The sequence below is a fragment of the Pristis pectinata genome, chromosome 1, assembly GCF_009764475.1.
Source record: "Pristis pectinata isolate sPriPec2 chromosome 1, sPriPec2.1.pri, whole genome shotgun sequence".
Classification (NCBI taxonomy): Eukaryota; Metazoa; Chordata; class Chondrichthyes; order Rhinopristiformes; family Pristidae; genus Pristis; species Pristis pectinata.
In genome coordinates this window covers 117,563,957-117,708,135 of record NC_067405.1, presented here as the reverse complement: position 1 = coordinate 117,708,135, position 144,179 = coordinate 117,563,957, and the positions used below count along the sequence as shown (strand labels likewise).

Below are 144,179 nucleotides of genomic sequence, written 5' to 3'. Positions count from 1 at the left end.
GGTTGGTGGGGTAGAATATGGCAGAATCTGGCCATGCAGTCATGAGGGTATAGGGAGTAGAGGGCTGAGGACGCAGTCTTGTGGGGCACCAGTGTTGAGAATAATTGTGCTGGAGATGTTGCTGCCTATCCTTACTGATTGTGGTATGTTGGTTAGGAAGTCAAGGATCCAGTTGCAGAGGGAGGTGTTGAGTTCCAGGTCTCGGAGTTTGTTGATGAATTTGCTTGGAATTATGGTATTGAAGGCAGAGCTGTAGTCAATAAACAATAGCCTAATGTAGGTGTCTTTACTCTCCAGATTCTCCAGAGCTGAGTGTAGGGCCAGGGAGATGGCATCTGCTGTAGACCTGTTTCGGCGATAGGTGCATTACAGTGGGTCAAGGTTTTCTGGGAGGCTGGAGTTGATGCGTGCTATGACAAGCCTCTCAAAGCACTTCATGATGGTGGATGTCAGAGCCACCGGGCAGTAGTCATTAAGGCACGTTACCTTATTTTTCTTAGGTACCGAGATGATAGTGGTCTTCTTAAAGCAGGTGGGAACCTCAGATTGAAGCAGGGAGAGGTTAAAAATGTTTGCAAATACCCCCACCAGCTGATCTGCACAGGATCTAAGGACATGGCCAGGGACACCATCTGAGCCAAGTGCTTTCTGCGGGTTCACTATCCGAAAGACTGATCTTATGTCCGCAACTGTGACTGTGGGTTCAGGTATATTGGAGGCTGTTGGGGTGGGTGGTGACATTCCCATCCCCTTCTGTTCAAAACGAGCATAGAATGCATTAAGCTCATCAGGAAGGGATACGCTGTTGTCAGCGATGCTGCCTGACTTTGTTTTGTAGCCCATTATATCATGCAAGCCCTGCCACAACTGACGGCGGACCTAGGACTCGATTTTGGACTGATATTGTCTCTTGGCATCTCTGTAGCTTTACGGAGGTCATTTCTTAATTTCTTGTAAAGGTCAGGATCACCTGATTTGAATGCTACAGTTCTAGACTTCAGTAGGGAGTGGATTTCCAGGTTCATCCATGGTTTCTGGTTTGAGAACATCCGGATTGACCTCTTTGGTACACCGTCCTCAACGCACTTGCTGATAAAGTCCGTGATGGTGGTGATAGGCTGGCAGTTGAGTCTTTGAACGTGGACCAGTCCACTGACTCAAAGCAGTCATGTAGAAGCTCATCTATTTCCTCAGACTAGCACTGTACGATTTTCTGTACTGGATTCTCCCATTTCAGCTTCTGTTTGCATGCAGGGAGAAAAAAGCACAGCCTAGTGATCTGACTTACCAAAGTGAAGGCGAGGGGTGGCTTGGTAGGCATCTTTGATGGTTGTATAGCAGAGGTCAAGGGTGTTCGGACCCCTGGTGGGACAGGAGACGTGCTGGTAGTATTTTTGTAACACACTCTTGAAGTTGGCCTGGTTGAAGTCACCTGCACTGATGAAGAGGGCCTCAGGGTATCCTGTTTCAAGGCTGTTGACCACAGAGTATAAGTTCATTGAGTACAGGCTTCATGTCCATCTGGGGTGGGATGTCGACTGCCATCAGGATAGCCGGTGAACTCCTGTGGCAGGTAGTATGGGCGGCACTTCACCATTAGGTATTCCAGGCTGGGTGAGCAGGAACTCGCCGGGACCAACAGGCTCTCATGGCCTCTTACACACAAATTTGATCAATGTCACAGAACATCATGAATCCCAAAGTAAGATGAAGAACAAATCTGCCTCAGAATGATAGATAGATAATCACCAGCTTTGTCACCAACACTTACAACCCAAAATATACTTTTGGAATCTCTATGAAGAACAAGATAACTGACTAAACAAAACTGTCATCCTCTGAAAGCCAACACCCATCAAGCTTCATAAATTGACAAATATTAACATTTATACAGTACCTAAAGATAATCACTCTATCAAGCCCTGAACTCCCATCTGTACAAGTTGGAGACTTCAACTGTCATCAGATGGAATAGGCAAATGAGATGTGTGTATCACACCAATTCAATGGTTATCACCATGGCCAATGTTGCTCCATCAGATATTTGCCATGATGAAGCCACAGAGGGATTTCTGCACAAAGGAAAACCCAGATTTTCCCATCTATAGAGACCAAAAAAAAATCTCCCAGCTTAATGTTAGGACTCCAAGAAAGCTTTGTGGAAATGGGTACAAGTCTTGTAGGGCAAAAATTGTCAACAACTTGGAGAAAAGTGTGGACAGAAATTACCATTTGGATTAAACATTTACTATCTGACCCAAAAATACAGACTCCACATTTTGACCTTCTGTGAAAAATAGGTTCTGTAGTGGATCAGAACCAGACATAACTGTTCCAGTTACTTAATGCAGAAATAGCGTTTCAGGAATTCTGCAAAATGTAACAGTGACAACCTGATCAAAATATGGTCCACATAACAATACCTTTCCTTCTTCACAAATTTGACAATGACATTGTAGAGATGTATTCCCTTTTCTCAAGAGCATTTGACTGGTTAACTAACCCCAATAATAATTGTTGAGACAAGCCAGCTAAATGAAAGTTTTTTTTACAAAAAGAGCCAATTTCACTTGCAGTTGTAAACTCCACTCTAGAAAATTTCATATATTTGTGTACTTTGTAGTTTTTAACAGTGTCTTTGAAATGACCTCACGATACCTCAGGCTTTCTGTCAGTCTTTATTCCCCATGTAAACAATGTTTGAAATGATTATGTGCTCAGACAGACAGATTTTAGCTTTAAAGTAATAAATTAAATGTGTTGATATTGAAAAAGCTACTTGCTACAAAAGAAAAAGCCACGTTCCTTTTCATTGAAGTCAAATCGAAATGTTGCTCATTTTACACCAGTATGAATATTCTGAATGCTTTCTTGTAAAAGATGTAATTTGGTAACACAGATAAATGTCAGTGTGAGAAACGTACTCTCTGTGAAGGGACTGAAGTTTCATAATTGCAGCGTTCCAATGAGCAGCCTGGAGCCGGCAGATTGCCACATTCCTCAGCATTAAACAAACCAATCTGTACCCCTGGAGTCTGGTGCAGCGTCATGCAGACATGCAGTCCTTGTAACTTTATTTCTCTTAGCTGCATGCTGATGTTTTTCCTCAGACACAGGTGTGCATTTTCAGCCCATTATATTAACTCAAATTAGCATAATGGGACAATTGGTTCTGATTTTACCCGTGAGGTGATGTTGCAGCTCTATAGAACTCTGGTCAGACCACACTTGGAGTATTGTGTTCAGTTCTGGTCGCCTCATTAGAGGAAGGATGTGGAAGCTTTAGCGAGGGTGCAGAGGAGATTTACCAGGATGTTGCCTGGATTGGAGAGCATGTCTTAGGAGGATAGGTTGAGTGAGTTAGGGCTTTTCTCTTTGGAGAGGAGGAGGATGAGAGGCGACTTGATAGAGGTGTACAAGATAATAAGAGGCATAGATCAAGTGGACAGTCAGAGACTTTTTCCCAGGGTGAGAATGGCTAACATGAGGGGGCATAATTTTAAGGTGATTGGAGGAAGATACAAGTGGGATGTCAGAGGTAAGTTTTTTTTACACAGAGAGTGGTGGGTGTGTGGAAAGCACTGCCAGCAGAGGTTGTGGGGGCAGATACATTAGGGACATTTAAGAGATTCTTAGATAGCCACATGAATGAAGGAGAAATGGAAGGTTATGTGGGAGGGAAGGGTTAGATAAATGTTAGAGCAGGATAAAATGTCGGCATAACATCGTGGGCCGAACAGCCTGTACTGTGCTGTAATGTTCTATGTTCTGTAATTTTCTTGTAAAATGCTGGCAACACCATGTGGAACTATGGGCATTTCTCTGTACCTGCCAGGAAATTCTGGACTTTCGCGCAAGAGCAGGATTGTGAATGTCCCGAGGTTCCCGAGTGGTTCTCACAAGCTGTTTCCTGATAGTGCTCTGACACTGGACTCCAGGAAGATTCCAACTCAAACTTCCTACAATATCCAGCAATTATGTAGGAAAATTGTAGCTCCAGAGATAGTGTGACAGTGGTAACCTAAACAAACCATGCACCACATAACACACTGCCTCTCTTAAAAATTATATCACAATTTTGGAGAAATAAATTTGTTTTCCTCAGGTGCATTCGACTAGTTAATTAACTTTAAACTGGACACCTCTGGTGTCTGACGACTACACCTGAGAGGAGTGCATCCGGCTGGAGCTCCTTACAGACCATGTTAGGGAACTGGAGCTGGATGAACTCTGGATCACTCAGGAGGCTGAGGGGTTGATAAACAGGAGTTACAGGGAGGCAGTCGCACCTGGGTTGCAGAATGCAGGCAGCTGGGTGATGGTCAGGAGAGGGAAAGGGAATAGGCAGTTAGTCCAGGGTACCCCTGTGGTCGTTCCCCTCAATAACAAATATACTGTTCTGGATACTGTTGGGGGGGAAATGACCTACCAGGGGAAAGCCACAGCAGCCAGGTCTCTGGCACTGAAGTCTGGCTCTGTGGCTCAGAAGGGAAGGGGGGGAGAAAAGGACTGCGGTAGGGATAGGGGATCCATTGGTTAGGAGAACAGATAGGAGATTCTCTGGACAAGAACGAGACTCCCGGACGGTACGTTACTTCCCAGGTGCCAGGGTCAGAGACGTCTCGGATTGATTCCACAGCATTCTTAAGGGGGAGGGAGGGCAGCCAGAAGCCATGGTACACATTGGTACCAACGACATAGACAGGAAAAGGGATGAGGTCCTGAAGTGGGAATATAGGGAGTTAGGAGGAAGCTAAAAAACAGGACCTCAAGGGTAGTAATCGCTGGATTGCTGCCCGTGCCACACACCAGTGAGGGCAAGAATAGGAAGATATGGCAGATGAATGCATGGCTGAGGAGTTGGGGCAGGGGCAAGGTTTCAGATTTGTGGATCACTGGGATCTCTTCCGGGGAAGGCATGACCTGTACAAAAGGGACGGGTTACATCTGAACTCGAAAGGGACCAATGTCCTTGCAGGCAGGTTTGCTAGAGCTGTTGGGGAGGGTTGAAGCTAGGTTGGCAGGGGGATGGGAACTAGAGTGTTAGGTCAATTGGAGTAAAGGTAGATGCAATGTGCAGAGAGACTGTGAGGAGGGATAGGCAGTGGATCGGGGGATGGTTTGAAATGTGTTTACTTTAATGCAAGAAGAAGTATTAAGAATAAGGGTGATGAACTCAGAGCATGGCTCAGTACATGGAATTATGATGTTGTGGTCATTACAGAGACTTGGCTGTCGCAAGGGCAAGATTGGTTGCTTGATGTTCCAAGATAGGGAGGGAGGTAATGGGGGGTGGGTGGGGGGTGAGTGGCATTGCTAATCAGGGATAGTATCACAGCTGCAGAAAGGGAGGACATCGTGGAGGGATAATCTACTGAGTCAGTACGGGTGGAAGTCAGAAACAGGAAGGAAGCCATCACTCTATTGGGAGTATTCTATATGTCCCCCAATAGCCACCAGGACACTGAGGAACAGATAAGAAGGCAGATTTTGGAAAGGTGCAAAAATAACAGGGTTGTTGTCATGGGTGACTTCAACTTCCCTAATATTGATTGGCATCTCCTTGGTGCAAAAGATTTAGATGGGGCAGAATTTGTTAGGTTTGTGGACAGACTGACTAGAGGAGAGGCCATACTGGATCTGTTACTAGGCAATGAACCTGGTCAGGTGACAGACCTCTCAGTGGTTGAGCATTTCGGAGATAGTGACCACAACTCTCTGACCTTTAGCATAGCCATGGATAAGGATGATATGGGAAAGTACTTAATTGGGGGAGGGCTAATTATGACAGTATTAGGCAGGAACTTGGGGGCGTAAATTTGGAACAGATGTCCTCAAGGAAATGCACAGCAGATATGTGGAGGTTGTTTAGGGAGCACTTGCATGGGGTTCTGGATATGTCTGTCCACTGAGACAGGGAAAGGATGGTAGGGTGAAGGAACCATGGTTGACAAGAGAGGTGGAACATTTAGTCAAGAGGAAGAAGGAAGCATATTAAGGTTTAGGAAGCAAAAATTAGGAAGCAGGGTTCTTGAGAATTGTAAGGTAGCCAGGAAGGAGCTTAAGAAGGGATGTAGGAGAGCTAGAAAGGGACACGAGATGGCCTTGGCAAGTAGGATTAAGGAAAACCCCAAGGCGTTCTACAGGTATCTGAAGAACAGGAGGCTGATTAGAGTGAGGGTAGGACTGCTCAGGGTTAAAGGAGGAAGCATGTGCCTGGAGGCGGAGGAGGTAGGGAAGGTCCTTAATGAATACTTTGCTTCAGTGTTCACCAGGGAGAAGGACTTTGACGAACGTGAGGTCCCCATAGAACAGGCTAATGTGCTAAAGCATGCTGAGATTAAGAAAGAGGTAGTGTTGGAGCTTCTGAAAAACATTAGGTTAAGTCCCCGGGACTGGATGGGATATACCCGAGGTTACTACAGGAGGTCAGGGAAGAGATTGCTGGGGCGTTGACGATCATCTTTTCATCCTCCCTGGCCACAGGAGTGGTAACAGAGGATTGGAGGATGGCAACTATTGTTCCATTGTTCAAGAAAGGTAATAGGGATAATCCTAGGGATTATAGACTAGCGAGTCTTACATCAGTGGTGGCAAACTACTGGAAAGGATTCTGAGGAACAGGATTTAAGGGCATTTGGAGAAGCACAATCTTATTAGGGATAGTCAGTATGGCTTTGTGAGGGGCAGGTCATGCCTCATGAGCCTAATTGAGTTTTTTGAGGAGGTGACAAAACAAATTGATGAAGGTAGAGTGGTGGATGTGGTGTATATGGACCTTAGTAAGGCGTTTGACAAGATTCCCCATGGTAGGCTCATCCAGAAAGTCATGAGGCATGGGATCCATGGAAACTTGGCTGCGTGGATTCAGAATTGGCTTGCCCACAGAGGGCAAGGGTGGTAGTAGATGGAGTGTATTCTGCCTGGAGTTCAGTGATTAGTGGTGTTCCACAGGGATCCGTTCTGGGACTCCTGCTCTTTGTGATGAGGAAGTGGAGGGATGGGTTAGTAAGTATGCAGATGACACAAAAGTTGGAGGTGTTGTGGATAGTGTAGAAGGTTGTCGTAGAAAGCAACGGGATATAGACAGGATGCAGAGTTGGGCAGAGAAGTGGCAGATGGAGTTCAATCCGGAAAAGTGTGAAGTGATACACTTTGGAAGATCAAACTTGAAGGTGGAGTACAAGGTTAATTGCAGGATTCTTAGCAGTGTGGAGGAAGAGAGAGATCTTGGGGTCAACGTCCATAGATCCATCAAAGTAGCTGCCCAAGTTGATAGGGTGGTTAAGGCGGCGCATGGAGCGCTGGCCTTCATTAGTTGGGGGATTGAGTTCAAGAGCTGCGAGGTAATGTTGCAGCTCTATAAAACTCTGGTTCGACCACACTTGGAGTATTGTGTTCAGTTCTGGTCGCCTCATTATACGAAGGATGTGGAAGCTTTAGAGAGGATGCAGAGGAGGCTTACCAGGATGCTGCCTGGATTGGAGAGCCTGTCTTATGAGGGAAGGCTGAGTGAGCTAGGGTTTTTCTCTTCGGAGCGACAGAAGATGAGAGGAGACTTGATAGAGGTGTATAAGATTATGAGTGGCATAGACAGAATGGACAGCCAGCATCTTTTCCCTAGGGCGGCAATGGCCAATACCAGAGGACATCCATTCAAGGTGAGTGGAGGAACGTTTAGGGGAGATGTCAGATGTAGGTCTTAAAAAAATAAGTAATTTTTTTTTTACACACACACACACAGAGTGGTGGTTGCCTGGAACACACTGCCGGGGGTGGTGGTAGAGGCTGATACAATAGGAACATTTAAAAGACCCTTAGATAGGCACATGGATGTAAGAAAAATGGAGGGTTATGCGCTGTGTAGGAGGGAAGGGTTAGATTGATCTTGGAGTAGGTTTATATAGATCGGCACAATATTGTTGGCAAAGGTCCCGTACTGTGCTATACTATTCTGTATTCTAGGGATTTACATTTTTATTCCACGTCAGCTGTATGAGAGAAACTGTGGCAGTTTAGACTTGGCACAGGAACAATGAAGAGGCATGGTTGTGAGGCAGAGAGGCAACCTTCAGGTAATTTATATCTTTTTCACTTAAATAAGTAAACCTTCCCCCCCCCCCCATTGTATTCGTGTTAAGTGTTAAGTCTTTTAACTGTGTTTTAGTTAGATAAGTTTTTTTTAAAAATTGTTTGTGAATGGTGTGTTTGTAAACGTCAGAGTCCTTATTAAGTCCAAGGGCATAGCTTACCTGGCTGACAAATGTTTCTGCACAGAGGATTTGTTCGGTCCACTGCACAAGGCCTTGTCAGCCATATTCGAGCCAGTTCTTTCAGAGTTCCTGTCAGAATACCTATTCCAAGTAGATACAGAACTGGTGGGGTAGGGGGGGCAATGAACAAGTGTGCCTCACTGCTTTCAAGAAGTTCAGTGAGATTGAAGATTCCAAGATCATCCCTGATAATGATCATCCTGTCAACCAGATTTATCTCAAATTTTACCTGCTTTAATAGGTTAACTGGATTTGTCAGAGATCATGGTTTGAGTTATATTGTGACCAACCAAGTTTAAAAAAACTAATTTAAAAACATTTTAGTTTCAGGATATAGTTTTGAACTTGAAACTCACTTAGAGTCAGAGCACTACAGCACAGAAACAGGCCCTTCAGTCCATCAAGTCCATGCTGACCTGATATGCCTTGTCCCATTTATCTGCACGCAGACCATATCCCTCCAAACCCCTCCCATTCAGGTACCTATCCAAATCTCTCTTAAATGTTTCAATTGAACCCGCATCTACCACTTCTGCTGGCAGCTCGTTCCACACTCGCACCACCCTCTGAGTGAAGAAGTCCCCCCTCAATTCCCCTTTCACCTGAAACCCATGACCTCTAGTTCTATTCTCACCCAACCTGAAGGGAAAAAGCCTGCATGCATTCACCCTATCTATAGCTCTCATAATTTTGTACACCTCTGTAAGATCTCCCCTCATGGTCCTGCGCGCCAGGGAATAAAGTCCTAACATATTCAACCTTTCCCTATAACTCAGGTCCTCAAGTCCCAGCAACATCCATGTAAATTTTCACTGCACCTCTTCCAGCTTATTGATATCTTTCCCGTAGGTAGGAGACCAGAACTGCACACAATACTCCAAATTTGGCCTCACCAACATCTTGTACAACTTCAACGTAACTTCCCAACTTCTGTACTCAATGCTCTGATTTATGAATGTCAAAGTGCTAAAAGCTCCATTTACAACCCTGGCTATCTGTGACGCCTCCTTCAAGGAACTATGAATCTGTATTACCAGGTCCCCCTGTTCTACCACACACCTCAGAGCCCTAACATTCACTGTGCAAGTCTTACCCTGGTTTGTCCTCCCAAAGTGCAACACCTCACACTTGTCTGCTTTAAATTCCATCTGCCATTTCTAAGCCCATTTTCTAAGCTAGTCAAGGTCACACTGCAAGCTTTGATAGCCTTCCTCACTGTCCACTATGCCCCCAATCTTGGTGTCATCCGCAAATTTGCTGATCCAGTTTACCACATTATCATCTAGATCATTACTATAGATGATTTAGATGTTTAACAATGGACCCAGCATTGTTAAATTTAATCTCATTAAATTTAAACTAAATCTAATAAACTTATGGCAATGACATGTTTGAAAATATGATGATGACGATGTGTACATTAGTGTATTTACTTCTGCTAAATAAAAGAGCTAAGTGTTTCCTGAAGTACTACCTCACGAGTACCGCTGCTTTACAAACACAGATGTGGGGAGAAGACACTGCCAACACATTCTATATCAGAGGCCTTCACAAGCTTAGTGTACGAACTCCACCTACTGCCTGGCAAGCATCATTTTCAAATTGTGATTATCTTGTTCCTAAGCGGATAATGTCAAACAACCATTATGCCAAATTAGTTCCCCCCTCCCCCCCCCAAAGAAACTGAGGTATTCATACTCTGAGCTTGTACCTGCATAATTAATGTATCAACGTCATGAATATAATCCACATTGCACTAAAGTTTTCCTAAACTATAACATTAAACAATAATTCAAAAAATACAGCCATTATCACCAATAAGGACTAATCTATTTAATCTACAGTTGTTATGTTTAAAACAACACTAACAAATGCTGAACAAAATACAGGAGCACCCCAGGTTACGGAAGACCTGACTTACAGAAATCTGACTTTATGCAAATTCTCCCATAAATTTTTAAAGAATTTGTCAAGATAGTAATAATAAATTGTTTCTGGGTATTCATTAACAACTGGATACAGTATATATTCCATTTGTTAAATTATCGGTAGTGTTAGGATGAATATTCGATGAAATTAAAGAGTTGTAGAGTGTATGTAGAGTGATGCAATATGGGTTTCTGGAGAAAAAGGACATTTCTGACATACAAACAAACCTCAGGAATAGAACCATTACGTAACCTGGGACTACTGGTTTTCCTCTAAAATAAAATGATAGCAACAGGGAAGTCTATTCTTTAACATGCAGTTCTCTCAAGTCACATTGACCTACAAAAAATCCTTTACTGATTTTTGACTTGTATTGCAGAAGATTTCTTGCCTACTTTATAGCGAGTTAGGTGAGGGTCTTGTGATATCAAACGGTTTGTAGTTTGAGAACAAAATCCCCACATCAATTTCCATCTGCCAAAGATTTTCCTTAAACATTTAGTCTGTACCTAACTCTTTATAACTTACTTCAATCCACGCAATTTACTGTACCTCTTAAGGTAACAAACAGTAAACTTCAATAAGTAAACCAATAAAAAAAACTTCTTTCAAGTTATTAATAAGAAAGGTGAAAAGCCAAGTCTATGGGAGACCACTTGTCACATTCCACCAATTAGAACTAATTATTTCTATCACCCAGCTGTTTAAGGACTGATGCCGTAAGGTTTCATCCACTTCAATGAACGCTTATTTTTGGTTATATTCTTCCATGCAGAACTTTATCAAACAGCATTCAGAGATCTACATAGACAGACTCCTTTAGGCACTCTCTTATCCACATGCAGTTTTATCAAATTCAATTGAACACACTTCAATTATCACCAAATGTGCTGCACATATTCAGTAAGTCAGGCAGCATCTATCAGGTTAGAAAATGAGTCGACGTTTCAGGTCAATGCCCTTTCATAGAACTGGGAAAACATATAAATCAAGCATGTTTACATTGCAGAGAAGGTAGGGGCTATGTGGGTGACAGGATGGGGGGAGGGTGCAGTGAACAATGGGAATGGTCAATAGGGTGGAGATCAAGGAAGACTAGGTTACACTATTAGTCATGGTGCCTCTTAGAGAGGGTGATGAAGGCTCGTTCACCATAAATCATCTGCCTGGAGGAGAGATAAACAGAAGGAAATAAATTAAAACAGTGAAAGAGAAAGAAATGGAAAAGGAAATAAAAATGATGCTAGAACTATAACACGCACACGCACACAAACACACGCACACGAAGTCAAATGCCGCAAATGCTGGAAATCTGAAACAAAAACAGTGAATACCAGAAATACTCAGCAGGTCAGGCAGCATCTGTGGAAAGAGAAACAACAATGTGGATTGATCAGGGGCAAATTTTATTAATAGAGAAAATAGTCTTTAGGAGTAGGCATCCAAAGTTCTAAAAGATTGTGTCATGTATGTCACCTGCAAAATGCATAATACTGCCATAGTTCCAAGATGCTTCAGAGTCTAGTTTGGAACTTGCAAGATCATTTCAAGAAAGCAACACCACTGACTAAGCAAGTGACTAAACCTATTTCAATTTCATTGTCCTCAGGATATTCAAATATGGTGAAACACAAATATTGACCCTTTATAATTACTTAGTTTTGGTCTGAGCTAAAAATATTTCCACATTTTGCATCAGAATATTTACTGCCTGTATGCACCTGTGGGGGAAGAAGAACCATTCACAATGAAATATTTGAAGGTGGTCTGTTGCTGTGAAAGATTGAGGTGTCAAGTGTATCTTGTACATAATATACCTCATTGCACTTAATGACCACTGATACATTTTCATTGTACAAGGGAAGAAATCAGGATCTTTGCAATATTTTGTAGCATTAGTTCCAGAATATTCTTTGAAATCTCTTAAAATGCCTTTGCCTCTTGTTTGATTTTGTGTACTTACTGTAACCTAACAATGAAAGGCATCGGGACTTAAAGTACTAACTGAAAAGGACAGCCTGTATAAATATGCCTTGAATTTGATTCAGCTTTCGATTTTGAAGCATTACTGAAAGAAACTGAAAGGCTTTTTCACACAAGGTGAAGCAGAAATGGGGAATGCTATCCCTTAAAAAGCCTATGAGTGTCAAGTGAATTGAAATTTTCAGGACCAAGATGGATAAGTTTTCTAGACGGAGATGGATAGGTTTTTATTAGGGTATCAAGGGATATGGAGCAAAGGCTTGTATGGCATTGATGTACAGATCAGCCATGATCTAATTGAATTGCAGAACAGGCTCAAGGGGATGGATTGCCTACTTCTGTTCCTGTGTAACCAACATCTGATTTCACTGCCTGCTCCAATTCAGGAAAGCTGCAGGCTAAAATTAGAACTCAATAACAGCCCAAAATGCAAATTGTTGTTATTGCAGGAGAGATGCTGATGCACAAAACAAAGTCATTGTTATTGATTTTAATTTGTTGATGATGCCCATAGCCCTTCCTATCTGGGATGTGCTAAGGTTGTGCAAACAACTCCTATACATCAAGACTAGAGCTCAATCAACAGAGTCCAGTTTTTGACTGACATGATCTCCATCAACTAGTCGACAATTCTCCAAAGTCGTGATAGGACAATCATTTCTCCCATACTGATCCATGGGTCAATGAACCACAGTGGCAATGTAAAGTAATTCAAGGAAAAATAAGAGAAATTATTTCACACCATCCAAATGTTTTGAAAACCTGTAAATGTTCAAACAGCAACATTTCTAAAAGGTTACTTTTACCTGATAAATGTTCACTTCCTATGCCCAACATCACAAAATTCAAACTCTGATGGTTAGAAGCAGGAAATTATAATGGGGTGTGGACAGATTAAATAAATGGGGAATAATTGATAGACGAAACTAATACAAGGATGCAAGACGACATCCACTCAGGTTTCTGAGAGAGACGAGGCAAAGTGTTCCATGCACGGACGATGGCCTTTTGCAAGTGTCATCTTGTCATCAAACAGAAAAAGAAACTGAAGAGAAAATTTGTTTCATTGCATTTTAAAAAACGATCACTGAAGGGGGTGAATACTGTGGAGTAGTGACTCATCCAGGGAGCTACTTTTCTCGTGTACGTGTCTGCAGTGTCAGAAAGCTATCTAATCATGATCAGTAATTAGTGATCAGAAATGAGTCACTAGTGGCTCTAATTCATAGCTGCCCTCAAACGAGATCAATTAATTCCGCACACTTGTAGTTCAAACTTGAGACCCATACAGTTCAAAGCTATTGGTTTAATTTTAGTGCTAAATCATTAGAAACAATTTAGTTTTAATCATGCGACTGAAGCCACCAGCTGCAGCATAAAAAATAAACTCAACATTGTTCTTATAAGTCTTAAATCTTTATATTGCCAGCAAGCACTAAACTTATAGCATCCCCAAGGTAGAAGTCGAGCAGACCCTAAAGACATTTAGTACTAGAGCCAAAGCTTTTGTTATTTCACTGATTAAAAATCAATATAATATCACATTTAAAATAATTTTCTGTGAAGAAATTAGACATCAAGGGCAACTGCGCCTATACAACTAAATACCTGAAAGTCACCAACTGCAAAACAAGTGAATAAATTGCTCAGTCTTGACATTTGTTGAAGGATTAGGGTGAATGTGATTTATCTATTGTACATTCAACATTCCACATTATTCTAATGACATGAATATCAAGCAGTGGTGCAGAATCTTTAACCCACTCACAATAAAAGGATTGATACTTCCCTTCAATCAGCAGAGAAGCTAACATTTCTTGCAGTAACTTCCAAGGCTATATTTTACTTCCATTTCATTTTGAAATTTCTGCTGACTTTTGCAAACAACAATTATTAAACAATAGAATTTCCAAGGTCATAAATGTTTGGGAAAGGCTACAGCAATTCTTCAGGGAAAATCAGCACCAAAGTCTCAACATATTTTGCACATCTTCTCTACATTTTAATAGTAGTGGTTGCATTACTGAGTTTATTTTTCTCATAAGAATATTGGAATTTACTGCAACACACAGAAATCATTGATATCTTCCCCCCCACCCCCTGCAATCGAGTTCTGAATTAAATATGCCAGCTTTATAGCTTATGGTATAACATCCTTCTTTAAATATTAAGTGTTGGACACAGAGACAAATGCACTTATGAGCACAAGGATTCCTTTAGGAATGGGAATAAAGAAATAAAAGGAGCTGAATTTCCTGAAAGCTTCTCCTGTACTAGAATTTGTTTCACACTTCTGTGGAACCTACATTGCAAATAGGGAAGAAATTCAGCCAGAAGGATTAATCACTGTTGATACAGAGCTATGGAGACAGGCTTTGGAATGTTTTACCTGGCACCAACGTTGCGTACTTGTGTTCTATAATATTTGATATTTCTTGATGGATGAATGTTAGCCAAAATACTGGCAGAACTCCCCAGCTGAGAAGATCAACAAAATTCACGTGCAGTGCAACTCGTTTCATGAATGGAGTAAAAACAGTGAAATTGCAATTTTTTTTATATACACAAAAGATTTGGAAACATTTAGAGCAACTACTGAGACACAAGAGACCTGCAGATGCTGGAATCTAAAGCAACACACACCAAATACTGGAGGAACTCAGCGGGTCAGGCAACATCCATGGAGGGAAATAAACAGCCGATGTTTTGGGTCGAGACCCTTCATCAGGACTGGAAAGGAAGAGGGCAGAAGCCAGAATAAGAAATGCTCCCAGTGCAGCCTCCTCTATGTCAATGAGACCCGGTGCAGAATGGGTGACCGCTTCATCGAGCACCTTCACTCCGTCCGCCACAAAAGCAAGGATCTTCCAGTGGCCATCTACTTCAATTCCACATCCCACTCCCATACTGACATATCTATCCACAGCCTCCTCTACTGCCACATTAAGCCCAAACATAGGTTGGAGGAAATACCTCATATTCCACCTTGCTAGTCTCCAACCTGACAGCCTCAACATCGATTTCTCTAACTTCTGGTAACCCCTCTCCTCTTCCTTCCCTCCTTCCTGTGGCACTCTCACCCCTTTCCCCGCCCTCTTGACCTGCCCATCTATTCCCCATTTCCTTCCCTTTATTCCATGGTCTACTGTCCTCTCCTACCAGATTCCTTCTTCAGCCCTTTGCCTCTTCTACTTATCACCTCTCAGCTTCTTACATCTCCCCCCCCCTCACCTATCACCTGCCTGCATGTGCTCCTCCCCCTCCCCCAACCTTCTTATTCTGGCTTCTGCCCTCTTTCTTTCTACTCCTGATGAAAGGTCTCCACCTGAAACATCGGCTGTTTATTTTCCCCCATAGATGCTGCCTGACCTGCTGAGTTCCTCCAGCGTTTTGTGCGTAGAGCCACGATTGTATCATTAGTTTCAGTTAATAAACACATTCTATTATAGTAAAGTTATACCGCTCTGAATGAGGAAGTTTTCTATCTTATTGGTTGTTCTAATGTCATAATAATAAAGTTGCATTTTTGATATTTGTAATTTAAACTCTTTTTAGACATAATGAGGATAATCTCAGAGGAAGCATTAATTTCCATTAATTGAGATCCATTTTAAGGAGCAGCTTACAGCTCAGCACAAATTTATTTTTATTCACCAATAGGGTCTTAGACCCAAATTAAATCACATTGATCTTGGTCTGTAGCAGACTTTACTTGATGTTAATGCGTAAATATCATTAACAAAATTATATTAGCAGAATCTGCAAAGGTTTTGCCCTTTCTCTATAATCAAATCTGACTCAGTTTCAATTCTGAACTAATATGACAGACAATGATCCGGTAATGCAATTTTTCAAAAGTAGAGTTAATCTTTCATTTTGATGGGCTTTAGGGATGGATTGATGTTTAATATATTGTTACATATGTTAATTAAAAACATGGAGGGTTTGATGGTAGGCTTAATTCTAAGCAGAGTAAGCACACTATATCATAAAGCCGTCATCGTTCTCACTAAGAATTAATACTCTACACCAGCTAGAGCTTACTGCTGTGTGATTATTGCTTTCCTGTTGAGCAAAATCTGTTTTACAAACATTTCCTTTGTTTAAAATTTTAAAAATCTACATGTCCATTAGGTGACAAAATATTGATAACTATATGTATTATTTAAAATCAGAGGGAAAAGGTGTTATCTCACATGACTTTTCTGTATGAAATAACTAGGTTAAATAGTCATCAGTCATCGCATTGAGATGTTACTTGTACAAGAGTGCCACTTAAAATGTCACAAGGTGACAATTCCCTGAGGAAATCATCTGTCAGCAAATCTTCTAACTCTGCTCTATACACGACTGCCCTCATGTGGCCATCAGTATTAGCGTGAAGTCAGCTGGTGGCTAAAATGACCAAAGGGCAGCAAAGAGGAAGACTATTAGTAGGAAAAAATAATTAAAGAAAAAAATATAGGAACCAAATCACATCACCAAATTGACCACAGCAGACAGAGGTTGACAGGAAAAAGATATTCCGATCTTTAAAGTCACACAGCAACCCAAGACTGTTTTGTTTTAGTTGCACTTATGGAGATCGAAAGAGACCAAAAGTTGCTGCTTCTTATTGACTGAAGATTTTTGTACAACTCTAATTAACTGATTTCCAGATACCAATGAAAACTGAAAAACATCCCCAAACTGAACCAAAAATAAAACCCAAAAAGTTTACGCCTTATTTTGTTAAGCATGCAATATAATAGCAGTTGCATGTTGTAATCTGCTTCTAAAATTTGGTTACATTGAAGTTAATCTCAGAAATGGATTAGGACAGCAGTCACTATGGGCACTTAGTGCAAGTATCTGGAGAAATTTGTACTTCAGCTTTCTTTTATGTAAAGTGATGTTAATCACCAATGACCCCCCCCCCCCCCCACACAATTATCTTCAATACCATTGCCCCACAGAGCTGTGTCCTCAGCCCTTAATTTATTCCCTATACACCCATGACTGTGTGGCCAAATTCTGCTCTAACTCCATTTACAAGTGTGCAGATGACACCACCATAGTGGGCTGGATCTTAAACAATGATGAGATAGAGTACAGGAAGGAGAGAGCCCTGTGGCATGGTGTCAAGACAACAACATTTCCCTCAATGTGAGCGAAACAGAAGACCTGGTCATTGACTCCAGGAAGCGGGGCGGAGTACGCACCCATCTGTGGAGATGGTTGAGAGCTTCAAGTTCCTAGATGTAAAAATATCACCAACAATTTGTCCTGGTCCAGCCACATGGACTCTATGGCTAAGAAAGCACACCAACACCTCTACTTCCTCAGAAGGCTAAGGAAATTTGGCATGTACCTGAAGACTCTTCACCAATTTTTTTTTATATAAAGATGCACCATAGAAAGCATCCTATCTGGATGCATCATGGCTTGATCTGGCAACTGCTCTGCCCAAGACCGCAAGAAGCTGCAGAGAGTTGTGAATGCAGGCCGTCCATCTCGCAAACCAGCCTTCCCTCCGTCAATTCTCTCAAACTTCCTGCTGCCTCAGGAAAGCAGCCAACATAATCTAGGACCCCTCTCACTTTGATAATTATCTCTTCTCCGCTCTCCCACGGGGCAGAAAATACAAAAGCTTGAGAACATCTGTCTGGATGGCATGCAAACAAAAGTTTTTCACAGCATCTCAGTGCATGAGGCAATAATAAACCAATTAATTGGAGTGTTTTTTTAAAAAAGCCTTTACTTATATAGCACGGTAACATCCCTTCCAGCCCAACGAGCCTGCACCGCCCACTTTAAACTCATGTTAACTTACCCATCCGTCTTTAGAATGTGGTAGGAAACCAGAGCACCCGGAGGAAACCCACGCAGAGACAGGGAGAATGTACAAACTTCTTACAGACAACGATGGGAATCGAACCCCGATTGCTGGCGCTGCAATAGCGTTATGCTAACCGCTATGCTACTGTGCTGCCCAAACATTGTTAGGCCCAACATTTATTAAGATGGAGATCTTAATAAATGTTAAGCCAAGTCTCTGCTGCACACTGACCATTCAGAATCAGAAAAGGGGAAGATCAGGAAGGGACTGTGAGAACAGGCAAGGGTCTGAGAGGAGCGACAGAGTCAGAGGGAAGTGAAGAGGAGGAAGAATCCAGAGTACTATGAGTAGTTGTTTCTCTGGGGCTCAAAATTCACTAAGGCAAGGATGAAGATAAGGACAAGACTAAGCTCATCCTACTTCTGTTGATCCTGCATGGTATCCAAGTTGAAGAATCAACAATTTAACAATCTCCATTGTGTAAATTGGTTAATTATTGTCACAAGTACCAAGGTACAGTGAAAAACTTTGTTTTGCATGCTATCCATAAAGATCAATTCATCACATCAGTGCACTGAAGTAGTACAAGGGAAAACAATAACAGAATGCAGAATAAAGTGTCACAGCTACAGGGAAAGTGCAGTACAGGTAGACAATAAGGAGCAAGGTCAAAAGAGGTAGATTGTGAGGTCAAGAGTCCATCTTATCATACTGGGGGACCATTCAATAGTCTTATAACAGTGGGGTAGAAGCTGTCCTTGAGCCTTGTAGTACATGCTTTCAGGCTTTTGTATCGTTTGCCTGATGGGAGGGGAGAGAAGAGAGAATGTTCGGGGTGGGTGGGGTCTTTGGTTACATTGGCTGCTTTATCTACACTTCTTGCTGCCTCAGTAGAGTCCATGGAGGGGAGGCTGGTTTCCGTGATGTGCTGAGCTGTGTTCACAACTCTCTGCAGTTTCTTGCAGTCATGGGCAGAGCAGTTGCTGTACCAAGCCGTGCTGCATCCAGACAGGATGCTTTCTATGGTGCATCGATAAAACTTGGGGACATGCCAAATTTCTTTAGTCAGAATACCAACACATTCTCTCTTCTCCCTCTTCCATCAAGCAGAAGATCCAAAAGCTTGAAAACACACACGACCAGGTTCAAGGACAGCTTCTATCCTGCTGCAAGACACTTGAATGGACCTCTTGAATGTTAAAGATGAACTCTTGTCCTCATAATCTACCTCGCCATGGCCCTTGTACCTTATTGTCAACCTCTACTACACTTTCTGTGTAACTGCAACCGTAACACTACATTCTTTTCCCTTGTACTACCTCAAAGTCCTTATGTTTTGAAATGATGGCTTGCAAAACTACTGTATCTCGGTGCATGTGACAATAATAAACCAATGCCAATACCAAATGCTCTAGTTTCATATTGGCATATAATAATGATACAAACTCACCACATAAAGCTCTTGGATAGAATGGAGGTTGAGCTTTATTTGATGCACTTTTATGAGGAACATGAGCCTCGAGGAAACTCATTGCAGCTATATTTATATAGCACTCAAACTTTTTCCCAAATCTTCTGTCTTTAGTGTGCAAATATACCGCCAATACTTTGAAAATGAAATCTCCCATCTTCATTCAAACCCTCCTGTCCCCAAAATCTAATCTGATTCCCCATAATTCTTAAATCCATTAGCAAATCCAAATGCTCATTTCTATTTGTTATAGTTGTTGGCATTGGATAGTACGCAATGTCAAATGTCAGCTATTTTGAATACCTACCAAATAGAATAAGTATTTTTAATATTGCAAAAGAGTGAATGTGTATCCATTTAATAACATGAAAAAATTAAGAGGGCTGTCTTTCAAGAGTAATATAGACAATCAGATTTCTATATATAAAGACAATCAAAATAGAATGAAAGAAAGATCTAAGTCATACTTCAAATTTGCATGTGCATAATCCTGTTTATCAAAAAACAGTAAATTACAAAGAGGATGTCTTTAAAGAAAAAGCTTTATGAAATAACTACTATGCAACTTCCTTATTCTGAAACATGCAATTCAGTGAAGTAATTATTGTAACTATGGAGCATGGCGATTTAAAATACAAATGGACGAAAAATGAACTCTGAACTTTGTTCTTCATCTCAAGTATAGCTGTATGTTGATAAATAAATAGTGCCATAACAAATTGCTTCTCTAATCCCATGTTACAGTGTTATATGTAACAGCACTTACAATCAAGTCCAAAAGCAATAAAAATCATACTGCCTTTTATTTGGTTATAAATTAATAATGCAATTTTATACTGTGATCTTTTATAGTTTCCAAACTTAACATAAACAAAAGAAAACGATATACATTGTTGCTCTTGTATCTTCAGTAATGTTCATCCAGTCAGATTTTAATAAACACAAGGCTGAGTATTCCATAAAGCACCATTTAAGACTTACATAATCAACAAGCAAAATAAAACCACACCTACTGAAATGCCTTGGAATTAAAGGTATTCAGTAAGTGCAAAGTTCCATGTGACCTGTTCCTTTGCAGGAACAATTTCCTACATCTCAACCTGGCTTTGCTAAGTAGATAATGGTCATGCTATGACATATGATAGACTACTTGAAAGCCATAAAACTCAGATACAGTTAAGATAAATGCAACTGAGCTTTAATGTATTAATACTTTTTTAAAAATAAAACTGCCAAAATAAGGTTTAATTTATAGTAAAATTGCATCATGCTCAATTCTTTTCACATCTCCTCAGCAAATGAACCAGTCTATGCCTGCCTATAGCAAGACCTAGACAACATTCAGGCATGCGCTAATAAATGGCAGGTAACATTTGTACCATAAAATTGCTAGGCAATGACCATCTGCAACTAATCATCTACTCTTGACTTTCATTTACATTAACATCATTGGATCTCTCACCGTGAATATCCTGGGGGTCATCGTTAACCAGAAACTCACCAAACCAGTCACATAGATATTGCGGCTACTAAAGCAGGTCAGAGGCTGGGTGCTTTGCAGTGAGTGGCTCACATCCTGATAACCTAATGCCATTCAACTATCTACAAGACACAAGTCAGGACTGTGATGGAATACTCTCCACTCAGCTGGATGAGTGCAGCTCCGACAACTTTAAAGGAAGCTTTATACCATTCAGGACAAAGTAATCCACTTTAATTATACCACCAGCACACAGTGGTTGCTACCATCAATAAAATGCATTACAATTACTTGTCTGTGCTACTCTAAAAGCACCCTCAAACCCAGTGTCTCTACCACCAAGAAGAAATAGAGCAGTAGTAGCATGGGATCACCACCAGCAGCAGGTTCTCCTCCGAATTAGACATTATCCTGATCTGGAAGTATGTCATCAGCTCTTCTTTGTTACTGGATTTAAATTCTGGAACACCCTATCCAACAGCACTGTGGGCACATCTTCACCAAAAGGATGGATTTAGTTCAAGAAGTTTGCTCATCACCATCTTCTCAATTAAGGAAGGGCAATAAATGCTAACCTTGCCAGCATTGCCTGGATCCCAGAAAATGAATTTTTAAAAATGCCCCAAAAATTCATTTTTTTTTATTAGCAAATCTATAAAATAGAAATATTGGGCTAGGGAATGCTGTTAATGTGATACCTTCCTAAGGCAAAATAGCTTTCCCATCAAACATGGTTTCTGCAATTTTCTGCCTGTTTACAGGCTCTCTATAAGTTGCATTACACCATCCTGTGGCTCCAAGTGATACTATTGGACGACAGACTGCACACCACTCTCCACCTGAACCCCAGCATTAATCCTAATTTCAGCATGAAATCTGATTTAAAAAAAAAGACTATTGAAACTTACTGTTATGTATACAATTCAATTCAATTCAGAGTTAAGGTAGCACCTTGGGCAATTCTAATCTATACAATCTATACATTACCATCTTCTGCTTGAACATTCTATTTGATGCACAGACACTTGTAAATAAGGTCACTTTTTACATTAATTTATAAGCCTCAATTTTTGACTGTAAATGTAGAGGCTGGACATTGGAGATTGGGTCTTTGCTTAATGTTAGGGGCTGATGTATTTTCTTATCTAAAATGTCTAGAAGGTGCACTGAGGATAAAGCACAGTTACTCATATCACTAAGGCAATTGCATGCTTATTCCATTTTATTTTGAGCCAATTTGCATTACACCTGATACACATCCAACATTAGAGTGAGTTTAAAATGCATAATGCTCTGAGGGTATACTCAAGGAGAAAGAGCTTGGAAATTTATAATTTATTTATTCATGGGTTTTCATTTTCAGCTCAACCTGAATATCCATCTATCACTATTGGAATAAGAATTTCCTATATTAACACTAAGTGAGTGCTCATTTGAATGGTGCATTCTCTTAGTAATGTTGTGAATGAAGATTATTATCAACCTTGTTTACAGTTCCAGTACATTCTTCATGTTTTGTCGTCTTTATGATCAATCACACTTACATTAAACTCACAACAACAGCACCACACTTGTACAGCAGTGAATTAACTGCATCACATTTAAACAAATTCATAGGGTAAACCACTCATTAACAGATTCATTATTGACCATGTATATTCTTACAATGTACTTAATGTCAAAGATTAAAATATTATTGATGCTCACTTTTATAGACACTGACCTTTACCTTGTGATAACATCTCATACATATTAAATAGATTTTCCCAGTGATCAGTGCAGAGGTGACCAATGGCTGATGAGGTCATTTCATCTACCTGATCATGTGACCCTTAGGCCCAGCCCATTTTGATGCTTGGGCCTTGTTTGTATTTCATTGGTGGGCTGCCCACCAATGATGATCACTCTGAAAATTCTGTCAGTATTTTTGATGTTCATTTCAGAAATTTACAGGATGAATGCAGCACTGGAAGAGGTCTTTGCAGTTCAACATCAGTGCTGAATTGTTTTCGGCTAACGTTTGCGTTGGCTGCATAAATGAAGTACATTAGCATACTGTTTCTCTGCTTGTTGGAAATGCTTACAGACTTTCCACACAAGCTGGAAGACCTGGGTGGAACAAGTGAGGCATGACGCTTCATCACCTGTCCATTACTTGTCCACTCCTACACTGGTCTCCTGACACATCCAACCCTGCCACCTGTAACTTTCCCTCACCAGTTGGATGATTGTTAATAGCCTTTATTTCATGGCCAGTATTTTAACAGCTAACAAATGAAATTGTTTAGAAATGAACTAAATTCTGGGTTGCTTGGCTGTGACCTGGAGATGAATAGCTTCTGGTGACTCCAAGGTTGAATCTCATTCCTCAAGGATGGTATTAAGGTGAAAAGACTTAACGTCACAACCCATTGAAGTGCGCTGCTGGACTTCCTGTCTTTACTTTCATGTCTTGTACCTTTCCATATCGGTCACTTGGTTCCTTTCTACTCCTCTTCCAACCATAACTGTCGTCTTCTGGCAACATTTCCTTCCACCTCAAACACTCACCTGCTGCTTATGTCCTTGTACCACTCACATTACCACAAGTCTGGTGCACAGGTGTACCCCTCACCAGCTCTTAGCTTGATTTCCCATGATCCTTCTTCTCTTCACAGACAAAGTCATACAGCATGGAAACAGGCCCTTCGGCCTAGCTCGTCCAAGCCAACTGTGTTGCCCAGGGAGCTAGTCCCATCTGCCTTTGTTTGGCCCTCTAAACCCCTCCTATCCATGTACTTATCTAGATGGTTTTTAAAGGTTGCTAATGTGCCCACTTCAACCAGTATTTCTGGCAACTCATTCCATATACGCACCACCCTTTGCGTGAAGAAGCTGCCCCTGATGTCCCTTTTAAATCTCTCGCCTCTGATCTTAAACCTATGCCCTCTTGTTTTTAGCACCCCCTCTCTGGGAAAAAGACAATGTGCTCTCACCCTGTCTATGCCCATCATGATCTTATATACTTCTATCAGGTCACCCCTCAATCTCCTATGTTCCAGAGAATAAAGTCCTAGTCTACGCAACTTCTCCTTGTAACTCAGGCCCCCAAGTCCAGGCAACATCCTGGTAAATCTTTCCTGCTCTCTTTCTAGTTTAATAACATCTTTCCTACAACAGGGTGACCAAACTATGTACAATACTCCAAGTGCAGCCTCACCAACATCTTATATAACTGCAGCATAACATCCCAGCTCCAATGCTCAATGCCCTGATTGATGAAGGCAAGCTTGCCATGTGCCTTCTTCACCGCTGTATCCACCTGTGACACTTTTTTCACTTGCTCACCTACATCCCTCTGTTCCATAACACTCCCCAGGCCCCTACCATTCACTGTACAAGTCCTACCCTGGTTTGATCTCCCAAAATGCAATATCTCACATTTATCTGGATTGAAAGCCATTTGCCAATCCTTAGCCTACATACCAGGCTGATCAAGAGGCCCCTGTAATTTTTCATAGCCTTCTACACTGTCTACAACACCACCTATTTTAGTATCATTCACAAACTTACTAACCATGCCTTGTACATGCCTCATATGAAGCTCACTTTCCTTGCTTCTTCTACCTCTGGGAAGGAGAAACTGGGCAAGGAGGGCTCTCATGGCTAAACAGCATCTCACAACAAAAAAAACATTTTTGACCAATGCAGGTCTGTAAGAGAGGCAGAGGACTTGAGCTGGGGTAGGGACAAGGAGGCTCAATGCATTGATGCCCTCACAGACAGAAAGCAAGCAATCCAGATCTTGGAAGGAGGAAGACGGACTGGACTTGGTGAGACTGATGCAATACCACAGCAGGGACATCAGCTTTTTCTTTATTACATTCACCCCTTCTTCTTGCTAAGCAGGAGTTGTGTGGCAGCTCGATTAACACTGTCACCCATTTCTTTACTAATTGCTGCTTTTCACCCTCCTCTAGCTTTCCCTTGTCCTTCAACTGCAGCACAGACCAAAGGGGAGGAGAACCTCTCAAAAACGTGCATCACTCACCACATCACTTCCGGCAGCAGCACAATTGTTGTGACAGGAGTGACCCAGATGGGAATTATGTCACACAAGTGAGAAACATAAGGTTATGGAAGGGGAAGGCAAGAACCTGGCTTCCTATCCAATTGCAGGGGGCACAACTATTGTATCCCCCCTTCTTTCTCTCCAGATCCCCAAGACCTTTTCTCACTATCCATGCATTGACGTTCCTTGACAAGGCTACTCCAAGTACTCCTCCCAAACCGCTGACCTCCTCTGCCAATGACAAGGGCAGCAGGTGCATCAGAACACTATTGCCTACAGATTCCCATCCAAGCCACAAGAGCTGGTCATTGACTTCGGGAAAGGGGGCAGTGCATATATTACTGTCTACATGAGTGGTGCTGAGGTTGAGAGGGTTGAGAGCTTCAAGTTCCTTGGAGTGAACAACACCAATAGCCTGTCCTGGTCCAACCACGTAGACGCCATGGCCAAGAAAGCTCACCAGCACCTCTACGTTCTCAGGAAGCTTAAGAAATTTGGCATAACCCCTTTGACCCACACTAACTTTTATCGATGCACCATAGAAAGCATCCTATATGGATGCATCATGGCTTGGTATGGCAACTGCTCTGCCCATGACTGCAAGAAACTACAGAGAGTTGTGGACACAGCTCAGTACATCACGGGAACCAGGTATTCTGTCTATACTTCTCGCTGTCTCGGTAAAGCAGCCAACATAATCAAAGACCCCACCCACCCTGGACATTCTCTCTTTTTCCCCCTCCCATCAGGCAGAAGATACAAAAGCCTAAAAGCACGTACCACCAGGATCAAGGACAGCTTCTATCCCACTGTTATAAGACTATTGAACAGTTCCGTAGTACGATAAGATGGACTTTAACCCTCACAATCTCTGTTGTTATGACCTTGCACCTTATTGTCTACTTGCACTGCACTTTCTCTGTAAATGTAACACTTTATTCTGCATTCTGTTATTGTTTTACCTGTACTACCTCAATACATTGTTGTAATGAATTGATCCATGTGAACAGTATGCAAAACAAGTTTTTGACTGTACCTCAATACAAGTGACAATAATAAACCAATAAGCCAATTTATATCACCAGTTCTTCATTGTCGTTGGATCTAAATCCCGGAACTGTGGGAGAACCATCCCTAGAGGGTGCAGTGGCCACTTACCACCATCTCCTATGAATAACTTAGGATGGGCAATAAATGCAGGCCTTATCAGACCCACCCAGATCCTGAAAGATGAATAAATTAAAGAAAGCTCTGATCGCCACATCGACCTTCCAGATTGGCCCTTGCAACAACTCCCCTACTGATCCCTCAATCCAATTATTAACCTGATCCTAATACTGATCTCCCACCTTGGCCCTTCACCAGATCGTCCCACAGACGTCCAGCCGACCCTTGTCCCAACCGTCCCCAGCTAAGCTCCCAGTCCAACACAGGTTCGGACTTCCCTATAGGCACCCAGGCCTACCCCAGAAGTGTCAGCCAAAATAGGCCCCCTATTGAGCTCCCAGCCCAACCTTTACACAGACCCCATTACCAACCTCACAGCCCAACCAGCCAATCCCCAACTGATCTCCTAGACTGACCTTTGCCCTGAGCCCTCTATTAACCTCCCAGCTCAATTCCTCATCACAATCCCCACTAACTAAATAGTGACCTCCTTTCTAGTTGACTAAATCACATCCTCTCTAGGACCTGGTTTGCTCACTCAATCCCACCTTCTTGACCAGCCTTCCTTCACCCAGGACACACGTGCAAGATCCCAGATTTAAATATTTCCTTCATGCAGCATGATGCAAGGGTTTTTCGGAGCGTAAGGCCTATTCCAGAGCCTTGGACCTCAAGGGCTCCTGAATTCCTCCTGCTTCTCAATCAAGACATTCACTGGTCCGCTGTGCTCTGGCCCATTAACACACCTAAATAAACACCATTCATCTCCTGAGTGGCTTTTGTTTTACAGGGCTTTTTGCAGGGCTTTTTGCTTTTACTTAAGTTGTCAACTCTCCTGTACTGTTTTCAATTGGTCCTAGATCTTCCTGTGTCTCTCTTTTACTTTTCATATATTTAAAAAAACTCATAGTAACCTTTTGTATGTTATTTGCCAACTTCCTTTCATAATTCATCCTTTCTTTCCTAATGACTTTTTTAGTTTCTTTCTGTAAGTTTTTAAAAGTCTCCCAGTCCTCTGTTTTCCCACTAATTTTTGCTTCCTTGTATGCCCTCCCTTTTGCTTTCATTTTAGCCTTAACCTCTCTCGTTAGCCACATTTGTGCCATTTTTCCATTCATAATTTTCTTTTTTCTTGGAATATATCTATCCTGCACTTCCCTCATTTCTTGTAGAAATTTCATCCATTTCTACTCTGCCATCCCTCCTTCTAGCTTACTTTTCCAATCATTTTGGGCCAGTTCCTCTCTCATGCCACTGTAATTTCCTTTGTTCCACTGAAATATTAACACACCTGATATCAGCTTCTCCTTTCCAAATTTGAAACTGAACTCAATCATATTATGACCACTACTTCCTTAAGGGTTCCTTTACCTTTAGTTCCCTAATCACCTCAGGTTCATTACACAGTTCCCAATCCAAAACAGCCGATCCCCTGGTGGACTCATCAACAAGCTGCTTCAAAAAGCCATCCCATAGGCATTCTACAAACTCTCTCTCCTGAGATCCACTACCTTCCTGACTTTCCCAATCCACTTTCATGTTAAAATCCCCCATAATTATCTTGACATTGTCTTTCTGACACGCTTTTTCTATTTCCAGCTGTAACTTGTAGTCCACATCCCGGCTGTTGTTTGGGGGCCTGCATATAACTGCTATTAATGTCCTTTTACCCTTGCCATTTCTTAACTCAACCCATAAGGATTCTACCTCTTCTGATCCAACGTCCCTTCTTTCTAGTGATTTAATATTGTTTCTTACCATCAGGGCCACGCCACCCCCTCGACCTACCTGCCTATCTTTCCTATACACTGTGTACCCTTGGACATTCAGCTCCCAATCACATCCATCATTAAGCCACGACTTGGTGATGGCCACAATGTCATATCTTTTAATCTGTAGCTGTACAACAAGATCATCCACTTCATTTCTAATGCTACATGCATTTAAATACAGTACATTTAGACCAGTACCCGTTACCAATTTCGCTGTATTTCTATTGCACAGCAAATTATCCTGTCTCTTCACCTGCCTGTCCTTTTTGCCATCTTTGCTGCACACGATCTTTGACTTGTTTCTATTTTCCTCTTCCTCGACCCTAACACCCTGGTTTCCTTCCCCCTGCCAACTTAGCTTAAACCCTCCCTAACAGCTGTATTAAGCATTCCCGCCAGGATATTGGTACCCTTTGAGTTCAGGTGTAACCCATCTTTTTTTGTTTAGGTCATACCTCCCCCAAAATAGATCCCAATGATCCTAGAATTTGAAGCCCTGCCCCCTGCACCAGTTACTCAGCCACGCATTTATCTGCCTGATTCTGCTGTTCTTGCCTTCATTAGCACGTGGCACAGGCAGTAATCCTGAGATTACTACCCTGGAGGTCCTGCTTCTCAATTTTCTTCCTAACTCCCTGTAATCTTCCTTCAGGACCTCCTCTCTTTTTCTATCTATGTCATTGGTACCAACGTGTACCAAGACTTCTGGCTGCTCGCCCTCTCCCCTCAGAGTACTCTGGACCCGATCTGAGACATCCCGTACCCTGGCACCAGGGAGGCAACACACCATCCGGGTATCCTTATCGGGCTCGCAGAATCTCCTGTCTGTTTCCCTGATGATGGAATCTCCTATAACTACTGCATTTCTCCTTGCTCGCTGGACCACGGCACCAGGCACAGTGCCAGAGTCCCATTTGCCGTGGTCTTCCTCTGTCAGGTCATCCTCTCCAATGGTATCTAAAACGATATACTGATTTCTGAGGGGGACTGCCACAGAGGTGCTCTCTACTATCTCTCTACAGCTTCTGTCAATCACCACCTCACTTTCCCTATTTAACTGAAGGTCATCGAGCTGCAGCTCCAGATCCCTAACACGGTCCTTAGGGAGCCGCATCTCAATGCACCTGGCTGAGATGTAGTCCTCAGGGAGGCTGGTAGTTTCCCAGAGTCCCCACATTTGGCACTCCAAGCACAACACTAATCCTAGATGCATACTGCTAATGCTACTGTCTGATACTACTAAACAAATAAACCAGTAACTTACCCCCCACTATAAATCTCGCCTCTTACCTGTTCTCGCCAAAGCCTGTTGAGCCAGACCACTTCGACAATGGCCGCCCCCCGACGACCGCTCCGCTAGACACTGCCTCCCTTATATAGTAAAGATGGATTGCTCCACCAATCAGCTCCTCAGGCCGCTCGCTCACACTCCGACGCTCTCCGAACACTAGGCTGCTCTCTCACCACTCCTAGTTGAAGTCTCGAAGTCTTAAATGCATGTCCTCTGGTATTGGATCACTCAATAATAGGAAAAGGATATTGCTTGTCCACCCTATCTATGCCCCTCATAATTTTATACACTTTCAACAAATCACCTCTCAGCCTCCACCATTCCAGAGAAAAGAGCCCAATTTTGTCCAGCTTCTCCTGATAGCAAATGCTCTCTAATCCAGGCAGCATCCTAGTAAACCTCCTCTGCACCCTCCCTAAAGCCTCGACATCCTTCCAATAGTGAGGTGACCAGAACTGTACGCGATACTCTAAATGCAGCCTAACCAGAGTTCTATAGAGATGCATCATAACTTTTTGACTCCTGTATTCAATACCTCAATTAATGAAAGCAAGCATTCCATAAGCCTTCTTTACCACCCTATCTACATGTGTAGCCACTTTCAGTGAGCCATAGATTTGCTTGCCAAGGTCTCTCTGCTCTTCAACACTATTAAGGGTCTTGCCCTTAAGAGTGTACTGCCTCTTGACATTAGTCCCACCAAGGTGTAACACCTCATATTTATCTGGGTTAAACTCCACCTGCCATTTCTCTGCCCACATCTGCAACTGATCTATATCACCCTGTATCTGTCGCCAGTCTTCTACACGATTCACAACTCCACCAATCTTGGTATCGTCTGCAAACTTACTAACCCACCCATCAACATACTCATCCAGGTCACTTATGTACATCACAAACAGCAGAGGTCCCAGTACAGATCCCTGCGGAACACTACTACTCACAGGCCTCCAGCCCGAATAATTCCCTTCAACCACCACCCTCTGTCTTCTGTGGGTAAGCCAGTTCTGGATCCACACAGCCAATTCTCCACTGACCCCATGCATCTGAACTTTCTTGATTAACTGATAATGTGGGACCTTGTCAAATGTCCACATAGATGACATCCACAGCTCTACCTTCATCAATCTCTCTTGTCACCTTGTCAAAAACCTCAACCAGGTTAGTAAGACACGACTTGCCCCGCACAAAGCCATGCTGGCTCTCCCTAATCAAGCCATTGGATTCCAGATGCTCGTATATTCCATCTCAAAGAATTTTCTCCAGCAATTTCCCTGCAAGTGACGTGAGACTCACCAGTCTATAGTTCCCCAGATTTTCCCTTGTTTCTTTCTTAGATAGACGAACAACATGAGCCACTCGCCAGTCCTCCGGGACCTCACCCATGGTCAAAGAGGACACAAAGATACTGGTCAAAGCCCCAGCAATTTCCTCTCTCGCCTCTCTCAGTAACCTGGGGTATATCCCATCGGGCCCCGCAGACTTATCCACCTTAATACTGTTTAGGAGACCTAACACTACCTCCTCCTTGATCTTTAAATGCCCTAACATGTTTCCGCCCTCAGTTCCAATTTCTGCATCCTGTATGTCCCTTTCCTGGGTAAATACTGAAGAGAAATACTCATTCGGAACCTCATCCACATCATCTGCATCCAAACATAGATTCCCTTCTTTATCCTCAAGTGGTCCTACCCTTTTCCTTGTTATCCTCTTATTCCTGACGTAGGTATAGAATGCCTTTGGATTCTCCTTAATCCTACTTGCCAAGGACTTTTCATGCCCCCTCCTGGCTTTCCTAATTCCTTTCTTGAGTTCATTTCTAGCTTCTCTACAGTCCTCAAGTGCTCTGTCTGATCCTAACTTGCAAAGCTCTACATACTTGTACTCTTTCTTCTTGACTAAGTTCATCACTTCTCTGGACATCCAAGGTTCCTTTATTTTGCCATTCATGTCCTTCCTTCTAATTGGGACATACCTATCCTGTACACTATGTATTTGATCCTTAAACACCTTCCACATGTTCGACGTGGACTTGCCAGCAAAAAGGGGTTCCCAGTTTACTCTACCTAGTTCCTGCCATATGCCTTCATAATTAGCCCTGCTCCAATTTAAAACCATCCCGCTAGCCCCATACCTATCCTTATCTATAGCTATCCTGAAAGTTAATGAGCTGTGGTCACTGTTTGCCAATTGCTCACCCACTGATAGGTGAGTCACCTGGCCAGGCTCATTACCCAACACCAGGTCCAGAATAGCTTCTCCCCTTGTTGGACTATCAACATATTGATTTAAGAACCCCTCCCAGATATAGCTAACAAATTCTGCCCCATCTAACCCCCTTGCACTAAAAAGGTCCCAATCTATATTCGGGAAGTTGGTCTACCATGACCACAACCCTGTAATTTTTACACATTTCCCTAATCTGTTTGCATATCTGTTCCTCAATATCCCAGTGGCTATTGGGAGGTCTATAGTACACCCCCAAGAGAGTGACTGCACCCTTCCTATTCCTGAGTTCTACCCATATAGCCTCTGTATTCAAGCCCTCCATCATGTCTCCCCAGAGTGCAGCTGATATATTATCTCTAATTAGCATTGCAACTCCTCCCCCTCATTTACCCTCCTGTCTATTCTTCCTAAAACTTTGAAACCCTGGTACATCGATCACCCATTCCTTTCCCTCCCTCAACCAAGTCTCTGTAATGGCCACAACATCATAGTTCCATGCTCTGAGTTCATCACACTTGCCCATAATACTCCTAGCACTAAAGTAGAACCACTTCAAACCATTCATCCCATCGCATTTGTTATTAGGATTCTGCCTAATACTAGATTCCCTGACATCGGCCCGCTTGCCTGTTCCCTCACTTACTGACCTGTTGTTCCGGTTCCCATCCCCCTGCGAAGCTAGTTTAAACCTTCCCAGTAGCATTACCAAACCTCCCTGCTAGGATATTGGTTCTTGAGTAGAAGAACCAATTGAGTAGGAGAGTAGAATGGATATTGAGTAGAGGTATAAATAGCTTCTGGGTGAACGCAGGAATATTTGAAAGTCAAGGTGATATTTTGTTTAATTTATGGGTGTTTTCTAAATATCATACATCACAAGTTAGCGATAACTAAAGTCTTAAGGTTTTCATCTTCAATACAGTCTATTATCATGTTTCCCAAGTAAACATGTACACCCAGATAACAAATTATATCTAATAATAGCACAAATATTGGTATTGTTAATCACATTCTACTTGCATTTACAAAATATGAAAGCAAACTAAATAAGTGGAGAGTAGAATACAAAGACTTTATTCATAGAAGATGCATAATATTCTTCTTCCACTAACTAGAATAACATTGGATATTTGCAAAACAATAGTTTTGCCAGTTATATGCCGATGGGATTTTGTTAAGCTTGAATTACTGGTTTTAGGGTTTTTGGAGCCTATGTATCCAATGTTAAAGGTTGTCTCTGCCCATTATTTATTAGCAACACACAAAATGCTGGAGGAACTCAGAAGGTCAGGCAGCATCTTTGGAGGGAAATAAGCAGTCGACATTTTGGGCCGAGACCCTTCCTCAGTCCTGATGAAGGATCATGACCCAAAATGTTGACTATCCATTTCCCTGCCCTCCTAACACCTCCTCCCACCTTTCAGTGATCCCAAACCTCCAAGCCTGCCATCCACTCTCCAACCCTCCCACTCACCCTCCAGTGACCCCAATCCTCCAACCCTCCCATCCCCCATCCAATAGCCCCAATCTTCCAACTTTCCCATGGTCCTTAATGTTCCCTTCCTCTTCACCCACCCATAGGTCCAATCACATAACCCTTACCCCATCTTCTCATGGCCCCAATCCACCATCACCTCCCCCCACACTTTCATGGTCCCAATCCTCAACCATCTGACGGCCCGTATTCTCCAACCCTTCCTCTACCCTCCCTTGGCCTCGATACTCCCTGTTCCCTTCCATGGTTCTATCTTCCTTCCCTCCATCCTCCCAAATCCCCATTTCTCCAACTCCTCAACGTCAAATCACCTCCCAAAGATCCCAAGAATGTCCTGGGCTTCAACTCAACACCTCTGCAAACTATTCAACTCCACAGTTCTCCCGAATCCCCACCTCAGGCTCCTAAACTCCTCAAACATGACTTCCTTGCTTGTGCATTCATTGAATTCCAAAGTAAAACACAGAATGACACAGGGGTGAGATCTAATGATAAGGTATTTGAGGCACTAGTTCCCATCAATAATTGTAAAAACATTTTCTGCACTTAAACCAGGATTTTAAGGACAGCACTTTATATGAAAATGAAAAATGAAATTTATTTCAGTCAAACCTCCACATTTAACAGGAAACATCCACAGGGCAAAAGCAGCTCTATTGCTTAACGTCAAGTTTAAAGATCCCAGCTCCTGCTGTTCAGTGGCATTCAATTGCAAACTTTATTGCAGGGCAAAGAAAGCCTTTGTCAGCAGTTTACCTTGTGATCTACCTTGGAAATTCAGTCCCATTGACTATAACAGGCTGATGCTGTACATATAGCATTACTGACTGGCAATGGATTTCTAGGCATGGATGTTTCCAGATGAAAAAGAAAAGTGGTTAAAACTTCCTTGCAGAAATGATCCATTCCACCTCTGATATACGATGAGCAACAAATTTAGAATCCATTATCATAAATCTAGTGTACAAGTCAACATATAATGTCTACTTTAAGATTCACTGTACATCAGAATAATTTATATTAGGTGTTCAGGAGCAAGGGTGCAATTTGGAGATCAAATTTTATGTTAATCGTAACTCAGAATGATAACATACCTTAGATTGTGCTTCATGCCAATTCAGAAGCTTTTAGCATTTAAAATGGTGTTGAATTATACTGTAAAACTTCTCTGAAGAAACAAACATGGGGAACGATGAGACAGAAGAGATTCTGCAGATGCTGGAATCTGGAGCAACACACACAGGGTGCTGGAGGAACACAGCAGGTCAGACAGCATTTATGAAGAGAAATAAACAGTCGACGTTTGGGGCTGAGACCCTTCATCAGGACTGGAAAGGAAGAGGGCAGAAGCCAGAATAAGAAGGTTGGGGAGGGGGAGGAGCGCAGGTTGGCAGGTGATAGGTGAGTCCAGGTGAAAGGGGGAAGGTTGGAGGGTGGGGCGGGGGGGGGGGGGGTGATGTAAGAAGCTGAGAGGTGATAGGTAGAGGAGGCAAAGGGCTGAAGAAAAAGGAATACAGTAGGAGAGGACAGTAGACCATGGAATAAAGGGAAGGAGGTGGGGAATAGATGGGCAGGTCATGAGTGTGGGGGAAGAGGGACCACAGGAATAAGGGAAAACAAAGGGTGGGGGGGGGGACGGGGAGGGGTTACCGGAAGTTAGAGAAATCGATGTTGAGCTCATCAGGTTGGAGACTACCAAGGCAGAATATGAGGTGTTGTTCCTCCAACCCACATCTGGCCTCAATGTGGCAGTAGAGGAGGCCATGGATAGACATGTCGGTATGAGAGTGAGATGTGGAATTGAAGTGGCTGGAGGGACTCAGCAGGTCGGGCAGCGTCTATGGAGGGAAATAAACAGTCGACGTTTCGGGTCGAAAGGGGCAGAAGCCAGAATAAAAAAGGTAGAGGGAGGGGGAGGAGCACAGGCTGACAGGTGATAGGTGAGTCCAGGTGAGAGGGGGAAGGTAGGTGGGTGGGGGAGGGGGGTGATGTAAGAAGCTGGGAGGTGATAGGTTGAAGAGGCAAAGAGCTGAAGAAGGAGGAATCTGGTAGGAGAGGGCAGTTGACCATGGAATAAAAGGAAGGAGGTGAGGAATAGATGGCCAGGTCAGGAGGGTGGGGGAAGGAATGGGAAGGTCATAAGGGTGGGGGAAGGGGAAAGAAAAGGGGGGAGGTGGCCACAGAAATGAGGGAAGACAAAGGAGAGGGAAAAAAAAGGGGGGGGGAGAGGGGAGGGGTTACCGGAAGTTAGAGAAATCGATGTTGATGCCATCAGGTTGGAGACTACCAAAGTGGAATATAAGGTGTTGTTCCTCCGACCTGCATCTGGCCTCAACCCTGTGTCAGGGTTTATTTCCCTCCATAGATGCTGCCTGACCTGCTGAGCTCCTCCAGCATTTTGTGTGTGTTGCGCCAGATCCCAGCATCTGCAGAATCTCTTATGTCTCCACAGGCATCATTTACAAACCCACTGACTCCCACAGTTACCTTGACTACACCTCTTCCCACCCCGTCACTGGCAAGAATGCCATCCCCTTCTCCCTGTTCCTCCCCCTCCACCGCATCTGTTCCCATGATGAGGCTTTCCATTCCAGGACATCAGGGATGCCCTCTTCTCTCAGTAAATAGGGTTTCCCTTCCACCACCATCAATGCAACCCTCACCCACATCTCCTCCATTTCCTGTACATCTGCCCTCACCCCAACCCTCCCGACATAACAGGGACAGTGTTCCCCTTGTCCCCACCTACAACCCCACGAGCCTCCGCACCCAACACGTCATTCTCCGCAACTTCCGCCACCTCGAACGGGATCCCACCACCAGGCATGTCTTGCCCTACCCCTCTCTCTAGGCTTTCTGTAGGGATCGCTCCCTCTGCGAATCCCTTGTCTACTCATCTCTCTCCACTGATGATGCTCCTTGCATTTATCCCTGCAACTGTGCAAAGTGTTACACCTGTCTCCACACCTCCTCCCTCAGCACCATTCAGGGCCAGAGACAATCCTTCCAGGTGAGACAGCGCTTCACCTGTGAGTCCGAGAGTGTTACTTATTGCATCCGGTGTTCCTGGTGCGGCCTCCACTACATCGGCGAGACCCAAAGTAGATTGGGTGAGCTTTGTTGAGCACCTTCATTCTGTCCGCCACAAAAGCAAGGATCTCCTGGTGACCAGCCACTTCAATTCCACATCTCACTCCCATACTGACATGTCTATCTGTGGCCTCCTCTACTGCCACATTGAGGCCAGACGTGGGTTGGAGGAACAACACCTCATATTCTGCCTTAGTAGTCTCCAACCTGACGAGCTCAACATCGATTTCTCTAACTTCCAGTAACCCCTCCCCTCTTCTCCCCCACCTTTGTTTTCCCTTATTCCTGTGGCCCACACACCCCTTCTCTTTCCCCTCCCCACCCTCATGACCTGCCCATCTATTCCCCAGCTCCATCCTTTATTCCATGGTCTACTGTCCTCTCCTACCAAACTCCTTCTTCTTCTGTTTATTTCCCTCCATAGATGCTACCTGACCTGCTGAGTTCCTCCAGCACTTTTTGTGTGTGTTGATGGGGAACAATGAAGACACCTTTCCTCCTTGTGGCAGAAAATGTAGAAAAAGATCTCTCTTAATTTTCTTAGTGCAGTTTCTGGTCTGCAAAACTTGCTCAGTGTAGTTGCATATAATTTATAAGTTGTTACATAGGTTTGTTTAATTATTAGAGAACAGGATTTCTAACAGGAACCCTCATCCCTCTTTCCACCATAAGTACACGATGTTTTACACCAAATGTTAAAACAAAAATCTACTTCTCTCTCTTTGGCTCCTCATCCCTGGTCTAAAGGATGATGAGGGGTTCATTTAAAGATCTGGATTTGAAATGTGCCTTCTTCCAGGAGCTCTCAGTCCTTGGCACCAATGAGGTTCATGGTCAGATGTTTTTGCTGGCTCTGTTTCTCCTTCTTTGGATTTGTCTGACATGCTGAGTTTTTCCAACATTTTCTGATCTTGTTTCATCTTTCCAGCATCTGTGGTGTTTTGCTTTTCAGTCCCTGGCCAGTTCGATGTAATACAGTTTTTTTTGCTCTCTCCACTGGCGCTGCTTGAGTTGCTGGTCAATCCCAACATCCTCCTTAATTTCAGACTGACAGTATAACCACCCTCTCTCACTTGACACTAATCTGTGTCAACCATTTTCTTTTGCTCTTTAATTTATCACAGTAATTCCTTCTGTTCTTCCCAACTCTCCCACGTCTCTGTTTTCTAAGTTTTCCCAGTTCTGACAATAGGACCATCCTAATAAGGTTCTGTCTCCACAGATGCTGCCCGATCTGCTAAGTATTTCCAGCATTTTCCTGTTTTTTGCTTCACATTTAAAGCATCTGCAGCTTTTTATGGTTACAATCATGGATGCATTTTTTATTTTAATTCTCTGGCAAATAATTTTGGGAAGAACACTGTCGAAATCTTGCCTATGGGGTGCTGTCATCAGATTACTGCCTGAGTGCAGTCTATTCATGTATAAATGCGGAAGTCGGGTATAAAACAATCCCTTTAACCTTGCTGCCAAACTTTGCTTGTTAAAACAACTGAAAAACTTCTAGACTAATTTGAAAAATGGTCTTCATGTTACCACAAGATTAGACTGTAATTTCCTATGATCATTAATTAAATTTTTTCTTGAGGTAATATGATACAGAACTGCCTTATAGAATTCAAACACAATGTCAACACATTCTATTTATACAATATACCTAGCACAGGAAAATATTCCAAAGGAATCAATGATGAAGACACAGCAGAAGGAATATAATATGGAAAACTGTTAAGTCATTCACATTGGCAGAGAAAAAATAAAACAGCAAAGTATTTTTAAATGTTGAGAGATTGAATGGTGAGAAGTGGTGTTCCGGGGGACCTTGATGTCCTTGTTCATGAACTAGTGCAAATTAACATGCAGCTACAGCAGGCAATTAGAATTGTATTCTGGCCTAAATTGTCTGAAGATTTGAATATAGGAATGAAAATGTAATAAAACATCAAACAATACAGCACAGGAACAGGCTCTTCAGCCCACAATGTTGTGCTGAACTAATTAAGCTAATGATGCTTAATTAAACTAATCGCTTCTGCCCACACATAACCCATATCCCTACATTCTCCATATTCATGTAAAATGTCTTACAAGTGAGGCTGCAGCTACTATACTATGTACAAGTTTGGGTTCCCTACCTAAGGAAAGATACATGGCAATAGAAGGAGTGTAACAAAAGGGGGTTAAATAGACTATATTGTATACACTCCATAGTTCAGAAGACCAAAAAGTGATTTCACTGAAATATATAAAATTCTTAAGGAGTTTGACAATAGAGGTTTTCCTGGGGATCTGTCTCAAAATAAGTCATTCTCACTGAAATGAGAAGAGGTTTCTTCATCCAGGGGGTTGTGAATTTTTGAGAGCTATGGAGACTCACGTGCTGGTTATATTCCATACAGAGATCAATGGACTTTTGGATATTAAGGGAGTTAAGGAAAATGGGGTTCGCATGGGAAAATGGCGCTGAGGTAAAAGAATGGCAAAACTGAATGGAGGGGTCAAATGGTTCACTGCTTCTAATCCTTATGATCTTCCCAAACAAAAAAAATTGATGCCATGCTACAAGTGGAAATATTAAGACTGAACAACAACAGCTGAGTCAAAGAAGGAGGTTTTAAGGTGATACTAAAGGAGGAAGGGAGAAAGAGGAGAGGCTTAGAGAGGCCACTGATGGTGCAACCATTATGTCGGGGATCCACAGTTATGGGACCAGACATTTGATCATACAACTCTGGAAAAAAGTGTGCTGTTGAAAATCATCTTAACCCAATTTATGCCTTAGCATTTATCAGAACATCCATATTCATTTCAGTGTTACTTTCATTCTCCCCAGCACCTATTTTCTGAAGTAAAGCTTCCCCAGGTGACATCATTTCCTTCACAAATACCAATAGATTGACCACAAAAAGTGGAGTGAAGCTATTTCTAGGCCCCTATATTTAATTTTATTAACATCATTTCAGATTCATCACAGAGGAGATGGGGTGAGAGGGGTGAAGTTGCTTTTTGGTATTTGGTATTTGGCACCAGCCCATTTTAGGCATTGCCTTATATATTTTTTAAATAAGGTGTTCTTGCAGATCCTCAAAATGAATCGTCCATGACCTCCCTGTAACACCTTCATGGAACCTCTTTCCACACACCTACCTGTGTGCCCACAGGCAGATTTAGATAGCTTATTTCTCTCCAGCTTCAGCTGTTTACCGTCACCTGCCCAGTATTCTAGGCAGGAAATGGATCAACCACCATCACATTATGCCACATGTTGGATATGGTCTCAACTATGCATAATGTTTTGCAGAATGGGTGAATTCAGATTGCCAGAGGAGGGTATCACCAACATTTTCCAATCAACTGCGCACTGAGTGAATCTTCCAGCCTATCCAGCTCGGGGCCCCGCAACTGCATGTGTAATATGAAATTCACTCTTTCTGCCTTATTTCTTGAAACAGTCCCAACAAAGATGTCTTTGACCTCTTGCAGCTCTCTGCCATCTCTACCTGAACACTGTTGGCAATGTTGATGCCTGCCTCTTTAACCTGTTGCAGACCTTGAAGATGCAGCAGTCTACTATTTTCAAACTCCAAAAGGGTGAACTGTCAGTAAGAATTTGTGTTAACAAAGCTACCACAAAAACCATCTTGATGCCAAACAAATGACGATCTTCTGCTGCATAGTTGGAGCCCATACATCTGTACAGCAGGGTGGCAGGAATTTTGTTAATCTCACTTTCTTGGAAGAACTGCTCAGATTAGCCCTCTAGGAGGATAATATAAGGAGGATCCTTCAAGAGGATGAATCTTTGCAAGGCGTCAGGCCCTTATGGTGTATCTGGCAGGGTACTGAAAATCTGTGCTGACCAACTGGCTGGAGTGTACAAGCACATCTTCAACCTCTCACCGCTGCAGTCAGAGGTTCCCACCTGCTTCAAAAGGGCATCAATCATACTGGTGCCCAAGAAGAGCCGGATGAACTGCCTCAATGATTATCGCCCAGTAGCACTCACATCTACTGTGATGAAGTGCTTTGAGAGGTTGGTTATGGCTAGAATTAACTCCTGCCTGAGCAAGAACCTGGACTCGCTGCAATTTGCCTACCGCCACAACAGGTCTACAGCGGATGCAATCTCACTGGCTCTTCACTTGGCTTTGAAGCACCTTGACAATAGCAATAGATACATCAGGCTGTTGTTCATTGATTACAGCTCAGCATTCAACACCATCATTCCCTCAGTATTAATCAACAAGCTTCAAAATCTGGGCCTCTGTACCTCCTTCTGCAACTGGATCCTCGACTTCCTTATCGGGAGACCACAGTCAGTGTGGATCGATAATAACATCTCCTCCTCACTGACAGTCAACACAGGCACACCTCAAGGACGCGTGCTTAGCCCACTGCGCTACTCTCTCTACACTCACGACTGTGTAGCTAGGCACAGTTCAAACGCCATCTATAAATTCGCTGATGGCAGTTGAGATTCTATGAACAGATGGTGATGAGGAGGTGTACAGGAGTGAGATAGATCGGCTGGTTATGTGGTGCTGCAACAACAACCTCGCACTCAACGTCAGCAAGACCAAGGAATTGATTGTGGACTTCAGGAAGGGGAAGTCGGGAGAACACACACCAGACCTCATTGAAGGGTCAGCGGTGGAAAGGGCAAGCAGCTTCAAGTTCTTGAGTGTCAACATCTCAGAGGATCTATCCTGGGCCCAACACTTTGAGACAATCACAAAGAAGGCACACCAGTGGCTCTACTTCATTAGGAGTTTGAGGAGATCTGGTATGTCACCAAAGACATTGCAAATTTCTATAGCTGTATGGTGGAGAACACTCTGGTTGCATCACCGTCTGGTATGGAGGCTCCAATGTGCAGGATTGAAAGAAGCTGCAGAGGGTTGTAGACTCAGCCAGCTTCATCACGGGCACAACCCTCCCCGCCATCAAGGACATCCTCAAGAGGCAGTACCTCAAGAAGGTGACATCCATCATTAAGGACCCTCACTATCAGGACATGCCCTCTTCACATTACTACCATCGGGGAGGAGGTATAGGAGCCTGAAGACCCACACTCAATGTTTCAGGAACAGCTTCTTCCCCTTTGCCATCAGATTTCTGAACAGTCCATGAACCCATGAACACTACCTCATTATTCCTCTTCTGCACTATTTTTTTTTGTAACTTACAGTCACTTTTATGTCTTGCACTGTACTGCTGCCACAAAACAACAAATTTCACGACATATGTCAGCAATAATAAACCCGATTCTGATTCTGAGGATCTTGGATTTAGCTGACATTTGCTTTTTCCCTGCACGATATTATTGTTGTGCCATCCAACACTAACACATCTGTTGATCACTTGCGGGTATCAGACACACCTACAGTGAGTTATTATTTATTGTGTGATTTACACTGAAGTCTTGAAAGTGAGGCTGTACTCAAAATCAAATGGCCAAGCCCAATACATAATTATTTTCAAAACGCCACAGTACGTTTGTTTTGGCAAGCTTGCTGTCAGAGCAGTGTGGTTCACTATGCTCTGACACGTTTACTGAAAGCTTGTTGGTGCATGACGGACAGAAATACCCAGACAGTTTACACAGACAGGCCCGTCTCTTATTGTACCCCTAGTCTGCACAGAGTCTCACCAAGTCAGGCAAACAATAAATATTACAGACACTGAAACAAAATTGGGCATCAACGGATCTGCAAGGATGAGCATCTTGCGGTCAGTCCAGCTTCAACATACCCCTTTAATGGAGGCAGTTTGGATTCATGCAGGTAACCTACTTGCCAGTGTCAGGTTATTAACTAATGTGGCTGGACTGGTAATTAGCAAACCAATAGCCCACACATTGAGAAGTTATTGAGGTCTTTTTACATTCAACGTCGCTGACTTAACTTTATCCTCAGCAGCAACTGAAGTGAAGTGAAAGTGCAACAGGTAATACCTTCTGAGCCAGCAAAGCAGGAATGTTCCTCCATGCTAATCTACAAAGCATGTGATTGGCTAAAACCCCTTTTCATCCACAATCCTCAACCCCTTGAGGTTCACTCTCCTACGTCTGGCCTCCCATTCCAGCCAGCTCAAATATTTCACCCCCCCCACCCCCACAGCCAACTAATCTTGTCCGCCTAGACCTACCCCCACCTCCTACCGCCACCATCCATGTTCAACACTTCGATGTTCAAACCCCTATGTCTGTCACACACAGACACATGCTGGTGATCTGGGAAATTACATTTCATACAACAGCACATAAGCCTTTTCACAATACACAAAAAGTGCTGAAGGAACTCAGCAGGTCAGGCAGCATCCATGGAGGGAAAGGATGCTTTAAATTACTATCACATAAAGGAGTTTGATTGTCTGGTGGTCCACTCATGTCATTGAAATGCCCTTGTCTATGTTAACACCTTTTTCCAGCACGTATCAATAATAATGATGTTCAGTTCTATCTACACACTGGCCAGGTTGAGCATCCAGCCGAGTTCGATGAAAATACGTCAAGGATTGCCCAGGCCTTCACTTCTTCATATTCTCTGGGTGTGTTGTTGGCTTAAGAGTTCACAAACATTTTACTCAATCCCAGTTGTGTAAGATGCTGTAATTAACAGAGGCATCTGCCACAGGTAGACTGGTGAGAACAAAGTCAAGTCAGTTCATCCCCCAAGTAGGTTCACTCACTACCTGTTGCAAACCCTGTCTGGTAGCTGTATCCTCTGGCTCTGTCTGTGATGGTGCTGCCAAGCCACTCTTGGTGAAGGAGACTGAAGTAACCCCAGACTACTTTCTGTGCCATTGCTACTTTCAGTACTTCTTCCAAGTGCTATTCAACATGAGCACTGACTCATCAGCTGGAGGAGGACAGATGTTGGTGATCAGGAAGAGACTTCCTTGTCCATGTTTCATAAGATAAGGTGAGATATCTTTATCAGTCACATGTACATCGAAACACAGTGAAATGCATCTTTTTGCGTAGAGTGTCCTGGGGGCAGCCTGCAAGTGTCACCATGTATCTGGCGCCAACGTAGCATGCCCACAACTTTCTAACCCGTACGTCTTTGGAATGTGGGAGGAAACCGGAGCACCCGGAGGAAACCCACGCAGACACGGGGAGAACGTATAAACTCCTTACAGACCATGGCCGGGTTTGAACCCGGGTCGCTGGCGGTGTAAAGCGTTACGCTAACCACTACACTACCGATACTATGTGACGATGTTGAGCACTCCAAGGACTATTTTTTCCCATCTGTATACCACTGTGCTTCCAGGTCTGGTGGCCTGTCCCACCAGTGGGACAGGATTTACCCAGGCATTGTGGAGGGGAAATCTGCTACATTATGTCAGACTCCTCTAACGTGTCCGAATTCAGTGCCAGGATTGATGTCAGGTGGCTGGTCCAGTTTTCCTCCTTCTCTGTCCCAACATAGTGGTGCTGCTGCAACCAAGTGTCAATCACATGGGGTGGGTCTGGAGTCACACATAGACCAGACCAGGTAAGGAAAACAGATTTCCTCCTCTTAAAGGCATCAATAAACCAGATGGTATTTTATGAAGTCCAGCAGATTTTTGTGATCACCCTGACTAAGGCCTGTAGTGGTTTATCCAAATTGCAGATTATTAACTGAATTTAGATCGCACAGCTGCATTGGTGGGACTTGAACTCAGGTCTCTGACAAGTCCAGGCCTCTGAATTACTAATCCGATACCACTGCATCACCACCTGCTACAGTCTAATTTTTCCCTTTGACCAAGCAAGGGCAACCACCGGAAACCTGCAGGTACATTCATTAGATGAGAAGACCTGGCTTTGGTGTCATTAGTGGGACCTGAATTCAATTTTAACCCTATGTGGTTTCTCTGCCGGTGTCACCAGTTTGAAGGAAGAAACCCAGGAAGTTCATTTTCAGAAGATAGTTATCCCTTTAAGGCCACAAGTAGCTCTACATCCCCACTTGGGCTTCGCTATCCTGGCCTCCCCCACCAATCGAACTTTCTAACTGCTTGCAAAATTCCTATTCTCCCTCACAGACCACATGGCACTTCCACCAGTTTTGACTCATGACTGAAAGAACAAATGAGATTCAGCAGTTAAACTGCCTCGTGCCAAGAATTAGGCAATTTCTCAGCACAGCTCCATTCCTACCATGAAGTTAAACTGAAGACTTGGAAGACTGAGAAATTGTGGGGGTTGGTGTTCAGCAGGCTCTTGTTCAGTTCAGATAAAAGCACACAGTCTACATTTCCATTCTGGAAGACTGGGAGTATCAGCTATTGGTTAGAGTTGGTCAGAACTGGAGGGACAGCTAATCTAAAAGTAAATTTTAATCCTGTAACAGGGAAGTATTGCCTCACTCCTTAAAACATAGAACACAGAATAGTACAGCACAGGAAAAGGCCCTTTGGCCTGCGATGTTGTGCTGAACTAATTAAAATAGTAATTAAACACCTAACTAAACTAATCCCTTCTGCCTACACAATGTCTATGTCCCTCCATTCTCTGCAATATTCATGTACCTCTTAAACGCTTCTATCGTATTTGCCTCCACTAGCATCCCTGGCAGCGCATTCCAGGCACCCACCACTCTCTGTGTAAAAAACTTGCCCCGTACATCTCCTTTACATTTACCCCCTCTCACTTTAAATGTATGCCCACTAGTATTAGACATTTCAACCCTGGGAAAAAGATGCCAGCTTTCTATCTACACCTCTCATAATCTTAGAAGCCTCTGTCAGATCTCCCCTCAGCCTCCCCTGCTCCAGAGAAAACAACCCAAATTCGTCCAACCTCTCCTTAAAGCACATGCCCTCTAATGCAGGCAGCATCCTGGTACAAGGTAGCCAGGAAGGAGCTTAAGAATGGACTTAGGAGAGCAAGAAGGGGGCATGAGAAGGCCTTGGCAAGTAGGACTAAGGAAAACCTCAAGGCGTTCTACTTGTATGTGAAGGAGGATGACTAGAGTGAAGGTAGGACCGATTAGAGATAGAGGAGGGAACATGTGCCTGGAGTTGGAGGTGGTAGGGGAGGTCCTTATTGAATACTTGTTTCAGTATTCACCTGTGAGAGAGACCTTGAGGGTGGCATAAAACAGGCTGATAAGCTGGAACATGTCGATGTTAAGGAGGAGGATGTGCTGGAATGTTTGAAAAACATTAGATAGATGACCCCGGGGCCAGACAGGATATATCCCAGGATATTACGGGAGGCAAGGGAAGATATTTCTGGGCCCTTGGTGATGATCATTGCGTCCTCACTGGCCACAGAAGTATTTCCAGATGACTGGAGGGTAGCAAATGTTCTTCCTTTGTTCAAGAAAGGGAGTAGGGACAACCCTAGGAATTATAGACCAGTGAGTCTTACTTCAGTGGTGGGCAAATTATTGGAAAAGATTCTTAGGGACAGGATTTATGAGCATTTGGAGAAGCATAGTGTGATTAGGGATAGTCAGCATGGCTTTGTGAGGGGCAGGTCATGCCTCACAAGCCTGATTGAATTCTTTGAGGCAGTGGATGTGGTGTATATGGACTTTAGTAAGGCATTTGATAAGGTTCCCCATGATAGGCTCATTCAGAAGGTTGGGAGGCATGGGATCCAGGGAAACTTAGCTGTGTGGATTCGGAATTGGCTTGCCCATATTCTGCCTGGAGGTCGGTGACTAGTGGTGTTCTGCAGGGATTAGTTCTGGGACCCTGTTCTTTGTGATTTTTATAAATGACTTGGATGAGGAAGTAGAAGGGTGGATTAGTAAGTTTGCAGCTGACATGAAGGTTGGTGATGTTGTGGATAGTGTAGAAGGTTGTTGAGGTTTACAATAGGACATTGATAGGATGCAAGGCTGGGCTGAGAAGTGGCAGATGGAGTTCAACCCGGAAAAGTGTGAAGTGATACACTTTGGAAGGTCGAATTTGAAGACAGAATACAGGGTTAATGGCAGGATTCTTAGCAGAGTGAAGGAACAGAGGGATCTTGGGGTCCAAGTCCATAGATGCCTCAAAGTTGCTGCGCAAGTTGATAGGGTGGTTAAGAAGGCAAATGGAGTGTTGGCCTTCATTAGTCAGGGGATTGAGTTCAAGAGTCGCGAGGTAACGTTGCAGGTCTATAAAACCCTGCTTAGACCACACTTAGAATATTGTGTTCAGTTCTGGTCGCCTCACTATAGGAAGGATGTGGAAGTTTTAGAAAGGGTGCAGAGGTGATTTGCCAGGATGCTACCTGAATTGGAGAGCATGTCTCATGAGGATTGGTTGATCGAGCTAGGGATTCTCTCTTTGGAGGTAAGGAGGATGAGAGGTGACTTGATAGAGCTGTACAAGATGATAAGAGGCATAGATCGAGTGGGCAGCCAGAGACTTTTACCCAGGGCAGAAATGGCTAACGTGAGGCAGCATAATTTTAAGTTGATTGGAGGAAAGTACGGGGGGGGGGGGGGGGGCGGATGTCAGAGGTAAGTTTTTTTTACACAGAGAGTGGTGGGTGCATGGAATGCGCTGCCAGGGGTGCCCCTGAAGTCACCCTGAGGTCTGTCACAGCTGCGAGAACCTGAAGCGTGCCATAAAGACATTGTCCTGTGTCCCCCAAACATTGTCTAAAGCCTCAAACGCACTGGCCAATTCAGATTTGTTCTGTAAGTGCACAGCGTCAAAGTATTTCCAACCGAGTGCGAAGCAGCTTGAGTTTTGCAGCTTCCCCCAGTTCTATTGTTGATGTTAAAACTGGTAGAAGTGTGAGGTAGTCCTGGAAGGTTTTGTTCCATTGTAGCCAGGTTTCTGGTGTTGGTTTTGTCATAGTTGAGGCTCAAAATGGATTGGGTGCTTGAAGTAGAGAGGCCATTCTTGGTTTGATCCTCGTTACCATTTGCTATGTATGCACGGAGACAACGGTGTGGTAGAATAAACATCTTTACTCATTCACTTACGATATTTATTTATTAGTCACATGTACATCGAACACACAGTGAAATGTGTCTTTGTGTTACTGAGATTGTTCTGAGGGGCAGCCCGCAAGTGTCACCACGCTTCCAGCACCAACATAGTGTGCCCACAGCTCCTAACCCATACGTCTTTGGACTGTGGGAGGAAACCGGAGCACCCGGAGGAAACCCACACAGACTCACGGGGAGAACGTACAAGCTTCTTACAGACAGCGGCGGGTATTGAACCTGGGTCGCTGGTGCTGGCGTTACGCTAACTGCTACACTACCATGCCGCCCCAAAATAAAGAAACTGAGCAACCTACAGTTGTAGATCAACGAGAAGGTCAACAGAGACCTAAAAGCGCGCAAGCCCCTGAAGTCCTGCACCAAAAGTGATGTTCCACGTGTAGGAGGGTGTCTTCGCTCTGCCGAGCGATTGACTGGCAGGCACACGCATGCAAGTAGGCGTGCGCATGTGTGCTTGCCAAGTTCGTGCCATCAATCTGCTGGGCGATCGACGGACCGGCATGTGCATGTGTACAGGTGCACGCATGTGCATTCAGCGCATTCGCTGCGTTCTCCATATGGTTCGTCTGTACGGTTCAGTTGACATAAATGCTATTCAATTTCCCACCGCACAGCTGTCAGCATCCAAAAAAAATCCTTTATCCATGTGATTCTAAGCAGTTTTACAGCCAAACTTAAAGTGCACATCAAGGAGTTACTGTTAGTTTATGTTCTGTTGGATTGAGTTGGTGCTGTACTGAACCCTGGTTTCAGAGAATACTCTTTTAGCCAATGAGAGATGTGTAAGAAAAGGTTGTACAGGATTTCCAACTATTTCATGGACCTACCTTTTCAGTAAGAAAACTTAAAAGTGGACCAGTAATGAAATCTCCAATGAGGAAGAAATATTCAATTTCTTTTTTTTAATCCTTTATATACAAAAGGACAAAGAATTTATGACCTAACCCATACAAATACCTTGCACTCAATGTCAGCAAGACCAAGGAATTGATTGCGGACTTCAGGCAGGTCGGGAGAACACGCACCAATCTTCATTGAGGGATCAGTGGTGGAAAGGGTGAGCAGCTTCAAGTTCTTGGGTGTCAACATCTCAGAGGGTCTATCTTCGGCCCAACACATTGATGCAATCGTGAAGAAGGCACGCCTGTGGCTCTACTTCATTAGGAGTTTGAGGAGATTTGGTATATCACCAAAGACTCTTGCAAATTTCTACAGCTGTACAGTGGAGAGCAATCTGACTGGTTGCATCACTGCCTGGTATGGAGGCTCCAATGTGCAGGATCAAAAGAGACTGCAGAGGGTTGTAGACTCAGCCCAACTCCTTCACAGGCACTCCATCAGATGTCCTACCCACCATCGAGGACGCCTTCAAGTGTAGGTGGAGCTTGAAGGTGTCCACGATGGTGGGGAGGACATCTGATGGAGGAGGAGGTACAGGAGCCTGAAGACCCACACTCACCATTTCAGGAACAGCTTCTTCCCCTCCGCCATCAGATTTCTGAATGGTCCATGAACCCATGAACACTACCTTGTTATTCCTCTTTTGCACTATTTATTTATTTTCGTAACTTATGGTAATTTTTGTGCCTTTCTGTCTTGCACTGTACTGCTGGCACAAAACAACAAATTTCACGACATATGGCAGTGATAATAAACCTTATTCTGAAATAATCTCTGTTTAAGTGGGACCAATCAGTGGTACAAATATCAATTAAAATATAAATAAATACAGCTATTTCCCAATCAGAACATTAATAATTTGATCTTTTTAAACTAAAATTTCAAATAAATGCTGAAAAAATCCTATTTTTATCTCTAAACATTTCCAAAATAAGCCAGAAATTGTAAATAATTACCTTCCAAACTGTACTCCAAAACTAAATTAAAATGCCATTGACCACCTGTCCCTGAGAACTCCACAAAGTCATGCTTGGCACAGAATTCTGACTTACTAGAAGAATCCACAATTTTCTGTCTGATTCTCCACTTTTATCTCATTCTATTGAACTATCTACCATTTTATTTCAATGATGATGAGAACCCAAGTGGTTTTGCAACTCAAAAATTATCTCTTCGAGGAAGACATGGTAGGAGATAGAAAACAAAAACAAAGGATTCCACATGTGCAAACACCAGGCAGAGATATCAACCATATCTTTGCAGAATAAAAGTCTATCAATTTGCTTGAGGAGCAAAAGCCTCATCATTTGTATCTAACCGTGGCAGCTCTTCTAAGTACATATTTCTGTTTGCACATTTCTTCCACCATTTACAATGGAGGTGAGTATTCAGCTCCCAAGTATCAGTAACCCCACTATGCTTGAGGCTCTTTCTGCAAGTGTGAGCTGGGACACTTCTGTTAAATTTCTGATTTTTAATTCTTAATTTTTACTTAAGTTAAAATATTTATTTTCTTAAATATAAACAGAAATCAATGTATGTTAATTCTAAACTGAACAACAAGAATTAGGATTAACACCAGAGGAAATGTTCTCTGTGCTGAGCAGAAACCAAGTACAGTCAGGAATGTGTTAATATTTGAAGTCCCCTGAACAATTCCTGAAATGCAGCAAATGACTGCAGTGTGCCACATCTGATTGCACTCAAATATTTAAAAAAAACCTAAACCAATTTGTGGAATTTATCTTTCCCAAGCCATTAATTGCAATGGTTATTAAAATTTAAACTTTCTGTTTAATTATGAAAACAGTAATCTTTAAGCTGTGGAAGATTTCTACAAGTTTCAACATAGAGATCAGGATATTATTAAGAATGTCAAATGACCAAAGCTTGGAGTGTGTGTTTCTCTCAGATGTGAAATATGACTCCTCAGTCTATTTCAGACCAGTTTTAGAGGAATTCGCAACAGACATTCTACGGTGGAAGAAAACTCTTCTAATCAATGCTCCAGGCACAGGGTGGAGAGAAGGAGTGGAGTGGCTACACCCCGGATGAGCAATGCCGGTTGGAAAGGAGTACAGCTGCTGCTGTATTTGCTGCTCAGATTGCTTATCAATGCCGGCAAAGCAACACACAGAACTGACAGAAAAAAGCTATGTGAAACTTGGGTTTATTGACTATTTAAAGACCAAAATCTACATCTGTACAACTGGAATTTAACGGTAAGTGGCTAAGTTCTGCTATATTCTAATTCAGATGCCAAAGTCTAAAAACTAGTTTAACTGAGATTCTGCCTTGAAGCCTATTTATATTTAAATAAATCTATATAGATTTTGATACATGAAATATGATAACAGAATTTTCCTTTGTGAAATCTTCCGATGCTAAATTGATACTTTATGTTCCCAGCTTTGAGAAGAGTCATTGACTCAATACATATTACATCCGATAATTCACTTTACAAAGTATAGACGTTTCTGTCTTGTACTCAAATACAGCAGCCAATTTACAGGCAACTCATTCCACAGATGAACATAATATTCAAATACCTGTGACATTGCTGTGCTCTGTGGCATTATTTAAGATAGAAATATTGGCCAAGGTATCAAAACTAGCTGTTCTTCTATAAAATGTGCCATGGAATCAACTAAGTCCAGGAGCTGACAGGCTAGACATTCCACTTGAAAGCTGTCACTTCTGACAGTGTACCACACCCTAGTTATCTACTGAAGTGCCAGACTAGCTTATGTGTTTCAGCTCTCTGAATCAGAAATAAGAATGCTACAGAAACGGACTGAGTTTACTCTGAATCATTTTCCACATTACAGGAAAAGGACCAGAGTAAACTTGCAGGGTTAAAAGGAATTAACATCATAAAGCTCAGTGGATAACATAAAGAAAAAAATGCAGAAGTTTTTGTGGCTCCACCCTAGACTAAGGAATTTTCAGTTGTTATAGTCACTGGATCTGGCGTGAATAAGTGTTGCTGCAATTTTAGACTGCATACACTAAGTAGATAGAGAGTCATATGCTTTAAACTCCAGTTCAAAGATGTCCATCACTGACAAATTAGAATGACACTTATTTTCATTGAGTCATTTCCTTTATTTGACAGCAAAGCGCTAACAGACTTGGTTAAGAATAGACTTATCTACTTAATACTAAGTAAGATCTTCCGAAGTAACTTTCATATGACAAACTTATCCTGAAAGTATGGTTGTGAATCAAGATCTCTGACACAAATTACTCAAGCTGGGACAGCAAATAAACTTGCGGAGTGACCACAGTACAGTTTGCTTAACCCTAACAGCAACAACACAAACTGATGATACATCATATTTTGTCAAATTTCATAAGGACATAGAAGGAAGCCATTTGACCCATCCAGTTTATGCCAGCTCTCAGAGCTACCCCATTCTCCCACTTATTTCCCTATAACCCATGATGCTGAGTGAACTAGAAAGCTGACAAGAAGGAAATGTTCTCCATGAACTCTGGTGGCCCACTGCCTCTATAAAGGATAAAATGCTGGCACAGCAGCTAAGTTACTGAATATATCATTAAGAGGCTTGGACTAAAAACTCAGAGAGACCCATTTCAATCCCTCCATGGCACACATGGAATCTTTAAAAAAGACTTCTGACTGGACAGTGGAACTAGTAGAGCTTCACATCTCCAGAAGCTTAGGTTCAATCTTAATCTCTGGTGTTGTGTGTGAGGAGTTTCCACCTTCTCTCTGTGAATGTCTGGGTTTCCTCAGATGATCTGGTTTCTTTCCACATGGAACATTACAGCACAGGAACAGGCTCTTCAGCCCACAATGTTGTGCTGAACTAACTAAATTAATGACACCTGCTCCCTTCTCCCTGCACATGGTCCATATCCCTCCATTCTCTGCATATTCATATGCCTATCTAAGAGCCTCTTAAATGCCTATATCATATTTGCCTCCACTACCACCCTTCTCTGTGTAGGCACCCACCGCTCTCTGTGTAAAAAACTTGCCCCACACATCTTTGAACTATCCCCCTCTCACTTTAGACACATGCCTCCTAGTTTTAAACTTTTCAACCCTGGGAAAAAGGTACCGGCTGTCTACTTTATCTATGCCTCTTATAATTTTATAAACTTCCTCAGCCTTTGCCATGCCAGAGAAAACAACCCAAGTTTGTCCAACCTCTCCTCATAACACATACCCTCTAATCCAGGCAGCATCCTGGTAAACCTCTTCTGCATCTTCTCCAGAGGCTCCACATCCTTCCTATAATAGAGCGACCAGAACTGAATAGAATACTCCAGATGCAGCCTAACCAGAGTTTTATAAAGCTGCAACATAACTTCCTGACTCTTGAACTCATTGCCGCGACATAAGAGCAAGCATGTCATATGCCCTCTTTACCACCCTGTTAATTTGTGCAACCACCTTCAGGGAGCTATGGGCTTAGACCCCATGATCCCTCTGTACATCAACAATGTTAAGGGTCCTGCTATTACTATCCCTTTACATTTAACCTCCCAAAGTGCAACACCTCACACATGCCCGGATTAAACTCCATCTGCCATTTCTCTGCCCATACCTGCAACTGATGTATATCCCGCTGTATCCTTTGGCAGTCTTCTACACTATCCACACCACCACCAATCTCTGTGTCATCTGCAAACTTATGAACCTACCCATCCACGTTTTCATCCAAATCATTTACGTATATCACAAACAGCAGAGGTTCCAGTATGGATCCCTACGGAACACCATCAGTCACAGACCTCCAGCCAGACATCCCAAAGACACGCAGGTTGATAGGTTAATTTGATCCACTGTAAAATTTTCATACTGCGCAGCTGAGTGGTGGAATCTAGGGGAGTTGCAGGGAATGTGGGGAGACTAAAATGGGATTAGTGTAAGATTAATGCAAATAGGTGTTTGATGGTTGGTAGGGATTTAATGGGCCAAAGGGTCTGTTTCCTTGCTGTATGACTGGAGTAATAATCACCAGAAAGATATGTGATTGTTGTAAAGATGCATCTGGTTCACCAGTGGCCTGCAAGAGAGGAAATCTGTCATTAATTCATGGCCTGGCCTATATGTAACTCCCTAAGCAACAATGAAATTGACTCTTAAAAGGCAAAGCAAGCCACTCAGTTGTAAAATTACTGCTATAATGAAATAGAAACAGACAACTTATGTATTGAATTTGTGACAAAGTTTCTCCCAGTCTACTTTGCAAATTCTTCATTATAAACATCTGGGGACAGGTGTCTAAATTGGGAGAATTTAGTCAAACTCTGTTATTGTGCCTAGTCTAGTCTAGACTACAGTCTAGTCAAGCATCAATCTGACATAGTAATACTTACAGAATTGTACCAAATTGACAATGCACCAGGCTCCTCCATTCTTCCATAACAGTCCCAGTGTGTGCCTTATCCCATCAAAAGGACAGACCCAACAGAGGAAGTAGCACTGCGGTTTCAGGCAAGGAGTAGTACTTGGAGTCCCCTCTACTGACTGCAGACCTCAGGAAGTCTCATAGAAGGACAAGGAGACCTCTTCCTGATTGCCACTTATGGGGCAAATGGCTGAGACTGCTTGTATTTCTCAACTTTGCCGATATACCCACCACTTCCACAGAATGCCATTATCTGTGCCCCATCTAGAGAACCCCTTTCTACTTTACCTCACACCTGATTACTGCCTTGCTACTTCTTCAAGGAGCACCATCCCAAACTCGTTGCCAATGTAACACCTGTAGACTCTTTCATTCTGGTGTTTCCTAAGGCAAGTAGCAAGGGTAGAGCTCCTAAACAAACACCCCTTATTGAAGGAAATCAACCAACAACAGTTTAAAATTTACTACAACCAACTTGTCTGTTGACTGCAGTGGAAACTCAGCATATTTTCCAACTTTAAACCTTCTGACCCAGAAATGGGAGTGGTTGTCAGAAATCAAGTTTCTGGCAGAATTGAACGAATTTCAGATGGTCCCTCTGTATTCAGAAACATGGCCTAAACAAGATGGGAACTGAAACTCATAACCCCTTTTTCATAGGTCAATGCTACAATTTTGTTGATGCTTACAATAACTGATTCTATTACACACAAGGTTCTGAAATTGCTGTCTCTTCTTTTTTTTCTTAAGACTGATATCAGAGTTGACAATACAATCACAAGAACAACAGTAATATAGAGCTTAACTTAGGGCAGTTTAGTGAGCAAGTCTCCAAAAAAACTTGGACTATTCAGATGAAGGATTGAGTTTCATTCCCACCACAGGACCTGAGAAATTTAATTTCAAATAACCTGGAACAGCAGGCTAGCAGGAATGAAACAAATGGACTTTTGACAAAAGCCCAACTGGTTCACTGCAGTCCTTCAGGGAATAAAATCTGCCATTTCTTGACAATTTGGTTGAATCTTGTGTCGCTTTTTTCATTGTCTCCAATAGATCAGCTTCTGAAATACTCACATTATCACATAGCTCCCCAATATTTTCTATTTTCCTAGTTGTCTTGCCGGAATTAAGTGCTTTATGCATTCACATTAAATAGAAGACAGAGAGTAGGGATGGAAGGCTGTTATTCTGGCTGGAGGTCCATGACCAAAGGTGTTCTGCAAGGATTGGTGCTGGGACCTCTGTTGTTTGTGATATATATCATATATATCCATGATTTGGATGTAAATGTAGATGGGTGGATTAGCAAGTTTGCAGGTGACATCAAGATTGGTGGAGTTGTGAACAGTCTAAAGGACTATCAAAGAATACAGCAGGATACAGATCAGTTATAGATATGGGCAGAGGAGTGGCAGATGGAGTTTAATGCAGGCAAGTGTGAGGTGTTGCACATTGGAAGATCAAATGAAATGAGAAAGTATACAGTTAATGGAGTTAATTGCATTGAGGTACAGAGGGATCTTGGGGTCCAGGTCCATAGTTCACTGAAAGTGGCTATGCAAGTGGATAAGGTGGTAAAGAAGGTGTATGGCATGCTTGCCTTCATTGGGAGGGGTGTTGAGTATAAGAGTAAGGAAGTCATGCTGCAGCTACATAAAACTTTAGTCAGACCGCACTTGGAGTATTGAGTGCAGTTCTGGTCGCCCCATTATAGGAAAGGTGTGGAGACTGTGGAAAGGGTGCAGAAGAGGTTTACCAGGATGCTGCCTGGATTAGAGGGTATGAGCTATAAGAAAAGATCGGACAAACCTGGGTTGTTCTCCCTAGAGTGTCGGAGGCTGAGGGGAGACCTGATAGAAGTTTTTAAAATTATGAGAGGCATAGATAGGGTAGACAGTCAGAATCTGTTTCCCAGGGTAGAAACGTCAAACACCAGAGGACATGCTTTTAAGGTTAGATGGGGAAAGTTTAAAGGCAACGTGAGTGGCAAGTTTTTTTTTAAACGCAGAGAGTGGTGGGTGCCTGGAATGGTTTACCAGGGGTAGTGGTGGAATCAGGCAGTTTCGTGGAGTTTAAGAAGTTTTTAGATAGACACACAAATATGAAGGGATATGGACTATACACAGGAGGAGGACATTTAATATAAATTGGGATCAAGATTGGCAAAATATTGTGGGCCGAATGGCCTGTCCAGTGCTGTACTGTTCTGCGTTCTAAATAATCTCCTGTTGTCACAAGGTATCTCTTTCTATCACATAGTTCAGCTATCATTCTAACATCTGATTTCCAAATGCAAGATTTGCTAACTGCTGTCAACACACAAACTCTATCATGTTGTTTGAATTGTTTCTTCCATGGCTTGAGTCATCATTTTGTTTTTGTGTGAGCTGTTAGTTATTCTCCCCTCAAATTTTGGTTGAACTAAGCTCAGTTTCTTCTATCAGTAACGTGGCAGGAATATACCTTGGTGTGGAAAACAGCTTAAATGTACAGTATGCTAATGGATGGCTCATTTCCAAAACCTGCAGAGTCTTGTCATAATTGGGTTTTTTCTTTAGTTCTTCCTTGACAATTCTCATTGATCTCTCAGCTTGGAAGGTGTGTTGAAATAATGCACACTTGACACCATTTTGTTTCAAAACACAATTCACAAGAGACATGAGAAAATGAATCTCAAATATTCACAACAACAGAATGCTCATTGCTAAGCTCTTCTAAAACCTGTCAACACATTCGTTGTGACTAATCTGTTTATCACAACCTTGCTCCCTCAACAAATCAATTTGTCAATTACAGTACAGTCTCATGCCTTCATTTGGATATTTGTCTGATTCAGTCCATCTTTTTAAGGATTTTTCCATTTTAGAACATTGCCTTTTTGTATCTTTTTGGCTATTTCTATTGCGGTAACTGGAAAATCACCCAACAATGCTACACATCTAGTTAAGATGTTGCAGTACAATTACAACACCCAACAATGAAGAAAATTGCTCAAGTTTGTCCTGTCCACAGAATAAAAATCACGCTTTTGCACCCTATGCCTGAATTCTCACATAGTATCCATGACAGCATTTCTTCAATAGCATTTTGTTTTGAACTTTTATATTGACATGAGAAATTGACCCGTCTTTACATTCTCAATGTAGCCATTGTAAGCACTGGCATCACAGGATCAAGGATTGCTACCCAAGGCTACTGGTTTGTAATCAAAGTAAAAGGTTTGGCTCAATAAGAAATTCTGATTTTCTTTTACTCCAAAGGCAATGAATCACTGGAGGTTAACATACAGTACAGGAAGTAATAGGGTAGCAAACAGAGGATTTGTTCACAAGAACAAAGTTGCCTTACTGAAATTATACAGGGTCCCGGTGAGACCACACCTGAACTACCGAGTACAGGTCTGGTCTCCCTACCTGAAATCGAGGGAGGACAACAAAACTACACCAGATTGATTCCTTGAGTCGCTAGCCCAGTCAAGCTGCAACACAGGACTACTGATGTGCTTAACAGAATAAACACCGTGCAGTAGACAAAGTAATGTCAAAATCAAAGGATCAGATCAAAGCTCTGAAGTCCTGCCATGTCCAGTTGCGATTGGTGATGAACAATTAATCAGCCAATAGAATAAGGAGGTTCCAAGAATATGTCCATCCTCAGCATTGGTAGGGTCCAGCATGAGAGTGCTAAAGAAAAGGCGGAAGCATTCACAACCATATTCAGCCAGAAATGCTTAATATATCACGATCTCGACTTCCTTATGCAATCCCCACCCACAGAAGGCAGTCTTCAGCTCATTTTATTCATTTCATGTGACAATTAACAAATGGCTGAGAACACTGAATACAACTAGGGCTATGGGACCAGCAACATCCCAGCTATATCCCAGAAGACTTGCACTCCAGAAGTTGCTACACATCTAGTTAAGATGTTGCAGTACAATTACAACACCCAACAATGTAGAAAATTGCTCAAGTATGTCCTGTCCAGAAAAGGTAGGACAAATCCAGCCTGGCAAATTACGACCCATCAGTCGACTCTCAACTGTTAACAAAATACTGGAAGGTGTCACCAATAGTGATATCAAGTGGCATTTGTTCACCAATAACCTGCCCACCAGTGCCCAGTTAAGGCTTCACCAGGAACACTCAGTTCCAGACCCAGTTCCAATCATGGAACAAAAAGCAGAATCCCAGAGATGAAGTGAGAGTAACTGCCCTTGGTACTGCGGCAGCATTTGACTTTGACTGGGCATCAAAGAGTCCCAGTAGTACTAAAGTCAAAGGGAAAACATTCCTGTGGTTCTCATCACACTTTGCCAAAAAGGTGAACAGACTTGTCAGTCATCCAGGTCCCGAAGATCACTGTAGGAGTCTCTTAAGGCAATGTCCTCGGCACAATTTCAGCTACTTCAACTTCCTTCCATCATATGGTTGGAAGTGGGGATGTTCATTGTTGATTTGCACAATATTCATAATTCCCCAGTAGATAAGCCCGTCCATGCTGGCATGCAAAAGATCTAGCTAACATTTAGGCACAGGCTGGTAAGTAACTGGCAACGTTCATGCCACAAAGGTTCTAGGCAATGATCGTTGAACATAAAATAGTACAGCACAGGACGGGCATTACGGCCCACAATGTTGTGCTGAACTATTTAAGCCAATGACTCTTGATTAATCTAATCCCTCTTCCCCACACATTGACCATATCCCTCCCTTCTCTGCACATTCATCTTAGAGTGTCTTAAACGCTCCTATGCTATCTGCCTCTATCACCACCCCTGGCAGGGCATTCCAGGCCCCCACCACTCTCTGTATAAAAAAAACATGCCTCGCACATCTCCTTTGTACTTCTCCCCTCTCACCTTAAATACTGTATATGGCCTCTAGTACTAGACATTTCAGTCCTGGGAAAAAAGATACTGCCTGTCTATCTATGCTTTGCATAATTTTATAAACTTCTATCAAATCTCCCCTCAGCCTCCGCCATTCAAGAAAAAACAGCCCCATTTTGTCCAACCTCTCCTCATAGCACACGTCCTCCAAACCAGGCAGCATCCTGGTAAACCTCCTCCGCACCCTTTCCAAAGCATCCACATCCCTCCTATAATGAGGTGACCAGAATTGAATGCAATACTCTAAATATGGCCTAACCATGTTTTATAAAGCTGTAACATAAATTCCTGGCTCTTGAACTCAGTGCCTCGACTAATGAGGGCAAGCATGCCATACACCTTCTTTTCCATCCTATCAACCTGTGTGGCAACTTCTAGGGAGCCATGTACTTAGGCCCCAAGATCCCTCTGTTCATCTATACTGTTAAGGTTCATGCCATAACTGTGTACTCTCCCTTTATGGATTGCTGGATTAAACTCCATCTGCCACTTCTCCGTCCATATCTGCATCATTTCCATCATGGGATGTCTAATCACCGATCCGTGACAATCAATGATATTTTCATTGACAAGTCCTCCACCATCAACATCCTGTGGGCCATCACTGACCAGAAACTCAACTGGGCCAGGCCCATGACTACTATGGCTGCAAGAGCAGGTTAAAGGCTGGGTTTGCTATGATTCACATCCTGACACCTCAAGGCCTTTCCACCATCAACAAGGTGCAAGTCAGAAGTCTAATGAAATACCAGAACTGGAAACACCTGACTTCACCAGCACAAAAACAGATCAGAGTCTACCTAGAAAGATGCTGCCACAAGCCTCTTACACCCCAAAAAATCTGAAGATCAGTGCCTTCACTTTGGACTCACTAATTGTTGGACATAGCTCTCCAGTTTGGAAAGTTCTAGGTAGGATTGCCTCAGGTCCTTGATGGTGATCTCTTTATCTAAGTAACTTTATCCAAGTCTAGTATTTGTTTTGAACTGGAAGCTTGGAGACCTGAGGGTGAAGCAGTTCCTGATTTCTGCAATGCACCAATCCCTTCTGTCAGACCCTGCTGTTTTGTCTGAGTCTCCAGAAGCCACAGGCTTATAATAACTAAGTACCATCATTTACCAATATATACTTCAAACTCTCCCTAACTCTTTGCCAGCAACTAGAACAATCTCCTGGTGTTAAAGGAAGTACCTTGCCTCAAGTTGATAGCTTTACAAGAAATAGATGAACGAACAATGAGTCACACTGAATCTCTTCAACCCTTACTTATCTGACTGAACAAATATACTAAAAAAGCACATAACTATTATCCTCCCAAAACATCTTTTTTTTTCAAAAAATAGAAGCTTATTATTGAGGAAGCCTGGAAATCCATCATTGACAGACTTTGTCAATTTGGATCAGAGACTACCACACAGAGCTTTTATACACTGCAGCCATTCCTGTATAGCAAACAACAAAATCTCCCATGATTCTGAAATAAACATTCCATTTGCAAAAAGCTGTTTGATCTAAATGGAGCAAATCCAGAAAAACCTTCTTTGAAGTTATGGAAAAAAGTCACATTTATAATTATTTTATGCAAAATCCCTGGGGCTATTTTACATTTTCAGTTCATGATTTGTGACAGGTTGGTTCAATTATATGGTTTCTTACCACATGTAGCATTTCATAATTGCAAAGCAAAAAATCTCAGCATCACTATTGAGGAGGCCTTTATACCTGGATGCCTCTTAAATATGTTCATCATCACTTTTATGATTTCTGCTATTAAAAAAATAGTCATACTGACATTTAATCTGTACTGGATTGCATATGGGTTCAACTAACCTGAAAACTACATTGAGAATTCAGACAGAATGATCTTTATACATCTCCATTATTTATCAAGCAGATGCAGTTAACACACAGGCAGTGGGTAGAAACCCCTCAGACAGTACCATTTTCTTCAGCATATTATATTCATGCTGGTGCGAGCCAGCACTTTTTTGCAGACAGAAAAGATCAAAAAGCCTTTACAAGTGTAAACACAACCACCTGGCATTTACTTTTCATGACAACTGATAACTTGCTCATTTAAATTGCTGATCCTACAGTATTCAAGACCATACAACTGCTGTTGCTCAATCTCATCAATTTCTGCTTAACAGACAATGAAGACTTGGTGAGATTATTCCATCCGGATCCTGAAAGTGTTTTACGAACACACTGTAAAACCTACAGTTGGTGATGGATGGAAAAGACCAGCTGGACCATTTGGCCTGTCCAACACAAAAGTGATGCAATTCAGCATTCTTGGCCCCCAATAAAGCCCAACCACCCACAGATTACAACTTCCTGGAAGGGAGCAAGTAGAGACAAAATAAAACAGCAGGGATATTTCAAGCAATGAGGACTTCTAGAAATTCCTCTCCAGTTCCTTAAGGGGATAAAAAGTAATTCTATTCGACAAAAGTCAACGTGAGGCACAGGACCCAAGATCCCAGCTACTTTGTGTACAGTGATAACACCAACCAGCAACTCATCCCCAGGAACCTGGACTGTGAATCTGCATTCACTGAATAAGCTCTTGCTCCAAAGCTCCATTACTATCTGCAAGAATAGGAACCTCCAGTATACTTAACTTTCCATTCTTTCTGTAATTTATAAGCACTTTGCCTCCTCTAATTAACATCTCTAATTTAAATAGTCTATTCATATGGATGCAGCTTTCATAATTTTAAATACCCATATCAAATCTCTTTGAACACTATATGTTTTGTGGAATAAAAATATCAGCTCTCCAGGCAAATGATAATAACTATGTTACACTGTAGCCCTCCTCTGGATCATTTCCAAGGCCTCTTCAAGCAACACCAAAGCTTGACACTACATTTTAAAAAAGGTCAAACTCATATTATGCAGCACATCCTTTACTATCAGTCACAGGATCCCCATTAGTGCAGATTACATGACTGCAACCTTGTGGCATGCTGCATGCAACTTGCAAGATTAAATTGCAAGGTTCCAAATGCATCCTCTATGCATGCCATAAACATGCAGGGCTTGCAGTGATGATGTCTATAGCTGTGCAATACCCATTTAATGTCGGCCTTGTCAAATTAGGCTGTGCTCAGTTAACATAGGAAGTCCCATGTTCTCTTTCAATGTAGAAGGAGACCATTCAGCCATCAAGTCCATTCCAGCTCTCAGAGCAATCCCATTTGCCACTCTTTCCCCCATTCCCATTCTCTCTCACTTGCCTATTAAGATCTCCCACCCTGATTCTCCTGCCATTCACCTACACTAGAGGTAATTTACAGCAGTCAACTAACTCTCCAACCAGCACATTTTGGGATGTGGGAGGAAAGCAGAGCAGCCATGTGCTCAGAGGGAGAATGTGCAAACTCCCCACAGACAGCACCTGAAGTCAGGATCAAACACAAGTCGGCAGAGCTGTGACTAAGTCCCGCACTACCATGCCGCTTAATCAGGTCTGAACAGCAGGCAGAAGCATTGCATTTGCAAATCTTTTAAGGGATGTGCAATGATGTGCCAAGTTTCCACTGTGCCACAAAAATGCTAGCACCAACAAGAGGAAGCTTAACAACTTGCCATTGGCATTCAATGGCATTAGCATTGGGCACTCCCCTGCTATCGGATTCCTGGGGCTCACTGTTGATTGAAAGGAACTCAGATCCATCAGTAGATTGCTGTGACTGTCAAAGTGCATTGGAGGCAAGATACTTAACAGCAAGAAACTCAGCTCCTGACTTCCCAAAGGTTTTCAACCACTCACAAGGCACATCAGGATTTCTGTAGAATGTGTTTTACTCATCCCCAAGATTGCAACTGCAAAGGTACTGATTAATTTTTTAAGTTATTCAGGGCAAAACAGCTCTCCGCATTACTGCTCACCTGCACTACCCTGAACATTCATTGTTGCCCAATATCAATGCAAGGGTTTCACTGGTATAAAATAGATAGCAGCAACTTATCTTCACCAGCACACTGAAAATCTTTAACCTCTAATGTTTATTCTAGAAGGACAAGGGCAGCAATTGCTCAGGTATTCCAACTCCTGAGAGTGGACACCACACTAACATGGAAAATATATCCCTTTTCCCATGTGCAACATTCATTCCCTATGTTACATCTGCTCAACTACCAGCCCTACAGGAATTTCTCATCATAAGCACTGAAGCAAATCAGGAAGGCAGGTTTTCATCCTGTGCAGTGGCCATTGGGGATTATCATTATAATCTGATCTCGCATATGTAATCATGATTAACGCACTCCATCATGGCATTGATCCCATGTCTTTTGCTGTATTATTTTACTGTTCATTTGTGCATAGATTATGAATGCAAGAGCCAAGCAAATCATCGTGCTAAGCAATTTTATACATAAAATCAATACAAAATCACTATCACCCTCGTGCATTCCCTTCACGCCCATCCCATCCCTATTCCTACTTACAGATGCTGTAGTTGCTGGTGGAGAGCTGCTGAGTGCAGTAGAGGAGGTTATATGAAGGATGAGTTGGGACCTGATGACCTGGGCTTTAAACTCCACTGTTTCACCATGATGGGCCACATAGGAGTGGCAGTAGCAGAAGCATGAAATGCTCTTACTCTGAGAGAGGACAACAGAGTCTTTGTGCCACTTCCCCAAGACAGGGTATTAGCAATCCTAGTAATCTGGTGGGGAGTGGAGTGCCATAATCCTCTCAAAGCCCCTTTGATGCTAATACTGGAGTTACGGGAGCAACTGTGTAAGGTTGCACGGCAGCAATCATACACTGAGTGTGCTGCAATGGAAGCTGGGACATCAGCCATTAAATGCTGCATCTTGGTTGGTTCATCAGTGTTGACATGGAATTGCCACAGCTTCCATGTTGGAGAGGGTGGACTCAGGGCTCTGAGCAAAGCTATGAACTAGGTAGGAGCTGGATGTCCCACACAGACCTTCTGTATTTCGATGTGCATGCAGGTCAGCATTCATCTACAGGTTGCCTCATCAAAGTATACCTGAGTCCTCTAGAGCAGCACTAATGCCTCCTCTAGGGAAATGCTCTCTGCTTTGAGCTGACTGCATTTTATTTGTGCCTAGTTACTCACTTCATGCAGATCCGTAATTAAACTGCCTGGGCCACCAGCATCTGAGAAGGTGCACGTGGGTGTCATATGAAGTAGTCCTTTCCTTTTCTAACTTATCAACTCATTGACTGGGCTGAGGCTAAGGGATTTCTTGGGTATCTGAAGTGAGGAAGACACAAGGCATGTTGATACTATCTGCACATCACGAGGTAGAAGGGATTCTGGATGATGAGGTTGTGGGATACATGAAGTAGCATAAATGCTCAGAAAATTGTCATCTTCAATAATCTCCAATCCTCCTCGGGTTATATTGCAAGTGCCCTCTCTTCAATGCACCCTCGGCCATCCATCCCACCTACTGCTACAGGTGTATGTGTGAGAGTGTGTGAGAGAGTGTGAGAGAGTGTGAGAGAGTATGAGAGAGTGTGAGAGTGCGTGAAAGAGTGTGAGAGAGTGTGAGAGTGTGATAGAGTCATATAGTTATGCAGCGCAGAAACAGGCCCTTCAGCCCACTGCGTCTATGGCAACCATCATGCCTATTTATATTAATCCCACTTACCTGCATTAATTCCAATCCCTCTATGCCTTGCTCATTCAACTACCTGTCCAGATGCCTCTAAAATGTCATTACTGTTCCTGCCTCCACCACCTCCTCTGGCAGCTCATTCCAGATACCAACTGCTCTGTGTGAAACATTTACCGCTCAGATCCCCTTTTAAACTATGCCTTCTGGTTTTAGGCATCCCTACCATGGGAAACAGACACTGGCTATTTACCCTATCTATTCCCCTCATAATTTTATATACCTCTAGCATGTCACCTCTCAGCCTCCTTTACTCCAGGGAAAACAGACCAAGCCAGTCCAAATTCTCCTGATAACTCAAGCCCTCCAATCCAGGGAACATCTTTGTGAATCTTTTCTGCACTCTCTCTAGCTTAATCACATCTTTCCTGTAGTATGGCAACCTGAACTGCATATGATTTTCCAAATACAGCCTAACCAATGTGTTGTACAACTGTAACCTGATGACCCAACACTTGTACTCCATGCCTCTGCCAATGAAGGGAAGCATGCCATGCACCTTCCTCACCACCCTGTCTACCCAAGTTTCCAATATCAAGGAACTATGTACTTGTACTCCAAAGTCTCTCTGTTCAGCAACACTCCCCAGGGGCCTGGCATTCACTGTGTATGTCCTGCCCTGGTTTAACTTCCCAAAATTCATCACTTCTCACATGTCCGAGTTACATTCCCTTGCTCGCTTTCCCAGTTGATCTAGATCCTGTTGTAACCTCAGGCAACTTCTTCACTGTCCACTATACCACCAATTTTGGTGTCATCTCCAAACTTACCAATCAAGCCACCAACATTCTCATTTAAATCATTAATATATTTGACAAACAACAGAGAAAAACGGCAAACATGCAAATCATGCACAAGGTGCTCACTCAAATGTACTGTGAAAGCAGCCCCTGCACAAGATCCCATGCATCGACATTTCACCACATAGCTTACACTCAAATAAATCTCTCCCACTGTATCTCTGTTTTACATTAAATCATCCTAACAACATTTTCACACACTATTTTTGCCTGTGCTATTGTAGCAAGACTTTTGTAACCCAGGTCCCTACCCTGCTCAACTGGCTGTAGAAAACTTAGTGGTCCTTCTACTAGATACAAAACACAACCTTTATTTACACTTAGCACAATCCCCAACATAATATCCTGCCTCCATATCTGACTGGAGAATTTTTTTTCCTCCAAGGTTCTAGCACCAACATAAATGAAAAAACAAGATGCTGGAGGAACTCAGCAGGCCAGGCAGCATCTGTGGAAATAAACAGTCAAACGTTTCAGGCTCTGACTGTTTCGGGATGCTGCCTGCTGTTTTTTGTTGTTGTTTCTTGTTGTTTTTTCATCTAGATTCCAGCATCTGCAGTCTTTTATTTCTTCAGCACCAGCATAAATCATTGCAGCAGTTGCAAACTTGCAGAGAGTTCTCTCAAAGCCTTCATCAAGAGCATAAACCAAATTTTTATATTAGACCTTAGATCTAAATATTGTATGCCAGCTTTTCAAAAGCTTACAGAAATTAAGCTTGGCCTGGATCTTGTGCTTTGTGACATTCCTCATCACAGACTTCAAATAAAGATAAAGCCACTAAGATCTAGAAACCTCTGTGGAGCGGGCTTTCCGTTCCTGATATCACTTGTAGTCAGGCGTCAGCTCTCTACAATCTCTGACATCCAGCAACAGTAATAGCACTAAGTAAGTTGAGCGGCCGATCACAATAAAACATTCTCACGGATAGCAAGACAGAAAATAAAACACAATTTTGATTTGAACACAATTTTGTCTTATGTATAAATAACTTGGATGAGAATGTCTGTGGTCGGATAAGTAAGTTTGCTGACGACACAAAAATTGGAGGAGTAGTAGATGGCGAAGCAGGTTGTGAAAGGATATAAAGGGACACAGATCTGCATGGTGGACTGGTTCAGAAGGTGAGATCACATGGGATCCAGGGTGAGTGAGCCAGTTGGATACAAAATTGGCTTGGTGGAAGTAGTCAGAGGATGGTAGTGGAGGGTTGCTTTTCAGATTGGAGGTCCGTGACCAGTGGTGTGCCGCAGGGATCGGTGCTGGGTCCCCTGCTGTTTGTCACACGTATTAAAAATTTGGATGAGAATGTCGGTGGCAAAATTAGTAAGCTTGCGGGCAACACCAAAATTGGTGGTGTGCTGGACAGTTACAATGGTGTCAGGATCAACTGGGAAAGTGGACAAAGGAATGGCAGATGGAACTTAACTGAGACAAATGTGAAGTGATGTATTTTGGGAAGTTAAACGAGGGCAGAAACAGTGGGAGCCCTGGGGAGCAGAGAGTCCAAGGAGTAAAATTAAAATTTTATTTACAGCGTGGCAACAGGCCCTTCCGGCCCAACGAGTCCGCGCCGCCCATTTTAAACCCAAATTAACCTACCCGTACGTCTTTGGAATGTGGGAGGAAACCAGATCACCTGGAGGAAACCCAAGCAGACACGGGAGAACGTACAAACTCCTTACAGACAGCAACGGGAATCGAACCCCAATCACTGGCGCTGTAATAGCGTTGCGCTAACCACTATGCTACCGTGCTGCACATACAAGTACATAGTTCCCTGAAAGTAGCGACACAGGTAGGCAAAGTGGTGAAGAAGGCGTATGGCATGCTTGCTTTCATCAGGCGGAGCACTGAGTACAAGAGTTGGGAAGTCATGTTACAGCTGCATAGGACGTTGGTGAGATCACACCTGGAATACTGTGTGCAGTTCTGGTCACCACACTATAGGAAGGATGTGATTAAGCTCGAGAGGATGCAGAAAAGATTCACAAGGATGTTGCCAGGACTGAGGAGCTTGAGTTATGAGGAGAGATTGGAAGAGCTGGGTTTGTTCTCACAGGAGGCTGAAGGGTGACATTATGAAGGTTTGTAAAACTATGGGGGGCATAGATAGGAGTGATAGTCGTAGTCTTTTTCCAAAGGCTGGGAAGCCTAAAACTAGATGACATAGGTTTAAGGTGAGAGGGTAAGGATTTAAGGGAGCTCTGAGATGCAGATTTTTCATACAGAGAGTGATGGGCATAGGGAACGAGGTAGAGGCAAGTTCAATCACAGCATTTAAAAAGCATTTGGACAGGTATAAGGATAGGAAAAGAATAGAAGGATATGGGCCAAATGCCCATATTGACATCACAGTGGTTATTAAGCAGTCATTGTGCTTAAAAATTCATTTACATTTAATGCTGCACAACAATGTACTCAGGTTATTTTACAGCAGAAGTAGGTCAAAATTACATCTGGTTGTCATCAGATCTCTGACTTGTGGATAAGATTGTTAAAGGAAAGTAGAAAAGGGCAGGTAACCATTGATCACATCTGGATTTCTGTGTTTAACTGTGCATGTGAGAATTCCAGAAGTTGCTGTTTCCCATTGCAATGGCAGCAACTGCTGACAGTCCCACTGCAAAATCCAGGCCTCTCTCATCAGCAATGGGATTTCATACTTCAGCAGAAACCCAGCAGGTTATCAACAGGACCTAACATCCGTGCTACCGGTGAACTTTCTGGGGTGAGCATAATTCAGTGCGATTCCCGACTGTGGCTCAAAGCCCATATTGGGGAGAGAAGAACATGACCATTTGAGCCTTTGGACAGCTGCAGCAAAGGAGCAGAGGGCTGAACTCTGCTGTGCAAATGCAGAGGGCAAAGTTTCATTGAAGCAGTGATTTTTGCTCAGTCAGGGAGTGAAGTCACTCACCAATTGCAATCCTGAAGTGGGGCAGGGTGTGGGGAGGGGGGTGGAATTTGTACTTTTCATGCTTTCCTGCCCACTGTTGTAATGCTGGACATCAGTTACATACTGTGTGCCTTACATCTAGTGTTGCCATGTGATGGAAACTGTGTCTGATGCTGTCACTGCCCACAATGACTTCAATGGCCAGAGTGGCCACTGGCACAAAGTCAGCAGAATAGGTTGATTTCCCACAACTGTCTGCTCCACAGCAGGGTGGGAGGAAATGGCATCTCGAAGATTGAAAATAATTTTGTGGGCATTTAATAAAAATTTCTAGAGCCCTTTAATTCAAGTGGTATTCCAATGACTGTAAATTATTCTTAGAGTTATAGTGTCATTCAGCACAGAAACAGGCTCTTCAGCTCGCCCTGTTCATGTCCCCATCAAGTATCCATCTACATTAATCCCATTTACCAGCCCTTGGTCTGTATCTTTCTAAGACTTGGTGATTCACAAGAGATTCTGCAGATGCTGGAATCTGGAGCAACGCACACAAAATGCCAGAGGAACTCAGCAGGTCAGGCAGCATCTATGGAGGGAAATAAACAGTCGACGTTTCAGGTTGAGACTCATCATCAGGACAGCCTTGGTGATTCATGTGCTTATCTAAATATTTGTCAAATATTATGAGAGTCTCTTCCTCCACCAGCCTTTGAGGCAGTGCATTCCAAAGTCCAATCATAAATTCCTTAAAATTCTGCTCCAAAAATATAATGGAATATACTTAGACCATAGATCTTTTATAACAGATCTGACGTGAGCTTATCTCTTTCCTTTTTCAGTTAGTTTTCTTGGCTTTGATCAATTCCTTAAGATTTTTTTCCTCATTTTAAACTGGGAGACAACAACACTGAAGGGCAGCAAACTAACATTCACGCACAGCTGAATTCTTTACCATAGTTCTACCTGGAGGGAAAAGGTATGAAGAGATGAAGTTTTGAATCCCCTTGACAGTAGCAAGTCTGTACCTGCCAAACTATTATCCACATTTTAAGTTTTGCAACCTCACAGACATAAGGTAAAAACCTTATAGGGAATGAGAACAATGTGCAGTTCTGATACTTGCTGCCATCCAATTTTCCCTGTGCAGGCACTGACAGTATCTTCCCCACCCTTCCCCACCCCAAAGGCCAGACGTTCACGGAACACATTCTCCCCCAGGATGAGGGTCCTCACCCAGTGAGCCTGGATTCTCAGTGATGGCCACCCCACCCCCGTCTTCCACTGCTTTCACTGCCCATGGGAATTAAGGCAGATCTCACCAGTGTCGATCCACTACCACCAAGGACAGCAGAAGTCGGCCTCACCGTCGACTGGGGAGGGTTGGGCAATGGGGAAGAGGGAGAGGGAAGAGGAAAACAGAGAAGGGATGCAGAGAGAAGGGTAGGTGGAGGCAGGAGACGAGGGAAATAGGGAGGTGGGATGAGAGGGAGGGAGAGGATTTTGTCAACTTCTACAATCCCCAGGGTGCCAGTTTAAAGTAATCCTACAATCTCTATTGCACATCATCAGATAAAACATCCTGAGGGGTGCCAGGAGGTCGACAAAAATGGCTTATGTATCTGAGCCTCTCTCTATTGGTGAGGTTCCTTTCTTATGTTCTCTTATGGTTTCATCTGGAGCAGGCACCAGTTCATTCCTGCCCTCAATTTTAACAATATTGTCTGCCTTAAAAGAACATCTCCATCTCTTCTACATAAGTACAGGGACCTTATCAAATCCCAAGGCTCCTGACATAGTTGGACTGGTGCTACCATCTTGCATGATTACTGCTTTAGCAATTACAACATTTAACTTGACAATCTCAAACTCTGGTCTGTAATTTGCTTGTGTTGTGTCTTAACTCCAGTCCCATTGCTTCTATCTTACATGTTGAAATTACTGTGACTCACCTCACCACAAGTATGCCTTTAGTGACTTCACTACATCAGGCAGTTTCAATTCATTTCAATTCTTCCTTGTCGCCAGTGTGGAGTATATATCCTTGTGAGTTCTTACATGCAGAGTGTGCAGAAATGCACAGTAAACGTGGGAAACTCTACAAGGTGTGTTGAAGTTATTCTAGGTTCCTTTCAGACTGGACACAACAGTACACAAATGAACAAATACATCACACTGAGTTTACACTATTTATATAAACCACGATGTAATTTTACATCAATAGCTTTTGAGTCATGCTTAAATTTCTCAAGGGTTAGATATTTTTCTAAATGGATTGAAGACTCTTACGTATAAATTGGGCTCCTAAGCGGTTAATGAGTATGCAAGCCACCCACCTTGTTTTTTTCAGCAAGATTGTTGTCTGGACTGGAAGTTCTGGATGGAGAATGCATCGCTTCACAGAAAGAATTCAACACAAAATTGTCAGGCTTGGTTGGTAAATGCTGGCGCTAGACTTTTGCATGATTTGAAGTTCACAGCATGCAGGTCACCATTCATCACTCTTGATTTTAAATCTAGATTTTGATAAAAATCATACAATAGCATGGCACTTATGCACATTTCAGCAGGAAGCAAGGAGGTTTTGCCTTTCTAATACCATATTTATTTTTACCACAGCAACATTTTATTTGAAACCAGGGATCAAATATCCCCACTTAGCAGAGAATATAGAACATAGAACATAGAACAGTACAGCACAATACAGGCCCTTCGGCCCACCATGTTGTGCCGACCTTTAAACCTCGCCGAAGACTATCTAACCCCTTCCTCCCACATATCCCTCTGTTTCAAATTCCTCCATATGCTTATCTAGCAACCTCTTGAATTTGACCAATGTACCTGCCTCCACCACTGCCCCAGGCAGCGCGTTCCATGCCCCAACCATTCTCTGGGTAAAAAACCCTTCCTCTGATATCTCCCTTGAACTTCCCACCCATTACTTTAAAGCCATGCCCTCTTGTATTGAGCATTGGTGCCCTGGGAAAGAGGCGCTGGCTGTCCACTCTTTCTATTCCTCTTAATATTTTGTACACCTCTATCATGTCTCCTCTCATCCTCCTTCTCTCCAAAGAGTAAAGCCCTAGCTCTCTTAGTCTCCCCTCATAATGCATACCCTCTAAACCAGACAGCATCCTGGTAAATCTCCTCTGCACCCTTTCCAACGCTTCCACATCCTTCCTATAATGAGGCGACCAGAACTGGACACAGTACTCTAAGTGTGGTCTAACCAGTTTTATAAAGCTGCATCATTACCTCGCATCTCTTAAACTCGATCCCACGACTTATGAATGTTAACATCCCATGGGCTTTCTAACTACCCTATCCACCTGTGAGGCAACTTTCAGTGATCTGTGGATATGGACCCCCAGATCCCTCTGCTCCTCCACACTACCCAGAATCCTGCCATTAACTTTGTATTTTGCTTTGGAGTTTGTCCTTCCAAAGTGTACCACCTCACACTTCTCAGGATTGAACTCCATCTGCCACTTCTCAGCCCAGCTCTGCATCCTATCAATGTCCCTCTGCAATCTTCGACAATCCTCTACACCATCCACAACACCACCAACCTTTGTGTCGTCTGCAAACCTGCCAACCCACCCTTCTACCCCCTCATCCAAGTCATGAATACAAATCACGAATATTATTTCCTTCCTCAGATTAGGGAACAAAGAGATACTTTTAAAAATGTGAGAAACATGTGCTCAGTGGAACACCATTCCCAATGTTAGAGGTAAAGGAAAAATACCACTTATAATGGTTATAAACTCCACCTCCTCTTGATGTGAATTGAAGGTTAGTATAGGTCTTAAAGTGCACTTTCAACTAGCATTAAAAGAATACAATCTGCATCAGAGGGAGACTTCAGTTGAATGCTAAACTTCATTTATTAACTCCTGAGTGGCATCTCAATTCCTGAGTACTGGCAGAAGGGCTGAAATTCTTCAGGATATGCACTAACCTCTCACCCTGGCATTGACAGAAGTCCATTGGCACCACCCAAAAAAATTAGGAGAGTGTTAAATAACCCCTTCCCCATGGTGAAACATGACAATAAATGGCAGCCACATATAAATTTGGTACTTTCTCACTGGACCACGAACATCAGTAGTTCAGCCTCAGAGGACAGCAGCAGTTGGCATCACAATGTGCTTGGAGGCATAATTCAAGCTAATAATTCTGCTTCTCCAGTCAGCAACTTATGTATTTGGCAGGTATTAGGAAGAAGCACTAAACAGCATGGAGGTCAGTGAAAAAGGCAATGAGGTTCAAAGTTGAAGATTCATTGCAACATATGCACCTCCTCTTGGCTGGATTCAGAATTATACTGGCCTTAGAAAAGTCTGACCATAGCAGAATCAGATTGTATACTCCAGGAGGGTCTAAACATTTGTCTTCATTAGCAGCATAGATGTTGAAGTGCTTGTTAAATGTCTTGGAGTGATTCTCATCCTAGACAGTTTTCATGCTCATGGTTTGCACAGAGAAGAGACAGAACTACAGCACGAGTCCCAATTCTCAGTCTATACTCCCACAAGTCCAGACCTCTGCTGTAAATGGAAAAAAATTACCTCTTGTGCTCTCACTAATGTTCTGGCATAAACAGACTTAGGCATTTCAATTTTGGGTTTGTCCACCAATAGCAGAACTGTTCTAAAAACAGCTATTTCCATACCTCCAGGACAACAACATTCAAGCCACTGGTGAAGTTCCCAAAGACTGGAAGGTGGCTAATGTTGTTCCGTTCTTTAAGCAGGGTAGCAAGCACAAGCCAGGGAACTACAGGTCAGTCAGGCTGATGTCAGCAGTGGGGAAGTTACTGGACGGAATTCTGAGGGACAGGATCTTCCAGCATTTGGATAGACAGAGTCTGATTGGGGGAGTCAGCATGGCTTTGTGTGCGGAAATTCATGACAAACCTTTTAGAGTTTTTTGAAGAGGTAACAAGAAAGGTAAATGAGGGTAGGGTAGTAGAAGTTGTCTATTTGGACTTTAGCAAGGCCTCTGACAAGGTCCCGCATGGCAGGCTGGTCTGGAAGGTTAGGTCCCATGGAATCCTGGGAGAGCTGGTTAGATGGATTCAAGATTGGCTCAGAGGTAGGAAACAGAGGGTGGTTGTGGAAGGTTATTTCTCGGAATGGAGGCCGGTGATAGAAGGTGTGCCGCAAGGGTGAGTGTTGGGACCTTTGTTATTCGTTATTTATATAAATGATTTGGATGCAAATGCACAAAGTTTGATCAATAAGTTTGCGGATGACACGAAATTAGGAGGTGTTGTTGATAGTGAAGAAAGTTATCGTAGATCACAGGGGGATCTTGATCAGTTTAGGAAGTGGGCCAAGGACTGGCAAATGGGTTTCAATACAGATAAGAGTGAGGCGATGCATCTTGGAAAGTCAAACCAGCGTAGGACTTGTACTATGAATGGTAGGGCACTAGGGAGTGTAATGGAAGAGAGGGACCTAGGAGTACAAGTGCACAGTTCATTAAAAGCAGCATCACAGGTAGACAGGGTGGTTAAAAAGGCAGTTAGCACGCTGGCCTTCAGTCAGGGCATTGAGTATAGGAGTTGGGAGATTATGTTGCAGTTGTATAAGCCGTTGGTGAGGCCACACTTAGAGTACTGTGTACAGTTTTGATTACCTGTTATAGGAAGGATGTGGTTAAACTGGAGAGAGTGCAGAAAAGATTTACGAGGATGTTGCCAGGACTAGAGGGCCTGAGTGATAAGGAGAAATTGACCAGGCTAGGTCTTTATTCCTTGGAGCAGAGGAGAATGAGGGGCAAACCTATAGAAATTTAAAATTATGAGAGGCATAGATAAGGTAGGCGGTAACAGTCCTTTCCCCAGGGTAGGGGAGTCCAAAACTAGGGGGTGTAGATTTAGGATGAGAGGGGAAGGATTTAAAAGGGACCCAAGGGGCAACTTTTTCACACAGAGGGTGGTGAGCATATGGAACGAGCTGCCAGAGGAAGTGGCTGAGGCAGGTACAATAGAATCATTTAAGAAGTACTTGGATAGGTACATGGAGGGGCAGAGCTTAGAGGGATATGTGCTGAACACAGGAAATTGGGACTAGCTGGGTGGGCACCATGGTTGGCATGGACTTGTTGGACCGAAGGGCCTGTATCCGCGCTGTATTACTCTATGACTCCAAAGAGCACTAACAAGCAAGTAAGAAAAATACAGAGGTGCTTGGACTTGGAGTTGATGATCATAAGCATTTGGCAAGCCTTAAAGATTCCCTATTTACTGGCATCGATGTTATCTCCACTGATTAACATTGTCTGTTCTGTTGATCCCACTAAGTAGGAAAGCATTTGTGTCTAGCAAAGCTGTTAACAGTTGTCTGCCTTGCTCTGCTGCTACAAGGTAGGCCTGACTTTCTCAGAATTAGATCCACTTTGATTTTTTTGACTAACCTGCTACACAGTAAATCTGCCTGAAAATAGAAGTTCCACAAACGTTCACCAACACCTACTATACATACACACACACATGCGCGTGCACACACACACACACACAAATATGAAGGAGGAATAATTCCTTAAATCACTTCACCACAGAATTTAAAAACGAAATTTGCACCAAAATGTGATGTTGATTTATATTTCGTGTGGCCATCAGATCTTTTGTGATTCCTCGTATCAGGTAAAGTACATGATTCATTTTGTCTGAACTTTTTAAGCAAAATATTAAATGCATCTTCCACTTTAGAAAAAAGGATTAATAAAATTTTAAAAACTAAGCATCTGTGACAAAGTTGAAAAATTTGCCCTCACACTGGCTGAAGCTAAATTCACTGCAAAATGGTTTCTACTTTATGCGTTATTTTATTATTTTCATGTGACCTGATGCATATTATTCAACTAGCTTTCTAAAATAACAACAGTCAGATGTATAATAGAAGCACTTATGGGTTTTTGGCTAAAACTCCCTTATAGCAGAAAAGAATTAGTCATTGATGCTGGCAACAGTTCTGCTGTGATTAGCAATTCAATCTCTGAAATCTGCTGCAGAGGCACAGTGCAAGGGTTTCCAGTACCTCAGTCACAGAGGCTCAGTACAGATGCCTGTACAGCCAAGCACCATCTTCATGAAGAATTTCAGTTGAGAGGCCCAAGCAAGCAGGCTACTTTTAAAAGTTTGGTGCCATAAAAGGAATTCATTGCAAAAGCAAGTGATATTTTAAGAGAGGATAACAGCTAATTCTTTTCCAGAGGGCATGTGCAACTGCTGGGTAAGTTTTTTTTCCATACTGTATTTGTATTCAACAATCAGGAAATAGCTTTCCAGAATGAGTAAAACTTTCCAGTCATGGAGTTTCAATCAACGGAGTAATTTGTGATGATGTATGCAGGATTAATGCTGTAATTCCTCTGTCATTTCAAAACTAGTAACTACCTTAAAGTTTGGGAGAGCATTAATGTAATGGAAATGTGTTTTTATTTCAAGGTCTTGAACGTTAATATTAAGGATTTAATCACTATGAATTAGTTGATGTATTCTCTACATAGATTGCTGTTTGCCCAGACACACGACAGAACTGTTAGGGCATAGTTAATTCTAGTAAACGGGTATTACTTCATGATCTTTACAATCACATACCTCTTGAGTTTCTCACCAAGATATCTTCCTGGATTTGTTCTCCCAGCCTCTGCAATTTCTCACCCTCAGTGATTTCAACCACTGTCTCAATTCACCAGGTTCATCCTCCTCTGAATTTACTGCCCTCCTATTCTTCTTCAGTCCAGCCACCCTCTTGACTTTGTTGCCTCGTGTCCTTGTTACTGTCATTGTGAGAGTGACAGCTTTCTGAGTACTACCATGGATCTGTATTCCTCTCAACACAATGGCCCACTGAGTCTACCTCAAGATATAACTCTCCTCCCAAAGTCACATAAAACTGCATTTCCAAATGCCCAACTTTCCAACCTTAATGAAGAAGATTATCGTAGATTACAGGGGGGTCTTGATCAGTTGGGGAAGTGGGCCAAGGAGTGGCAAATGGATTTCAATACAGATAAGTGTGAGGTGATGTATTTTGGAAAGTCAGACTGGCGTAGAACTTGTACTATGAATGTTAGGGCACTAGGGAGTGTAATGGAACAGAGGGACCTAGGAGTACAAGTGCACAGTTTGTTTAAAGTGGCATCACAGGTAGGCAGGGCGGTGAAAAAGGCATTTAGCACGCTGGCCTTCATCACTCAGGGCACTGAGTATAGGAGTTGGGACATTATGTTGCAGTTGTATAAATCAATGGTGAGGCCACACTTGGAGTACCGTGCAAGTTTTTGTCACCCCGTTATAGGAAAGACGTGGTTAAACTGGAAGAAGTGCAGAAAAGATATGGAATGAGCTGCCAGAGGAAGCGGTTGAGGCAGGTACAATAGTATCATTTAAGGAGGACTTGGATAGGTACATGCAGAAGTGGGGCTTAGAGGGATATGGGGCAAACATAGGAAATTGGGACTAGCTGGGTGGGCACTATGGTCGGCATGGACTCATTGGGCCGAAGGGCCTGTATCCATGCTGCATTGCTCCATATAGTCTTTGGATTGCAGCTTATAAATCTGTTCAATTATATCTTCGCCTATGTGACTGTGACCATGGTAAATTATCCCTCCTCCATCTCCTTAACCATCTCTAGCCTTGGAGTTGGTGGACAACACAACTTCCTCCAGCATCTCTCTACTGCTGCCTACCTGTTTGCATTCTTTTCTATTCTGCCCTGGCTAGATAAGCGCCTGCAATGGCTTCTCATTCTGGTCCCACATGCTTGCTTCTAGACTCCCTCAGGGATCGATCCCTACACCCACCCCCACCTTATTTCTTATCCTCATGTTCTTCTTTATCATCATCACCACTACCACCAATTACCAGTTCTGCATCATTACCATCTCTCTCAGGCCCTCCATCATCCCCAACTTGTTGAACAACTTGGCAGATATCCAATATTCATGTACCAGCCAGTGACTTTATCTCTTTCCCTGGCAACTGCCTCAATCTTTCTATCTCCCTACCCCCTCTCTTCTTTTGAAACACACCTTAAAACCTCTTTGACCTAGTTTTTTTTTGGTAATCTGTTATGTGGCATAATGTCAGATTCTGTTTGGTAACGCTTGCAATCAACTGGTTTATCTACCCAACAGTGCCCTTGCTAAAGTGACAGATTGAGGGGGATTTTATCTGCCAAAATGGGTGGGTTGAGATGTAAAACAGTCTGAACCCCAACCCACTGCCAAGCCTCACAATTATGGTTCTAATGGAGGTGGAATAGTGAGCCGTCAACCAATATGATAGCTGGAGGTGTTTTGATCATTTAAATGATGAGGCTCCATTAGCAGTGATAATCTACAGACAGAAAGATACAAGAGCATGAGGAATAGCAAGCAGGAATAGACCATACAAGCCTCAACCTGCTCCACCATTCAATAAACATTCCTCTGATTCATATATTGTCCAGAAAACTATTAGTCTCAGTCCTGAATATCATCAACATCTGAGTACCCAGAGAGTAAAGGTAGATTTAACACTGGTTAGGCAGGATTTCACAAATTTTTTGGAAATTTGTGGCTTTTGGCTAAGGAGAGGGTGATACTACTGAACCCAAGGGCTGTGGCCTTTCTCCTTACCAGCTGGGGGTAGTTCACCATGCCATCATCAGTCCCCCAACCTGTCTCCAATCCCCCCTCTTCATATGATGATCTCTCCTGTTTGGGTTCCATGTCTTGCTCTGATCATAGTTTATAATCTCTCCGCTGCTTTGGGTCACAGTCTTCAGTCAACCTTGGCCTCTGATTTCCACATTTCTGTGTGAACCCTATAACTCTGATTCTTTGAGTTAAAAAAAGGTTTGATCACATTCTTTAATATCAACTACTCTTTGGGATAGAAAACTCCAAAAATTCATAAGGCATTGTGAAGAAGTTGCTGTGCATCCCAGTCCAAACCAATGACCCTTTATGCTGTATTAATGTTACCTGGTCCTAAGCAGGGAAAGACAGCATCAATGCAGCTGGAGTGTCAAACATACTCCGCTAGAATTTAATATGATTAGAAGAGGGGAAAAAATGGTTCATGTTGGATTAATTTTATTTACTTTATTGTCAATTTACTTCAGTAAATTTAGTAAATAATCCCTTTATTTACTTTATTGTCAAATATTGTTCCATTGTACTTTAATGATAAAGCAAGTATGTTGCTTGTCTCCAATCCTTAGGTAAATCCTATTGCTGCCACCACTAAAATTATTCCCTGTTATTGTTGATGACTTGTTAAGCTTGTTATAGATATATGCATTATATTATTAGATAGAGAAGTTAATGCACAAAGGCCAAATTTCTTCCTTTTATCTAGTGGAAATAGCTCAGATGAAATATTAACCAGCTGTAATGGGAGGAGAATGGTTTGTTAATAATTGGTACTGGATTACAAGGAAGGCTGTACACAAGGAAGATAACATTGACAATATTAAACTTACACAGATAACATTACTATTCATTGCTACAAGTCCTTCTCCATCTACAAGTAAAAGATGGGTGAGGCTGCAGTTGTTTCTAAATCTGGTCAGTCCTACCACAAGTTTGGCAAGCAGCTGGTACGATTTCAGGAATCTATATCATATAGCCATGGAAATAAATTACAGCATCATGGTAACATTTACCAGAGAATACTTTGAGAAGCTTTCATCTTTTATTAAATTACACATCTTCACTACTTTGGATAAAATCCAAGACCTGTCAAGATTATTTTATTTCAAACTACCTTGCACATAAACTAATGAACCATTGTATATTAGATATTTATTCTAGTGTTTAACCTAATTGACTCTAGTTCTCATCTCTGTACGTTAACAATCCTGTAAACACATTCAAAAACAGAAGAGCTTAGAGTAGGCTCTACCATTTAATAAGATCATGGCTGACCATTCACTGCAATGCCACTTTCCTTAACAAACTCTATAGCCCTTGGTTTCTTTAATATCCAAAAATGTCTTGAATCAAGCAACTGAGCCTCAAAACCTCATGGGAGTGAATTCAAAACATTTATGACCTTTTGGGTGAAGACATTTCTCCTCATCTCTGTCCTGAATGCCAATCCATTAGTGGGAGGCTGTGACCTTTGACTCTAGATACCTCGCCACGTAGGTGAATCATCCCTGCATCTACCCTGTAAAACTCCCTTAGAATGTTGCTTCTTTTAGTAAGATCACCTCTCATTCTTCTGCACTCTAAAGAATACAAGCCCAATGTACTTCACCCTCCTCTTTGGATAAATCTGCTATCCCAGGAGTTAATTTGGTGAACTTTTTTTGCAGTCCCTCTATCAAATTTTTTTAAAAAATTTTTTAAATTTTATTCACAGCGTGGTAACAGGCCCTTCCAGCCCAACGAGTCCGCGCTGCCCATTTTAAACCCAAATTAACCTACCCGTACGTCTTTGCAATGTGGTAGGAAACCGGAGCACCCGGAGGAAACCCACGCAGACATGGGAGAACGTACGAACTCCTTACAGACAGCAACGAGAATCAAACCCTGATCGCTGGCGTTGTAATAGCGTCACGCTAACCGCTACGCTACCGTGCCGCCATATCGCAAGTATTTTCTTCCTTAAGTAGGGAGATGATACATTATTCCAGATGCTGTCTTACTGGAGTGCAATTTAGTTTCAAAAGTGACGATCGATTTGGAAAAGAAAGGACACCCCGGCCCCCAGGCCAGAGAAGAGATCCTTAAGTATCTTGAACATGAGAAAGACTTCATTATAGAAAGGATGTGGAAGCTTTAGAGAGGGTGCAGAGGAGATTTACCAGGATGTTGCCTGGATTGGAGCACATGTTTTATGAGGATAGGTTGAGTGAGCTAGGGCTTTTCTCTTCGGAGAGAAGGAGAATGAGAAGTGACTTGATAGAGGTGTACAAGATGATAAGAGGCATAGATCGAGTGGACAGTCAAGACCTTTTCCCAGGGTGACAATGGCTAACACAAGGGGACATAATTTTAAGGTGATTGGAGGAAAGTGTAAGGGGGATATCAGGGGTAAGTTTTTTTTTACACAGAGAGTGGTGGGTGCGGCACTGCTGGCAGAGGTTGTGGGGGCAGATACATTAGGGACACTTAAGAGACTCTTAGATAGACACATGAATGATAGTAAAATAGGGGCTATGTGGGAGGGAAGGGTTAGATAGATCTTAGAGCAGGATAAAATGTTGGCACAACATTGTGGGCCGAAGGGCCTGTACTGTGCTGTAGTGTTCTATGTTCTATAAATACAACTTCCTTTTTTGTTGGCAGATAAATTCCTATTTGTCGAGTCTTAGCTTGTATACAACTGATCTAAGTGACCGCATATTGTATAACCTGTTGGGTAGTTATTGCATAGAATTTACAATGCAGAAACCATTCACCCCAACCCACTCATGCAGCTGTTTATGGTTCAGTCACACTGACTTCCATCCTTCTCCATCCAACCCTTCGTACCTTTCCTTCATTGTAACCCTCCGTACCCATTCTTAATAAAGGAAACTTTTTAAAATTCTACTACTGATATAGAGTATTAACAGTGGATAAGGGAATGTCTCAAATATGAAATGCTATATAAATGATTTAAACTAATATTACCTACATTGACTGCTAGAATTATGTCATGTCATAAATGCCAGCCTTTTAAAAAATTGATTTTGCATTTCATCATGAGGTAGATTTAATACTGGATTGAATTTAGCAATCCCAGGAGGTTCCTCTACACATAGGGAGAGTTTTCCCTGCTGCACCACTGCTGTATTTCTGACCTGAACTCCCTTTAACGTCCCACTGGGAGCATGGACATGCTGAATTTAACCTCCAGTCCCTGAAATTAGTTTCCTCACTCCACCATTCTGCTGAGCTACGAATTCTGGCCTTGGCAGAGACACCCTCACTTGTGCATGAATGAAAAGCACGACCAAACCAGGGCTCAGCAATCTATTCCAAGTCTAAAGAGCAGGAAACTATGAAATTAAACTGTGAAGGAACTACATCCTGATTCACCGACATGACCATTTCCTGAATTAGAAAGCTGTTTTTTAGATCAATCGGATTACAACTAGTGCTGTTCTTGTACTCGTATTCTACCCAAGAGCTTAAATGAGAAAGAGGTAAAACCCATGGGTGGACCATGATGCTGTGTATCCACCCACGGGTCCATTTTTATGTGCTCCATTTGTGTGAAGCCTTGCAACAGCTTAAAGAGTAATCTGCAATTCATGTTTGAAAAGAGTGAGCCTTGTTACTCATCTTTGTTTTAAGAATTCTATTTTTACTGAATCCTGGATGTCTTCCGTTTATGTGCAATTATTTATTTAAAGGGCCCTAATATGAGATTCCTTCTGACAGAAAGTTAAATATAAACCACAGCCAGTGCATTAGGGAAATTCCACAGTTCACTGTAGATTAATTTAAGATGCCCCGAGTTAAAGCCAGCTACTCAAAGCTCTTGTGAGCACAGTGGAGAAAGAAGCTGTTGCTCATTGGTAGGAAACCTCTCCCCCCATCGATGAAACACACTCAACATTGAACAATAAAGCTGCTGTGCTGCTGTGGGTGACCTTCCTCCAGCTTGTCTGACTTCACTTCAGTAAAAAACTGCTCAGTCTTTCTCTCTGAGCTCATTAATCAGAAATCAACAAAATAGCAGATTTATCATGGAAACAGTCGTAGATACAGTGCAGAAACAGGCTCTTCAGCCTGCAGAGTAAGTGCCCACCATTTACGCTAAACCTACATTTAGCAGTTAGCATAATGCTTTACAGTGCCAGCAACCCGGGTTCAAATCCAGCCACTGTCTGTAAGGAGCTTGTATGTTCTCCCCGTGTCTGCGTGGGTTTCCTCCGGGTGCTCCGGTTTCCTCCCACATTCCAAAGACGTACGGGTTAGGAAGTTGTGGGCATGCTATGTTGGCACCAAAAGCGTGATGACACTTGCAGGCTGTCCCCAGAACACTCCACGCAAAAGATGTATTTCACTGTGTGTTTCGATGTACATGTGACTAATAAAGATATTTTATCTTATTTTATAATCCCACGTTTTTTATTCTCCCTATTTTCTCATCAACTCTCCCCGGATTCTACCACTCACATACACACGGGGCAATTTACAGTGACTGATTAACCCACCAACCAACACCATGTTTGGATGTGGAAGAAACTGGAGCACCTGGAGAAAACCCACACAGTCATAGGGAGAATGTGCAAACTCCACACAGGCAGCACCTGAGGTCAGGATTGAACCCAGGGCTCTGGTGCGGTGAGGCAGCAGCTCTACTGGTGGCACCACTTTGTTGCCTAGCTCACTATTTTCATTCTATCTGCCAAAACTCAGAATCACACAAAAGAAAATATTCCTCTCATCTCCCATTTTTCTTTCCTGTTTTTACACAGCATATTATCACCATTACGATTCTGCTGTGAAAATTATCTGAAAGGATTTGCACTCTTGAATCTGATTTTAAGTGAGCTCTTCTGATATTCTGCAAGAGTGCCACATTGAAAGTAAAATCTGATGGTGTTAGAACAAAATAGGATTAGTGTAGTCTTATTGTAAATGGGCACTTAACGGTCAGCACAGACTTGGAAGGCCAAAGGCCCTGTTTCCATGGTCCACAACTATAACTCTAAAATAATAATAATATAGAACCAGAAGTCATCAGCCCAAAAATGAGAATCAGGCTTTTCTGGAGAAAAATTACGAAACACTGAGATGTGCAAAAGGTGACAGAGGTTTGGAATTCTCTTCCAGAATTGTTGATTTTAAATCTGTCACTGATAGATTTTGTTCACCAAAGTTATTAAGGAATATGAAAGAAGGACAGGTATATAGGATTAGATCACAGATCAGCCATGCCCTCAGTAGAGAGGATTGTTGGGCTAAATGGCCTACCTATGCTGTCTCTATGTTGTTTTTGTACTAACTTGCATCTCACAGCATGAAGAAATGGGGTTATTTTAAAAGTCCAACTTACAACAGGAATGCTCTTTTGCTACTGGTGCAGACTTGTGCTGAAGTGCAATCACGCCAGTGATACTGCAAGCTGATGTTGGATTTGATCAGATTTCAAAACTCAAAACATCATTTTAACAAACTCTTTGCATTCGATTTCACAGGTGAACCAAGGACAGAATTAATATGGCTGCAAAGCAGGAAAATAAACTGAAGAAATGGGCTCTCGTGAAGGAGAAAGTCACTTCCCCTGACGCAGACAATACCGAAGCCAACCTGGAAAATGCTGAGCCTGAGCTCTGTATCCGTTGGCTACAGATCCCAACTGTTGTGAATTACTCAGGCCTAAAGAAGCGACTGGAAAACAGCGATAATGGCTGGATGGTACAATTCCTGGAGCTCGGTGGCCTTGATTTACTGCTGGAGGCCCTGGATAGATTGTCCGGCAGAGGTGTGGCAAAGATAACCGATGCACTCTTGCAACTCACCTGTGTGAAATGTGTACGGGCCGTGATGAACTCTTCAAAAGGCATTGACTACATTATAAATAATGCAGGTTATGTCCGGAAACTTTCCCAAGGTATGGAATAAAATGTTTCAGTGGAGCTTTAATACACTGTTTAATGTTTCAACTGTTTATGTGCCAGGTTTATCCTCAGCAAACCAATAAATCTCACTGGAAATGGAAACAAAAATTAACATAAGAAATAAATGAAGTTCTCCAAATAATCATTTTCAGGTGTATGAGAATGGATTATAAACTCTGCAACGCAATAGAAGTTATCAATAATGAAAAAATCAATTTTGTTTACATTTGACTGAAATTGAAATCATCAAAAAATAATGAGTTACCATAACCTACGCTACATCACCGAAAATTTGCAGCCAATGGTAAAGCAATAGTTCTTTCCACTGTCCTGAAAGCAAATTACCCAAAAGGATCTAGCTATCACTGTGGCAAAAATCTCTTCTTTTACCAATGCCTACTCCAATCAGTCATCAGTCCAACACAATTACTGTGCACAAACAACTGAGATATCATCATCTGGCTGAGCAGCCAATGACATTAAAGAAGTCTAAGTCACCACACACCAGGAAGCAGAAGGCACAACCCTCAAATTAATTTTATAAACCTGAAACAAATTAAAGATCGGAACACATGCACGATTAAAGAAAAAGCTGAAACATCATACACTTCTGAAAATAAAATGCATTAATTTTTTTTTCTTTTTTGAAATATTTATGTATGGAAATTACAATACACATATATAAAATTAGATTTTTAAAGGAAGGCAGTTTGCTAAGTAGAGACATAGTGAACCAATTGTTTAATAATTTTTAGTTCAGCAAACTGAAATTACAGTGATGTTTTCATTAAGTAATTATCTGAATCACTAGTAAAAATAATCCAGGATTTTGCATTGTATTCCACTCAGCTAAAATAATTAGTTTTTATTCCAACTAAAAGGCTACTTCATTCCCCTTTCTATTCACTGAAGACCCTATGTCAACAACATTCTAGAAAAACACTGAGAGTACTGGTAGATTGGCAATAGTGCTGCCTTAACATTTATTCATAACTTCAGCTTTTTTTATTTATAATAATGACAAATATTGCTTTGCAAGAGAAAAATGAGTTTGCAAGGGAGAACCAAAAGAAAGACAATGCTCCTTTTATAATTTAACATGACCCTATGTTTTAGAATGGATGTGACTCAGTAAATCAGCATTACTATTAGCTTAAATCTGGAAACAATGCCTCTGAGTTTAAAGTACTTCACTGTACCAGCATGACTACATATTGAGTGGAACGAAAAACAAACCACTGTCAACATCCTCTCCCAGGCCAACAACCAGTTTTGAGGCCCTAGTTATCATCAGCCAGCTCCAATGGGCAGGCCATGTTGGTTGCACACCCATCAGAGTCCCAAAACAGATGGTCTTTCATGGGAAGAGATAACCAGGTGGGAAGAAGAAAAGATTCAAGGATATGATCAAAGAGCTGAAGAGTCTGCAGTTCCCACATTGACCTCATGAACAACCTCACACCCCTCAATGCTGGAATGAAGCAAGTCATGCTTGATTCTGAGGTATGACAGGGAAGAGAAGAGGAAGAATAAGAGTTGTATTCACACTTAACTATCTTGCTTTTGCTTGAACTATACAGACTCTGGTTTATCCAAGCAATATAATCAATCATTCCTTATGATAAAGCATAACAACAATTTACAACATCCCATCTTTAACCTAGTATCATTTTTCTCTTGGAGATGATTTAGAAGAAATTCAGAGGTTTTAATTTTTCATTTACAGACATGGGTCAGTGCAATACAGCGAGACATGTATCCGTCTTCATCAGTAGTTTCCATAATCCTTCACAGTAATCTCCAGCATCCTCCTTATCTTGTAAAGCAACATAGTTTGAATCAAGTACAATCTCTGTTGCACATATAATACATCAAAAGTGTTTTAAATAGAAGCAACAAGCTGCCAAAAATCACACACAGTCATAGACTGATTACAGCACAGAAGGAAGCCATTCAACCCATCATGTCCATACCAGCTCTCTACCAGAGCAACTCTCCAGCTCCACAACCCAGCCCTTTACCTGTAGCCTTGTAGATCTTTCTTTACTATATATTTATCCAGTTTCCTCCTGAAGCTCACAATGGAACCAGCCTCCTCCATGTCTGCAGGTAGGGTGTTCCAGTTTCCATCACAACCTACATAAAGAAGTTTTTCCTCATGAAATAATTAATACTCTTCACTTTTATTTTATACCTGTGACCTTTGGTCCTTGACCCTGGCACCAATGGGAATGTCCTTCCATTATCCACTCAGACAAGGCTCTTTCATTATTTTATGTACTTCTATCAGATCTCCCTTTGGCCTCCTCTTTTCTAAAGGAATCATTCCCAGCCTCTCTAATCCATCCTTGTAACTATCAATGCTCATTCCAGGAACCATTCTTGTAAATCTTCTCTGGACCCTTTCTCGTGCCCCCACATTCACCCCAAAATGAGAGGAGCAGAATTGAACACAATACTCTAGTTAAGACCACACTAATGTTTTAAAATGTTCAACATGACTTTCCTGCTATTATACTCTGTACCTTTATTGATAAAGCCCAGAATTTTGTGTGCCTTATTGACCACTGTCTCAACCTGCTCTGTTGCTTTCGATGACTGGTGCACCCATACCCACAGGTCCCTCTGCTCCTTTACACTACATTGCCTCTCCTCATTCTTCCTACCAAGATGCATAAAGGTACAGAGTATAATTCATATGCATGCATCTGCCCATTCCACCAGCCTGTTTATATCCTGCTGCCCATCTTCTATGTAGTTCACACTAATGTCAAGCTTTGGGTCATTCACAAATATAGAAATTGTGTCTTGCACCCTAAAACCAAGGTCATTAACATGGATCAAAAAAAGCAATGGCCCAGACAATGATCCCTGGGGTCCATCACTATTACTTACACGCAGTCTGAAAAACTTCAAGGCAACCCTTTGTTGTCTGTAACTTAGCCAACTTTGTCTCTATAGTAAAACACAATTTATCCTTAACATTCTGGCTTGATTTAATTACTCCATTTTCCTCCAGAAGACTACTAATCCTTCCCCAGATGGATATTTCTAAAAGCATTGAGGTTAATCTGACTGGCTGGGTTAGTTGCTGGGTTTATCCTTACTCACCATTTTTGAACAAGGGAGTAAAATTTGCCACTCTCCAGTCCTCTGGCACCATCCCTGTATCCAAAGAACCATACAAGATTATGGTCAGTGCCCCCACCAGTTCCTCTCATACTTTCCTCAAAATCCCAGGATGCATCCCACCTGCTCTCCCAACACTTCCAATGCTATCAACTTTTGGCATGTCTAATATCTCAGTGATCTCCTCCTGGACAACTACTTCAGTAGCATACTCTTCACTGATGAAGATGAACACAAAGTATTCATTTAGTACCTTAAGAGTGCCCTCAGCATCATGAGTAAGTTTTCAAGACCAAAGACAAGATATAAGAAAGAAAGTTGCTTTTAAATGTAATATAATTTGATTAACTGTCCTCCTGGAGGATGAAAATCTTTTCCTTGAGAGCTAATTTTTTCTAAGATTTTAGAGGAAGACATAAAAGACTTCAATAGGAGAAATCCACTCACTATCCTTTACAGCATCATGCACATGCAGCAATATTTATATTAAACAGTTCTTCTCTGATGCTCATTTACTCACATCATGAACTATCCATTCTGGAATATATTTACAAGAGCATTAAATAGCAAAGTATCCCAACACATGAAAGATTTTCATCTACTTTAAAAAAAAACACATTTCTCCACCTTACTGGTCAATAATGATCTGGGTTTAGCAGTCAGCAACAAAGTGACAGTACTAAGTGACAAGCAGAACAGACCACAAGAAACAGGATCTGGCCACATGTCCAGTTGAACCTGGACTTCCTTTTCACTTGACTCTGTCAGATCTCCCCGCTCAATGATTTTCTACCTGTTGCACATATCCTTTGATCTCTCTGGATTCCAAAATCTCTCAGTGTCAATATTCAGTGCCGGAACATCTGCAGTGCTTTGGGGCAGAGAATTACAAGGGAATCACAATCTTCTGGGTGAAGAAATTACTCCTGACCTTGGTCCTTATCCTGAGGCAACACCTATGGTCTTCCAGTCAAGGGCAACAATCTTTCAGTGACAAGGATAGAGCACTGTCACTAGCATGGATTTTCCAATCCCAATCTCAACTGCAAACAGGTATGAACTATCTGGCATTTAACAGGCTGAGCAACCAACTTCTTTGAAGAATTCTCAGAAACCATTCATGAAGTAAAAACTGTAATTTTTAAACCAACTTTATGAAATTTTGCAGAATGATAAATGCATGAATTTACAAAAGCTAAAATATTATAAACTAACTAAAAACAGTTATTTATTTTTAAATTGTAATTTTGAGGTAGTTATCTCACTGGAGACATCACACAGAAAATTGGTGATTCAAGGCCTGAGATATGGTTCAGCAAAATAAATTATATCTTCATAGTCCATGAAAGAAATCAGCTAGATCTGAAGCAAGAAGGCAGGGTATTGCAGTGAGAGTAGTTAGCATAAAGTTTCAGTCTCATCAATTTACTGGTTTCCCTCTGAAAGACTTCACTGGCTCACCATGTAATGGAGAGGTTATCAGAGAGTAGCAATGTCTGGATTTCTGGACTTAACCATGCATGTGAAGACTCAGAATTTTCTGTCAGTTTTATGATAAAAACTGACAGCTTTGCTATCATTAGACCACACAATCTGGGCCATTAAGTTCTGATCAAATTTAGTTTAATGGTTAGAAGTGAGATTTGTATTTAAGATGTCGCAAAAAATAGCAAGAACAAGCATATTTATAACTATAAGGTTTTGCTGCCTCAGGTAAAATTTTGCTTTCATCCAAAATAATAATAATAATAAAAATTTTGATTTGCAGCTTTGGATACAGCGAACATCACAGTAAAGAAACAAGTCTTCGAGCTGTTAGCAGCGCTATCCATCTACTCCTCAGAAGGCCACAATCTGGCTTTGGATGCACTGGAAAACTACAAGGCAAGTGTAAAGCTATTGTTCAAAACATATCATGACATTTGATGATATAAACATGTTAAAAATGCAGTTATCAGTAACATGACCCTCCTGCTAAACCACTGGACTTTCTCCGACAGGATAGAAAAGCAGTATTTTGTAATTCTGTCAATGACTGTGAGACCTGTAAGGATCACAGAGAGAAAAAAACTACAAGAATCACATTTAAAATACAGAAGTCCAACACAAATTACTGCTTAAATAAAAATACCATCTGTATTCATTATTCACTTTTGCAAATGATACAGGGTGCAAGATTTTGCAACTAAAATGGAAAATGCTGAAGATATTCAGCAGATCAGGCAACATATGTGTGGTGAGAAACAGAGTCCATGTATCAGGTCAATAATCTGCATCAGAATATGAAAAGTGAGGGGAATAAAGAAAGTTTTAAATTGCAGAGAGTAGGAGGGGGAAGGGGGACAAAGGGATTCTCTGTGAGAGGCTGGAGACCAGGTTGTTCAGGTGACACAATTGCTTTCTGTGGCATCTGGTAAATCACAGCTGATCTGTCCAGAAGAGTGTAAATCAAGGGAGAGGAATGATGATCATTCGAGAACAAAAAACATGCCAGAACCGTGAGATGCAGAACACAGTAATTGTTGGAAAAATGGAATAAAAGAGAATGCTGGAAAGACCCAGCAAATCAGGTAGCATCTGTGAAAAGAGAAAAATTGTGTTAATGTTACAGGTGGATTTCAGGACTGGCCAGTTCTGACACAAGAGCTGGCTCTCTGAATTTTTTTATTTCAACACTGAATCTTGAGGGCTGCAAATATGCCTAAATGTAAGATGAGATGTTATTTCTCAAGCTTAATGTTGGGCTTTGTTGAAACAGAGCAGGAGGCCAAAGACAGAAGTCAGAATAGGAGTGGGATGGAGAATTAAAGCTCAGCATCACCTTTATGAACTGAATAGTGGCCACCCAACCTATATTTGGTTTCTCCAGTGTAGAAGAGACCACATTGGGAGCACCAAATGCAACACATTAGATTGGAAGAAGTGAAATTGAATCCCTGCTTCACCTAGAAGGACCATTTGGGTCCCTGAATGGTGGGAAGGGATGAAGTAAAAGGCAGACATTGCATCACCTATATTTGCAAAAGTGCCATGAGAAGGGGAGTGGTTGGTGGAGATAGAAGGGCAAACAAGGGAGCTGCAGAAAGAATGGTCCTTTTGGAATGCTGAAACGGTGGGGAGGGGAAGATGTGTCAGGTGGTGGAATCCTGAAGGTGCCAGAAATTATGGTAAATGGTCCAGAGAACATGGAGATTGGTAGGGTGGAAGGTGAGAGCACGGGAAACTCTAAACATGCTTTGGGTGAGGACAGCCGTATGAGAAAGAGAGGAGATGTGGCTGAGTGTTCTGCCAGCTATGGTAGAGGGGAAGTCATAGTTCAGGAAAAACAGGAAACAATGGGGTGAAAAGTATCATCAGAACAGATACAACAGAGCTAGAGAAACTGGGAGAATGGAACGGAGTCTTTAGAAGATGCAGGGTTTGAGGAGGTGTCATCGAGATAGCTGTGGGAGCCTATGAGCTTGTACTCATTATATATTGCTAACATTTTCTGAGAGAGGTAGAGATGTCAAGAAACAGAAGATAAGAGACAGATATGGAACACATGAAGCTCTTGAAGTGACAGAAAAGAAAGTGAGAATTCTGTATGAGTGCAGGAACTGATTGAGTATCTGTACATGGAAGAAGTGAAGGCTCCCACATCATCCTGGTGTGGGAAGGAGGGCAAGGATATTACATATGTGTTGGTGAGGCTGCATTTGGAATAGTGTTCAGTTTTGGTCACTCTGCTATGGGAAAGATGCCATTGAGCTGGAAAGAGTACAGAAAAGACTTACGAGGATGTTGCCAGGACTCAAGGGACAGAGTTATCAAGAGAGGTTGAGCAGGCTAGGAGTTTATTCATTGGAACATAGGAGAATGAGCGGTGATTTTGTAGGGATGTATAACATCATGAGGGGCACAGATAGGGTCAATGCACAGTCTTTTTCACAGGCTTAGGGGATCAAGAACTAGAGGGTATAGGTTTAAGTTAAAAGGACAGAGAATTATTATGAACATGAGGGGCAACATTTTCACTCAGTGGGTGATCTGTATATGTAATAAGCTGCCAGAGGAAGTGATTGAGACAGGTACCTTAATGACATTTAAAAGACTCTTGGACAGGTACATGGATAGGAAAAGTTTAGAGGAATATGGGCGAAACACTGGTAAATGGAACTAGCTTAGATGGGCATCTTGGTTGGCATGGACCAGTTAGGCCAAAGGGCCTCCTTCCATGTTGGGTGACTCTATGACTCCAATAGCCTGAAACAGCAACTCTACCCTTACAGTCCTGCTTGTAGAACTTGGGGAGGAGTTAAAAGTGAGCTTTATGGAGTTGAGGAACTATCAGACTTGAGGCTGTGGAAACTAGAGAAACAAAGGACTGCAGATGCTGGAATCTAGATGAAAAACACTATAGTGCTGGAGGAACTCAGCAGGCCAGGCAGCATCCATGGAGAAAAGCAAGCAATCAACATTTCGGGTCAAGACCCTTCTTCCTGAACCAAGGCTCAATGGGACTACCAGATGGGTACCGTGACTTTATTGAATTAAAGGCAAGGTCCCAATTTAATCAAGATTGACCAGCACTCAACAACATCATAAGGTTATACGTTGTGATCCCAATATTAGATTCAAAGTCTCAGAAGTTAACAGATTTACTGGATTTCTTCAATCAATTTACCCCACCCATCCTTAACCCAATTTTCTCAGTTCTTCTCTTTTCCATGATGTGGACTGGTAAACTCCAAGGTTAATCATGAATTTAATTCATTCTTTTGGTTGTCCATTTACGGAGGCAAGTCAGATCCCTTCTAGTTCTGGCTCTGAGCCTAGAACAACAACACCTCTTCCCTCACATCTTGTATGCACACAATACCCAGTCCTGGTCCTCACGAGGTTTAGTAAAGAACAAACTGCTGGAGGAACTCAGCTGCTTGACACACAGCATTCCTTCAGCAGTTTGTTTCTTGCTCCAGATTCCAGCATCTGCAGTCTCTTCTGTCTCCTCCCAATGGTTAATTGTTCTATTGTGATTTAACCATTAGAGTTTCCTGTCATTTGTTTATCAATACAGCAAAGACTTCCGGCTTAGTTACACATCCAAGAATGTTATAGAGGGACAGGACACACCTGACAAAATTAGCCAGATGTATCTTCCATTTAGAATTCCATTTTTTTTAATGTAGCTTCCTGTGCATTCAATAACTGTTTGAATTCCACAAAATAAAATCTTGCACTTACTCAATGCAAGTTAACATCCATTCACAGCTGTAACAAAAGTACAATGTAACGCTGCTGCATATTTATATTGTGCAAGGCAAAATGGAAAAGATGATCTTAAATTGTTTTGATACATATGTTTTAAAAAGGCTGAAACTAAGCATTCTATATTTACCAATTTAATCACATTGATTATGCAACCTATTACAGTATTAATTGATGGACTGAAACCCCTTTTCTGCTTTAATTCTCCTTCCTCCCAGTTACACTTCCTCCAGAGAGACGAACTGTGATGAACAAGCCTTTACCTCCCTCTCCTAGCCAGCACTCCACCACTTGTGTCATTCAGTTTCTTGTGGTCTCCACTTATCAGAGATTCCCTCTGTTCCCTCCCCTTTGTCTGCAGCTTGTGTTATTTCTAAAATTTCTCAGTTCAGATGAAAGGCCATCAATCTGACACATACGCTCTGTTTCTTGCTCCACACATTCTGCCTGATCTACTATTTCTAGCAGTTTCTCTTTTATTTCACAACACACTACTACACTAGAAATAGTACAAACATGCTAGAAAAGTAATTTTCCCAAAATGAACAGTCCCAGCCTGTCCAACTTCTTGCTATAACTCAGTCCCTCAAGTCCTGGCAACATTCTTGTTTAGTTTGTTTTGTTTATTCAATGAAAATTCAGAATTTGTGTTTGTTAATTTCACGGGAATTTCCTCATCCAAGTAAATTACCTTTACTAGATAATGAACTCAATACATAAAGAATTCCCTGGATCTATTTCATAAATCAGAGTTGCTACCCAGAGAAAAATGACGTATACAATGTCCTTTTACCTTACAATAACCTCAAGAGAGCCAAGTGATACACTTCCTCATTCCCACGATAAACTTAGTGCCTTTAGATCATTCTTTTCCCTCATTTATTTTCACAACCAGTACTCTGGCCTTGCCATCTCATGTGTTCAACCTATTCTCAAAGCTGTGATTAAAGACAAGGGCTGACACAGTTCCCTTGCCCACGTTTACTTAGGTTAGGATATTCAAGATGCCAGCTGTTTAGGCTTTGGCCTTATATTTGCCGCTTGTCCTAAACTCCTTACTCTTGTAACTCCTGATCATTCCTCCATTTACAACCTCCATAACTGCTCTCCTTAAGCAAGTCCTGCATACAAACTCCATCCTCCATTTGATCCATAGAGCACAATTGGATATGTTCCTTCCATGAAAACCTTCCCCATTCCAGGATTATCCTGGAGAACAAAGATAACCACTAAGTTAGTTCCTGGAGCAATTATGTCCTTCTCTACACTTAGCTTTGACAACAAACATAAGAATCTCTTTACATTTAAATTTGATGAAATTCAGCTATCTCTGTTGCTTCCCACTATCCCAAGTCAACCTTCCCTTCCAGCATGCACTCCTGTATCCACATCTTTCTTTCCTCCCTCAGGCTCTACTAAGCTCACTTTGACCACATGATCAATCCCCAGCAGTCTTGGCACCATTTCTACTAAATTAGTTAAAATGAATTTCCCTTCCCTACTTCCATGTAATGGTAAATAGATCCCACTCATCACTTACTGTTCCCCAGGAATTAACAGCAACATTTAAACTTACTGATTTTCCTTGCTTTTTTTTATGATAGACTGTGAAAAGACAACAATATCGATTTAGTGTAATTATGAATGAACTCCAGACTACTGATAATGTTCCATATATGACAATACTGCTGAGTGTCATCAACGCCATCATTTTAGGATGTGAGGAACTGATACCTCGTACGCAACTGCGGAATGAATTCATAGGTAAATGTTCCTTATTTAATTCAACTGCTTACTATCCAGCCCACCCTGTGCTTTGGGATTTCCCAAATCTTAGAAAGCCACTATAATAATTTGCATACACAATATTTTCCTTAAACATAAGGACCACCAATGCTCTACAGTAGAAAGCACAGTTGCTTCCAGACCTTGGATAGAACACCTTTGGTAAAACATACAAAGAAATACCAATTCAAAGAAATATCAATCACTGTAAAGGATTCCCTCTTTTGTTTTGAAAGGTATTCAATGATTCCACACACCACAGCTGTGTCCTGGTTAAGTGGTTCAATAACTACTGAAGAAGTGTTGGCAGATTATTGGAACAGATTATTAATCCCAGGAATGTCAATTGTAATTGTCTCAATGTCTATTCATTCTTAGAAAGTAGATATTTCAAACCATTATCAACTCTTGCTTGAATTTAATACAATCATTTATATGTTCATAAGGCTGTGAGATATCTGAGAGAATACTGTTCCACCTGACATTGATTATGCTTAATATATTTGATAAACAATATAATATTTGAGTGCATGGGACTTATAAAGGAACATCTAGTTGCTACAATTAGTACACCCTTCTATTAATTTCTATAAAATCAAAACCTTTTCTATGTAGTTGTCACTTAAATCAAGCAGCTGCCGTGGATTAAGCAATTATGCCCCAAATAGTTTTCATTAGTATTCTGATCAAGTTGCTTTAGATTCTGAGCAATACCACACTTGATTCATGCTCTTTCATTGGCAATTCTCCTTAAAGTGGCACATTCTTAGTTCATATAGGTTATATTTCAAAACTGCAAAATATAAGTCAAAACTATTCTTTAACATTGGAAAAATGAATAAACAAAATGGAATATGATGCTAATTTCATTACGGCTGCCTTAAAATCCATTAACATAAGACAAGAGAAATAATGCCACTTTAAATGTTGTGAAAAAACAAACATTTGCATAAATAATTGTCACCTGCTCAGTTTCAACAGTGGCTTGCTCTGAAATATATACCTAATGTTGGAGATAATTTGTGCACCAAGTAACCATGTTTGTTTCAAAAATAAAAACAATGCAAATTGAATATTTGATGCATCCAAAGTTTTAGCTTCCTCTACTTTAATAGTTAAGTTTAAAGTAAAAACTACCTTTCAGGCCACTATTTCCTTTGCTTCCAACAGCAAGTAACATCAGGCTAAGTCTGCTTTACACAAGCATTATGTAAAATGATGGTATTAAAAAACTACTCAGAGCATATTAACTGAAACAAATGTATGTCTCCATTTGATGCATACCAAATAATATTATTAAACTGTTGTTTTTAGGTCTCCATCTGCTGGATATACTGCCATCATTAAGGTATGGCTTATTCATGTAGATTACTCAGTTTAAATATATTTAACATAATGTTTCCCAAAATTATGCTCAAATTTATTGATTGCAATCCATTAATTAAAGAAAAATTTATATCCTTATTTTTATCTTTAAATGATAAGTCTAAATATAAATGAATTTAACTCTCACATTACTTGAGTGCTTGGCTTAAGCCACAGAAAGACATCACCTGATTGAGTTGTACTAGTGTTTTGTTCAAGGGAAATGCACAAATATAATTTGTATGATGATGTATTCCTTAAGGGAACAAGATGATGAAGATTTATTAGTCCAATGTTTAACCTTTGAGGATACTAAAGGTGATGATGATGAAGAGTTAATGAAGCTCTATGATGGCATTGATATGAACAGTCATCAAGAAGTTTTTGCAACATTGTTTAACAAAGTAAGTACATGGTTTTCCTTGGGTACTATTTCAGAACTTGAAGAGTTTCATTAGTCCAACTTCAGTCTGTGGAGTTTGTGTTATTAAGGCAAGTGAGTCTGATGTTCTGCAATGTATAGTGATGAGTAGTATTCATGTTTTTCAGTGATTATAGTTTGTTTAATTGTCCTTGAAGGTACAATAACAGTTTAAAGATAAATCTATTGAGCTGTTCATGATCCAGCAAAGTTGTTCTTCATTCTAAACTAAGGAAATTTAGGATAAATCTTCTGTCAAGGTGATCATAAAGTGACACAAGATAATATTTGCTTCAGTTGTTCTTGTCAGAATAAAAGTTACAGACCTAAAACTTGTATTATACCCACCGTTGGTTAATTTAAAACATATTCAGTTCAGTGCCAATGCCAATAGAATCCCAGACAAAACTGTGAAATTGTACAAAATCCAGTTTGAGATGACGTCAGAGTGGTTTACATGCAGAGAGTGGTTTACATGCAGAAACTGGTGGTAAAATGGGACCTACGTGTTCTTCAATGAAACTTTGCTGAATTTTGTGTGTTCCCTGAAACATTATTGCACTGCATTTAGTGAATGGTGTCAGTGCTCAAAAAGTCACGCTCCACATAGTATCCACACAGGAGCGACACAAGCTTTGATTGCCATGAAGGAGACAAAGGCTGTAGGAGAGAGGGACAGAGCTCAAAGAACGTGCAAGTCCTGTTCCATGAGACACATGAAGATGCATGCAATCACGGGGACAAGGACATGCACTGCACCATCTGCAAGAAGAGCCTGGTAAGAGGTGGCACCCATAGTCTCATCCAGGAGTGACAATCCCACACTATGGAGCAATGCTGAAAGAAATTTCATGATGCATTAAGGTGATCTGCACATCTACAGAGTGGAAATCCTCATAGAAAATGTTCTTTAATGCAGAAATCTGAGTTCTTTAAGAAAGGTGCCACTCATCAGGGAAATACAGAAATGCTTTAGCAAGCCACTAAAGCAATGGTGCAGTAAGCCTTTGCAGGGAAGGCCAGATTTATAATCCAAATCACTTCTGAGAGTCACTTACAAAAATGCTTGTTTTATTTTAGCCACAAGTTGCCAGGCATTAATATTGCTAATCATGTTAACAGAGACAAACACCATGTTCTTCATGGCTGCAGCCGTTTCCTCTCCGCTGCTCCTGCTATTCTTCAGGCATTGCTGAACAGACCTCAAGCTTTGGGTCTCCTTGTTGTTCTTCCTCTGGCACAGGCTTCAGGTTTGTTAGATTGCTCAGTACATGAGGACAAAGTCTTTGCATCTGCTGTGGGGCACACCTAGACTGATGCAAGCAACACAATCTTGCCTTGAGGTGACCAATGCTGCTTGCTGTTATTGTTCTGATAGTTGCATAACTCTCGTTGTATTTTCACTTAAATGGTGTGGATAGAGAATGTACCAGTCTGAGGAGCCAAGAAAGGAAACACCATCCCTTCTCTCCCAGGATCCAACCCTCTGGACAGTGCCAACTACTGAAAATATCCATACTCCCTCATAACAAAAACATCATGTGCAATTCCCACACTCCCATGAGGAAATTCCTCTCTTGATCTGCAGCCACTTGCAATTTGAGGAGTGGCAATCTTTCCTAAAAGTTCTATTCATTAAAAAAAAATGAATTTATTAATGGGTGCCCTTTTATAGGCACATGGATGCAATGTGGCAAATCCCAGTGCCTGAGATGCTACCAACCCTCTGCCATCAAAGGAAATGAAATAATTATTTTGAAAATACACTGCCAGATGACCTTTCTGATGCAGCAGTGAGCAGCAAGCTGGGAGAAATGGCAGCATTCCATTGGAAGGAAAGTAAATGTCAATATGCCCTTGACAGTGAGACAAGTCCAGGTATGAGCATGGCTGACAGTTTTCCTTCAGAATGTCACATGTCTCAGAGATAACAGCCTTGGACAACCTGAGCCTGCCAATACATTGTTCTTCACTAAGTGTGCTGCGATGTCTCTGGAGATTTTATGGGAGTCAGTTCTTCACTGATGGGTGTGTTTTAGCTTCCTGCACTGAGATCCATGACTCATCCTGAATGGCCAGCCATGATGTTAAGACAGCTCCAGTAATGGATTGCTACTGAGAGTGTCAGTACATCATTGAATGAGTATCTGCACAGCCTGAACACTGGAGGAAACACCCCTGTTAGTGGTGGCATGTTCTGTGGACTTTGGAAGATGTTTGAGCTGCCTGCAGCTACTTCTGAAGCTGTCCAATCAGGTGTTCCAATACTGGCAGAGTATTCCTCTAAACATCAAACAAAGGCTCCTAGTTCTACCGAGACCATTCCGTGACAGCCATTTTGTGGAGTTTTCTTCTCCAAAGTTGTATGTCAGTAAGGACGGGAACAGACGAGATGCAAATAATGATGGTGAATGTGATGCAGGAAAAGTACCTGTAACGATAACAGGATTCCATTTGAGATGAGAAACATGAGGGAAACAAAATAGGGTTGTGATAATGATTAAAGCAAAACCTAATCAAGAAGGTCAAAATTTTATCAAAGGTTATAAAAGAGTAAAACATTGAAGGATTATCTCCAGTGGAGTCTGTAACCAGAAAACCTTTTAAACAAAGGATTATTGGAAAATGAATACCAGTTATTCAAAATACTTAAGAGAGAGAATTACCTTGAAGTAATGGAAATATTATTAGAGAGGAGGGTGAAGACCAGAGAAATGGGTAGTTTTGCTGTGGCAGAGTGGTTTGAAATGGTGGCCCTCTGTGCTTAAATTTCTTTGATTCCAGTTACCAGTATTTTTCCTTTTGACTTGAACTCTAGGTGAGTAGCTCACCAGTCTCTACACAGCTGCTGTCAATTCTTCAGAGCCTTCTGCAGCTGGAGCCGTCAAGCAGCAGCAGTCCTCTGATCTGGGAAGCCCTGGAAGTTTTGGTGAACAGAGCCATCCTAATTGCTGATGACAGTAAGAAATTATTTCCCCCAAGTACATTGAAACATATTATTCTCAGATATCAGTATAGCTCAATGATGGCAGAAACTTTACTGTTGCTGCCAATCACTACAGTAAATCACGCTGCTCCAAATTTGGGAAGGAAATACGGGCAGTTCCCTACAAAACTGCCAACAGTTTCCTGTGGAAATCCTGTAGGTGAGTTAGCTGCTTGCTGATGTCGGCTACTGTCTGACATTTGAATTCCCCTGGAGACCAGTGTGAGAACAGAATGTGCTTTTGTTTCATATTTAATGTTTAAATTTGAATAGATTCAATAGTTTTAATAGCTATTTGAACATTTCTGAAGATCAGAAACAAGTGTGTTTACTGGCTTTGCTAACCAACTAAGCCATGGGTTGTGACTTATCCAGTTATCCCAGCTATTTAATCATCTTTTGGCTCTCCGCCCCACCTCACCCCATTTCCATGCATTGCTTTTACATTATGGGAGACCTGTTGTTATGCAGAAGCTTGCTCTGGGAGATGCAACAAACCCACACCAACCCCTCCCCACCAACCTTCCACAAACTTCACCCCTTCAGTTCCAAAATCTCTGCAGTTATGGAATTAGAAACTGCACAAGGTGAATCCGAACCCTTCCTGGAGAGCAGCAAATAGAGGGCTGGCTAATTCATTGCTTTCATAATGGGTTAGATCATACTGATCTGGTCACCTCGGTCAGAATTCCTAGTGCATAGTCAGTCCTCCATCTCTTACTTGGGCTGGATGCCGGTGACCTATCTCACCGGCCCTCCAGTCCCTGGAGTGTCTGGATGGCAACTGGACCACTGGTGTCACCAGGAATGCCCCTGATGACCTTTAACGGGTGACAAAGTGGGGGAAATTCATATAAATGTTATTGAAACTGAAGTGAATGATTTAAAGGAACTGACCAAGTCTGAGCCCCATGATGGAGTGACAAGCAATGAAGTAAGCTGACAGATTCAGCTTCTGAGCTGGTCTGTAGGTCTGGAATTCCTGCATTTAGGTCCAAGACTGACTTATTCACTACTCAAGAATGGAAGGAAGTAGCAGGAAATTATAGACCAGTTAGCTTAACGTATGTTATTGGGAAAATACTGGAATCCAATTTGAAATTGGGCATTTAGAAAATCATGAGACAATCAAGAAGAGTCAACATGAAAAGGAAACTGTTCAACAAAGCTGCTGGAGTTTATTGGGGATGTAGCAAACAGGGTTGATAAATGGAAACCAGTAGATGTAGTGTATTTGGGTTTCCAGAAGACATTTGGTAAGGTGCCACATAAAAAATTACTGTACAAGAGCACACGGGTTGTGGGTAATATAATGGCATGGATATAGGATTGGCAATGAATAGAAAATGGAACAATCATGATAAATGGATCATTCAGATTGGCGATCACTAACTAGCAGATGCTACATGAATTAGCGCTGGGACCTCAACTATTTACAACCTATATTAATGATTTGATGAAGGGCTGACCATACTCGAGTCAAATTTGCTGATGATATAAAGATGGGTGGGAGTTGGCAAGTTGTGAGGGAAAACAGAGAGCCTGCAAAGAAGTCTAGATAGGTTAAGTGAGAAGGTAAGAAGTTTGTAGATGAAGTATAATGTAAGAAAATGTGAGGTTATCCACTTTGAGAAGAAAAAATGAAAAAGCAGTTTATTATTTAAATAGAGTACTAGGATGTGTTGTGGTACAAAGTGATCTGGGGTCCAGGTATGTGAAATTCAAAAAGTCGGCATGCAGGTACAAGTATTTAGAGAGGCTGATGTAATGTAGGGTTTTACTGCAAAGAGTATGGAATATAAAGATAGGTAAAATTTACATAGCACTGGCAAGATTTCACCAGGAGTACACCAAATAGTTTTGGTTTCCATATTTAAGGAATGGTTTACATGCACTGGATGTACACCACTGGGTTGATCCTGAGATGAAGTGGTTGATTTATGAAGAACAGTTAGTCAGTTTGGGTCCACACCCCATGGAGTTTAGGAGAAATAGAGGTGATCTTTTTGAAACATACAAGATTTTGAGGATGGTCCCCTTAGTGGAAATAGCTAGAAACAGGGAAAATAACTTCATAATAAGGGGTCATCCATTTAAAATAGAGCTGGTGATGAATTTCTTCTCTCAGAGAGTCATGAATCCATGGAATTCTCAACTCCAGAGAGCTGTGGAGGTGGGGTCATTTGATGTAATCGAGACTGAAATTAAGAGACATTTGAACTACAAGGGGATTAATGGGTATGTGGGGAGAGAGTGCGATTGTGGTGTTGGGTCAGCCATGATCTTATTGAAGGGTACAACAGGCTTGATGGGCTGATTGGCCTACTCCTGCTCATGACAGAGGGGGTAAATGGGGTATCTGGTATGAGCATCCAGGCCAGGAAGGTTTCTGCCATTGATTCTTGGTGAATTTACTTAATGGACTGACATCAGAGGTAGAAATTGAAGCAGAATGATTATCCTCATCCAGAAAGGTCAGTGTGGACAAGTTGAGCCGAAGGGCCTGTTTCCATGCTGTGTGACTCTGAAGGGATAAACTCTTCTGGATTCTTGTCCCATTGTTCTCCACAGCCTTTTATTGGCATACACATTTGGAGAGTTGCTCCAAAGCTCATGTCCTTTTGTATTCAGTGCTCACAGAGATGTAGTACAGGCTGGCAGCCACTGTAAATGGAAACAAGCCAGTATTTCCAGCAAGCAAAGGGTGGGGGAAGACTTGCAAAAAACACTTTTTTTGTTTAACGTAACTCAAATTATTGACCCATCATGAAATGATTTATCTAAACAGTTGGAAGGAGGTAAAATTCTATGTGGTGAACACTGATCCGTGAAATACTTCTCTTCACAGTAAATGAAGATGAAGACATCGGTATAGTCATGGAAAGGCTTGTATTGATTAAGAAGTTTAGAAAAGATCAGCCAGTGAAACAAAATGCAAATAAAAAGGCTGTTGATAAAGCTGTACAAACAGAATTATCATTGCCCACTGCGGCAGCAGAAGTAAAGCAGAAGGCTGGCTCATCATTGCCACCATCAACTGATGAGGTGCTGCTTTCTGCACCATCACCACCACCACCTCCTCCTCCTCCTCCTCCTCCACTACCTCCAATTCCAATTGTAGCAGATGGCACAATGACATCTCCATCCAATGATCTGCACACTGCCAGTATACCCCCTGCCCCTCCTCTTCCTGGAACTGGCAGTGTCCCCCCTCCTCCTCCCCCTCTCCCCGGCACTGGCAGTGTCCCCCCTCCTCCTCCCCCTCTCCCCGGCACTGGCGGTGTCCCCCCTCCTCCTCCCCCTCTCCCCGGCACTGGCGGTGTCCCCCCTCCTCCTCCCCCTCTCCCCGGCGCTGGATGTGTCCCCCCTCCTCCTCCCCCACTCCCCGGCACTGGCGGTGTCCCCCCTCCTCCTCCCCCACCTTTTCCTGGTGGTATTCCACCCCCACCACCGCCTCCAGGTGCATTTAATAATGATGCACCCATTACGGCTTCCCGAACTGCCAATCAACTGTATTCTCGTGGTCCACCTCTCCGACATGTTCATCAACCAAAATTACGGATGAAAAAACTGAACTGGCAGAAAATCCCACCAAAATTGGCCACAGGTACGTCTGAGAGTGAGCTTTCTATAAATAACTTGTTCTGCAATCTTGAATGGCGGTAGATATCTTTTAGTAAAATTTAATGTTCAATGGGCAGGAAAGCAATGGAAAGTGCATTAATGTTTCAGCTAACCATGGTGGTGATGGGCAAGTTGCCCATGTGTGTACTTGGTAGCAGTTTCAGCAATAGTATTGGAGATCACTATTCACCCTTAATTCAGTAGCACAGAATGGCAGTCCTACTCCTCTACATTACAAGATCCAGCTGCATTTTAATCTATCATGGTTTGACTCCTCTTTGTGACAACACATTGAAAACCTGCTTTGAGCTCTCTTATCCTACCACCATATATCTAGTTTGCTCTTGTTGCAGTCAATGCATGGGTAGGTATTGGTCTTTCATATCATGCAGAATATTTTGCAAGATTGGCCACTATCTACCCAGTCCCCAAATTAACCCTGACTATCACTGGTTTGATGCTCACACTTAGAAGTTTGCTTCCCTAGGGTATAGGTTTGTGCCTATACAGATTCAGTTTGAATGTAAATGTACCACGGACACTACCACTCGCTAGTATTTTGTGAATGAAGAATTAATCAGAAGCAAACCAAATCTAGACAACTGTAGCTTTCCCAATATACTGAGTCTGAAAGGCAAGGTATAAATTCACAGTTCTAAGTCCTTTTCCCTTGCATTAACCGGGCAGTCCGTATAGTTTCCTGACCCATTTCCTATTCTGTGTATTTGTTAAAGAAATTCTTATTACAATTTTCCCTTCAATGTTGGTTTTACCATTTGAACCTCCAGGCCTCAGCTGGAGTACTTGCTCAGTTCTGAATACTGTCATTGAGAAAGGACGTGAAGTCCTTCAGAGAGTTCAGAAAAGATTCGTTAGAATACTTCCAGGGATTTCAGGTACAGAAATAAACAGGGGAATCCGTGATTTGTTTGGAACTGAAAAGAAATCTGATGAAGATGTATGAAATCGTGACTGGTTTAAAGAGATTAAACAGAAAAAAAATGATTCCATTAGCAGATTGTTCATGGACATTGATTGGCAAAAGGTCTAAGATATCTTTATTTGTCACATGTACATCAAAACACACAGTGAAATGCATCTTTTTGCGTAATGTTCTGGGGGCAGCCCGCAAGTGTCGCCATGCTTCCGGTGCCAACATAGCATGCCCACAACTTCCTAACCTGTACGTCTTTTGGAATGTGGGAGGAAACCGGAGCACCCGGAGGACACCAACACAGACACGGAGAGAACGTACAAACTTCTTACAGACAGTGGCCGGAAGTGAACCTGGGTCGCTGGCGCTGTAAAGCGTTATGCTAACCACTACACTACCGTGCCTGCCGTGCTAGAGATGGCAAGAGAAAGTGCGGTGGACGCAGATTCAGTTGTGATTTTTCTAAAGGGAACTGGATTGATATTAAAGGTTTTAAAAAAATGCAGGGCTGTGGTGAAAATGCTAAGGAACTGGATATACCATAATTCTGTACCAGCTCATTATATACAGAAATAATGAATCATAAGGTATACTTCTGTACTCCAATAACCCTAGTTTCCAAAGGACCCTTAGAGCTGCTCAGCATCAGTAATTACCATATATCATGTCTAAGAAATGTTACCCCTGTGAGGAAGCTAAACTATGGAGAGTAGTGATCACAGTTGGAGGAGAGTAGCTGGTGTTGGTGGGCTGGTATTGGCTGTGGGCAAGTTGTCCTTGCATTTAATTGTTAGTAGTTTCAACACTGTTACTAGAGATCAGCATGAAAGTCTCTTGCCATCTTGTTCAGGGAATTTTATGTGGCATGGAGACACTAGTGTTAAGGGAACCTGCATTGTTTTATCAACCTTTCAATTCTGCCCAGTTTGTATAGGAAAATCATGATTTCTTTCTCCCTTCTGTGACCCTGTTTGTTTACTTCTTCAGAGACCAATTCTTTATGGTCATCCATCCATCAAACTGCTGAACCATCTTTGGATCCTGATTATGCCAGTATTGAAAAGCTCTTCTGCTTTCCCGTGTCAGAACCAAAAAAGAAAGAGCAAAATGTTACAAAAAAGGAACCAAAGGAGGTAAATAAAATGTTCAAAATCAATCAACAAGGATGTTAGAAGTGACTAAGAAAGTGAAGTAAATTTACAATGCTTGTTGAGGGAACTAAGGAAGAATTGGGACAATGATTTAAGCACTGCTGCCCACTTATACCTTGCTATTTCAAACAGATCACATTTCTGGACTCAAGGAAAAGCCTCAATCTGAACATATTTTTAAAGCAATTCAAATGGTGAGTTACATTTAAATGTAACTGTTATATGCATGTCATTAATTGCACTGGCAATGCTTCCAATATTAAGTTAAACTATATTCTTAGCTGGCTTGAGCTCTTGTTTTGAAATCAGTTGCTGATAAAGCAAACGTGCATTTTGGATTTACTTGTGTATCTCTGCTGTCTGCATTTCTAGACTTAGAACAGATCTGCACAGGTCCACATCTTATTTACCTGAGAGCAGCTGAATGCTAGTGGTTCCCTGTAGAACATTTGGCCCAAGCCAGCACAGTTCAGCCCATTAGCAATAACAAATGCTTGCTAAATGTTTGTTGCCTGGAATTCTTTCTTTTTCTTATTGTTTTGATATAATGACAGTTCCATTTGCAATATTCTGTTAGTTCTGATGAAGAAGTGGCTGACATGATCAGAACTGGGGACCGATCAAAATTTGATGTAGAGTGTTTGAAGCAACTCCAGAAGTTACTCCCAGAGGATCATGAGGTAAATTGGGAAGATGGTAAATACCAGCTCTGATGTTCTAGAAGGTCCATTTTAATCTGACAGAATGCTTTTATTTATGTTCCACGTGCAGGTAGAAAATATAAAGGCTTACAAAGGAGAAAAGGAGAAATTAGCAAGTGCTGATCATTTCTACCTTGTGCTCCTTGGTATTCCCTGGTATGTATCATGTTATCACTTGTGTGCAGAAGTTCATGCTTCTGCAGATGTCTGTTATGTACCTCTTTTCAGATAAAACATAGATTTAGTAATTGCTCATCCAGCTATACTTGTCTAGAAATGTCAGTGCAACTCAATATTGTCATTAGAAACTGGTCTTCCCCAAGCATGCAAAATATTTCACTTAAAAGGACATCCTAATCTTAAAATAATTTTTAATCCTACAAAGTTTACCAGTAAATGAAACTGTACTAGAAAAGGAATTCATGACACTATCAAGGAAAAGGGGCACGGACAGGCGAGAAGAACTTAAACAACCAGATGTGGAAAAAGAAACAAATTTGGATTTTGTTGGAACATTATCTCTAAACTTACATTAAAATCCTTGCTCAAAGCTCTACTGTGTTCCAACTCTCACACTGAATAGGGGGAGGATTTCAACTTTTGTTATCTATAGTGAAACACTATACCTGAATATAAAGAGCCATAAATCTTTGCCATTTAGCATTGTCAGAATCTTAACTACTAAAAAAAACTTGATGAAAATGGACTTATGGTAAATATTTCTTCTACTTCTCTCACACTCTATATGTAACATACTGAAAATATCAACAGAAAAGCAACACAAGAAAATAACGCCAATGTTAGGCAGCCCAATACCACTCTGGAACTTCCATGAAAAGTTATAGCACAATTATTTTGCTATTTTGTCTAAATTTTTCCATATTCCACATGGATCTGAGGTGTATATGTTTTTCTGCGTCCCAAATTATTTGAAGTAATTTCAGTTCCATTTACTACAAAGAAACTCGTGATATCAGAGACCTAATACCGACATTCAGCAAAGTAAGTGTGCTATATAATGACTAAACTGAGTAAGTACTGTATTATTTCTTTAAAATACAGAGTAGTATTTTGGAAGTGAGATCAATGACATTTTGGTCTCCAAAATAAAATATTGTATTTCATATTACACACAAGCATCAATTACATTAATTTTTGTAATATTTTCATGATTCAAGAAGATGTGAAATATTGGTACTCCTGGCATTTTTATTTTACACATTTTGCTTTAGTGTCCAGTACCTTATCAAGCAGTTTTTTCAAATATTAATCTAGCCAAAAAACAGTTAATTTAGTTATAACTGTTTTATTACTATCCAGTATTGTCTTTTTTTTTGTTTACATCATTGCTTTTGGCAGCTTTCAAATGGAAAAATAACCTCTAATTGCACATTTTCTTGAGACTTAAGCTGGACAGGAATTGTCAAAACTTAACACTCACACTCCTGTTCTCTCTTCCTTGCTCAACCACAGCTACCAGCTAAGGATTAACTGCATGTTTCTCTGCGAAGAGGCTATGGTTACCCTACAAATGCTCTGTCCAAGAGCAGAATTAATTAAATCTGCTTGTCAAGGTAAATCAGATGGACTACGTCACTGAATATGGTTTTGCCCAGGTTACAAGTTTGCTGCTTCTGCAGGTTTATTACAAAATAAACCTGCAGAAGCAGCAAACAGTTGAGCAACATTGTGATTGATCAGAGATTGGAAAACTAATGGTATCATTTATGTGATTTGATGCAGTTTAATCTAGCAAGTAGTGTTAACTTGTTAATACATTTCTGCAATTGTACATTGCCCATTCACAATGCTGATGTGCTCATCACAATCCTTATTTTGAAGGCTCCAGTAATGGGTCTTTTATGTCTAGTAATGCTAAGATAAAATACTGTATTCTCCCTCAAATAATGAAGCTACTCATTATTTGAGGCAGAACTAAAAAAAAGAAAAAGAAAAACAAAAAAAAGACAACTCATAATGTCTGCTTCTAAGTAATTTTATGACCATTACATGCTTGCCTCCTTTTTTGTTACTATACTTTCATTTATTTGCTTATTACATTGATAATTCAAAGTAAAAAATGTAATGATAAAACTTTAATACTAGTCTACTCACTTTTAAAAGCAAATGTTGATATTATTGAAAAGAGGTGTCTTTGTAGGTTAGTGTATATTGTATGTTATATAACAACTGCCGCAAAGCAGCAAAAACAATTGCAGGACAAAAGTTGACACTGAGCAATACAAGAAGGTATTAGTAGAGGTAACTGAAACCATGGCCTGGGTTTTAAAGTGCAACTGAAAGGAAGAAGGGTAGAAAGATTTGGGGGTGGGATGGGTGTGGAATCCCAGGGATTGAGGCCAAAACACAGCTACCAATTATTGAACACAATGGAACTCGGGAATGTGCACAAACCATGCATGGAGGAACCAGAAATCTTGAAACTGAAGGAGATAACAGAGATAGGGAAATGGGGAGGCCACTGGATTTCGAAATGGGGGGGGAAGAATTTTAAAATTAAATTGTGAATGAGAATTGATGCAAGTTAGGACGTAGGACATTAGCCTGGGTATTAAGTTAACATAACTAGAGCCTAAATCATATAACTGTTTAAAAGCAGAAAATGCTGCAGGTGCTCATCAGGTCAGACAGCATCTGTAGAGGGAGAAACAAAGTTGATGTTTCAGGTCAATGATGCTTCATCAGAACATATAACTGTTTTCTGCTTTCGTATAGATCTACTTTCTGCTACAAGACTGCCCCTCTTCTGTGAACTGATTCTTAAAGTTGGAAACTTTCTTAACTATGTACGTATTCAACGAACTACAAAATATACTAGTTTTGATACACAGCAAGAATTATTCATCAATATCTTAAATTCATGTGGAACACATAAGGGTGGATAATTCCCCAGGGACAAATGAGATCTATCCTAGAATGCTATGGGAAACAAAGAAGAAGATTGCTGGCCCCTGACAAAGATGTTTGCATCCTTGCTAGTCATAGGCAAGGTACCAGAAGAATGTTGTTCTTTGATTTAAGAAGGGCAGCAGGGATAAGCCAGGTAACTATTGAAGAAACTGGGTAGGCTGGGACTGTTTTTGCTGCAGCGAAGAAGGAGGAAGAGTGACCTTATTGAGGTTTATAAAATTGAGGGGTTCAGTTAAGATATAGTCACAGTCATTTTTTTCCCATGGTTGGGGAACCTAATTCTGGACTTCCCAACCCTGGGAAAAAGACTGTGACTATTTATATGAGGGTATAGGTTTAAGGTGAAAGGGGAGATATTTAATGGAGATCTGAGGGGCAAATATTTCTTGCAGAGGTATGTGGAACGAGCTGCCAGAGGAGAGGGTGTGACTACAACGCTTAAAAGACATCTGGACAAGTATGTGGATAGGAAAGGATAGGATATGGGCAAAACGCAGGCCAATGGGATTTGCATCTTGGTTGGCATAAACAAGTTGGGCCAAAGGGCCTACTTCCATGCTGTATGAATCTATGAATTGGGCAGTGAGCCTTGCATCAGTAGTAGGGAAATTAATGGAGAAAATTTTAAGGAACAGCATTTATGTTCATTTGGAAAAGCAGCGACTGATTAGGGACAGTCAGCATGGCTTGATGAAGGGGAAATCCTATCTCACTAATTTGATTGAGTTTTTTGAAGAAGTAACCAAGGAGGTTGATGAAGGTAAGGCAGTAGATATTGTCTATATGGACTTTAGTAAGGTATCTGACGAAGTTAAGGCACATGGGATCCAAAGTGAGCTGGGTAATTGGATCCTAAATTAGCTTGATGATAGGAGGAAAAGAGTAGTTGTGGAAGGATGTTTTTCTGATCAGAAGACTATCACCAGCGATGTACAATAGGGGCTGGTGCTGGGACCTTTGCTGTTTGTTATATACATTAATGACTTGGATATGATGTAGGAGGTATGATTAATAAGCCTGTGGATGACACAAAAGTTGGTGATGTGGTGGATAACAAGGAAGTTTTTCTAAGGCTAGAGCAGGACACAGACCAGTTGAAAAGTTGAGCAGAGTCCTGGGAGATGGAATTTAATCCCAACAAGTGTGAGGTGATGCATTTGGAAAGCCAAATGGAGATAGGACATATACATGGTAGGGCACTAAGGAATGTTCATGAACAGAGAGATCTGGGTGGTCCAAGTCCAAGGTTCCCTGGAAGTGACAACACAGGTGGAGAAGGAGGCGTAGTGCATGCTTGCTTTCATAGGTCAGAGCGCAGAATATCAGAGTTGGAATGTTATGTTGCAATTTTACAAAACACTGGTTAGGTGGCGCTTGGAGTATGCAGATCTGGTCACCATTCTGTTGGAAGAATGTGATTAAGTTAGTGAGAGCGAAGAAAAGGTTCACCAGGATATTGCCTGGATTGGAGAACTTTAGTTATGCAGAGAGATTGGATAAACTGGTCTTGGTTTCCTTGCAGCAAAGAAGCCAGAGGGATGACTTGATGGGAGTCTTATAAGATTATGAGAGGCATAGAAAGGGTAGATGGTCAAAATCTTTTCCCATGGTAGGTGTATCAAAAACAAGCAGGCATAGTTTTAAGGTAAGAGAACGGAGTTTTAGAACTGATCTTATGGGCAAGTTATTTTTACACAGAGGGCGCTGTGGAGTTGTAGAATCATACAGCACAGAAATGGGCCCTTGTCCATGCCCACTGAGATGCCTATCTACTCTACTCTTGTTTTCCTGCATTTGGCCTATATTCCTCTGTTCCTTTCCTATCCCTATACCTGTCCAAATGCTTGTTAAATGCTATGATTTTTACCTGTCTCTTCCATCTCCTCTGGCAGCTTGTTCCATATACCCACCACCCTCTGTGTGGAACAAGTTTTCTCTCAGGTCGCCTTTAAATATTTTCTCCTCCCCTCTTAACCCTGTGTCCTCTAGTTTTAGACTCCCCTACCCTTGTACTATCTAACCTACCTATGCACCTCACAATTTTATAAACCTCTAAGGTTCTCCCCCAGTCCCCTGCATCCCAGCCTATCTAGTCTCTCACTGTAACTAAAGGCCTCCATTCCAGGCAACGTCCTGGTAAATCTCTTCTGCACTCTTTCTAGTGCTACCATACCCTTTTTATAGTATGGTGATCTGAAGTGTACAAATGGATGATATCTGGAACATGCTGCCACAGGAGGTAGTGGAATCAGATACAATTATTACATTTAAGAGGCATTTAGATAAACAGTTAAATTGGCAAGGCATATAAGGATATGGACAAATGGGATTCGTGTAGCTGGGCAGAAAGGTGAGCATGGACATGATGGGCTGAAGGGCCCATTTCTGTGCTCTATGACCCTATGCCTCTCTGACTCTATGATCATTGATTTTCCTTGAATATACTGGAGAAGGCTACATGTGGTGCACTGAGTAGAGAGATTTCTGGATTTCTCTATTTAACTGCATGTGCTCAATCCACAAGTTTCATTGGCTTCACTGTGCAATGATGTAACATGCCGGCAGTTTGCTATCAACGTTATAAGCAGACCACTGTCAAAAAAAAATACAGAGCTATATGGCCAAAGACTTTTTTTCTCCCTAACATACTAAATTTTCAATAAACTAATAAGAACACAAAATGTGATTGGAACATGGCTTGTCCCAGAATGTGTACAATATTAGGAGAAGAACAATGTAATTTGTGTTTAATGTTAATACAGCTAATGTTCATTGCATTAATTTTAATCTACTTCCTGTTTCTCATACTCCATCAGGGCAGTCACACAGGAGATGCAAAGGGATTTAAAATAAATACTCTATTAAAACTTACTGAGACCAAAGCCAACCAATCCCGGATCACATTGTTGCATCATATGATAGAGGTGATATCTTCCAGTTGTTGCATTTTAATTCTAATTTCTTTTTAAATTTTGATTTTATTTACAGCGTGGTAACAGGCCCTTCCGGCCCAACGATTCCACGCCACCCATTTTAAACCCATATTAACCTACCCGTACGTCGTTAGAATGTGGGAGGAAACCGGAGCACCCGGAGGAAACCCACACAGACGCGAGAGAACGTACAAACTCCTTACAGACAGCGAAGGGAATCGAAACCCGATCGCTGGCGCTATAATAGCATCGTGCTAACCGCTATGCTACCGTGCTGTATCTAACTATTTAATTTTGATTTTTTTAGTATCTAACTATTTTTATTTTGAATTGGAAAGGAAGCTGAAAAGTTCCATCCAGATCTTCTGAAGCTTCCAGATGACCTGGAAGGAATTTCACAAGCAGGAGGGTAAGAAATCCATTTGAAAACTTTTTCTACCCAGTTGTAACAATGCTGATCTTTTGCTGTATAGTGACTACTATTTTTACTGAACAAAAACTGAAAAGCAGTACCCAGTACTGGCCAACAAGACTCAACCCAACAAATGCCTAATGTTATTCAAATCAACTCTCTATTGCTTCTTCAACACTTCTGAAAGGAATATTTGTAGGAAAATATACAAACTTTGGAACTCCATTGTTTGGGGAATAAAACAATTTATTCCCTATGTAAATCCTAAATCTTGTTTAAAAGTGCGACAGCTGAGGTCTGGTAAAAAAGACAAATTGCAAAGCGATTGATATTTGTAGCAAGTCTGTAAGGGAAATGAAGTTTGCCAAGATCCTCTGGCTGATTTAAAGGAAAATGGAATTCTAAAGTTGATATTTCTCCAAAGAGTAGAATCTCGATTATTCTCTGTGAAAATTTGTTACTGGTATCTATAAGACAGCCTAATGGATAATCATCTGTCTTCAATCAGTAGCCAAGATTATTTTGTCAAGATTGTTATACTGTTGTGGTATGTGCCCCTCATCTCCTTTCTGCTTCTTTCCCCACTTCCTCATCTTAAAACAATCCAACCTTGCCATGTTTGATTAGTTCTCAAAGATCTGCCCTACCTTTTATAATCAAGATTATATTTACTGACAGCCTTAGCGTGGACTCACTTCAGGCTGATACAGTTAATCTGCTGGAACGCCTCAAGAAGATCAGTGGCATCATCAAATCATCAACTGATGATGTAAAATTACAGTTTGACAAACCCATCCAAGTAAGCAAAACAGCAACCCCAAATAATTTAATATTTTAACCTCCTATTGTAAAACTCTTTTTTTACAAATATGTATATAACCTATTATTTCAGGAAAGTCTGTCTGCAACAACCGAATTGAAGCAAATTCTGGAAGAGATTGAGACAGAGAGAACGAAACTGGCTATGTACTTCTGTGATGACATTGGAAAATTTTCATTGGAAGAGCTTTTCCAAACCATCAAAACCTTCAGAGATTGTTTCCTGAAAGCTATGAAGGTAATTCCTCACGACCTTACTGAATGAACCTTAGTTTGGCATACAAAGTATAATGTTTTTGTGTATGTTTTGAATTGAAGAACTTTATTTAAGACTGCATAAATTGACTTGTGATGAGCTCTAATATTGCCATATGGAATACTGAGTGATTCTTACCATAGGTAAAACCGGCAGTACATAGTGGATATTTTGTGACACTAGCCTGGTACGCTGTCTTACAAACATGCTGAAACATGAAAAGATGTGACCTGTGTGTAGTTGTTGGGCTGGAATGTACTGGTTGTTAGCCAGGGATGCCATGGAGAATTACAAGCTAACTGAAGAGCTCAGGTCAGCCTTGCAACATGTAACTCAGGAACGAGCTGGAAGTCCGATGCCAAAATATCAGTCTCCCACTCTGCTGATGGAATCAGTTGCAAGTCCAGCGCAGAACATGAAAGTCCTGAGATGAAGGGCTCGTGCAATTAGCACCTGCCCCTCAGCTTGAACCAATATTGGTTGACCTAAGTGGCCCCACCCTATGCATTATCTAGAGAGGGAGTTGGCAACAGGCAGATGATAATTTGAGGCCTTGGCCTGGGACACACTTGAGTTTAAAGAAAAATGGGAAAGAAAAATCAAAGCTTGACATTACAGGAAGGCCATGAGGTAATTGGCTGAGAAGTATTGCAGCTATTCCCCCACCCCCATACCCTTTCTAAAGTAAGGGTTTTCATCTAAATTACCTTGCAATGTCAAAAATATATAACCAAGATACACAGTTTGAGGTAGAAATAGAAAATGCTGGAAAAACTCAACAGGTATCTGAGGAAAGAAAAAACAGCCAATGTTTCAGGTCTGTGACCCTTTGTCAGAACTCAAAGATAGAGATGCAACACAAGCTTGAGGAACGCTACCTCACCTTCCATCTGGGCACGTGGACACGTCCAAACAATATTGATTTCTCAAACCTTAGATGACATGCTATTTCTTCCTGACTATATTAGAACCATTTCTGCCTTCTCTCCTACTGTAAACCAACTTGTATTTCTCTTTTGCTGAGGACTTAGTTTAGATTTTAAGGAGCTGGGAAGGAAATTAAAAATCCCTGCATTTCTCCCAGTGCTGTGTGCCAGTGAGAGTAAAGATAGGAAGGAAGATTAATGTTTGAGCAAAACAACAAGCTGCTGTAGGAACTTAGCAGGTCAGGCAGCATCTGTGCAGGCAAAGGGATTGTTGATGTTCAGGTCATGACCCTGCATCAGTATAAAGAGGTGAGGGGGAGCTATGGGGCAAGAGCTGGCAGGCTGCCAAGATTAATGTTTGCCTTGAGCCCTTCTGTGGCTGGTATGGTTTCAGACTCTTGGAACCAATTCTGGAGCTGGAGCAGGAGCAGAAGCAGGTTTCCATTATAGTTTTTCCTGTTTAATCTTTGCGTAAACACACAAAGAATGATGATTAAAGTTGATGAGCTGCAACCACATGTAGCCATGAAGTAATATAATTATTGCTTTTCCCTTTGTACTACCTCAATGTACTTATGTTTTGGAATGATCTGTATGAAGGCATGCAAAACATGTATCTCAGTACATGTGACAATAATAAACCAATTACCAAATGTGGTCTAAAAATAGTGAGAACTGGTGCTTAACATTCACCAATACTAGGTGCTTTTAAAAAGATAAGGACAAAATAAAGCTGATGATTCAAGGACTGATTTAAAGTTCTGGGCAAGAGATGCAAGGCGATGTGAGATAAAAGTTTTTTTTATTGGACCGGAACTTGAGGGAAATAAAATTACAGGGGAAATGAGACCAGTGAGGATGCTCAACAGAAAGCCAGCATGGACCAAATGAGCCTAATAGCCACCTCTTGTGCACTTGTAACTGTTTGTATGGGATCCTTGACTTTGTTTGCAAAAGCAGGTGTTTTATTTCACTTTGAACATTTAGAAGTGTTTTCAGTATTTTTTAGTTATTTAAATATTTTGACCTGTTTCTCAATGTCTCAAATCATCATTTGAAAGCAGGTCAAGGCCCTTTGACGACAATATGTTTCCCAATGGGACGTTAAAAGGGTAAATAAGCATCTAGCTGTTAATTACAATAACGAGGCAATTGTTTACTATGTGCTCTTGACTGGCCATTATTAGTGAATGTTGCTATACTGTGTGTTAGTCACAACTGACTTTGATCTATCCTGACAGCCCACTACTCATCTACCCACTAAACCCACTTTTACCTGAAGCAGGTCCCCCAGGAAAAATGTTGTCAAGGAAGCTGGCTTCTACCCAATCAACATACCCTGGGCATTCAGAAGCATTCCAAAATATGCAAAAACTATTAAAAATTAAACATTACATAAAAATAAAATTCTGATATTGGTTCAGCAGGCAACTCTACTGCAAAATGTTCACACTCCAGCATTGGTTCCTATGACAGCAGCAATCAGCTATCTGAAGTTCCAAATTTCTGCATACACTTGAATCAGAATTAGAGTCAGGTTTATTATCACTGACATATGTTGTGAAATCTGTTGTTTTGTGGCAGCAGTACAGTGCAAGACACAAAAATGACTGTAAGTTACCAATAAAAAAATAAATAGTGCAAAAGAGGAACGATGAGGTAGTGTTCATGGACCATTCAGAAATCTGATGGTGGAGGGGAAGAAGCTGTTTCTAAAACGTTGAGTGTGGGTTTTGGGGCTCCTGTACCTCCTACCCAATGGTAGTAATGAGAAGAGGGCATGTCCCGGATGGTGAAGTTCCTTAATGATGGATGCCACCTTCTTGAGGCACCGCCTCTTGAAGACGACCTCTATGGTGGGGAGGGTTGTGCCAGTGATGGAGCTGGCTGAGTCTACAACCCTCTGCAGCCTCTTTCGATCCTGCACATTGGAGCCTCCATACCAGGCAGTGATGCAACCAGTCAGAATGCTCTCCACCATACATCTGTAGAAATTTGCAGGAGTCTTTGGTGACATACCAAATCTCATCAAACTCCTAATGAAGCAGAGCTGCTGGCATGCCTTCTTCATGATTGCAACTTGATTGGGAGTTCCTGGAAGTGCAGGCTCTTTTGTGGAAATTTCAGGCCGTAACATTGCAAGCATGGTTCCAGCAAGGATTTCTGGATCACAATCTGGAATGGAAACTGACTGGCTTTCTATTTTACCCTTTCCAAACTTGGGACTGATAAACCCATCCAGACTGATTAGCCGAATCGCCACTAGGGACCGGAATTGGTATCTTCCTGTTCTGTACGGCTCGGTTGCTCATTAGATAATCTCCCTGAGCATTAAGAGGAACAATGTCGCTCACAACAGACTCAGTAAATACTGAAGCTCACTTTTCTGAGATTAGTTTTGCATGTAATTATGCAATTAAGTATACTTTTACATTCAACAACACATGGGTAAATGTGAAAATATATTTAACTGCCTGCAAATATAATCTCACTGGGTTCATCTTCATTTTGTTCAATATTGTTTTAACTGAAGCAATTAGAGGTGGCATGGTATGTCAATGAGATCAGGGTAGTAATTGGCCCCATAAGTGCATCTTAAGTTGAGGAGGGCACTACTAAAGGGACAGTAGAGTTCACTACATGATCCTGATCAAGGCCACCTGAATATTATAGAGGGGTATTTAAGCAAACAGACAGAGGCACCCACTTCTGTAAACACTCACACGTCCTGAATTGTGGATGATTGTTTCAGCCAAGTGGTCTTGTCTACATGTCGCCATTGTGAAATAATATTTCTTTCCTGTTATTAAAGGAAAATAAACTCCGGAAAGAACAGGTTGCAAAAGCAGAGAAGAGGAAACAAAAGCTTCAGGAAGAGGAAGCTAAAAGGCAAAAGGGAGAAAATGGACAAGTTGGTAAACAATGGTTTGAGTGAATATTTCTGAATGTCTCAATGTCAGGAATCCATGTATTGCATTTTGAAATCATGTTTTATCATTTCAATATTAAATTGTTTGCGTTTCCAAATATGTTTAAGGGCAGATGATGAGTCATAGAATTGCTCACCCATTAACCATGTTAATGTAAAATATAATAGTATAAAACAGTGAAGTTGAACATAAATGTCTTACTGTAACATCCCTATCTCATGTCACGTCACCAGATTTTCTTTGTTTCTGTGTTCTATTAATATGCCTGTTCCATACAAAGTTTATACTCTAATTCTTTAAATGAGACAACTCTAGTACATTGTGACTGTTTTGTTTTTCAGTTCCTAAGTCATCAATAAAGCAAGAGGAGGAATGTATTATTGATGCTCTTCTGTCAGACATAAGGAAAGGTTTTAAATTGAAGAAGACGGCTAGGAGCCATTGTGAAAACCTATCTGCTCCGAAACATTCTATTAATGAAGCTACGACTGAAATATGTAAGGGGAAGATATCACTAGGTATCACTGGCTGCATGCATGTTACTTCAAACTGTAAGCCTTACTTGCTTTAATCTGTAAAAGCAGAATTCCCATTGAGAAAGAACGTGTCTTCTTTAGGTAGCAGTTATTTAATTCATATTGCATATACCTGCTATTTTCAATTCTTTCAGTAGGTGAAGACAATACAGCCATGCATCAGCATAACAGATTTTTAGAGGTTAATTCAACATTGCTTAATATGCAACAGTGCACGTGCTTTAAAATTGCTTGCTGCAATAGGTGGGTGTATGCCTATATGTTTTAAAAAAAAGCCTTTGTGGAAACTATACTTTGCATATATTTACAGATCTGACACACTTTTCAAATAGCTTTAAATCTTAGATACATTTGATTTATAACAGCTGAATTTGTCATTTTTCAATCATTTAAAACCTACATCCAATGGAAAATGCATTTGTTCTGTTTTTGAACCAGGAAAACAAAACATTTTCCTACCATTTTGACGTGAGACTTAAAATCAGCCACAAGTTGCATTTCAGAATTGAGTTTATTTGTTGTATTGGCAGATTTATTTTTGTTAGATTTTCTTTGCTGAATAGTTTATTTCATAATTTTGTTTTGCTAATGAATACAGAATAGGCCAAAACTGAAAAAAATTATTATAAACTATGGAATGTTCAAAATGATGCTCAAAAGAAGTGTAATAAATAACTCTGGATACAAAAGCTATATACAAATGGGGTCAAATTAAGGGAAATGGTAAAAGGGCAAAGTTAAAGGCTCTTTATCTGAATGCACATAACACTTGTCACTTTGTGCAATCTATCTTGTGACAAAGAAATGGGTGTGGTCTCATAGCAATCACAGAGACATGGTTGAATGGTGACTGGGCTGGGAACCAAACATCTGGGTGCTTAACCTCTTGGGAGGATAGGCAGAAGTGAAAAAGAGTCTCTGAAATAATGAATTTAGTGGAAAGGAATGATCTTGTTAGATCAAGATGTACAGTATATCTAGTTGGGGTGCAGATAAGAAATGGCAATGACTGCTGCAAATATAGGACAATGTTAATCCATAAGTAATAGGCGTTTGTATGAAAGATGCTGCAATGATCATGGTAGAACTTTAATCTTTGATTAGTTTGCACAAACAATTGGCAATGGAGTGAATTTGGGATAGTTTCCTAGGAACCAAATTCTTAGGAATCTGTTGGGAACCAAATAAGGAACAGGCTATGTTAGATTTGATATAATGACATAGCATTATTTCATAATTTTGTTGTGAAACAAATTCTTCTGGGGAAGACTAATTATATTCTTACATTCAGATTTAGAGTGAGAAACTTCATTCTGAAGCTGGTGTCTTGAATAAAGGTGATTACAGATTATAAAGACAGGCTTGGCTAAAGTGGACTGGGAAAGTAAGATAGTTGATAAGCAGTGACAGACATTTAAAGAAATACTTCATTATTCTCAACAAAGGAATAATGGAATCCCTACTAAGCGAGAGACTAGAGGAACATATAGAAACAATGAATAATCAATGTGATCAACCTTATTGATTTTGCTTTGAAGTGAAAACAGAGAGAGGGTAGGCATTGGTAATACAATAGCTGTAATTTATTTAGATTTTCAAAAGGCTTCAATAAGGCACCCATTAATAAACTAATAGTTATACAGCATGGAAACAGGCCTTTTGGCCTAAATGGTCCATGCTGCCCAAGATGCCCATCCAAGCTAGTCCCATTTGCCAGTGTTTTGCCCATGACCCTCTAAACCTTTTCTATCCATGTAGCTGTTCAACTGGCTTTAAAACTTGTTATTGTACCTACCTCAACCAGTTCCTCTGGCAACTCATTCCACACACATATCACACCATGTTTAAAAAAAACAAAAAGTAGCCCCTCATATTTCTATAAAATCTCTCCCCTCTCACCTTAAACCTATGCCCTCTAGTTCTTGATTCCCCAATCCTGGGAAAAAGACTGAGTGCATTCATTCTATCTATGCCTCTCATGATTTTAAGCACCTCTACAAGATCACCTCAGAATTCTATACTCTAATCCTAGACTGTCCAACCTCTCCCTGTAACTCAGTCCCTCAAGTCCTGGCAAAATCCTTGTAAATCTTTTCCGTGCTTTTTCCAGTTTATGACTGAGGTTAGGGAATGCAAAGTTCAGGATGGACAGCAAAATGGCCTGCTAACTGACTTTGCGACTGAAAGCAGAGAGTAGGTGGGTATTTGCAGTGAGAGAAGGTGAGTGGTGGTATTTTACAAGAATCAGAGTTAGGACGTCTTTTGTTCACAATTCACACTAATGCTTTGGACTTCTGGAATCAAAATCAATTTCTGAATTTGGGAATGATGATGGCTCCCCACACATTCCCATCAATCCCATTCCCCTCCTGCAACCTATACTCTCTCACGTGCCCATTAACTCTCCCCTATTCTCCTCCCACCCACCTACACTAGGACTAACTTACATCAGCCAATGCGCCTCACAACCAGCACATCTTTGAGATGTGGAAGGAAAAGGGGTACTCATGGGAAACCCACACAGTCATAGGGAGAATGTGCCATCTCCGCATGGAAGGCACCAGAGCTCAGCATCGATGCAGGGTCATTGAAGGTGCTAGTCAGCAATACAAACCACTGCCCTGTAGTTGAAATTGCACATCTCAAAAGTTAAAATTTATGTTCAGCAACCTTATCCTACAATTTTGATCCATAATTATGTGCTGTACTATTTAATGATTATGATTTCCTTCCTAATTAAAGAAAACTCATCAAGAACTTTTCTGAAATGTTTCATGTATAGCTACTGAAGCACTGTCTTTCTGAGAAACTCTAGTATACTTTTGTATATTGTGATGTATTGTGGTGGTAACTGCTTTTATTTTAAATGGGTGAAGTAGGAGGAAAATACTTCAGATTTTGATTATTTAAACCATCTCTATTGATTATGGAGTTAGCTTTCACTTTCATAAATGTACAGATTTTTATTCATGTGTTGTTTACAGACCAAATTGACACTTCTACCGAAGACAAAGAAAGCACAGAGGTTTCTCAAAGCACAGCTACATCAACAATCATGGATGACAGTTCTAATTCCAAGGTGATGCCATTAGTCAGCCAGCAACCACCTGCTGAACAGAAACCTGCTGAAGACAAAACAATGATGAATACTGTGCTCCAATCAACTGATAACCACTTATCTAGCTCTGAAATAAACACACCTGAAACTAAATCAGGACATGAGAAAGTGAATGACAAGAATCTCGACACATGCACAACTGCTGGAAGTAAAGAAATCGTTTGCCAAGACAACCCCAGATCTAGCAATGAAGTATTAATTGCAAATGAGCATGAACAGTTGACACAATGTAATGCTGAAGTCTGTGTGGACATTGTGGACAAGGAAAAAGAAGTACTCTTTCATGGCAGTAATACGGATGGGAATTTATCTCAAGTTGATAATGAAATAAATTCTCAAAATGAAGATAGTATTGAGCACATTGACCCTACATGTGATATGCTTGACTCAAAGACCGACACGGTCACCAAAATGACAACATCACAAACAGTGGAACAAACTAATCCTGACATAAGTGCCACATGTCCTAACCAAGGACATAGTCACTCTGGTGATGTGTCACCTACAGGAAGTACTTCACCCAGATCTTCCCTAACACTATCTGGTTGGAAATCAAAAGACAGGAAAAGTAAGAAAACCAAAGGTACTTTTTTTTTCAGTTTCTCCAAAGCACACCAGTAAACATATCAGAAAATTGTTATCAAATATGGACTTATATAACTGAACTGCAAGTGAAATAATTCTTCTTTCTTTGTGAATTTGTGAAATACTGTTTTTAAGCTAACAAAACCTTTGTCAATTACCCAATCTGAACAATTCCCTGTTCTACTGCAAAGTCTATGTTAAATTGTCATTTACAAGGTGTCTCAAATGACTGATAGGACATCATCAGGTTTTCACACCATCACCACAATTTCCTGGTTATTATAGAATCATTACGACATGGGTGTGTTGTCCTGCAAGGGATAACCCTTGTTCTATGGTTAATTGTATTGTGGATCAGCACACATTCTCAATCAACCTTCCCAGTAACTAACAGTGGTGAGTCAAGATTTTGTCCAATTTTAGATCAATGGAAATGAAATAAATTCAGATGAATCCAGATGATGGAATAACAGTTTAAGAGTTTTCAATTTTAAAAAAAGTTGCATATTCAATTAGAATATACAACTACCTTTGAAAGAGTAGAAAATGGATAACCTTTCATTATTTTACACGTTACACTGGCAGCTCGCAAAGCCTATTAGTTATGCCTGAGGCAGAATCATTGTTAGTTTACAAAAAGATGCAGTGGCCAATTAATACATAATAAGATCCTAATGAAGGTAACTGAGTGCTCCATCTGTTTCTTTTCGGCAAACATTGGCCAGGAAATAACTCATAGCAGAAGCTTTTTAAATAACTGCCAGAATACTATTTTTATCCATGAAATATCAACAATGGATCTGTGAAATACTTCTGTGAAAAGGCAATATATCCATCTTTCTCTCACTCTTGATATTGCACTTAAATGTTGGGCAGAAATGAAGTTGAATCAGATCAAGCTTGATCAAATTCAACTTCATTTCTGCCCAACATTTAAGTGCAATACCAAGAGGGAGAGAGATGGATATGTTGCCTTTCAAATCAATTAAACCAAAGAATGAAAACCTAACTATATTAAGTTGATTAAATGTACGTAACTGGAAGATTAGCTGAAACGAAGGCATTTTCTACCAGATTGTACCTTGAGTATTGTGGCTTGACAATCAGACTGAACACAAAGGAAGCATTCAAGTCATGGTATCAATGCAGAGAAGAGCCAGGGGTTAAAGTCAAGCACCAGATTTGAGAATTATAAAGAAACATTAAGGCTTTGAAAGAAAGTGATAAAATGAAACCTTGAATTGATATATAAGGTATTAACTGACACAGATGAGAAAAGAGAACACAAAATACTATTTCAGAGTAAGCAAAGGCAATAGAATTAGTGGCCAAAACTGAAAGAAAGTCCCGAATTATCACAAACAATTTATTCATGAAATAGGTGATCAAATTCAGAACAGAAACAATAAATGCAGGAAATACTTAATAGAGCAGGCAGCACCAGGGAGAGAATCTAAGTCAATGTTTCAGATCAATGGCCTTTAATTAGAATATCTGGAACGGTCTCTTCTTCAGGCCAGTGGTGACAAAAAGCATTTGTTTCTGATCCCATTAAATAGCTAGGATGAGAGAATTTGAAAAACCTTTCTCCACTGTTATTTGAATTTACTTTCTAATAAAGGGAAACGTTATAATCCACAGCTTTCCAGAGATTTGATGCCTATTATTCAATGTTTTTCAGAAATGTTACAATACTTCTGAATTAAAAAACTAAAAGCATACAATATTACATTATAGCAACACAGCAGTTTAATTGCTTCACTAAACCTTGAGCTATTATGCTACTATCTATTCCCCTGTCAACCTCTTTCATAAACTGGGAAGTATTGAAACAAATTGCTTTTAATTCTGTATTACTCCCACTGGGGTGCATTTGAGGTTCCAAAATGGGTGCTAATTTTCTAGATGTCTTTCATTCTCTATCCTTGGAGGGAGCCTCAATTAGATCTCATCTAGAGTATTGCAACCAGTCCTAGCCACTACATCTTAGGAAGAATGTGTTGACCTGGGAGAGAATGTTGTATTGATTTACTCAAGTGATACAAGAACTCTGAATGCCAGAAATAACTCTTGGTCAGACAGCATCTGGGAAGAGAGTTCAGAATGCTTCAGGTCAATGATCTTTATTCAGAAGACACTGCATCACCTATCAACAGCAGTGTATTTCCAGCATTTTCTGTTATTATTAACTGAATGGTACTTGGGTTTTAAAGGTTAAATTACAAGGAGAGATTTCAGTAACTAGGACTGTAGTATGCCTGGAATTTAGAATGTTAAGGGATGATTAAAGGTTATTGAAGGGAATTGATCAGGATGGACAGAGGGAAGTTATTTTCACTTACTAGCATTAGGTCTTCGGGGTGAAATTGGGAAATATTTCTACATGCAGACGGTGGTAAAGATTTGGAACTCTCTTACATTAATAGCAACTAATGCCAGGTCAATAGTCAGTTTTAAATCTGAGTTAGATCACTTTTTGGCAACAAAAGAGAATGAGGAGAATAAAATTGGGTATAAGAAGATGGTTACAATTTCAGCCTGGCTTCACTAAATGGTGAAACAGGTTCCAGGGACTAAAACAGCTTACTTCTAATGTCCTCTCCCTTTGGAGAGTCCTTCTCTGTGGTCTAAGTTATTTGGAAGCAGGCTAGACTTGAACAAGCCATTAGCAAACTATTGATCTAGATTTTTCATGCTTATGTGTTTGATTAAAAACTTAATACTTTTACTCTGAACTGAATTTGTTTGCAAATACTCATTTGTTTGTTACATTTTGTTTTAAAACAGATGCCTGCTCTGAAAATACAAGCAATAAATCTAAAAAACATTGTTCATTGCACTAAGGTATGTCTGAATCGCATGTACACAACATTCTTTAACCACCGTATGTTTACTTGTTTTCTGCTGGAATACTTTATTGAATGAAAAAGAATTTACTCTGTTGCATGAAAACATGATTATTGAGTCAGTGAACACCACTGCTGAACCTCTAATTTGCTTAGAGAGACTGGCCAAAATCATTGTTCCCAGTCAGTGTCTAAGAATCTGAGGTGAGATTGAACTTAGGTAGAACTATGATATGGGGGATATTGCATTAGCTATCTATTAGTCACTCCACCATCATTCAATGTCTTTGAATTTTATTACAGCCAAATATAATGCATTTTGTGAAGTGGCAAAAATTATTCCATTTGTTTTGCATCACCTCGCCTCCCAAGGTAGTCACTCACTCCCATGTTGGTTCAAAATAAGAACATGTTGTGCCACAGAGCTACATATGAGGAAGCCTGATGATTGGCTATTGAACAGGATTAGGAATCATGACTGATTTCTCCTTCTATTTTCAGTCTATGGACATCCAGTCCAATTAATTTATCACCAGTACTATTTCAGCGAACACTAACCTTCCCATCACAGACCCTGATGGGCCAGCATCCACACCTCAACTTACTGAATTAGCTAATAAAAGGTCTTTGACAAAGTCAGAAAATTATCTTGAAAGATTTAAAATCAGAACCAGACTGATCAGGAACATTCCTTTTCAATATCTGCCCAATGTGGAAGTTGAAGAATTGGCAAGATTCCTAAAAATTCTGCAATGATTTCTCTTACAAGTATAAGAATGTAGCAGGTGCAAAGGAGAATGAGCTTAGCAGGAATGCCTTCCATAGTTCACCTCCTACTATTTATTGTTAATGTTCATGCATCAACTGGGCGCTAATGGAAGTAGATCCCAATGAGAAAGACAAAAGTATTAAAGAAGAATGTTATGAGTGAGGAAACAGATTCAATGGGTCTCAAAAGCAAGGACTCTGAACACAGTCTGGCAGTAAGTGATTTATTTACAAAAGACAAGTGTGGAAAAATGGTAATGGGAATAACACACACAGTTTATAGCGAGCAGGGAAAATTGCACTGGGGATAAAACACACAGTGAACTAGGTGCACACAATCAAGGAAAAACAATACAATACCCACCACCCCTTGACTCAGTGTCCCTAGTAGCATAGAGCTGTGCCTGCACTAAAACACTCCCAACACTTTAACAGTGCACACCTCACCAACAATTTCTCCAGTGCCATTCCACAGTACTTGGCCTGGAGTGAAGCAGGGTGATCTCTCAAAGATGGCAAAGAGAGCGAGCCAAGCACATGTGGTGCCTTTTATAGTGCTGGAGGGCTTGGGGGGGGGGGGGGGGGGGGGGGGTCCAGCCCAGGTAATTTACAGGGGGCCAATGGTCAGGTGTGTGTTGATGGGTGGGGCAGAGCCAAACCTTGATTTGCAGTGGTGTCTTCTGACCAGGTAGTGGGCAGTGCTGTCACGTGACAGCCATGACCCTCCACAATACAATCCACCCCTCGGAAGTCACACCACTGGCCAATCATTACATGGAATACCAAGATAAGAAAACCCATATATCGTAATAGAAGTCCTACCCTTAACAGACCGATAAACTATGGTAACAACTATTTCTAAACTTAAAGCTGTACGTTAATAAACAGCACTAATGAAAGGCAGAGGTGCTCTTGATAATCTAGCAAGCGCAATATACAGACAGCAATAACAATGAGAATGAGCTCAGCTGCCCAGTGGATGACAGTTGCCCACCATCCCCCCCCCCAAGAGACACAAACGGCCACCAGTTTCCCCATGAGGTGTCAAGCTGGAGGAGCTGGTCCCTCGCTTTTTGAATTTTAGCTACCGAGTCCTGAATGTGAGCAGCCAAGTGGGTGATGTTCCTCGACTCATCATGGATAAATGTGCAGCACTCCTTACCAACCACTGCACAGGTACCACCATCAGCAGCGAGTAGGTAATCCAGGGCCGTTTGATTCTGCAGGGCGACCGTCCTGACAGCCGTCAGCTTTGCTGCTGTCCATGTCCGGGCATCTTCGGTGTGTTGCAGTGCCACTGCCATTTCGTTGGCCAAAGTCTCAAGCATGCTGGTCATCTGGATGACCTCACAGGACAATCGGGCCGTGCCATACCTGGGAAAGGCTATCATCAGAAACCTCTTCGCCTCCATAATGGCCCTCTTGTCCTGGTGGCCGCTGTATGTCAGCTGCTCCCTAACATTGTCTAGGGAGTGGATGTAGGGCACCATAAACACTGGCAAGAGGCAACTGTACCAGCTCGCAGGGAGCCATGGGTAGGCACGGTGGCCGCAAATCCAGTGGGTCCCATTCAAAGTCCATTAGCCCCCAGCTTAGCGGCACCATAGCAGTGGTCACTGGGGCACCCGGATACCTGTCTCACTTGCGGTCGCTGAGACTGACTGAAAGGTTGGAACCATGCTCATTCGGGAACCTGCACCAGCATTCCTTGGGTCTGCTCACCGGCTGTGGAATGAGCCTTAGAGTTGGGACTTGGGTGGAGGTCAAATTGTGGGGAGGGAAATACCAGTTCCTGAAACACCCACCCCATCGGGGATCACTGGAAGAGATGTTATGTAGTGGTGAGGGGAGTGGTGGAAGACTGCCATTTGCACCCCCCCCCCCCCCAAACAGATATGCCAAAACCCACAGGAGCGAAAAGTCTATGCAAACAGTTCATCTGACAGTCATCCAGCAGGATCGGCGTAAGTGGCAGAGCTTCAGGCAGAGATTTGGTCCAGAAACCGAGCAGGATTCTGTGCCCTTGGATCTTCTGCCAGAGGCTCCATTTGGCAACCGGCTCACTGGCCGAGATCTGTAATTCAAAAGGGACACCTGCCTGGTGGCGAGCAACTGGCAGTGCTTGTTCAACAGCTTGCTTTGCTGTTTCAAAAGCAGCCTGTTGTTTGGGTCCCCATAAAAACGTGGCTTTCTTAAGGGAGACCCTATAGAGTGGTCTAAAGAGCATGGTAAGGTGTGGTATATGCTGCTGCCAATAACCTAGGAGACCCACAGAGCTCTGGGTGTTGGTTTTATTTGAGGGGATGGCAAAATTCAAAATGTTATTCTTGGCAGTCTCGGGAATATCTTGTTGGCCTGAGTGCCATTGTATTCTGAGAAACAGGACATTCTGGCTGGGGCCCTGCACCTTATCAATATTAATAGCCCAGCCCCGTTCCCCGAGGGAGGAGATTAGCATACGAAGTGCCTCTGAGACAATGGTCTCAGACGGACCTTGTAGGAGGACATCATCGATATAATGGGCAATTGACACCTCTGGGGGAAGTTGAATGCGTTGTAAAGCGCAGGAGGTTAAACCATGGCTATGAACCTTGAGGTAGGCGACAGCATGAATATTGTCTCCCGTCCTAGGTAAATGCAAACTGGTCTTGGGAATCGTGATGGAGTGGAATGGAAAAGAAAGCATTGGCTAAATCCACCACTGCATACCAAGGCTTGTCTGGGCGCCTCGCAATATCCTCCACTAGAGTGACTATGTCAGGCACAGTGGCAGTGAGAGGGGGAGCAGACTTGTTGAGGTGTCTGTAGTCCACAGTCATGCGCCACGTCCCATTCTTTTTGCGGATGGGCCAGACGGGACTGTTGAAGGGAGAGGCTGCGGGTCTAATGGTGCCCTCCCTTGGTAGGGCTTGGATGGCCTCAGTGATATCTTGGTGTCCCCCTGGCACTCTGTACTGTCGGCTACAAACTACCTTGGAGGGAGGAGGGACAACTGGTTCCCATTTGGCTGCCCCAATTATGACTGGAGCCCATGCGACCCCAAATGTAAACTTGCCTCGGTTAGTACGAAGGGACTGTCCCTTTAAAATGTGGATTCCTAGAATCCACTCAGGCGAAGCTGCTATCAAAACTTATGGGTGAAGGAGGTTGGTTCCCAATGGCCATGCAGATTGTGACTTCCCTCGCAGGTAAAAGGGAACCCCCAACCCCTCTATTTGCATCTGTGTCCCTTTCCACCCGGCGGGGTTGCCCGGGATGATAAGGTGTTGGGCACTTGTGTCGATGAGTGCCATCCACCTCGCTGTTCCCCCTTCCCCAATGTACAGCTACGGGTATATGTGGCCTCAGGTCCCCCAGGCGGGAGAGGGCAATGGAACAAATGTGCCGGGGGCCCTGGCCTTCATCCTATGGGACGGGGGTGAAGGTTCCTGTTGGCGGAGATGGGACATTGCCTGTCTCAGCAGGTCCCGGAGCTCAGCCTTGATGGCGTCCCTCACGGTCTTCCCATTAGCTGGTCTCATGAGGGGCAGGACCACTGGCCTCAAATCAGGGTGTGCAGTGGTGACCAGGTATCCCGCTGATGCGCTGGTCACCCTGGTGTTTCCTAAAAGTTGCGATCACGGGCTCCCTCGTAAATGCCATTCACCAGCACCCACTCCCTAATGCCCTTGGTGCCCTCACTGACCGTGTTCCATTGCAGTCACCCATGTAAGTCCCACTTGAGAAGGGTAAGGTACCACACCCTCACAGTGGTCACTACCTAACCTCACAGGGTAGTGCCATCCGGATCCCTTCCTGTGGCGCCCATAGGGCATTGTTGACACTCTGCTGGTCAGACAGGCTCCCCAAGGCACTTGCTTCCTGGTGAGAGAGGCTCACATTGGGGGCCCCCTCATCCCACAGTCGGAGCAGCTATGCAGCCAGGTGCTTGCCAGCTGGCCCAGCTCCTTGACCAAAATCCCGGGTCTCTGTAGTCTCAGAGTGACCACAGGCACATTCCCTTGTGGCCTCCTCATCCTCAACTCCCCTCCCCTCTGTGGCAGACCTGGGACCATGTGGTGATGGGTCAAGCCTGCAGGGGTTCGGGTGCGTGGTGGGGGGGGGGGGCGGCGCAGGCATGTGTGATGGGATCCAGGTTCCTCAGGCACCCCCTCCTTGTCATTATCCATCCATATATCCCCATCCCCCAGCTATGCATCCAGTTTGTCACCGTGCTGGACCAGAGCTCAAATTTTGAGTGGGTCCAGGTGCCAGCCAGACCAGTGGGCTGCCTGCGCCTGCTGCATTTGGATCAGCCTGCAGGTGGCCTCAAGGTCGTTGGCTCTGGTCTGGGCAGCCTGGACTGCCTCTTGCAGCGTAGAGCAGTGCTGCTAGAGCACCTTTATCTCGTCTTTCAGTGACACATATCTTGTATCTGGCCAGTAATCCCGACCTGGCGTCTCAGGAGGGACGCAAACAGCCAGAAGGAACCCCTTTGACTCCCCTTAGCCTTTGGGAACCCTGACTTCTTAAGGAGAGAGACCACATGGTACCCCATTTTCTCACCACACGGGTCTAACTGCTCAGCCCAGTCCACTGGTTTACTGTGGTCCGCCAGCATGCTGGCCAAGTTCCCAAGTCCCTCCCGTCAGTCCACCCGGGAATCCTATCCTCGGCGCCTGCACTGGTTTTCTTGCCCTTGTTCCAGAACATCCCTCCCCACAACTGTGTTCAGTCAAGACCTTTGAGACCCTGCTTGCAGCGCCAATTGTTGAGTGAGGAAATAGATTCGATGGGTCTCAAAAGCAAGGACTCTGAACATAGTCTAGCAGTAAATGATTTATTTACAAAAGACAAGCATGGGAAAATGGTACTGGGAATAACACACACACACAGTTTATAGTGAGCATGGTGGGGGAAAGAAAGGGGGGGGGGGAAAAAGAGGGAAAAAAAAAATCACACCAGGGATAAAACACACAGAACGAACTAGGCACACACAATCAAGGAAAAACAATAGGATACCCACCACCCCTTGACACAGTGCAGGCACAGCTCTATGCCACTAGGGACACTAACTAAAACGCTCCCAACCCTTTAACAGTGCACACCTCACCAATGAGTTCAAATGCCATTCCACAGTACTCAGCCTGGAGTGAAGCAGGGTGGTCCCTCAAAGATGGCAAAGAGAGTGAGCCGAGCACACGTGGCGCCTTTTATAGTGGAGGGCTGGGGGGTCCAGCCCAGGTAATTTACAGGGGGCCAATGGTCAGGTGTGTGCTGATGGGTGGGGCGGAGCCAAACCTTGATTGGCAGTAGTGTCTTCTGACCAGGTAGTGGGCAGTGCTGTCAGGTGATAGCCACAACCCTCCACAATACAAGTGTACATAGGAGAAAAGGAAGAAAATTAGTCCTTTCATTCCAACACAAAAATTCCATAAGTCACTTAGCTTAATCCTTATTATCTGAAAAATAAAACTTTGTGTTTGATATTTGTTTCAGAAGAACGAAAGACACAAGAAGAAAACTTTGGAGGCATCCTAATCAAGAGTTGTCACCAACTCGTGTGTTTTCTAGAACAAAAATAATAACATTGTTTACCTGGACTATTCTAAATCTTCCAAGAGTCTTGCAAATATGCAATATTGTTGAATGTACATTTTAAATAAGCATGTATGTTAGGTTTATAAGGTTGATTAACATCAAAACAATTTTTGAAAAAGTGTAAATGTTTGAAATAAAAGTGGAAAGAAAGTTGAGAGTAAGGTATGTCAGTTGATCTATGCTCACACTGGCATTTCAAATTCAGCAAAATTCTATTAGCATCAAGGATTCAAAGATTATACATTCAAATGATAACATTTTACTGTAGGTACTTTAATCATAGTGACAGTAATCTCTTTCCTGAAACTGCAGGATCTGGAATTGTGGTCTAACCTGACACTGGAGCTAAGAGTCTCACTGAAAGCTAATTCCCTGCAGTTTCATGATGTAAGTCTTGATGGACAGCTTGAATTCTGGAAATTTAGGGTTGATCTCCTGTCATGAAATTACCATGAAAGAGGAGGGTGTAACTAAATATTGGCTCTTTGCAATCTTGAACATAACATTTGGTGCAAGAATATTTTCAGCCCCAAGTCAAGATAATAGTTGTATTAAGATCCTGAAGGTTGCTTCTTTCTTAGTATGGTGAGCATTTACATAAATAATGCCCAAATGTCTAATGCCCAGCTTTATGCAACAGATCTTAAAAATTTGTATTTTTGAATGAAAAATGCACTCTAATATCTGCTTTATTTTGTTATATTCATTCTGAATCTTATTTTCAAGAAGTGTTTATGTGTTCCAATGAATTGGATTTTTTTTGTATCTTTTGAACTTTGTTGCAATGAATAGAATTTTCTTAACAATAACTTGTTTTTCTACAAGAATAATCTTTATATTTGAACTTTATTTTAACAGTATATTTTTGTCAGAGTGTCCCCTTTATGCCTTAAATATAGTAGTCCTGCTTCGCTTCAAAGCAATAAATTGGTGAAGGGCACAGACCAACCTTGACTTTGTGCAACCTGTAATATAGCAGCTGGCTGCAGATTGGAATATTTCAGGAGAAAATAAAATAACAATAAAGAAATAAAGACATTTTTGAGAAATGTTTATCAAGTATTTTATAGCTCTTCACACAAGTGCATTTCTATATAAAGTACCAGGCAAGCTGAGGGAAAGATTCAAGGTTTACTGATTTTTTTTTACTGATAATGTCTAACACACATCATAGAACATTACAAACACTAATAGGGAAAATTACTTAGTATTAGTGCAGAGCTCAACTTGTTGGAAATGAACATCAATGTGAGCATAATTTTCCATCTATTAAAAGTGAAAATTACTCATTGAAGAACTGTGTGTGGCCTATGAAATCAGTGCACAGATTATTATAGGAAGGATGTGGAAGCATTGGAAAGGGTGCAGAGGAGATTTACCAGAATGCTGCCTAGTTTAGAGAGTATGCATTATGAGGAAAGACTAAGGGATCTAGGGCTTTACTCTTTGGAGTGGAGGAGGATGAGAGGAGACATGATAGAGGTATACAAAATATTAAGAGAAATAAATAGAGTAGACAGCCAGCACCTCTTTCCCAGGGCACCAATGCTCAATACAAGACGGCATAGCCTTAAAGTAACGGGTGGGAAGTTCAAGGGAGATATCAGAGGAAGATTTTTTTTTACCCAGAGAGTGGTTGGGGCATGGAATGCACTGTCTGGGGTGGCAGTAAAGGCAGGTACATTGGTCAAATTCAAGAGATTGCTAGATAAGCATAAGGAGGAATTTAAAATAGAGGGATATGTGGGAAGAAGGGGTTAGATAGTCTTAGGCAAGGTTTAAAGGTCAGCACAACATTGTGGGCTGAAGGGCCTGTATTGTGCTGTACTGTTCTATGATTTTATCATCATTGTAATCCAAATTCTTGAAACACATTACCATTATGAAAAGATCTTTGCATGCAGCACTAAATTTAACCCTCCTACATTTATGGCTAATAATGAAACACCATTTTCAAACTCCAGTCAACTCCAGAGCACCTGATCATGTGCTGTTTACAAGTTTCATTTAAGATTGTCCCTTTCCTCTGCTATGATAGTCACTAACATGCTTCCTTTGGGACTCCACTAAACACCCATCTCCAATTAAAATTATGATAGAAGAACTTCCAGAAATTTAAGACATGGTTTTTCCAAAAAAAAACATTGTATTCCAATTTGTAAAATGTCTGCTTTTAATGGTAGGCTTCCCATTTTGTTTAGACAGCTCCACCAATTATTGGAAGTCTTTGCTCAATAACAACAGACTCGGGAAGGGGGTGGGAAGATAAATAATAACTGCTGATGTCCCAAAGTAAAATCAATGACAAGTTAATTGGAAATGAGTGAGACTGGCAAAAAGTCCAGATTCATCACATTCTGAATCATTTAGAGACTTAAGATTATGATATCTTCATTTCTGAGTTGGAAGAATGTGCATTGAACCCTACTCAAGAGACTTGAGCATATATTGGGGTATTTGTGCATGGGAGGGGAAAAAAAAATTCGCACCAGGGATCAAGAACACAACAAACTAGGCACACACAATCAAGGAAAAACAATACGATACTTGCCACCCCTTGACTCAGTGCAGGCATGGCTCTTTGCTACTAGGGACACTAACTAAAATGCTCCCAACCCTTTGACAGTGCACAGCTCACCAACGATTTCTCCGGTGCTGTTCCATGGTACTCAGCCTGGAGTGAAGCAGGGTGGTCCCTTGAAGATGGGACAGAGAGTCAGCCGAGCACATGTGGCGCTTTTTATAGTGCTGGAGGGGTCCAGCCCAGATAATTTACAGGGGGCCAATGGACAGGTGTGTGCTGATGGGTGGGCCACAGCCAAACCTTGATTTGCAGTGGTGTCTTTCAACCGGGTAGTGGGCAGTGCTGTCATGTGACAGCCACGAACCTCCACAATACAAGTGTACATAGGAGAAAAGGAAGAAAATTAGTCTTGTCATTCCAACATAAAAATTCCAGAAGTCACTTGGCTTAATTCTTATTATCTGAAAAATAAAATTTGTGTTAGATTTTCCTTGCTTAGTTTATTTTCACTAATAAAGCAAGAGGAGGAATGTATTATTGATGCTCTGTCAGACATGTAGAAATTTGCAGGAGTCTTTGGTGACATACCAAATCTCAAACTCCTAATGAGGAGCTGCTGGCATGCCTTCATGATTATGACTTGATTGGGAGTTCCTGGAAGTGCAGGCTCTTTTGTGGAAATTTCAGGCCATAACATTGCAAGCATGTTTCCAGCAAGGATTTCTGGATCACAATCTGGAATGGAAAAAGGCTGGCTTTCTATTTTACCCTTTCCAAACTTGGGACTGAAACCCATCCATACTGATCAGCTGAATCACCACCAGGGACTGGAATTGGTATCTTCCTGTTCTGTACGGCTCGGTTGCTCATTAGATAATCTCCCTGAGCATTAAGAGGAACAATGTGGTTCATAACAGACTCAGTAAATACTGAAGCTCACTTTTCTGAGATTAGTTTTGCATGTAATTATGTAAACTTTTACATTCAACAACACATGGGTGAATGTGAAAGTATATTTAATTGCATGCAAATATAATCTCACTGGGTTAGTCTTCATTTTGTTCAATATTGTTTTAACTGAAGCAATTAGAGGTGGCATGGTATGTCAATGAGATCAGGGTAGTAATTGGCCCCATAAGTGCATCTTAAGTTGAGGAGGGCACTACTAAAGGGACAGTAGAGTTCACCACATGATCCTGATCTGTGAATATTCACCATTGTGACAATTTGGATTTAAGACTTTATCTGTCAGAACTTGGATTCAACATGTTGAGGGCCATCTGCTATTTTCTGGAACAAAATATGCAAAAAGAAAATTTACCTTCTGTCTAAGAGAACTATCAAACCTTGACTGCAGTTTTTTCCCCTAAGAAAGTGGAATACATTTTGGGGTTTTGCCTCATATCAAGGAATAAAGTTTTAACTGGGAAATTGATAAAGCTCAGCACAGAGAGATATTTTCAGATGTTTTTGGAATTTAAATCAAAGACTGTGCTAGTAACTTACTGTCCGATTTCCATAACCCTGTTAAACATTAAGGATTTTCCAGTGCTCCTGAATGAGATGAAACGGTAATTTCAAATCACATTCTAGATCAGAAATGTAAAGTTACTCCATCATTTGGGAAGAGTCAGAAACATTTTTGAGTGGGATTCAATAACCTGAATACCTGAGTAAGATCATTGGTTTGATTTTGAAGTTAAAGTTAGGAAGTGTGCAGTTAATTAATTATTCCCTTTCTTGGAAAGGTTTGTCCTAGTCTCTGACCAGTTTAAAAGAACTACATCTGATATCCTGACTACCGTCTGAGAAATGGATAAACAGGCCTCAGTGTCCAAACCTGTGTTCTTTTATAAATCACCTGCAAACCAAAGATTGGCTTTGATTTGATAAGCAAGAGGGAGACACTAGTCCTGATGCAGGGTTTGGACCTAAAACATCGACAATTCCTTTACCTCCTGTTACAGATTAGGTTACTATTGGTGAATGTCCCTTTAAGATAGAGCACAGTGGTGTGTGTCGCGTGATGACAACAACAGAAGATGAGAGCGCGAGAGAGACACCAGCCTGCTGGTCTCTGTATCGATGATTGCAAAACAATGACTGTGTCTGTCACTACAATCCACTTATGGATTTTTGGAATAATCCAGTGGAGTCCACTTTGTCATTAACCTGTAGAAGGAAACAGGTATTTGTGTGGACAGCCACGATTCGAATGCTTTTCGGGGTGGCAGATGCTTCGGAAGAAAGCAGTGGAGTAGTCACTGCTGAGTAGACAGAGGTGTCATATGGGTTCCATCGTGGAACATTTGGATTTTGTAATGTCTATTTTCTCTCTACATCTTGTCTTCAGTTAACAGTGGTTTTGAAGAAGCCTTTGCTCATGTTTCACCTTATGGCTTGCTGAACTGAACTTTGAAAACTATTCCTGGACTTGGAGTTTGGGAATTTGCCATACATACACACACACACACACAGAGTTTAGTTTTTGGGGTTAATGTTTAAGATCTAACATTTTTACTTTTATTTTTCTTATTATCATAAGTAGTTATTAATAGTTTTAACACTTATATACGACTCAGTGTGTTTCTTTTGTTGCTGGTTAGTGACACTCCACAGATGCAACTTGACCTGCTGAGTTCCTCCAACAGATTGTTTGTTGGGCGAAAGATTACTGTGGGTGGGCAGGAATGCAGAGTTGAAGTTACAATCAGGTCAGCCATGATCTTATTGAATGCAGAGCAGGATTGAGGGGCAAAGTGGCCAACTCCTGCTCCCAATTTGTATGTCTGTTCCTTAAGATAGTTGTTCTATACAACATGGTCTAATTTCCCAAGCAACACTCCATCACTTGATGCCAACCTGGCCCAGAAATTGCATTAGGGCCACAAATCTGATTTGCACCTGGAACTGATAAAATTTCCAGGGTGGAAAGAAGTGACCAGGAAATGATCATGGTCACATTTCACTGCAGGAAAAGTGCATTTCAATCATTTTGCACTGAAATAAGCAGATGAATATCTAGTCCACTATTAGCAATTGCAACCAAAAAACTATGAGACTGATGTTAAGACTTGCATAATTCATCTAGTTCAGAGAAGAAATTTACCATCCTTACCTAGTCTGGCCTAAACAAAACCTATGGTAATATGGTTGTCTCTTAACAGAAATGGCTCAGCTATCCACTCTGTGTAAAGAGATTTCGAGATGAGAACTAAAGCAGACCTTGCCAGTGAGGAATGAATAAACAGAACTGAGAAAGGAAGTCAGCACCAACTCAAGCTGCCAGCTGCTAGTAAAAGATATCTTTCCTTTTCTGTTTGAAATTCTTGACAGATAGTTCAAGTGTTCCTGTTTCTCAAAAGGTTTTTATGAGTTAGTCATTGGCTGCCATCCATTTAAATCCTTTAAGTGAAAAAACAGTTAAGAGAATTTTGCTGATGAAAGCCAAGCAAAGCTTTTAGCTCCGTTATTTTATAGTGCGTCATTGAAAGCAATTTGATTGCAAAGCATAACTAACATTTGAGTTTTTGATTCATATACAGTATACTTTTGGACACGGGGAAGGAGTGTGCTAGTTGCATGAATATGCTGGTTGTGTGAGAATTTCTCCAAAAGCTTCACAGAAAACATTACACAATATTATCCTATAAGCTGCTGAATTATATGTCATCTCCTTACCCTTTCAAACAACGTTTACACTGCAGTTTTGTGTTAAGGCCAAACAGTACTAACATAAAATACAGCAAACCTAAAATCAAAGAAATGACTGTAACAACTGCACTGCCTTTACGTATAAATGTAAGTAAACTAAAAAGGTCTTTTCACACTTAGTTTTGCATAACACTTTGCATAATAAAATTCACTGAGTTTATCCTCAATAACAAAACAATTTTTGCCAATTGCCTGAGAATTCCAGATGCATAAATACTGGACAAACAAGAGTTTACTGCATTTGAATTTAAGCAACTAAACTGCAAGTACAATTTCAAGACCTGAACACATCTGCAACACACTCTTGGAAGGATGTGTAAAATTACTCTCCAAAAAGAACAAATAAAGTTTATGCAGTTTAAACATTAAATACAATCAGCCCAGAAATTGGATTTCACTTTTTGTGTATTATATATGTGCTACTCTGGCACTGATGCAGATCCCCCATAGAAATAAAATTGGTGAACTTGGCTAAAAAGAACATTCTGGTAGGAACTTGGGAACAGATGTTCTTGGGGAAGTGCACAGCAGAAATGTGGAGGTTGTTTAAAAATACTTAAATGAGGTTCTGGACAGGTTTGTCCCATTGTGGCAGGGTAAGGATGGTAGAGTGAAGGAACCATGGTTGACACAAGATGTAGAATATCTTGTCAAAAGGAAGAAAGCAGCTTACCTAAGGTTTAGAAAGCATGGATCAGACAGGGCTCTGGAGAGTTACAAGGTAGCCAGGAGGGAGCTTAAGAATGGACTTGGGAGAACTAGAAGGGGGCATGAGAAGGCCTTGGCGAGTAGGATTAAGGAAAACCCCAAGGCATTCTACACGTACGTGAAGAATAAGAGGATGACTAGAGTGAGGGTAGGACCGATCAGGGATAAAGAGGAAACATGTGCCTGAGATCAGAAGAGGTAGGGGAGGTCCTTAACGAATACTTTGCTTCAGTATTCACCAGAGAGAGAGACGTTGACGTTTGTGAGGATGGCGTACAACAGACCGATACGCTAGGGCATGTTGATGTGAGGAAAGAGGATGTGCTGGAACATTTGAAAAACATTAGGATAGATAAGTCACCGGGGCCAGATGGGATATATCTAAGATTATCACCAGAAGCTAAGGAAGAGATTGCTGTGCCTTTGGCAACAATCCGAGTCCTCACTGGCCACAGGAGTAGTGCCAGATGATTGGAGGGTGGAAAATGTTGGTCCTTTGTTTAAGAAAGGGAGGAGGGATAACCCTGGGAATTACAGACCAGTGAGTCTTACTTTAGTGGTGGGCAAATTAGTGGAGAAGATTCTTAGAGACAGGATTTATGGGTATTTAGAGAAGCATAGGCTGATTAGGGACAGTCAGCGTGGCTTTGTGAGGGGCAGGTTGTGCTTCACTAGCCTGACTGAATTCTTTGAGGATGTGACAAAGCACATTGATGAAGGTAGAGCAGTGGATGTAGTGTACATGGATTTTAGTAAGGCGTTTGATAAGGTTCCTCATGGAAGGCTTATTCAGAAAGTCAGGAGGCATGGGATCCAGGGAAACTCGGCTGTGTGGATTCAGAATTGGGTCGCCCATAGAACACAGACGGTGGTGGTAGATGGAGCGTATTCTGCCTGGAGGTCCATGACCAGTGGTGTTCCGCAGGGATCTGTTCTGCGATACCTGCTCTTTGTGATTTTTATAAATGACTTGGATGAGGATGCGGAAGGGTGGGGTTGGTAGGTTTGCTGATGATACAAAGGTTGGTGGTGGTGTGGATAGTGTAGAAGGTTGCTGTAAATTACAACAGGACATTGACAGAATGCAGAGCTGGGCTGAGAAGTGACAGATGGAGTTCAACCCAGGTAAGTGTGAAGTGATACACTTCGGGAGATCGAATTTGAAGGCAGAATACAAGGTTAATGGCAGGACTCTTAGCAGCGTGGAGCAGAGGGATCTTGGGATCCACGTCCTCAGATTCCTCAAAGTTGCCGCGCAAGTTGATAGGGTTGTTAAGGTGTATGGAGTGTTGGCCTTTATTAGTCGGGGGATTGAGTTCAAGAGCCACGAGGAAATGTTACAGCTCTATAAAACTCTGGTTAGACACACTTGGAGCATCATAAACTGTGTATGGAGCATCAGAGAGTGAGTGGCCCGATTGGTGGAGCGACCTACCTTCCCTACATAAGGGAGGCAGTGTCTAGCGAAGCAGTCGTCGTCAGAGTGGTAAGGCTTTGGCTCAACAGGCTTTGACGAGAACAGGCAAGAGGCAAGATTTATAGATGGGGTAAGTTACTAGTTTATTTATTTTAGTAACATTAGACAGTAACATAAGCAGTATGTATCTAGGATTGGTGTTATGTTTGGTGTGTCAGATATGGGGACCCTGGGAGACTACCAGCTTCCCCGAGGACTACATCTGCGCAAAGTGCATTGAAATGCAGCTCCTCAGGGACCGTGTTAGGGATCGGGAGCTGCAGCTCGATGACCTTCGGTTGATTAGGGAGAGTGAGGAGATAGACAGAAGCTATAAAGAATTTGTAGAGAGTACCTCTGTGGCAGTCCCCCTCAAAAATCAGTATATCATTTTAGATACTGTTGGAGAGGATGACTTGACAGAGGAAGACCACAGCAAACGGGACTTTGGCACTGTGCCTGGTGCCGTGGTCCAGCGAGCAAGGAGAAATGCAGTAGTTATAGGGGATTCCATCATCAGGGGAACAGACAGGAGATTCTGCGAGCCCGATAAGGATACCTGGATGGTGTGTTGCCTCCCTGGTGCCAGAGTATGGGATGTCTCAGATCAGGTCCAGAGTATTCTGAGGAGAGAGGGCGAGCAGCCAGAAGTTTTGGTACATGTTGGAACCAATGACAGATAGAAAGAGGAGGTCCTGAAGGAAGATTACAGGGAGTTAGGAAGAAGGCTGAGAAGCAGGACCTCCAGGGTAGTAATCTCAGGATTACTGCCTGTGCCACTTGCTAATGAAGGCAAGAATAGCAGAATCAGGCAAATGAATGCGTGGCTGAGTAACTGGTGCAGGGGGCAGGGCTTCAAATTCTAGGATCATTGGGACCTATTTTGGGGGAGGTATGACCTATTCATAGAGGATGGGTTACACCCAAACTCCAAGGGGACCGATATCCTGGCGGGAATGTTTAATATAGCTGTTAGGGAGGGTTTGAAATGAATTTGGCAAGGGGAAGGAAACCAGGGTGTTAGGATAGAGGAAGAGGGAAATAGAAACAAGTCCAAGACAGTGTGCAGCAAAGATGGTAAGAGGGATAAGGTGAAAAGACAAGATAATTCACTGAGCAATAGAAATACAGTGAAATCCGTAGCAGATACTGGTCTAAGTGTACTGTATTTAAATGCACGTAGCATTAGAAATAAAGTGGATGACCTAGTTGTACACCTACAGATTAAAAAATATGACAATGTGGCAATCACCAAGTCATGGCTTAATGACGGATGTGATTGGGAACTGAATGTCCAAGGGTACACAGTGTATAGGAAAGACAGGCGGGTAGGCAGAGGGGGTGGTGTGGCCCTGATGGTTAGCAATGATATAAAATCAATAGAAAGAAGGGACATAAGGTCAGAAGTAGAATCCTTATGGGTCAAGTTAAGAAATGGCAAGGGTAAAAGGACACTAATAGCAGTTATATATAGGCCCCCTAAGAACAGCTGGGATGTAAGATATCTTCATTAGTCACATGTATATCGAAACAGTGAAATGCATCTTTTGCGTAGAGTGTTCTGGGGGCAGCCCACAAGTGTTGCCACGCTTCCGGCACCAACATAGCATGCCCACAACTTCCTAACCCGTACATCTTTGGAATGTGGGAGGAAACCAGAGCACCCTGAGGAAACCCACGCAGTCACGGGGAGAACGTACAAACTCCTTACAGACAGTGGCCGGAATTGAACCCAGGTCACTGGCATTGTAATAGCATTATGCTAACCACTACACTACTGTGCCTGCCAACAATGTTAATGTTAAGTAGTTGGAAATAGAAAAAGCATGTCAGGGAGACAATGTCAAGATAATTATGAGGGATTTTAACATGAAGGTGGATTGGGAAATCCAGGAAGGTAGTGGATATCAGGAGAGAGTTTGTGGAATGTCTGTGGGATGGATTTTTGGAGCAGCTTGTTGATGAACCCACCAGGGGATCGGCCGTTTTGGATTGGGTGCTGTGTAATGAACCTGAGGTGATTAGGAAACAAAGGTAAAGGAACCATTAGGAAGTAGTCATCACAATACGAATGAGTTCAGTTTCAAATTTGAAAAGGAGAAGCTGATATCAGGTGTATCAATATTTCAGTGGAATAAAAGAAATTACAGTGGCATGAGAGAGGAACTGGCCCACATTGATCGGAAATGTAAGCTAGTTGGAGGGACAGTAGAGCAGAAATGGATGAAATTTCTACAAGAAATAAGGAAAGTGTGGGACAGATATATTCCAAGAAAAAAAGGTTATGAATGGAAAAATGGCACAAATGTGGCTAATGAGAGAGGTTAAGGCTAAAATAAAAGCAAAAGGGAGGGCATACAAGGAAGCAAAAATTAGTGGGAAAACAGTGGACTGGGAGACTTTTAATGACTTTCTTAGTTTCTTTCTGTATGTTATTAGGAAAGAAAAGATGAATTATGAAAGGAAGTTTGCAGATAATATACAAAAGGATAGTAAGAGTTTTTTTTTAAATATATGAAGAGTAAAAGAGAGACAAGGGTAGATATAGGACCAATTGAAAACAGTGCAGGAGAGATTATAATGGATAACAAAGATGGCAGAGGAATTAAATGAGTATTTTGCATCAGTCTTCACTGATGAGGACATCAGCAATATACCTGATAGTCAGGGGTCTCAGGGGATAGAATGGAGTTCAGTCAAGATTACTAGAGAGAAGGTACTCGGGAAGCTAAATGGACTAAGGACAGACAAGTCTCCTGGATCAGTTGAAGTGCACCCTCAGGTTCTGAAGGAGGTGGCTTTAGAGATTGTGGAAGCATTGGTGATAGTTTTCCAGGCATCAATAGACTTTGGCATGGTTCCGGAGGACTGGAAGGTCGCAAATGTAGTTCTGCTGTACAAGGTGGGAAGCAGCATAAAGGAAATTATAGGCCTATTAGTCTGACATCAATGGTTGGAAAGTTATTGGAGTCAATCCTCAAGGATGAGGTTATGGAATACCTAGAGGTGCATGACAAGATAGGTCCAAGCCAGCATGGTTTCATGAAGGGAAGATCTCACCTGACTAATCTATTGGTGTTTTTTTTTTGAGGAAATCTCAGGTAGGGTGGATAAGGGAGAGGCTGTGGATGTTGTGTATTTGGATTTGACAAGCTGCTGCACAAGATGCTGCTTAATAAGATGAGAGCTCATGGAATTACAGGAAGGATATTAGAATGGGTGGAGCATTGGCTGATAGGCAGAAAGCAAAGGGTGGGAATAGAGGGATCCTGTTCTGGTTGGCTTCCGGTTACCAGTGGTGTTCCACAAGGGTCGGTGTTGGGACCGCTTCTTTTTACACTGTATATCGATGATTTAGATTATGGAGTAAATGGCTTTGTGGCTAAGTTTGCAGACGACACCAAGATAGATGGAGGAGTAGGGAGTACTCAAGAAACAAAGGTTGTAGAGAAACTTAGATAGTTTAGGAGCATGGGCAAAAAAATGGCAGGTGAGATTCAATGTTGAGAAATGTACGGTTGTACACTTTGGAAGAAGAAATAAACAGGCAGATTATTATTTAGATGGGGAGAAAATTCAAAGTACAGAAGTGCAAAGGGACTTGGGGGTCCTCGTTCAGGATACCCTAAAGGTTAACCACCAGGTTGGATCGGCAGTAAGAAAAGTGAATGCTATGTTGGTATTCATTTTGAGAGGTATAACGTATAAAGGTAAGGAAGTGTTGATGAGGCTCTATGGGGCACTGGTGAGACCTCATCTGGAATACTGCATGCAGTTTTGGGCCCCTTATCTTAGGAAGGATGTACTGATGTTGGAGAGGGTTCAGAGAAGATTTATGAGGATGATTCCCAGAATGAAAGGGCTTACATACGATGAGCATTTGTTGGATCTTGGACTGTACTCACTGGAGTATAGAAGAATGAGAGGGGACCTCAGAAACATTTTGAATGTTGAAAGGACTGAACAGAGTAGATGTAGCTAAGCTGTTTCCCTTGGTGGGTGAGTCCAGGACTAGAGGGTACAGTCTTAGAATTAGAGGGTACCCATTTAGAACAGAAATGAGGAGAAATTTCTTCAGCCAGAGGGTTGTGGATTTATGGAATTCGTTGCCACGGAGCTGTGGAGGTCCAATCATTGGGAGTGTTTAGGGAGGAGATTGATAGGTATCTAATTAGTCAGGGTATCAAGGGATATGGGGAAGAAGGCCAGAACTTGGGGCTAGATGGGAATAGTTTAGCTCATGGTGAGGTAGCGGAGCAGACTCGATGGGCTGAATGGCCTACTTCTGCTCCTTTGTCTTGTGATCCCTCAAGGTTGCCACGCAGGTCGATAGGGTTGTTAAGAAGGCTATAGAACTCTGGTCAGAGCACACTTGGAGTACTGTGTTCAGTCTGGTCGCCTCATTATAGAAAGGATGTGGAAGCTTTAGAAAGGGTGCAGAGGAGATTTACCAGGATGCTGCCTGGATTGAAGAGCATGTCTTAAGAGGATAGGTTGAGCGAGCTAGGGCTTTTCTCTTCAGAGAGAAGGAGAATGAGAGGTGACTTGATAGAGGTGTACAAGATGATAAGAGGCATAGATCGAGTGGACAGTCAGAGAATTTTTTTGCAGTGAGACAATGGCCAACACAAGGGGACATAATTTTAAGGTGATTGGAGGAAGGTACAAGGGGAATGTCAGGGGTAAGTTTTTTTTTCTTTCCAGAGTGGTGGGTGCATGGAACACACTACCTGCAGAGGTTGTGGGGGCAGATACATTAGGGACATTTAAGAGACAGATACATGAATGATAGAAAAATAGGGAACTATGTGGGAGGGAAGGGTTAGATAGATTTTAGAGCAGGATAAAATGTCGGCACAACATTGTGGGCCAAAGGGCCTGTACTGTGCTGTAGTGTTCTATGTTGGTATACATCCAGAATCATGCATGAAAACATATTTGCCCTCTTATCAATGGGAGTTCTGTGGGAAGATCACACTACCACTTCTTTGCCCTACTGATTTTTGAGAAGAGTGTTAGAACTTGAAGGAACTCTCACTTTGGTAGTACACAGCTGTTCTGTGACAAGAGTGCCATGGAAGTCCAGGAAATCACAGGGGAAGTGAGACATGATGCGTATGAGTGTGGACATCCCTTATATGCATATTGCTCTGACATGCATTCTATAAAAAGGGACATAGTGATGAAACGATCAGGGATGATGCATCAAACACCCCGAGCTTTGAAATCTAAGCCTGGGGATGTAGTGCAAGACAGTAGTGTCAGATTGGATACACTTTAATTGAAGTCCCATTGGCAATCCCAGTTTTATTGGGTGTTCAAGAAATTTAGAGCTTTTGGTTTCAATTTATGTTGGTAACAGAGAAACATGCGGCACGTGATTCATGATGTCGTCAACATAATGCTGTACATTAAAAAAAAATCACAGTTTAAAAAAAACAATTTATGGAGACCTATGACTGGAAAGAAGGACACGCAACATGAATGGACTGTGCTGAAGGAAGCACTTCTCAAAAGGAAAAGGAAAGCTGAAACAATTAATCCAGATGTTAACCTTGAAAATGATGATCCTGAATTCTGCACCTCCTTGCTCCATGGAGCTATACACAAAGTATTATTACCTGAAAAAGCAACTGATAAACAGTAACAACACATGGATGGTCTAATTTCTGGAGCTCAATGGCCTTGACCTCATGTTAGAAGCATTAGACAGGTTATCAAGCAGAGGGATGCCTAAGATTTATGATGACCTTCCACAACTCACTTGTGAGTAGCTATACAAGTGTGATGAATTCTCAAAGTGGGATTGAACATAATGTAAAGGATGAAGATCTTATTAGAAAACTATATATAGGAGTATTCTTTATTCATCCTTGGGATATAGAGATCTCTGGCAAGGTCAACATTTATTGTTTATCCCAAAATGCTTTACAACCAAGTGATATTCAGCCATTTTAAAAGCATCAATATGACTGTAGAGACATATACAGAGAGGGCACCCATACATGACTCTATGTTGGTCTCTTAACTGCCCTGTGAAAAGGCCCAGCAAGACAGTTGGTTCAGGACCAATCAGGGATGGACAATAAACATTTCTTTTATGAATATTTTTGGAACAATCAGTATAATGCTGGAATTTCTTTTTAATTCAGATTAACTGAATTTAAATTCATCCACTGCCATGGTGCAATTTGAATTCCTGTCCCTGAATCTCTAGAATACTAGTCCATTATGCTACCATGCCCTCATACTGCAAATACAATACACAGTGTATTCTAATACACTGTACCCCTAGAAGAGTAGATTGGTAGACAGAGCAGGTTGCCCATTTGCAGAATTTCCAGTGTTAAAATGGAGGGTATTCAGGTTGCATTGTGGAAATGTACAAGTGTATAAATATTCTGGAATTTGTTATCTGTATGGATCTGGGCTTCCCTAAAAAATTAAATAGGAAAGGGTGGAATTTACAAAATGGCCTAGATTTTGCACTAGGAATGATGGTGCAATAAGGAGTATGAACACTCACCACAATTGAAGGAGGAAATTTCTGCATCGACACAGTTAAACAAAGAAATTAAGTTCCTATGTGGTTGTCCCCCACTCCTCCACAAGGTTCATTACAACAGTCCTCAGCAGGGGATTTGGCAGTCAGAAACATGAATGACAGTGACCCTGTGGACACTGGCTAAAGTGCA

At 41.8% G+C, this 144,179-nt stretch overlaps 1 protein-coding gene across 8 annotated transcripts; it reads left to right on the top strand.

The window, feature by feature from the left end:
* The first annotated feature begins 49,958 nt into the window (after positions 1-49,958).
* inf2 (inverted formin 2) lies at positions 49,959-130,111 on the top strand. 8 transcript variants are annotated; one of them, XM_052018131.1, is made up of 23 exons: positions 49,959-50,117; positions 82,674-83,089; positions 87,994-88,109; positions 93,080-93,239; positions 94,575-94,608; positions 94,888-95,029; positions 97,865-98,006; positions 100,881-101,639; positions 103,578-103,723; positions 103,874-103,935; positions 104,319-104,421; positions 104,513-104,598; positions 105,916-106,016; positions 107,179-107,249; positions 110,190-110,297; positions 110,645-110,715; positions 111,397-111,517; positions 111,611-111,775; positions 115,532-115,634; positions 115,991-116,146; positions 119,170-119,886; positions 122,676-122,732; positions 128,981-130,111. In XM_052018131.1, exons 2-22 carry the CDS (start codon positions 82,696-82,698, stop codon positions 122,729-122,731), a joined length of 3,813 nt encoding a protein of 1,270 aa, XP_051874091.1. In that variant the 5' UTR covers positions 49,959-50,117; positions 82,674-82,695; the 3' UTR covers position 122,732; positions 128,981-130,111. The 8 variants fall into 8 exon arrangements, with proteins under 8 accessions (XP_051874091.1, XP_051874083.1, XP_051874075.1 ...); XM_052018123.1 differs by having other exon boundaries at positions 115,991-116,167; XM_052018115.1 differs by having other exon boundaries at positions 115,991-116,200; positions 119,170-119,871; positions 128,984-130,111.
* Positions 130,112-144,179: the final 14,068 nt, after the last annotated feature.

Bases quoted from the DNA above. Each gene is read 5' to 3' on its own strand.
- inf2 (XM_052018096.1), top strand. From the start codon at position 82,696: ATGGCTGCAAAGCAGGAAAATAAACTGAAGAAATGGGCTCTCGTGAAG. The intron at 104,599-105,915 runs GTATGTATCATG...GCTCAACCACAG, and splicing joins GTGCTCCTTGGTATTCCCTG to CTACCAGCTAAGGATTAACT. The intron at 119,887-122,675 runs GTACTTTTTTTT...GTTTTAAAACAG, and splicing joins GAAAAGTAAGAAAACCAAAG to ATGCCTGCTCTGAAAATACA.